Source organism: Mustela putorius, unplaced genomic scaffold (assembly GCF_011764305.1).
Source record: "Mustela putorius furo isolate JIRA1106 unplaced genomic scaffold, ASM1176430v1.1 tig00000127_pilon_pilon_pilon, whole genome shotgun sequence".
Classification (NCBI taxonomy): Eukaryota; Metazoa; Chordata; class Mammalia; order Carnivora; family Mustelidae; genus Mustela; species Mustela putorius.
Window position 1 is genome coordinate 16,503,691 of NW_025421288.1, and position 101,480 is coordinate 16,605,170.

At 65.6% G+C, this 101,480-nt stretch overlaps 11 protein-coding genes and 1 non-coding gene across 31 annotated transcripts; 5 read left to right on the forward strand and 7 right to left on the reverse strand.

The window, feature by feature from the left end:
• Positions 1-313: 313 nt before the first annotated feature.
• Positions 314-22,780, reverse strand: TSPAN4 (tetraspanin 4). Of its 7 annotated transcripts, none has more exons than XM_045066909.1 (9): positions 22,729-22,780; positions 17,811-17,881; positions 14,301-14,380; positions 4,525-4,716; positions 2,937-3,011; positions 1,908-2,009; positions 1,691-1,822; positions 1,508-1,591; positions 314-750 (listed from the first exon to the last, which is right to left on the reverse strand). In XM_045066909.1, exons 3-9 carry the CDS (start codon positions 14,361-14,363, stop codon positions 682-684), a joined length of 717 nt encoding a protein of 238 aa, XP_044922844.1. In that variant the 5' UTR covers positions 14,364-14,380; positions 17,811-17,881; positions 22,729-22,780; the 3' UTR covers positions 314-681. The 7 variants fall into 7 exon arrangements, with proteins under 7 accessions (XP_044922844.1, XP_044922834.1, XP_044922846.1 ...); XM_045066899.1 differs by having other exon boundaries at positions 22,618-22,737; XM_045066911.1 differs by lacking the exon at positions 22,729-22,780 and adding an exon at positions 21,537-21,555.
• Positions 22,781-22,926: 146 nt separating this feature from the next.
• Positions 22,927-23,845, forward strand: POLR2L (RNA polymerase II, I and III subunit L). The gene is made up of 2 exons (XM_045066914.1): positions 22,927-23,089; positions 23,606-23,845. The coding sequence occupies exons 1-2, from the start codon at positions 22,995-22,997 to the stop codon at positions 23,712-23,714; spliced, it is 204 nt and encodes a 67-aa protein (XP_044922849.1). The 5' UTR covers positions 22,927-22,994; the 3' UTR covers positions 23,715-23,845.
• A 1,131-nt stretch (positions 23,846-24,976) lies between these two features.
• Positions 24,977-29,793, reverse strand: CD151 (CD151 molecule (Raph blood group)). Of its 2 annotated transcripts, none has more exons than XM_045066861.1 (9): positions 29,665-29,793; positions 28,648-28,709; positions 27,643-27,730; positions 27,306-27,497; positions 26,869-26,943; positions 26,316-26,420; positions 26,046-26,204; positions 25,845-25,931; positions 24,977-25,748 (listed from the first exon to the last, which is right to left on the reverse strand). In XM_045066861.1, the coding sequence occupies exons 3-9, from the start codon at positions 27,721-27,723 to the stop codon at positions 25,689-25,691; spliced, it is 759 nt and encodes a 252-aa protein (XP_044922796.1). In that variant the 5' UTR covers positions 27,724-27,730; positions 28,648-28,709; positions 29,665-29,793; the 3' UTR covers positions 24,977-25,688. The 2 variants fall into 2 exon arrangements, with proteins under 2 accessions (XP_044922796.1, XP_044922791.1); XM_045066856.1 differs by having other exon boundaries at positions 28,648-28,712; positions 29,665-29,792.
• A 1,148-nt stretch (positions 29,794-30,941) lies between these two features.
• On the reverse strand, positions 30,942-36,414 carry CRACR2B (calcium release activated channel regulator 2B). 5 transcript variants are annotated; one of them, XM_045066879.1, is made up of 11 exons: positions 35,517-35,612; positions 34,650-34,872; positions 34,000-34,191; positions 33,809-33,920; positions 33,211-33,385; positions 32,654-32,800; positions 32,439-32,529; positions 32,176-32,268; positions 31,800-31,966; positions 31,528-31,599; positions 30,942-31,324 (listed from the first exon to the last, which is right to left on the reverse strand). In XM_045066879.1, exons 3-11 carry the CDS (start codon positions 34,183-34,185, stop codon positions 31,147-31,149), a joined length of 1,221 nt encoding a protein of 406 aa, XP_044922814.1. In that variant the 5' UTR covers positions 34,186-34,191; positions 34,650-34,872; positions 35,517-35,612; the 3' UTR covers positions 30,942-31,146. The 5 variants fall into 5 exon arrangements, with proteins under 5 accessions (XP_044922814.1, XP_004781185.2, XP_044922804.1 ...); XM_004781128.3 differs by lacking the exons at positions 34,650-34,872; positions 35,517-35,612 and adding an exon at positions 36,277-36,414; XM_045066869.1 differs by lacking the exon at positions 34,650-34,872 and having other exon boundaries at positions 35,517-35,647.
• An 852-nt stretch (positions 36,415-37,266) lies between these two features.
• PNPLA2 (patatin like phospholipase domain containing 2) lies at positions 37,267-42,485 on the reverse strand. The gene is made up of 9 exons (XM_004781125.3): positions 42,152-42,485; positions 40,145-40,377; positions 39,988-40,053; positions 39,392-39,601; positions 38,997-39,057; positions 38,728-38,892; positions 38,433-38,565; positions 38,092-38,214; positions 37,267-38,002 (listed from the first exon to the last, which is right to left on the reverse strand). The coding sequence occupies exons 1-9, from the start codon at positions 42,336-42,338 to the stop codon at positions 37,732-37,734; spliced, it is 1,449 nt and encodes a 482-aa protein (XP_004781182.1). The 5' UTR covers positions 42,339-42,485; the 3' UTR covers positions 37,267-37,731.
• Positions 42,486-46,559: 4,074 nt separating this feature from the next.
• Positions 46,560-48,426, reverse strand: RPLP2 (ribosomal protein lateral stalk subunit P2). The gene is made up of 5 exons (XM_045066918.1): positions 48,274-48,426; positions 47,946-48,069; positions 47,492-47,540; positions 46,767-46,865; positions 46,560-46,683 (listed from the first exon to the last, which is right to left on the reverse strand). The coding sequence occupies exons 2-5, from the start codon at positions 48,066-48,068 to the stop codon at positions 46,607-46,609; spliced, it is 348 nt and encodes a 115-aa protein (XP_044922853.1). The 5' UTR covers position 48,069; positions 48,274-48,426; the 3' UTR covers positions 46,560-46,606.
• LOC123388734 lies at positions 47,329-47,459 on the reverse strand. Its single transcript, XR_006603256.1, has one exon. It is a non-coding gene; the product is annotated as a small nucleolar RNA SNORA52 (small nucleolar RNA).
• A 1,862-nt stretch (positions 48,427-50,288) lies between the features above and the next one.
• PIDD1 (p53-induced death domain protein 1) lies at positions 50,289-56,192 on the forward strand. Of its 5 annotated transcripts, none has more exons than XM_045066933.1 (15): positions 50,289-50,600; positions 51,092-51,699; positions 52,009-52,422; positions 52,652-52,861; positions 52,950-53,004; positions 53,172-53,373; positions 53,457-53,582; positions 53,722-53,901; positions 53,982-54,129; positions 54,266-54,636; positions 54,748-54,871; positions 54,947-55,065; positions 55,143-55,256; positions 55,371-55,576; positions 55,811-56,192. In XM_045066933.1, exons 2-15 carry the CDS (start codon positions 51,396-51,398, stop codon positions 56,067-56,069), a joined length of 2,832 nt encoding a protein of 943 aa, XP_044922868.1. In that variant the 5' UTR covers positions 50,289-50,600; positions 51,092-51,395; the 3' UTR covers positions 56,070-56,192. The 5 variants fall into 5 exon arrangements, with proteins under 5 accessions (XP_044922868.1, XP_012905764.1, XP_044922878.1 ...); XM_013050310.2 differs by having other exon boundaries at positions 51,357-51,699; XM_045066943.1 differs by lacking the exon at positions 50,289-50,600 and having other exon boundaries at positions 50,607-51,699; positions 54,266-54,401; positions 54,486-54,636.
• Positions 56,193-60,467: 4,275 nt separating this feature from the next.
• On the forward strand, positions 60,468-64,900 carry SLC25A22 (solute carrier family 25 member 22). The gene is given in 10 exon segments (XM_013050309.2): positions 60,468-60,610; positions 60,720-60,845; positions 61,042-61,097; positions 61,805-61,895; positions 62,399-62,439; positions 62,442-62,516; positions 62,622-62,796; positions 62,881-63,035; positions 63,109-63,184; positions 63,328-64,900. Coding segments are annotated over 10 exon segments (969 nt in total). The 5' UTR covers positions 60,468-60,590; the 3' UTR covers positions 63,482-64,900.
• Positions 64,901-65,235: 335 nt separating this feature from the next.
• CEND1 (cell cycle exit and neuronal differentiation 1) lies at positions 65,236-68,292 on the forward strand. Its single transcript, XM_004781108.3, has 2 exons — positions 65,236-65,362; positions 66,702-68,292. Exon 2 carries the CDS (start codon positions 66,800-66,802, stop codon positions 67,247-67,249), a length of 450 nt encoding a protein of 149 aa, XP_004781165.2. The 5' UTR covers positions 65,236-65,362; positions 66,702-66,799; the 3' UTR covers positions 67,250-68,292.
• Positions 68,293-76,578: 8,286 nt separating this feature from the next.
• GATD1 (glutamine amidotransferase class 1 domain containing 1) lies at positions 76,579-82,603 on the forward strand. 3 transcript variants are annotated; one of them, XM_045066971.1, is made up of 8 exons: positions 76,579-76,706; positions 78,086-78,162; positions 78,699-78,804; positions 79,159-79,266; positions 80,162-80,256; positions 80,929-81,022; positions 81,174-81,285; positions 81,384-81,526. In XM_045066971.1, exons 1-8 carry the CDS (start codon positions 76,643-76,645, stop codon positions 81,388-81,390), a joined length of 663 nt encoding a protein of 220 aa, XP_044922906.1. In that variant the 5' UTR covers positions 76,579-76,642; the 3' UTR covers positions 81,391-81,526. The 3 variants fall into 3 exon arrangements, with proteins under 3 accessions (XP_044922906.1, XP_044922900.1, XP_044922910.1); XM_045066965.1 differs by lacking the exon at positions 81,174-81,285 and having other exon boundaries at positions 81,384-82,603; XM_045066975.1 differs by lacking the exon at positions 81,174-81,285 and having other exon boundaries at positions 76,593-76,706; positions 78,045-78,162; positions 81,384-82,603.
• A 1,383-nt stretch (positions 82,604-83,986) lies between these two features.
• TALDO1 (transaldolase 1) lies at positions 83,987-91,734 on the reverse strand. 3 transcript variants are annotated; one of them, XM_045066952.1, is made up of 8 exons: positions 91,576-91,734; positions 88,542-88,665; positions 87,553-87,660; positions 87,147-87,278; positions 85,034-85,209; positions 84,675-84,872; positions 84,321-84,466; positions 83,987-84,157 (listed from the first exon to the last, which is right to left on the reverse strand). In XM_045066952.1, the coding sequence occupies exons 1-8, from the start codon at positions 91,670-91,672 to the stop codon at positions 84,125-84,127; spliced, it is 1,014 nt and encodes a 337-aa protein (XP_044922887.1). In that variant the 5' UTR covers positions 91,673-91,734; the 3' UTR covers positions 83,987-84,124. The 3 variants fall into 3 exon arrangements, with proteins under 3 accessions (XP_044922887.1, XP_044922891.1, XP_044922893.1); XM_045066956.1 differs by lacking the exon at positions 91,576-91,734 and adding an exon at positions 88,789-88,814; XM_045066958.1 differs by lacking the exons at positions 88,542-88,665; positions 91,576-91,734 and adding an exon at positions 88,031-88,264.
• Positions 91,735-101,480: the final 9,746 nt, after the last annotated feature.

The window sequence follows — 101,480 nt, forward strand, 5'->3', positions numbered from 1 at the left end:
GCTCCAGACCCACGGCCTTCCCCGCGCCTGTCGCTCCTCTCTCCCTGCGTTGATGTGCCTGCGGCATCCGCGTCCCTCCTGACCATGCAGATGAGCAGTTCCGGGGCCAAGTTCACAGAAACAGGGGCCCTGGGGCAGGCAAGGCCTTGGGGCTAGATGGGGAGGGAGGCCCAGGGCCGTCCCGAGACACCTCTGCACCACCAACAGATTTCCCCGGCGGGGTGGGGGCTGCCCCCACGCATGTGCAGGAACCCCACCCCAGGCGCTGGGCACGTCCCTGGGGGTCAGGCAGCAACAGATGCGGGGGGGGGCGGGCTGTCCACACACTTTATTAAGATGCACCAGAGCCTGCCAGGCTCCGCTGTGGAATGTGGCTGGTGGGGCAGCCGCCCCACCTGGAGCACCAGGACCAGCGGTCAGCCCTCCACCCCCATCCCCACTCGTGAATGACACCGGCCAGGGGGGCAGAGCAGGGGCAGACGCTGCTCGGGAGAGTACCCGGACCTGAAATGTGCCAGAAGCCCCTCCCGCCTCCAGCACGGGGCTCACCCAGCTGGCTGAGGGTCTGGGGGGGCGGTTGCGGGGGGGCAGGGTTGGTGCTGAGTCCCGCAGCAGGAGCGGGCATCTCCCAGTGAGCCGTGTCCTTTGGCAGCGAGGCAGGGGAGGCAGGCAGCGGGCACCCTACGCACAGTAGGTGTCCGCCTTCACCACCTGACAGTACATGGTCATAGCGAAGGTCAGACCCAGGATCTGCAGAGACACAAGGGGGCTGGGCAGGACTGCTCCCGGAGACCACAGGCACAGGGGGTCCTGCCCCAGACCCCACCCCACAGCTTCCTCCCTGGATGGCCCGTACCCCACTTCCCCAGGGATGCCTCCCCCAACCCTGGCAGTTTGGGTTCCCCCAGCCACATCCCCAAGCCTTAGCCTAGGGGTCACGCTGGGGACTCCTAGGGCTCAGCCCCCGAGCCGCCTTTCAGTGTGGCTGCTGTGGTTCTGCTGGTGGCTGCAGGGCCCGTTGGCTCCGTGCCCCCTCCCTCCCTCCCCTGCACATCCTCCGCCTGGGGTCACCTCTGACCGTGTGTGGTCTGGCTGGGACCCGCCTACCACTGCCCCCCAGGAACAGGGCTGCCCGAGGTCCGGGTTTGCTGACCGCTGCCCTCCAGCCTCTGCAGGGTCTAACGCTCCAGGCTTCCACGAGGGCAGGAAGCCCGGCTCGGGCACCAGGCCCTGGAATGCCCACCCTTGCTCGGCACTGGCTGGGCCATCCCGTGACTCACCCACCACAGCTGCCAGGCTTAGGCCACAGGAACAGGCTGGCCTACCAGTCCCTGATCCGTCAAAGGCCACCTCCCTGTGGAGTAGGCTCCAACTATACCTCAAACCCCACCTCTGCGCAGCCATGGGGGCTCGAGGCCCCTCCCCCCGGGTGCTGGTGAGCTAAGCTGTGAGGTCAGAGACCGGGGTAAGTCCAGGTGGCTCCTGAGGCAGGACCCGGCCAGCGTACCTGTACCAGTGCCGTGCACAGCCCAAAGATACCCACAGCCAGAAGGTTCTCCTGGAGCCACATCTTCACGGTCTCATAACAGGGCTGGAGGAAGGGTGTGCGTCACAGGGGCCGCGAGGCTGGCCCTCCTCCCCACCCCGGGTTCCCCTGGGGCCAGGATGCCTGGGGAGGGGAGGGGCTCACCGCCTTCCACCAGGTGCCAGGTGCGTGAAGGCCACAGCTCTCACTGAACTCCAGGCAGCAGGAGTCGGGCACGCGGGTGGCGTTGTAGACCTCGAACCAGTCGGTGTAGTTGGAGACCCCACAGCAGCGAAACTGTGGACAGGTGCAGGGGCTGGGATGGTGGGGGGGGTCCGCGTCCCCTACCGGACACACCCCCATCCCCTCCGCACGCACTCACGTCGGTCTGGATGATGCTCCAGGCGTTGGTGAGGCCCACGTTGCCTGGGGTCCCGTACAGGTGCAGACCCTTCTTTAGGTCCTGCTGGGCGTACCTGTCGATCTGCAGGTGCAGTGAGGTCAGCAGGACACCCCCCCCCCCCACAGCCAGCTCCACCTCCCTCATCCAGACCCCACAGGCACCTGTGCCCACTGTCTCCCTCCTTGGAGTCCCCTCCTCCTGGAAGCCCCCATCCCTGGGCCCTCTGTGGTGTTGAACAGCAGCTGGCACCAGAGTCTGCCGCCTCAGCTGCCCGTACAGAGACAGACGGACACGGACGGAAACACCGACCGGTCTGTACACGCAGGTTGTGAGCACGCCCGGCTCCGTCCCTCCGCCAAGGGGCCCGGAAGCTACGACGCCCCAGTGGCGACGAGCACACCGGCCCCCGCAACTCGGTTCCCCAGACCGTCGTCCAGCGAGGGAACCGGGGCTCCCGGAGGAGGGGCTGGTTCCAGGCCTGGGGAAGGAGAGGCCAAGCTAGGTCTGGGGGTCGTCCGGCGCCAGAAAGTGCACCGGTGGGAGGACGCCAGAGGGACCCAGGAGCCGAGCCAGAGCGCCCAGCGGGCAGAGGAAGGAGCAGGTGGGGCACAGCCGGGGACAGGAAGCACACGGCCACGAGCCATCAGTAAGTAAATAGGTGGTTAAGGACCTGGGGATGGGGGATTCTCCCTGCCCGGCAGACGAGCAGCCCAGGACAGCAGGAGCTCGGCACAGCCAGACCACAGCACTGCTCCCCTGTCCCCCACTTCCTGGAGGGCCAGAAACCTCCCCAAGCCTCCAGGCCCGGCCTCTGGTGGCTGCGGTTAAAGCCGCTTCCCCCAGTGCGTGGATGGCAGGGGCTTTTGTCCACTCGCACCAAGTGTGGAGCTTGTGACTGCCATTCCCAGCCCTGCCCGCACCCTTGTCACCCACAGTGCTGTGGCCCTAGCTGGCTGGTGAGATCAGAGCCCCCACCCCCAAAGCTGGGGAGGGCAGGGGTGGGCGAACCTTGTCAGTGTAGGCGAAGAACAAGATGGTGATGGTGGCCTCCAGCAGGAACACCAGCAGCAGCATCACGAAGAACTGCACAGGGGACCCGACCGTGGTGACTTGGCCGCCTGGCCCCTAGCTGCCCCCGCCCCCAGCTCGGGCAGCCTCCCAAGGGTGGGGCCGCAAATGCAGAGAGACACCCCCCCCCCCCGCACTACAGGAACCTCCCCCACGGTGTCCGGTCCCCGGAGACCAGCAGAGCCCCTCCTGCTGCCCCACCTCCCGTGGGCTCCTGCCCGCTCTGGAGCGAGGGCCCTTCTCTTGCTCAACCAACCTCAGAAGCACAAGTCTCACCCCTGCCAGCACACGTGTGTGCTTTGTGCCTGTGTCCCTGTGGTGGGCAGGGAGAAGGTCGGACCACAAAGACCCTGAACCGGGGAGCCTGGTGGCTCAGTGGGTTAAGCCTCTGCCTTCGGCTCAGGTCGTGATCTCAGGGTCCTGGGATCGAGTCCCGCATCGGGCTCTCTGCTCGGCAGGGAACCTGCATCCCCCCTCTCTCTGCCTGCCTCTCTGCCTACTTGTGATCTCTGTGTGTCAAATAAATAAATAAAATCTTAAAAAAAAAAAAAAAAGACCCTGAACCATGCCGGTTACAGCCGTCAGAGCAGCCAGGGGAGGTCAGCAGCCCCTCAGGAAAGACCGAGGGGAGGGGACAGCCACCAGGAGCAAAGCCCCACCTGGCCTCACAAACCTTGCCTGCTGGGTGGCAGTCATCCCCCCGCACCACCCCATGAGCACCCCAGAGCCTCACGCCCGCGGGGCAGCAGAGACAGCCTGCGTCCACCCTGCCTTTCCTGCAGACAGGAAGGGGACGGGCTGCAGGGAGCGAGCCCTGTCCTCCCCCGGGATCCCCAATCTGGCCTTCCCTCAGTGCGGGCCCCCAGTGCCCCCAGCAGGCCCTGCACTCTGGACTTCAGGTCACCCTGCAGGGCAGGCTGGGGTTGGGCCCCCCACCCACAGCGCAGCCTCCTGCCCCGGGGCAGCTGGGGACCCAGCCACACCCCCACCCTCTGCTCCAAGGGATCAGAGCCCCAGGCGCTGATGGCAGCCTGTGGAACCAGCTGAACACCCAGGACAGCTGCACAGATTGGGGGACAGGCCCTCCGAGGCCCCACCCTGGGCAAGGGCTCGGCCGACAAGATCAAGCTGCAGGAGGCCGAGCCTGGCCCCTCTCCGCCCCGGTATAATGCTCCTGAAGACAGGGAACCACAGCCTGCCTGGGAATCTGTCTCCACCGCACAGGAGGGGACTCGAGCCTCTCAGCGGGGTCCTGGGACAGGAGCTGGGCAGAGGCTCCCTGGAAGGGTGGTCTCCAAGCAAACAGGCCCGATGTAGGCCGGAGGGGGCCCCACCTGGCACTCGTGGGCACATGGCGGGGGGCTCTGTCCTATCGGGGGGGGCTTCCACTAAACCCCGACCGAGCAGCACCCCCAGCAACCAAGCCCCCGCCCCCAGCCCAGCAAGGTCCCCAGGGACCGGTCCTGCGGGGTCAGCACAGGTAGGGAGCGGGGCCCAGAGCCGGCGCCCGCGTGCGGGGGGCACTCACGGTGAGCAAGAGGCACTTGTTCTCCTTGATGGCTCCGATGCAGCCCACGAAGCCGATGGCCATGATGAAGGTGCCGGTGACGATAAGCAGGTTGGCGGCCGACAGGGACGGGAAGGAGGGGGACAGGGTGGCGAAGTTCCCCTGCGTGGCCGCCAGCCAGATGCCGACGCCGAGGATGCCACAGCCTCCCAGCTGGGACCGCCAGGGGGAAGAGAGGGCCGTGAAACCACCATCCACAGCCCAGGGCAGGCTGCACCAGACCCCAGTGGTCACCCAGAGTGGCATCCCACAGGCCCACCCTGCCGACCTTCCAGGGCCAGCCAGCCCTCCCGGCCGGTCCCCCCACAGTCACAGGAATGGGGACTCCAAGGTCCGCCACCTCTGGCAGTGGGAAGCAGATGGTCTGAGGACACTCTCCATTCAGGTCACAAATGGGGTGCCTGTCCCTGTCCCAGGGACACAGTGAAGCAGCCTGGCAAGGGGCCCTAAGGCCCCCCAAACACCACCCCTCTAGGAAGCATACCCCTCTGGCCCAGGTCCTGGCCTGCACCTACCCCACAGCCTCTCTGGACCTGAGCAGTCAGGGACATGACGCCTCTGGACCCTGCTGGACCACACACTCCCCTCTTTCCTAAAACCACCTCCCAGTGGGCGGCCGTAATCCCAGTGGGCCCCCAGCATCCCCCGCTGTCCATTTCTAAGTGCAAGGCCCAGAACACGCACCAGACCCCGGCATGGACGCCAGCACAGGATGGAGCAGAGAACCTCTCCCTGGCACTCACTGCCCCTCCCTTTCAACCACCGGGACTGCTTCTGAATTTCATAGTCGCTCCTTATTACAGACACAATTGAAGGGAAACCTGGGGGGCTCAGTGGGTTAAGCATCTGCCTTAGGCTCAGGTCATGATCACAGGCTCCTGAGATCCAGCCCTGCATGGGGCTCCCTGCTCTGTGGGAAGCCTGCTTCGCCCTCTCCCGCTCCCCCTGCTTGTGTTCCCTCTCTCGCTGCCTCTCTGTCAGATTAAATAAATAAAATCTTAAAAAAAAAAAAAAAAAAACATTGAAATGAGAGGAAGAAGGGGAGAAGGCAAAGCGGTGAAGAAGCCAGAGCGTCGGCCTCTCCTGGTGACGGGGACACCAGCCTTGGGGGAGCAGGGGTGCACCAGGGCTCTGGGTGGTCTCAGAAACAAAGAGGAGACTGTATTCCAGGTAAGCCCCATGAACACGGACCAGCTCCTGGTCCCCCAAAACCTGGGCTTCAGTGAGACCACTTGGTGACTAATGCCTGCTGGGCTCTGGGGAAAGCCAGCGGCCCTGCCTGGGGACCCCTCCCCACTCCTCAACATCTGGGGAGGCCCCCCTGGCCTCAGCCCCCAGGGCCCCCTAGGTGCGATCCCCCCGCATGCCCAGAACAGGCTAGCTCACAGACTCCAGGGTATACCGCAGCCGCCCAGGACCACAAGCCCTGCCTCACCCCACAAAAGCTTCCTGAGCCTAGAAGGCCAGACTCCCACCCGATTTCCCAGACCAGGGAACTGAGGCTGGGAAGTGGGTCTCGTGCCCAGTGAGTCAGAGGCAGAGCCAAGGGCAGCCGGTTCGTCCACACACAACGCCTCCCCAGCAACCGGATGGGCTCCCCAAGCCCAACAGGGACCCCATGACTCTGCAGGCTCCACCGGCTCTGAGGCCCCTGCCCAAGGAGGCCTCACCTTCTCATGGGCACATCCTCACCCCTTCCCCCATCACCAGGTCAGCCTGGCCCTGGGGTGGCGGCGGGGCACCACTCGGTGGTCCTGGAGTCTCTGGGGAGTATGCACGCCGTGCTCTCAGCCAGGCGGGCAGGAGACTGCAATTGTGGGGGTAGGGGGCATGCGGCTCTCAGACCAAGAGCAGGGGCCATGGCTCCCTGGGTGTGGGCATCTGGGATCCCTCTGGGCCTTGCCAAGGGCTGAGCGAGGCAGGAGAGCCTCCGGCTGACATGCCCACCACCAGCCAGTGTGGGGGTCCAGCAGCCCAGGGTGAACATGCGGGTCCTCTCTGGCGTCCCGCCCCGGTCTGCACCTTCCACAAAAGCAAGAACTTCGGTCTACAAGTTCTAAACAATCCCTCTGCTGAATGCTGCTGGCTCAGGGCAGGGTCCGGAAGCAGGGGTTGTTCTGCCTATTTGAGGCCCCTCCCCAGAGGAGGGTGGGGGTCCGCAGCTCAGGCGAGACGCAGGGAGGGGGCAGGGTAGCAGTTTTGGGGGACCCTGGTGGGTCAGAGGATCCTGGCCTGCCCCTGGCACTGACCACATGGCCCTGGAGGTCCCCAGAGGGCCCACGATGGACGGTGACAGAGCCTCTGCCAGTGGCCGGCCCCCTGAGAGGTGGTCAGTGGTGCACTGATCAAACTCAGGGCCGTGACCAGGGGCCAGGAGCCCGGAGTGGGGGGACTGCCCAGATGACTGCTCCCACAGTGGGGAGACCCACCCAGAGGAGGGGTTCAGACTGCCTCGGTGCCCTCGGTGGGCACCCAGCGCAAGGCGCCAGATGCCCAGTGTTGGGGGGACAGAGACAGGAGAGGTCTTCATGGCAGGTCTGGGCGTGGGCACCGCCCCAGGGCAGTCCTGGAGGTGTGGGTGCGCCTGCGGGGATGGAGGGGCGCTGGCACTGTCCAAGGTGCTGACCCCGGGCGAGGCTGTCCAGGGGACACCCAGCGCTTCTGGGCACCCCACCCCTGCCTGCGCGAGGCACCGCTCAGCACCGTGGCGCACAGGAGGCTGGGACATTCGGTCCTCCCACCCAACCTACAGATGAGAAATGGAGCCGAGGGCTTTTCTGGAGCTATGCCCCTCCCCCATGCCTGCAGGGACACCCAGCACCGTGTCCCTAGCATAGCTACTGCCTCCAGGATCTCCAAAGCCCCAAGGCAAGGTTGAAGCTGGGGTTGCCCAGTCGGGTACTGTGCACAGAAGGGACACTGTGGCTGGGGAGCAGGGAGGGAACTGGGTCAGGGCGGGTGTGAACGTGGCCCACCCCCCCATGAAGCAGGACACAGTAACCGGCCACCATGCCCGGGCCTCACGTCAGCTTGTCCCCCACTGAACCACAAGCCCCCACGGAGCACGTCATGTCTCTGGGCTGAGCCCCCAGGAGTGGGGCCTCAGTGGGAGGCAGGGGGACTGCCTCCCGCAGCAGGTTCCTGAGCAGAGGAATTACTCCTTCTTTACAAGCCCAAGTGCCCGCCTTCAAGGACGTGGGCAGACAGCTCCTGTCAGCAGGAAATGCGCCCGTCTGAGCTCCCTCGCCCCATGGGGACACACAGAAGGAAGGACAAGAGGAGGACACGGGGAGCAGAGCAGCTGTGGCGGTGGGGACCGGCCCGGGTCTCCGTGGAACCCAGGAGGGAACTCCTCACCCCCAGCAGCGGGAGAAATGGATTTCCATAACTAAGTCTGCACACGACGTCCCACCTCCACCCTGCGACGGCAGGAGAGACCCACACTGGGACACACACCCCCTCACTGCCACCACGTCACACGCCATGCCGCCGCGGGCACCCCTCACCATCAGTGGCAGACGCAGGCTTGTGTCGCAGATGCGCTGCCCTGTGACCTGCCGTGGCCACAAGCCCCAAGGCCCTCTGTGTTCAAGCATGTTTGCAGAAAACAGTCGCTAAACGCTCAGACACATACACTAACAAAACGCACACACAGTTAATAAAACTACCTATAATTTTGAAAATGTTTCTGTGTATGCAGCTTTTAAAACATTTTGGCAGGAGAATTACAGCCTCCAAGTGCAGGAAGAAAAACAAAGCCCGTTAGTCTCAGACAGAGAACATCAAACACAGGCTAAGTGGGGCTGAGATCCCTGGGAGGCTGGGACCCCACCCGAACCCCATGGATGTCCAGCCTGGCTCTCCCATGGCTTGGGGCACAGGCGGGGCTCCCCTCCCCAGCCACGCAAAAGCCCATGACAGCTTGAGAGGGGGGCCCAGGCCTCCTGGTGGGTCCCCCACCCACGCCCTCCCACGCCCCTGGAGCCTCATCTCCTGGCCTCCCCGTCACCAGCTCCAGGCCCGCCGGCTCGGGCCCCCCCTCCTTCCTGCTGTCCAGCCTCCTCGCATTTTCCAGTCTGGCCGGGTGGAAGGACCACAAGTCTGAGACGCCAGCCCCGCCCCCAGGCCCGGGGCAGGGGCAGGTGTCAGGTGGCTCTCTGCCACGGCCCCTCCGGCCCGCAGACGGCAGGACAGCAGACGGCAGGACAGCTGGCCATGTTCTTGGAACACGGTGGAGGGCCAGGTGCCCGCAGGGGCCCAGCCTGTGCCCAGAAGCCCCTCTCCTGGCAGCCAGCACAGCCCTGGGGCACGGCAAGGTGGTTGGCCCCTCCCAGCCAAGAAGAACCACGAGGGGGCCCATCCGTACACGTTAGGAACTGCGGGACGCGTCACCGAGCCAGAACCCAGGTGTGCAGCTGCCCCAAGGCAGGAGTCAGGGAGACTGAGCCAAGGGGCTCGAGGTAGGTACCTCTGGGCTGACAGTGGATATTGTCACTGGTGGCTACGCGTCCGGCCCTTCACTGGAAAACAACACAACAGGCCGCTGTTCCTATGCGTCAGCCCCTGCGCCGTCCTCAGCCGCAAGGCCCAGGCCCGAGGAGAGCAGCCCCAGTGACTGCAGGCCCTGAAGCCGGCGTCCCCTGAGGGGGGTTGGGCAGGGGAACAGAACAGCCCTGGCAGCAGCTTCAGGAAGGTCAAGTCTACCCTCCAGGGCAAGGAAGAGCTCACCGGACCACAAAGGGGCATCCAGGGGACAGTTAAGAACCCCAAACGGACGCCCAGCCGGCTCAGCCGGTGGAGCATGAGACACTGATCTCAGGGCTGGGAGTTCGAACCCCACGCTGGGAGTAGAGAAGACTTAAAAGAAGACTTTTTTAAAAGGTGGGGGAGGGGCACCCAGGTGGCTCAGTTGGTTGAGCAACTGCCTTCGGCTCAGGTCATGATCCTGGAGTCTCAGGATCGAGTCCCGCATCGGGCTCCCTGCTTGGTGGGGGCCCTGCGTCGCCTTCTGACTCTCCCCCCGTCTCATGCTGTCTCTCTCACTCTCCCTCTTTCAAATAAATAAATAAAATCTTTCTTAAAAAAAAAATAATAACAATAAACGGGGGGGCGCCTGGGTGGCTCAGCTGGTTGCGCCCAACTCTTGCTCTCCGCTCATGTCTGGATCTCAGGGTCGTGAGTTCCAGCGCCCCCTCCCCGCCCCGGTCAGGCTCCACGCAAACACCCGGCCAGCATTGCTGGGGAGGAGAGGGAGAGGGGGAGGCCGTGGCCGGGTCCTCCCGGCAGCCAGAAGGGAGACGGGGCCCCTACCACAGGCCGAAGGCCGGGTCTGGGGCCGCAGCCGGGACGCGGTCCGCCTGGCTTCCGAGGCCCCTCCGGCCCTTCAGGGCTGCGGCCACACCCCTCTACGCCAGACAGAGTCCTACACGTGCCTGCTTGAGATCTAAAAGGATCTCTCCAGACAGGCCTGGCCGACCTGCCTCTCCCCTCACCCTCCCTTCCAACAGGCCAGACTCCACAAAACCCACTGGGGTCATGGGGGGAGGGGAGACAGGCCCGACAACCACCCGGGGTCGAGCCAGAGCCACTGGGGCCCCTGACAGACCGCTGCCGCCCCCAACCTATCAGGGAGCTACCAACCCGGCCGCAGACATGCCTAACCCCTGGTCCCAGCATCGACGCCGCTGCTCCGAAAGTCAGAAGCGGGCTGTGTCTGCTGCCTGCCACCCACGCCGCGGGCAGGAGGGCCCTGTCGCAGAGCTGGACCCAGAGACCCAGACTGCCACCGCAGAGCAGACGGACATCCCCAGGCCCCAGAAGCCCCCTCCGCCCCGTCGGCCAGCGGCCGGCCCCAAGGAGGAGAGTGTTCTGAGCCTTGACTGGACCAGCCAAGCACCCCAACCCCAGGACCTGCTCCCCAGGGCCCTGCAGACCCGATCCCATCACAGAACCCGCCGCCCTCCCCCCCACCCCTCCCTGTGGGCAGCAGAAACCCCCTGCCTCACCCCGTGGCAGCCGGACATGGGGACCTGCCCAGCACCATCAGGAGGCCACGGCCAAGAGGAGCCACCAGGTCTGAGACTTCCCAACCGCAGGGGGGACCTGGGGGGGTCACGGAGCCCGGCCCGACGGGCTCTCTGCCAGCGGGTGTCCCCTCCCCCGCCAGTCTCAGGGGTCTTGCCCAAGGGCCAGGGACAGCAGGCCAGGCTGCCCACTTGGACGTCATCTGCAGCGCATCACCTGGGGCGCGGCTGGGGCAAGGGAGTCCCCGAGGAGGCGGCACTCCGCCAGAGCCCTACGGTGGCCTGGGCAGCAGGAAAAGGCAAGCGCAGCTCCAACCCCCGCCCCAGTCCTGCAGAGGGGACCCTGCCCGCAGAGTGGGGAGCAGCCCAGAGGTGGGAAGGGGGCCCGGAGGGACGGCCGCCGGGGAAGCAGCAGGAAGGCGGGCCCTCAGCTTGGCTGATCTGAATCTGGGAGGAGCCGGGCACCTGCTCAGAGGACACACCCAAGCACCCTGGCCCTGCTGGGCTCAGACCCTCCTCTCCCAGGCGCCCCCCACACCTGGACCCCTTGGGGCACGGACACTGCCCCTGGGGAAGCCCTGAGCAGTCTGCCCCAGAGCAGGCGAGGCCAGGAGGGCACGACCTCCCCCTCTCCCCACCCTGGGCCTCCCCCTCCCCCTCTGTCACCGTGGGGGCCCGAACGGCCCCAAACCCTCACCCCGCGCCCAGCACCCCCATGTTCCCACGTACCGAACAAGGCCCTCTTTGCCAGGATAGGGCTCCCAGGAGACACCCCTGCCCCCATCATGGGGACGGTGGCCCGAAGGTGCCCGATACACATGCAGGCCTCCGAGGAGGGCCAGCACGTCCCTGCTGGAGCCGTCTGCTGCCAGCAAGGGCGCCACCTGCTAGGGGAAGGCCGGAGAGCATCTGGGGGTAGGCTGGCTCTGAACTCTGAGGGGCCCCCGTCACCAGCGCCTCGGCCCCTCTCCTCCTCCGGGGGGTGCCGGCTCCCCCGGCTCAGGTCACCCCGGCTGCAGCACTGGGGACAAGAGGCAGGCCTGTTTCCTTCGCTGAGAGGAGCCTGTGATCTAGCCCGTCCACACAGGACCAGGCGGCTGAGGCCCCGGACAGCGAGGTGATGACTCCTGCCTGCCCGGCAAGGACCCACGGCTGGAACCCTCAGTCCTGCCCAACCCAGCAGGAGCCCCAGGAAAACCCGTCAAATGGGGCACCTGAGTCAGAGTCGATTATGGGCTGAGCCCTTCCCCCTTCCTGCCCCTCCAGGCCAAGTCGGGAGCTGTGATCTCGGCCAGGGCCACCCGACAGCCTGGGGAGCAGGTGGTATGTGGACGGGACGGCCGGAGGAAACAGGCAGGCGGATGCCTCAAGGGGTCAATGTGCCGGCCTTGCGGGATTTTACCTCCAGCAGGATCGAGGCCCTGAGGGAAAGGGGTGCCGGGCGGGGCTTGGACAGGAGAGCCAAAGTGAGGAGGAGACAAACTTAGAGAACTCATTGCACCTTCACCTCTAAACAGGTATGAGGGCCGGTACCCTGGGGCTCACCTTCCTGATCCCCTGGCCCCATCTGCACCTGCGGCCTGGACTCCTGACCCCCCCAGGGCCCTGGGCACCCACTCCCTCTGGAGCCACACCCAGGACAGGCATGGCTGCCCACTCAGACACAATTCCCCCCACCCCAGCCGCAGAGGATGGCCTCGCCCCTGGCCTGGCCCTGCAGGGCGGGGGTCAGAGGGACTGACACAGGTGAGTGTCTGGAGGTCCAGCCCTCGGGGACTCTCCACCCACAACCGCGGCCCTGACCCTACAGTTAGCTCCAGGGGAGACTAAGGCATGACACTCAGAGGTCTCCCAGTGACAGTGGGAAATGGGGTGGGGGGCCAGCACCCCCAGGTAGCAAAGAAGCTGAGGCCCAGGGAAGGGTGCTGTAGCCTCTGTCCCCGCCACCCGCAGGCTCACCGGCACAGGGACTCAGCCTCCCGACCATTTGTACCACACCTCGCGGGGGGTTCCCACAGGCTGTGGGCAGGCCCCATGCCCTCTCTGACCTCCGTGTCTCAGATCCCGGCTGGGCACCACGCTGGGGCAAGGACAGGCCCAGGTAAGCAGCAGGGGGCCAGCTGGCTTTGCAGGGAGGCAGAATTGTGAAATAAAAGGGAAACGGACTGTCCTGCCCAGGAGGGGAGCCCAAAGGGGTTTCTGACCCATCGCAGACACTGGCAGAGTGTGTCTGTTCTGCCACTGGTCGGCTGCTCCTCAGGCTTCACAGGGCAAAGACAGCTCAGCCTGGGCCCGTGGCAGGGGGGGCTGGGCCCTGGAGGGGGCCCCTCTCCCTCTGCCTGCAGGCAGCTCCCCAGATCACTGAGGAAGGCAGACGAGGGAAGAGGCAAGTCTTGCCCACCTCCTGGGACCTGACTCTCCTGCACACCCACCACCCCCCTCCACCCCAAGATCTGTGACAACCACCACTATCAGATGCGGTCACCCATGGGGACATGCCAACTCTGCCAGCTGCTCGGTACCCACCACACTGGCACCCACTGTATCTCGTCAACATCCCCCCAACAGAAGATGCTCACCCCAGTCCTGGCCGAGGGCCCAGCTGCCACCCACCCCCGCTGCTGGCTCCTGACCTCACGGTGCTTCGCTCCGGGCCGGTGCCTCACCCCTGCCAGGAGTCTCTTGTGGAGAACAAACTCTTGGGGTGACCGCCTCTGGAAGCTGGCACCTGGGCCAGGAGCCCCCTTGGGTCACACCGAAGGGCAGCCCAGGCTGGCCGCCCCTCCCGGGGACCCCCAACTCCAACCACCACAAGCTGGGAAGAGAAAAGCACAGCCTGAGGAAGGAGGAAGGGGCCGAGGGGGACCCCGGTTTCTGGGCATCCGGCCTGAAGATGAGTGTGCAAAGCTCAACCTCCTCCTGGGGGTCCAGAGCCCGCGCCACATCCCCTGACTCTCTGCTCCAGAAGGAGGAGGGAGTGACCTCGGCATCCTCTCTGCTCCCAGCCTCCTGCAGCCCAACCAGGCCTGTTCCAACCTGCTCAGGAGAGCCAAGGCCACAGGAGGGCCTGCTGCGCCTCTGCAGTTATGGGAGCCCCCCCACCCCAACACACACACACACACACACACACCATGCAGGACGAGGAGCCAGCAGAGACGCCAGACGCGTCCCTAGCACACTTGGTGGCCCACCATCCTGCCCGGTGGGAGGCCCAGCCCGAGAACTCACGCTGCCCACTCCCTTCCCACGGCCTCCAGACGATGGACGGGTCCACCTGACCCCCAACAGCCCCTGGCGAACCCCGGTCCTTGGGCCTACTCGGTCAGTCCACTGAGGACGGGGAGGGGGTGTGCGGGTCGAAGACAGGACGCCCGCTGGGCGCTGGGACGGGAGGGGAGGCGTCAGCCCCAGCGCCCCGCCGGCCACGACCAGCGTTGGAATGCGGGCGCCCTGCCGTCCCGCGCGCAGGTGCGGGACACGTCCGGTCTCAGGAGAGGGGACAGGACGCGGGCAGCGGCCCCGACCGCAGAGCCTCGGCCAGAGCCTCGCGGGACCGGACACCCGCCCCCGGCCGCCGCGGCCGCTCCAGCCCTGGCCCCCCGGGCCGGAGCCGCGACCCTGCGCGCCCAGGCCGGCCCGTCTGCGTCCCGGCGCCTCGCCCCGCATCCCCGCTGCAGCAGCGACTCCGGCTCGCCCCCGGGCCCCGCCACTCACCCAGAAGAGCAGGTTGAAGGCGAACATGAGGAACTTGACGCCCTGGAGGCAGCCGCGCGCCATGCCGCAGCGCTTCAACTCTAGGAGGAAGATGAAGGAGAGGTCCAGGTAGAAGACCACGTACTTGTTGCCCTTGGGCGACGTGTAGCGCGCCTGGGCCGCCTTGGGGCCGGGGCTGGCGTGCAGGCCGAAGAAGGGGCCGCCGTCCCCGCCGTCCGCGGCGTCCCCCGCGCCCGCGCGCCCGTACAGGCTGCTGTAGCGCCGGAAGGGGCCGCCGCGCGCGAAGCCCGGCTCCTTGCCCTCCGGCGACGGGCTGCGCCGGTACGTGGACTCGTCCGTGCTCGAGCGGCGCATCGCGCCGGGGCCGCCGCCGGGCTCAGCGCCCCGCGCCCACCGCCCCGGAACGCCGCATCCCGCCCGGGCCCCGGCCCCGGCCCCGGCCCCGGCCCCGCGGTGGCAGCCGGGCGCGCCGCTCCGCTCCGCTCCGCCCCGGCGGCGGCCCCGCACACCTGCCCCGGTCCCCCGCGCCGCAGCCCCGGCCCCCGTCCGCGCCCGTCCGCCAATCCGCGCCGGCCCCGCCCCCCGAGGACCCCCCCCCCCGCACCCGCCGCCCCGCCCCGCGCCCCCGGCCCCCCGCCCCGTCCCCCTCAGCCCGCCAATCCGCGCCCGCCTCGCCCGCGCACCCCTTCCCACCTCGCCGCACCGCCCTGCGGACCCCTCCCCTGCCCTCCCCTGCCCGCCGCCCCGCCCCGCAAATCCCACCGCTCCGCGGGCGCCGGCGCCGGCCAATCACGGCCCCGGGGCGACGGCCCGACCCCGCCCGCCCGCGCTGGCGCCCCTCGCCCTCGCCTTCTCCGGGCCCGGCAGGAAGATGCTCTCGAACTGCAGGGACAGCGCCGGAGGGGCCGAGGGCGGAGGCCCAGGCGGCTCTCAGCCCCGGGAACGAGGGACCCCCCCCCCCCCGGCCAATCTACCGCCGCGGCCGCACTGCCCCCCGCCGGGCCTGGAGACCTGCGACCGCACTCGAGATGCAGGGCGCTATGCAAATGAAGGGGTGACCCAGTTGCTTTCTGGTGATGACCTGGGGCAGCTTCGACTTGGGTTCCCCGCCCGGAGCGAGACTACAAAGCCCGGAACAGCGCCTGGGGTGCGCACTCTCAAGGAGCTTCCCACACTCCCAGCCTGGGCTGGCGACACCCGCGCCAGGGGCTGGAGCCCCGCAGTCACACCTTAGATGGGGAGAGGCCTCTGTCGGGACAGGAATCAGACTGGGTTACCCACCCTGGGGAGAGGGGGTTACCTTGCTGGGGGAGGAGGTGGGACTGCCCCTGAGAGGGGCTGGGGCAGGGAAGGCCAAGTGGAGAGGGTGCCCAGGAGGTAGGATGGCAGGTCACTCTGCAAGAAGCAGGGCGGCTTCCAGACCCACAGGGAGGGGCCCGAGCACACAACAGGGCAAGGGTATCACTAGGCGCCTAAAAACGGCCCGGACCTCAACTCCCACGGCATCTGCCTGTTCAGTGGGCCGGGGCGGGCTGACCCTCCCCTGCTCCTGCTTCTCCAGGGCCGGGAGTAGGGCCGGTTTCTACAGCCTGTGACCGTGCAGTCACACAGAAGACTGCCGCCACTGTCTTGGAATTACTGATAAATTCTGAGGGGGCCTCCCGTCTTATTTCGCACCAGCCTGGGCTACAAGTCAGACCCTGCGCCTCCCACACTCAAGTGCAGACCAGGCCCACACCCAGCTCCCAGACTCTCAGGGTGACTCGTACACACCCTGGGACACACACCCTTAGACTGTCACTCGGGGTGTGCCCGTCTGCTGGGGTACAGACACACGTGCGTCAGGAACAGTCTCCAGGGACATACACAATCACAGATGGGGACAAACGTCCCCTCAGCTGCGCCCTCTGGTAGGGGCAGCAGGGTCAGACAGCAGCATGTAAGCCAGATGCCCCCTTCCTGTCTAGGAAAGAGCTGAGCCCCCTCCCCTCGGCGCTCTGGGCCTGGGGTCTGTGCCCTGCACCCTGGGCTTGGGCTGTAGCCAAGGCCTCTACCAGGTCACCAAGGGAATCTCCTGGCAGTGTCCACCCAGCAGACAGTTCCAGACACTGAAGTCCAAAGAGGGAAGGGCTGGCAGGATCCCTGAGCGTTGGGTAGCAGAGCTCAGAGGGGAGAGAGATGGGACGGAGAGATGGGGGGAAGGGGGGACACTCACAAGGTGACATATGGACAGACTGAGCAGTGAGCGGGGCAGCAGGTCTGGGGGGTTGTGCAGCAAGCAGAGCAGGACTGGTGGAGGGCTGAGGACCCAGCGAGGTCTGGCAGCCGCCCTGGGCCCCGAGGACCACTAGCATCAGCCCTCTGCCGCCCCCTGAAGGTCCTTCGTAGAACTGCAGCTCCGGGCCTCAGGGCGGCATCTGAAGGCGGTTCCCCCAGAGCAGAGCTGGCCCAGGCAGCAGTGGGGACGGGAGAGTCCCAGACTGCTTGCCTGTGTCACCCAGCTGGCTGGCCTGAGGTTTCCCACAGCCCCTCTACCCTTCCCAACCCCAAGTGTGCTTTGGTGTGTCTGGGCCCCAGGAAAGGGTCGCCACGGTGGCCCCACCCGCGCCCTGCAAAAACCTCTGCCCACAGCTCTGCTCAGGGAACAAGCGGCACCCTCGAGACCCTGGCGCCCCCCGGGCCTGAGTCGGCCAGCTCCACAGCCCTGTCAGAGGGTGGACACTTGGAGGTCGTGTGGGAGCCTGTGTGAGTACACTTGTGGTGCACACAGGCCAAGGGAGGATCCAGGTTGAGCCTCACCCCATCTCGCCCCCCATGCAGCACCCCCACAAGTGGGGCGGGGGTCAGACACACTCAGGAAGGCACACGGGCTTCCAGGGCAGAAGGAAACCTACTGCTGGCTTGTGGGGGGAGGGGGCAGGGGGGAGCTGGAAGCCTGAGGAGCAGGAGGCTGGCTGGCTCCCTCCGCCTGGCTCCCTGGGCAGGGCCTCTGAGGGTGAGGAAGTGGCCTTGGCCAAGGCTACGAGGAGAGCAGAGACGGGCAGGACTCCCCGTTGAGCCCCCCTCGGAACCCCTGCATCCGCTGGAGCGGGCTCCAGCGCCCAGAGCGCTCTCACCTCTGTGTCGCCATCCCAACATCCCCCAAACATCCCATCTGCAAACCCCTGCAGCCCCCTGCAGGTGAGTAAGCCAGTCTGATCTGAAGTAAAATTGGAAAATTCATCCAAGGGTCCTGGGGCCAGTTGGAATGAGGACACAGGTCCATCAGGGCTGAGGCCAGAAGGGGGGACTTCCCTCAATGCACCGGCCCAGCATCAGGGACCCTGTCCAGCCTCTCCCACACAGGAGTCCCCTTCCTCCAGCAGGTGGGGCCCAGGGAGACATGTTCAGCAGACCGTCTGCGCGGGGACCAGGCGAACATCCAGCTGGCAGGGCCCTGGGCCAGGAGTGAAGGAGCCGACAAGGCCGTGCGAGTCAGCTCCACTACTGCCCCGCCAGACCGTGACGTACCTGCGCTTGCCGCGGGAAAGAGGCCAGGCGGTGCTCGGTTCCCCAGCGGTCAGCCAAGGCAGGCTGGAGCCCTATGCAAGGAAAGATGGGCACAGTGGAGACCACGTGGTACCGACTGTGGGGCTCCCAGAGGCTTGCCGGGTACCTCGGGGAGGAGGAACAGCCCTCCACGCAGGACCATGTCCCTACAAGGGCCAGAGAGGGCAGCTGGGGGCCAGATAGGGGTGCACTGTCCGACGCAGGGGACCAGAACAGGGACGGGGAGGGGAGGTCTTTGCTCCTGACCCAAGGTGCCCAGGGAGGGAGGCAGGCTTGCACGCAGACACAGAGGCAGCGCACGTGGGGTCTGCGTATAGAGAACATATGTGTTCGGGCCGTGTGGGGGTCACGGCCTGAACCCCAGACGGCCAGCCTTCGGTGCCCACTTCCCCCTCAGATGCCCTAAAGCGTACCCATCCCTGGGCTCCAAGCACATGCGCGCCCTGAGCCACCAACCCCGCTCTCCCTGCACCCAGATGGCTGGTGATGACTCACCAGGCCCGTTCCCCTGCCGCCGGCATTCGCGGGAGGATTCTGTCCTCTCCACCAGCCAGGGCTTTCCAGGAGGGGACCCCAAGCTCACGGGGCAGGTGTCTGAAGGCGTCCCACTCAGGCCCCCCGCCTCTCCCTCCTCACAGCAGGTGCTCCTTCCAGCCTGGGAGCAGGGGCGGCAGTCTTCTGCACAGCTCAAGGGCAGAGGGGACCGCAGGGTTCAAAACGTCACTGTGGCAGGCGTCCGGCCCTAACCCTAACCCAGAACCCTGGTGAGGAAAGGAAGCACCTGCAACCCCTTGGCTGTCTCCATGCCCAGGGACAGAGTGGCCAGGGAGGGCTTCCAGGCCCAGAAAGTAGCAAGGGCAGTGCGTGGGGGGTCGGGGGTAGGGGGTGGCAGGGGAGGGAACACACCTCATCCACTCCCCTTGATAACCCCCGCTCCAGGAATACCTCACCATGCTCCCGCACCCCGAGACCGGGGCACCGGTGGGGATGGGCCTCCCGGCAGGGCCAAAAGGGCAGATCCAGCAGCAGCCTCCCAACCCTCCTGGGTCCCCAAAATGAGGAAGTCCCATGGCCAACACCAAGCCGAGGCAGGAGACCACTGCCCAGCCACACTGACAGCCCTCAGCCACTCGGCAGCCCCGGCCCCTCCGTAGATGACCTCTAGCCCTTCCGGCTCCCACAGTGCCCCTCTAAGAGTCCGGAGCCTCTCACTCCCATCTAGGGTCGCCCAGACACAAGCCTGCTGCTGGGCAGAGTGCGGGGACCAGACAGGACCAGGGTGGGCTCCACCTCTCCAGTCCCGCCTCCTCCTCCAGGAAGCCTCCCTCCCATCGTCTGCTCTGGGCTTCCTTTGAATGCAGGGTGGGGCACGCCTGTACCCCCGAAGGGTAGCTGCAGTGGCATCGGGACTGGCTGAAGGAGAGCCCCAAGGAAACCTACAGTCCTGGGCTGGGTCTTCCTGACTCGCCAGGGCTCTGGGGTGGCAAGCAGCTGGGGGGCCCAGGGGGGCATGAGCCGTGAGAAGGCTGTGGGCACCCACCTGGCCAGACCCAGGTCCCACTCCAAGAGGAACCACCCCAAAAGCCAAAACAATGTTGAGAGGTCGCCAAGGGCGCAGCATACCCCGAGCCCCAGAGGGAGAGATCCGGGGCACGGCGGACCGCGGTGTTGCAGAGCACAGCCGCCTGCCCTGGGCGCCTGCAGGGCTCTGAGGCGGCTCTGAGCAGGGGGAGGCCCTGCCAGCACAAACGGTCTGTGGCGTCGGCCTTCCTGCTGCTGATCCAAACCGCAGGCCCAAGGCCCACCCGGACCCCGGCGTGGGGGAGGGGTGTCCCCCCCGCCCCCCAGTGCCACACAGAACTGAGGCAAGACTCCGTGGCTGGGAGAACCCAGCCCAGGGGGACGGTCCCTCGGAAGAGCCACCAAGGGGCCCCGGCCTTTCCTGGGCCCAGCAAGGCCACCCCCCCCCCCACCTCAGGGTCTCCGGCACATCCCTGCTCCTCCTCCGCCGGGTACTTCTCTGCTGGAGGTGGCAGTGGAGAGAACAGCATCAGGACCCCGAGGGGGGCCACATTTCCGCCCACCACAGGCCCTGGGAGCACCCTGCCTCAGGCACCCACAGCGTGTGCCCACCCACCTCCGGCCACCAAGACCCCTATGGAAGCCTTACAGGGCACGCTGTCCCCAAATGCCCTTGGCCCAGGCTTGTCCAGAGGGCGTCAGGTAAGGGCAGTGGCCTCAGGCACGCCTGCAAACACCACCAGGGCCCAGGGCTAGCGTGGGCACCGTGGGCAGGGGAGCCCATCCGACATGCACGCTCAGGGAGCCCACCGCACCCTGCACATCTGCCCAAAGCAAGAGGGGCCAAGCCGGCACACCAGGGTTGGGACCCTCCGGCTGTGCGGCCTCTGGTTCAACCCACAGGTTGTTCAAACTGGTACCAGGACCGGCGGGCAAGGGCAGCTGACTCCCTGTGTACGGGGCAGAGCTCTGGGCCCGGGCGTCTCGGCTGCAAAATCACCCGCTGATCTCGCCTCGTGCCCAGCCTGAGGAAACATGGCTCACGGGTTCCCAACCGCATGGGAGCACAGCCCACCACTGGGGGCAGAATAGCCCATTCTTGAAAAACTGGCACTCTCCCTCGCCTCCGAGCCCTGGGCCACATCTGTGCTGACACTGCACACAGAGAGGAGAAGCAAGGGCCCCCCTTCTCCTGCAGGCGGGCAAGGCACCCGCCCCTATTCCCCACTGGTGCCCTGGGTCTCCATGTCTCCTTCCTGCCCACCCTGAGGACAGCCTGGCCCAGGGCCCAGCTACATCCCCACAACACACACACACACACACACACACACACACACACACGGAGGGACCCAGCCACTCAGGGCAGAGGCAGGGGGCAGGGCTGACCAGTCGGGGCAGAGCAAAGACAGTAGAGACGGGAAGAGGACCAAGCCCCCTAAGGCGCCTTCCAGCTCACCTGTGCTGGGGGCAGGCCCACAGGCTGAGGTGGGGCAGCCCGGAGGCTCCCCATGGCATCTCCTTGGAAATCAGGGAGCTGGAGGGAGGAGCCCAGGAAAAGGAGGCAGCCACCACCCCCAAATCCACACACAGAATTCCAGGAATGTCAACTCGGCTGGGCCAGAATCAGGGAGGGAGGCTCATTCCCCTCACTTTCAGAGTAAACAACTGCTTGGGGCAGGAGCATGGGTGGGGCAGGCCCTGGGCCCCTCCTCCAGGAAGCCTTCCACCCCCACCAGCTCCCCAAGGCCCACCCGCACAGCCCGGATCCCGCCACCCTGTCCCTCACCTCCACAGTTGCCAGCAGCCTCTGCAGCTGAGCGTGGGTCTGACCCCAGGCCACTGGGACTCAAGGCCCCCTGTCCTGTCCCTCTATCCAGGGACAGGATGTGCGTCCAGTGGGTGGGGCGGGGGGTCAGCTGGGAAGGGAAGTAGCCTCACTCGTGGCTCTGCACGTGGCCGCGGGGGGATGACAAATCCACTGGGCAGGCTGTCCAGGACCCAGGCAAAAGTGGGGGCACAAACTCCAGGCCAGCCGCAGCTCAGACCAGCCCCACCCAGGCCCCAGGGGACCCTCTGGCTCCCTCCCCCTCAGCTAAGGCCAGAAGGCATCATATACCCTGAGAGGGCCACGAGCTGAGGCCTGGGACTCAGCACAGACCCACTCACCACCAGCAGAGGTCCAGATGCCTCAGGCCTGGGAACCTGGCCAAGCCCCACCCACCAACACCAACCGGAGTCACGGGGGCCACTCCGCAGCACAGCCATCCCCCACGGCCCAGAAATTCACCTCCTCCAGGGAGCCTTTCTTTCCTCTGGCTGCACACTGATCTCTCCCCAGCCTCCAGCCCTGGGGTCGGGGCGGGGGCGGGGGGGCTCACCTTGCCCCATTTCCAGAGACACAGCCAGACCTTCCTTTAAATCCTCTGTGGCTCCTGACCCATCACCTCTAACTCCACCACCTCCTCCGGCCCTGGCACAAACGTGTGGCCTAGAGTGAGTAGCCCGCAGGTTTGGCCTCCAGGCCTGTATCCAAGGGTTCCCTTTGCCAGGATCAGTCCCCTCCCTTACACACACTCGGGCTCACCCCTGGTGAAATCCTGCTCTTGAGGGTTCAACTCAAAAGGCACCACTTCCATGACGCCCTCCCTGATCACCCTCTCCAGCCTCCGCTGCTTTCTGAGTCCTCAGAGGCCCGAGGGCCCCCAGATCACGGACTACCCGGCACAGCCCGGCCCGCACCCCCTCCCAGACCCCTTCCTCGGGAGGAAGGGAGGAGGGACGCGAGCCGAAGCGGGTCGCTGGGGCGCGGGGAGGACGGCGGCGGAGCCGCAGGTGACTGCCCGGCCGGGACGGACACCGTGCGGGCGAGCGGGCCGGGCCACGGCTGAGAACCGGACCGCCGAACTCGGCCCCAGAGACACCCCCGGGGCCCCCGGGCGCGCGCGGCAGGGGCTCCAGGCGGGGCTGGAGGGACGCGCCGGCAGGGACGGCGGGAAGGCCGGTCCGTGGCCGCCCGCCCCCGCTGGCCCCCGCCGGCCGCCGGCCAGCCCCTGGTAACCCCCGCCGCGGGTCGCCGCGCCCCCGGCCCCGGCCCCGGCCCCGGCCCCGCCACTTGTTGCCGCGGCTCGGCTCGGGGCTCCAGCTCTGCGCCGGCTCGCCTCGGCTCGGCCCCGGCCCGGCTCCGGGTCCCGGCTCGGGGGCTGCGGCGGACGGCACCCTGGCCGCGTCCCCCCGACGGGCGCGGTACCTGCGCGCGGTCCGCCCGCCGCGCGGCTGTCTGTCATGCGGACACGAGGAAGGCGAACCGCCGCCGTCGGGCCCTTCAGGCCCCGCTCGGACGCCGTAGCCCGGGACGTACCAAAACTGCGGGCGGGGGGCGCGCCGCCTGCTCCGGCCGCGGCCGCGCGGGCCCCGGAGCCCCCGGTCCGCGCGGAGGGAACTCTGCCCGGCGGGGAGCCAACGGCGGCGGCCCCGGGGCCGGCGGGGCGGGCTGGGGGCGGCCGCGGGCGGGGCGAACGGGACGCCCTCTCCCCCCGCGCCGTGAGCGCGCCCGAGGCGGGGCCGGCTCCGCGGCGGAAGCGCCGCCAGATCCGGCCGAGCGGGCGCTGCGCTGCCGCCGCCGCCATGATCATCCCGGTGCGCTGCTTCACCTGCGGCAAGATCGTCGGCAACAAGTGGGAGGCCTACCTGGGGCTGCTGCAGGCCGAGTACACCGAGGGGTGAGGCGCCGCGCCGCGCGGGGGTGGGGAGCCGGGGTCCCGGGGTCCTCGCCTGCCGGGGCGCGGGGCGACGGCGCGTGCGCGGGTGCGGGCTTGCGGGGCTCCAGGGCGGCGGCGGGGCCCGGGGTCCGGGGTCTGTGCGGCGTGGGCGCAGGGGCGGAGGACGAGGTCGGGGCCGCGGGGCGCAGGTAGGCTGCGGCGGGGCGCGGGGGCGAGGGGACGGCGGGACCCGCTTCCCCTGGATGCCCCGGGTGGGAGCTGCCCGAGCCGGCGTCCCCTGCCCGCCTCGCCGTCGCTGCGCAGCGGAGCGGTGCCGCGGGCGGTGCCCGGAGGCCTTTAGGGCGTCTGCGGCCGGGTCGCAGGGGCGCTGACCACTCTCGCTGGCTTGAGAGACGGGAGGAAGGTGACTGCTTGGAGAGACGTGTCCGTCCCTGACGCGTGGCGCGGACGCCGCGGGCAGGGCGCCCCGTGCCCCCGGGTCGGCCTGGACGAGCAGGGCTGCTCCTCTCGCCGCAGGGATGCCCTGGACGCGCTTGGCCTGAAGCGTTACTGCTGCCGCCGCATGCTGCTGGCGCACGTGGACCTGATCGAGAAGCTGCTCAACTACGCGCCCCTGGAGAAGTGAGGGTCTGGCGCCCGCGCCCTGCTCCCCGCGGGAGGCTTACCCCGCCTGCCGGTCCTGCCCTCGGCCCTGTGTCTCTGCTCCGCGGGCAGCTGCCCAGTAAAGGTCTTGGCAGAACCGAGGCGAGGTCCTGACATCCGTGTGGCTCTGTGTGGCTCCGCGCCGCTGGCGTTTCTGCGTCCTGCCTCGTGCCTGAAGCTGCTTGGGGTGGCCTCAGCTGCCACTGCCCAGGGGAGGGGGAGCCAGCCAGCTGACCGCCATTCCGCGGGGAGAGGGGGTCTCCTGGAGCGTGGGCTCTCGCAGAGCCAACCAAGAGCACTGGGGATGGGGATGCAAGGGGCACGGGTGTGCCCACCCCCAGATCCTGGGTGCCCTGTAGACTGAGCACAGAGATCCTCACGTGCTTTTCTGGGGCCTGGCTAGAACGCCTGCCGTGGCCTTGGTGGCTCGTCCTGAGGGTCTGGCTGCCGGAAGCTTCTTGGCTCCAGCCAAGCTCAGCAGGCTCCTTCCCTTGGCTTAGTCCCTGCGGAGGGGAAGGGGCGGTGCCCAGCCACCACAGCCAGCCCTGGGTAGGCTCTGGGGTGACAGGGTTCGCTAAGCTCCCAGTGCCCTGGCCATTAGCATGGACTCCCTTGGACTGGACTTGACCGAAGAGCTCTCTGCTGGGGGCTTCTGTCCTGTTCTACCTCAGGCTCAGGCCAGCAGCTGTCCACTCTGATCGGCAGGCCCTGGTGTCCTCCAGCGGGCAGTAGGTGGGAGTGTGTGGTTGGGTGAGAGGGAAGCGGGTTTCTTGGGCACCTTCTTCGGAGCAAACACTGCTGCCCGGACATGGGACACGGGGTCCTCTGACGGCCCACGGACAAACCTGCTGCAGGGGTTAGGGGCAGGCAGGGTCTGCCCAGGGTCTGGGTCCTGCAGAGCTCCGGCCTCTCATGTCGGCTCCAGAGGCCTCCCCCAGCCCCTGACGGCTACACAGGCCAGAGACAAGCAGGCCCAGGGCATCTAAGGCCTTCATTGCCTCTGGGAGGCTCTAGCCCTGCCCCTTTCTGTCCCAGAATGGACAAGGTTTTCCTGCTTCTCAGCCTGTGGCCAGCCGTCCTCTCTATGGAGTCCCCTCGGTCCTTGGCTCACAAATGGCTACCCCGGATCCCTGGGATATGCCCTTCCGGCCTCTTGTCCTGGCACTGGGTTGGTGATTCTGTCCACCCTGCTAGGGGGTATGGCCCTGAGGACCAGGACCTGGTCTGTCACCAACAGCTCACGTGTCCGTTCCACAAACGTTTATTGAGCGCCTGTCACGTGGCATGAGCGGTTCTAGGCATTTGTGATACAGCAGTGAATAAAACCCACAAAGCCCCTGCTTCTGGGAAGGGGGCAGGGCAGTGCACAGTGAACGTGTGGCGTTTGAGTGAGGAGAGTGGTGGGGAAGTCCCAGCAGGGGCTTGGGGGCAGCAGAAGCCAGGCTGGGGAGGGCAGAGGCACAGGACCCACAGGACGGACTGGCTGAGCTTTCCAGGGAGTGGGCAAGGGTCTGTGGTCCAGTGGTGGGCACTGGGCACTGCCTACTGGGAGCTGTCCTGTGTTCCCTGGTGCCGCCCCCACCCAGCAGTGCTCCCCCTTGGATTTGCCCCCACCACCGCACAAGGGTGTATCTGGGAGTCTGAGAGAACCCTAGAGTGGGCCAGCCCCTCTGGCCGAACGCAGGGAGCACCCCGAGACCTCCCGAGCAGGCAGAAGTACTCCTTCCCTGCTGTGGCAGGGGCGCGTCTCAGGCCTTTGGTCTGCGGAGAAAGGCACTTGCGGGTCCCTCTGAGGGTAGGGGTCCCCAGAGATCACTGGCGTGGGTGGGTGCACAGGCTGGAGAACGCTTCTGGGCGGAGTGGGGAAGGACCAGCACCCTGGGAGCCCGGCTCCGCAGCCCTCAGTAGTGTGAGCTCAGTAGTTGGGTGGAGCTGTAGCCGGCGGGACCGCGCATGCTCAGTAGTGCTCCAGCTTCAGGCTCTTGTAGAGGCAGCACGTGAAGGCCATGCCGAAGACCTGCCACGGAGCCCGCAGTGAGCGCAGCACAGCGCCAGCCTCGCGGGTCGCCCCCGCCACGCACCCACCGGGGCCTGTCCCCCCCCACTCCCGAACCTGCACACAGGCGATGCCAACGCCCACTGCCCCGATGACCCTCAGGTGCTCCTGGATGAAGGTCTCCAGCTTGGTGATGCAGCCGCCCTGGTGGGGTAGGGGCAGGGGCACTGAAGGTGGAGGATTCCAGTCCCGTCCCCACGCCCTGGGCCCCTAGCTCCTCGGCCTCTCACCAAGGAGTCCAGGCATCTGCCGGCCTACCTCCACCTTGTAGATGTTGGACGCATGGTCCCGCTGCCCACAGCCAGGCACCACGGTCTTGCAGCAGCTGTCGGGAACCACACGGCCACCCGCCTGGCCCGAGCGGATCCACTCGCTGTCCCGCCAGTCCTGGGAGTTGTTGCTGCCACAGCAGTGAAACTACAGCAGGAACACGGTGCAGCTGAGCCCCCAAGGCAGGGACGCCCCCCCCAACCGGGAGGCTCAGGGAGGCCAGCAGGTGCGCACACTCCCCACCACGCCCCCACCCACCTCCTGTTGCAGCCTGTCCACGGCACTGGTCACACCCTCATGGCCTGGCTGGCGGTACCGCTTGGTCATGGTGTCCTTCAAGTTCTCCTTGAGCTCGGTGTTCAGCTGCACAGTTCCAGACCCCCCAAGTTGGGACAGGTGGAGGCAGGTGCAGATGGGGAAAAGGTGTGGGAAAGCCTCCAAGCAGGGTTAGGGCCGGCTGCTGGCTGCGGGGTGGAGGGGGAACTGGACTGGGAGAGTCACCAGGCGGCCATGGACAGAGTTGGGGACAGGGAGGGAGCTCTGGATCCCATGGACACTTTCTTCCCCACGCGAGCTCCCCAGCCGGGCAGTCTGGGTGTGACAGGCGGGTTGTACATCTCTGCTGTCTCATCCTCCCCACTGTGATCCAGCCCATCCCCAGGGCCTGATGGCCCAGTGCTCGGTTCCAGAGCATGGCGGGGTTGTCTGTGCGTGTCTGTGTGTCCTTGTCTTACATGGCACATCTGTGTGCGTGTGTCCCTGTGTGTGTGTACGTGTGTCCCTCCGGGTTCCTGTCCCTCCGGGCCCTCACCTGCTGGTAATAGATGTAGGCCAGCACGCCAGCAATGATCTCCAGCAGGAAGATGATAAGGAGCAGGATGAAGTACTGGGGGGTGGCACAGGGACCCAGTCAGGTAGGGCTGGGCACAGACATCCCCGTCCCATGAGGATTCCTAGTGTCCAGGCACAACGGAGCAGGACCCCCAACCTCAGAACCTAAGTGGCCACAGAGGACTCCAGGCAGCAGGTGGTGCTGGTGTCTTCCCTCAGCGGGCCCAGCTGGAATGTGGGGACTTGGGGCTGGACAAGTGGGGTGCCCACCCGACACCCACCAGCGACCACAGCAGGGGCTGCAGTGTCACCCTTGACCCCCATCATTCCCTTCTTTCTCATCAGGGCCCCAGGGCCCCCCCCAGCAGCCTGGTGGGGGGCCCCCACTCAGGTACCCCCACCCACCACCCTGCTGACCAGGCGCAGCAGGTTCCGCCGTTCCTTGAAGGTGGCACAGCAGCCCAGAACACCGGTCACCATGACGACGACGCCAGCCACCACCAGGATGTAGGCTGTGGCCAGATAGGTGCCCGAGGCCAGCAAGCTGATGTAGTCACTCTTAAGGGCCAGCGTCCAGATACCCACCGCCATGACGGCCAGGCCGGCCAGCTGTGGGCAGCGCACGCCAGTCACCACCTCGGGCCCCAGGTCTGAGAGACGGGGCTGAGCCCCCAGGCCAAGGCTCCTTCAGGGACCAGGGATGGGCAGGAGGGGAGGACAGCTGGCGGCAGGGGGAGGGGCGCCCACTCCTCACCCAGAAGCAGCAGTTGAAGGTGAAGAGCAGGTACTTGAGGCAGACAGTTCCGCATGTCGCCTTCTCACTGAACTCCCCCATCCTGGGGCTGAGAGACAAGGGGATGATGTCGGTGAGCCCGCGACACCGAGACGGGACTGCAGCGTCAGCCAGACTCCAGTGGGGGCAGTAGGAGAGGCCACAGATGCCCGGGCTGGCCCCCGGCTGAAGCCCAGCCAAACATCGGCTGCATGAACGTCCTGGGAAGGTGTTCAAGAACCAGGATGCTTGCTGGGAGAGCAGTTCAGGAGCCCCATCTCCCCCGCTCAGTACCCCCCAACACTCCCCCACCCCCAGCCAGAGCGGATGCCTACTGCCCACAGCCCAGCTGAAGGCCGGGCCCTGGAAGGCTGAAGGGCCTGGCTTCCGAGACCAGAGCCCAGGGCATGAGGGAGACAGGAGGACCCCGACTATTACCGGCTGACTCACCCTGCTGGCAGCCCGGGTAGGAAGCCCCAGCAGGCACCTCGGGTGAGCTCACTCAGGCCCCCCCCGCCCCCCCCACAACATTCCCAGGGCTCCACGTCACAGGCGGGCAGGCGCCTACTGGCGGCTGGTGGGGGAGGCCGCTGGGACACACACGGATCTGCCCCTTCATAGCAACATGGCCTCAGGGAAGCCCCTTAGCTGTTTGTTCAAGGGGAGGCCAGCCTTCCCCTTCACCAGGGAGGGAGGAAGAGGTCCGGCAGAAACAGACTCCCCAGACCTCGGGGTACTTCCTCTGCTGGTCCTCGTTACCGGAAAGGGGGGCAGCCCCCCAACCCCAGCAAGACAGGACCATTCAGACTGTGCTCCTCCCCAGTGGGCATCCAGGGACACCTTGCTTGCTCTGGTGTGGGCTGTCTGCACTGTGGAGGGTGGAGAGGGCCCCGGGGCACAGATGGCAGTGGGACGCCCCAGGCCACGTTTCCAGACAAGCACAGCACCTCCTGGGCAGGACTTTCACCCACCCCACCCAGCACTCACCTGGCTGCTGGTGGGGACAGGCTCCTCTGTAAGACAGGTGGCCGGAAGTTCCCTAGAAGGCTCTGCTAGAAGGGCAGGGGCAGGTCCCAGGTCTGGCCCACGTTGGATAGGCAAGATCCTGTCACCCCCTCCTTGCAGCGCCCCTGGCCTTGAATCCGGCCCAGCTGGGCTTCCAGAGTAGGCAGCGTCCACTCCCAGCGGCAGGGAGGGGCGAGGCCAGGCCCGGTATTTTGGTGTGTGCTTCGGTGGGGAGGGCAGAAAACATTTCTGGGGAGTGTGCTCCCGGGAGGGGAGGGACCACTCCCTGGGCCCTCCTGCCTGACCCGCCACTGCCCCTCACCCCACCAAGCAGCAGTAGCCGCAAGCCACGCAGACCCGTACGCGGAGCTGGGGGTCTGGAGGCCCCAGGCTCCCGCAGGCTGGCCCTGGGCCGGTGGAGAGGTCCCAGCCCCCGCGGCCCGCGCGCGGACGGCCGGCGGAGGAGGGGCCCCTCTTTCCGGGAGTGCCTGGCGGATGTGAGCCTCCTGGGAAGGCGCCGGCCAGAAATAGTTCCTGCGGCCCGGGACACGGCTGCCCCACCCCGGCCCCCGGCCTGTGGGAGACCCGCGCCGCAAGGCCAGAAGCCCCGCACTCCGCGCCAGCCAGGCCCGGGGAGGCGGCGGCGCGCCACCGCGGTGACTCCGGGCGAGCCGACCGCGCGCCCACCTGCACCCGGGCGGAGGGACGGGCACGGGCGTCCAGAGACAATGACCAAGGCGCTCAGCTGGGGCCGAAGGGGCCTCCAGGCCTGTGCGAAGACCCAGGAGGCGCCTCGCCCCGCCCCGGGTGCCCCTCCGCCCACCGGCTCCCCCGCGTCCGGCTCCCTCCGGGAAGGGGGAGCTGCTGCCGGTCGGCGGACCGGGCTTCCCGGCGCTCCCGGCCCTCCGTCCAGGCGCCTGCAGCCGGGCCTCGCGGTCCGGGCCACACAGGGTCCCGGGACATCCGGCCCCTCCCTGCCTGGCCAGGCGGCAGACTCACCGGCCGCGCGTCCGAATCCGGCCGGGCGGCGGCCGCGGCGGGGACTGGGGGGACCCGGCGGGCGACGGCTGGGAGCGCGGAGACTGCACTGCCGGCCTGGGGGCTTGCGAGTGCGATGCGCCCCGCCCACGAGCCGCGGGCCCCGCCCACGAGCCGCGGGCCCCGCCCACGAGCCGCGGGCCCCGCCCACGAGCCGCGGGCCCCGCCCACAGCGGCTGGCGCTGGGCAAGTCCCAGCAGAGCGCGGCTCAGGCGGGCGGCTCGGTTGCGGCGACTTCAGACCGCGCGGGCGCTGCGGGGCCAGCCGGGACTGTGGAGGCGGGCGGACAGAGGAGCTGGGCTGGGGGCGGTGGAGGCGGCGATGGAGGCGGCGGCGGTCAGCCCGGCAGAGGCTCTGGACTGTGTCCATGACCCGGCTCTCCCCTAGGCCCAGCCTGGGATCCGGTTCTCTCCTCGAACTTCAGGAACCACCCGGAGGCCAGAGGGTCGACAGAACAGATGCTGACCTTGGGGGAGGGTATGGAGGCGTGATCAGATGCAGGAGTGGGGTGTCTCTGGGTGCATATGGAGGACGGCCTGGAGCGGAGGCCTGGAGTCCCTGCCAGAGCCAGTCCAGCCTGGAAGGCATCAGTCCTGGCAGGCGTGGAAAGGGGTGAGGGAAACGGGAGAGCCTGCTGACCTGCGGGCCTGGGAAACCGGCAGTGGGAGTAAGGAGGGGGAGGGGACTCCCAGCGCACCAGGCTCGTTCCCAGATCCAGGTGGGGTCAGTCAGAATCTGCAGTCATTTCCAGTGGCTCTCCGTGGACAGTGGTCAGCACTTGTCCCAGCTCCTTGCCCAGAGTTATGGTTCTGGCCAGCGGCTCCCAGCTTCCCAGTGAGGGTGGCTGCCGGGGTGGGGCAGCTGGGTCCCAGGCCGCAGGACAATTTCTGGCCGCTTTGGAGTTCCCGCTCAAGACCGGCTCAACTCCCCTGTGCCCAGCTGGTCCACCCAGGGCTGTGTGAGGACTCGTGTGGGGAGGGGAGGTCAACTAAGGCTGGGAGCAGGCTCCCTAGTGAGACAATGGGTCTCCGTCCCCTTGCTCCCACAGAGGTCTCCATGGGGCTTCAGCTCTAGTGGACAGGGAGGTCGTGAAGACCAGAGACATGCAGGGAAGCACCCCGGGGCCGGGCACCTGCACCACACACAATTCACCCACTTGCCTCCGGCGTCGATGGACGCCCCCTGCGTGAGCTGCACACGCACCGCGGCTCTCGCACACACAGCCGATGAAGTCACAGTGCAGTCAGTGGACTTTATTAGGAGGAGGGAGTTCTTCTGCTGGTCATAGATGGGTCTGATGGGATGGGGACAGGATGAGGACCAGCAGGAAGGCACCTGAGACTCAGCACTCCTACGTGAGTTCCTTCAGTCTGCTGGATGGGCAGCACTTAGCCACAACGCACCACCTTCAAGGGGCGGCTTCTCCAAGTCTCTTGGGGATGGTCAGTGGGCACTGGGAAGGGGCCCAGAGCCACGTCTCGGAGGGTGAGCCCAGCAGCAGCAGCAGCAGCAGCAGGTGGACCCAGGCAAGCAGGCCATGGCCAGAGCTTTCCTTCGACCATTGCTCAGCCGCTTGGCCTCACAGGCGTCCCTCTGGTCCCGTAGCCGGGTGTTCAGCTCCCTAGGGAAGGGAAGTCCGTGGGCTCTAAGCTCTCAAGAGGCAGCATTCCGGGGCAGGGCATGTGGGCACTGCTCTCCCTCAGACCAGAGGAGGGGTGTCCGGCCGGAGCTGCGTGAGGGATGGAGGACAGGGCACCCCCCCAAGTGGGATGAGGCCGTGGTCAGGAACGGCGGCCCCTGTGCCACCTGCTTTCCCTCCCGCACCTGAGGAGCTCCAGTTGCCGCCGGAGACTGAGCTTCTCTGTTTGCATGTTCCTCGAGACCGCGACCACCTCTCTGCGGGAGGGAGGTGGTGACCGCGTGCAGGGAGGCGCCTGGGGCGTCCCACGGCCCTAGCCCATGCAGGCCCTGAGGGCAGGGATGGGACATGGGGGGGATGGAAGTGCCCCAGGCCCGGGCCCCCAAGGCGGTCTGGCCCCACCCGCTCCCGGGCCGCTGCGGGGCTGGGCCTCCCCCCACCCCACCCCCCCAGGCACCGTAGGGTTTGCTCCCGGCGGCCCTGCGCCTCGCCCTGCAGTCTGCGGAGCTGCTCCTGCGCGCCGTCCAGCTGACTTCTCAGCGCCGCGTTGGCCAGCCACAGCTGGGCGTTCTGCGCCTGTGCCTCCAGCTGCTCGCGGGCCCGGGCCTGCAGCTGCTGCTCCAGCTGGCGAGTAAGGGGGCGTCCGAGTCGGGGAGGACCCCTCCACCTCTTCTTCGGGGTGCTGCGTTTACCCCGACTCCCAGCAATTCCGGGGCCGGGGGCACTGAGACACGGGGGACCTCAAATACACCGGGGAGTGCATGGGGGACGGCGGGGCCTGGGCTGGGTGGGTCGCACTCTTCCCCGGCAGGGGCGGGCGGGCGGCCACTCACCTCCCGCTGTCGCAGGCCCGCACGCTCCAGCTCCTGCTCGCGGTTCTGCAGCTCCAGCTCCAGGAGGCCTCTGCGCTCCTCCCGGGGGAGCTCCTGGGATTCGCGGGGAGTCCCTGAGCCTCAGCGGGCGGTGGAGGGGCCGGGGCCAGGGGTGTGGCCGGGTGGGACAAATTCCGGGAGGGCGGAGTCAGGGGGACACGCGCGCCTGGGATTGGGCTGGGCCGGGGCGGGGGCGGGGGCGGGGGCGGGGGCTTCGCGCCCACCTGATTCCGCAGGCGCCGGCGCTGCTCGCGTAGCTGCTGCTCCATCTCCTCGTACAGACCCCGCACCTCCCTCTCGTGCTCGCTCTCCCGCCTTCGGGGGACCGGGAGTGAGACAGCTGCCCGAGCCTGCCGGCACGCAGACCCCAACCCCACCTTCACCGCATCCCGAAGTCCAGCCACCTGGCCCCAAGCCTCGCCCTGACCCCAGCCCTCACCGCCGCAGCGCCTGCTCCAGGCTGTCCCGCTCTCGGGCCGCCTCCTCCAGGCAGGCGGACGCGCGCATCAGAACGTCCTCGAAGGAGCCCAGCAGCTCGGGTCGCTCGCGCTGCAACCGGGTCCAGAGCGTCTGCACCGCTCGCTGCCTGCAGGGGGAGGGCGGGGGCTAAAACTGAAGCGGGGGCTCCCCGACCCCATCCCGAAGGCTGAGCTCTCTGGAGACTTGCGCCCTGGATAGAACAGCCACGTTTGCAGGGTGACCCTCTCTAGGGTGCTTTTGTCCCTGCCTAGGGTCCGTGTGTACAGGGCTTGTGGGGCGGCAGAGTGTCTTGTATATACACAGGGCTGGGCCCGGCGCCTACCCTTCTTCCCGCAGCCTGGTCGGCTGCCCCCTGAAATGCAAATTATGCGGGAAATCACGCTCAGCCCCTCCCAAGTGTCTCCCAGCTAAGAGAGCCACTGACCTGGAATAGACACGTGGGTCATGGACAGGTAGCACGTGGGGGGGGGATGACAATAGAGGAGGGAATTGGGAGCCGGGTCAGCACCAACTCACTCGCCCAGAACTGGGGCCACCCCCAGCTGCTCCAGCGCTTGGCAGAATCTCTCCTCCTCCTCTTCTTCCAGGGAGCCCTCAGTGCCTTGCACATCTGACCAGCCCGACTCAAAGGTCTCCTCTAGAGCCTGGAAGGGCAGTGAGCCCTGGGCTGACTCCACCCCCACAAACTTCCCTGTGGACAGGGGAAGGTGAGATTACCAAGGCTGTGTGTTAGCACCCCGGCTTGGCCACCACTCCCCCCCCACACACACACACATCCTGTCCTTATTCTGAGCCCAGTTTCCTGTTTTTCTTCCTTATTCTGGCCTGAAGCTTCGTTTAGGAATGGGAGGTAACACCCGGGCCAGCGTGGAGCAAGCCCCGCTCCCAGCCCCACCTGGGTTTGGCACAGAAGTGAGGGGTCAAGGAGCAGGAGGGTCAGCTGCACTGATGAGGGGCTTCCTCTGGGGCATGTGTGTATTGATAGCAGTCTGTGCTCCACAGGGAGGCCACGGAGAGGCACATCTGCCATCTGTGTCTGGTGTGGGCCCCACATGGGCCCTTGGGCTCTCAATGCGCAAGGGGGGGGGGGAGGGGCCTCAGGGGCTCAGCTCACCCAGGCCGAGGCAGAACTCCCGGGCGGTGAGGAAGCCTGTGCGGGCCTGATCCAGGCTTTCGAAAACGGCCTCTAGCTGTTCCGGCGTGAGGGGCAGGTCGCTCTGCAGACCCTAGCCGGGCAAGGATGCCAGGGCTGAGCAGCCAAGGTCAGCCCCTAGCTGGGGCAGCCTCTCGGGACTGGGGATTCACCTGCAGGTCATGCCGAGTGATGAAGCCCTTGGCGTCCTTGTCACAAAGCAGAAACAGCTCCCGGGCCTGCTCTAGCATCTCTGCCCTTGACCTCACAGCGTCCCGCTCTTCCACTTCCTCCTCCTCCTGGGCCTCCCCAGCACCAGGCTCCCCAGGCCTGGCCATGGGGCTGGGGGTCTCTGCCATCACGTGCTGCGAAGTCAGGGAAGAGTTAGGGCCCAAGCAAAGCTCATGAGAGGTGAGGGGGGAAGAGAAGGGAAGGCGGAGTGGCCACGGGTGAGGACCAAGCTCCGGTGACAGGGACCTGCGAGTCAGCAGAGGGGTCTCCTTGCACCAGCTGGGAAGATGAGAAGGCATGCAGAGGTCCAGAGAGGATGGATCTGGGGGCAGGCAAAGGGTGTCATGGGTGGGACTGATGCAGGCTCCAGGCCTAGAGGCTGCAGGGGGGGGGGCGGAGCCAGAGCAGGAGGAGGGGGGGAGGGCGACCTCGATGTGGGGCGGAGCGGGGGGAGGGCAACCTCGATGTGGGGGGGGCAGCTGTAGAAGACCTTGTGATGGGAAATAAAGAGCTGGGGGCTCCTAGCAGAGAGCTTGGGAGAGGGACTGGCCAGCGAGGGGGGAAGAGCTGAACGGGTCCTTAAGTTGGGCACCTGGAGACCTGGGTGGCGGGGCTGGGCCAGCGAGAGCGAGCGTTCAGCTAATCCCGGCTAAGTCACTAGCTCCTGAGTCTGGGCCTCAGAGGTCCTGGCCTCCAGCCGGCTGGCGGGCGACGTAAGCTCCTCCCCTTCTGCCGCAGGCCCTCCCCCGGGGCCCCGGGCCCCAAGGGGTGCCGATGCAGGGTCTCAGCCTGGGACCCCGATACCTTCTGCGGCCCTGGTCAGGAACACGCCAGATTCTAGGCTTGATGGTCCTTCCCCCAAGCACTGGGCACCTGCGTTGTGCCAGACTCGCCCCCTCCATTTCGCGGAAACTTCGCCGGCCCTCCCTCCCTGCGGGGCGCCCCGCCCCCTAATCTGAGCCACCTGTCGTTCCCACACGCCCCCCGGCGCGGATTTCCCAAAGAACCCCCAGTGGGGCGACACTTCCCCAGCCTGGGGGATTCTGGGGTCCTCTCCTCTCAGTCCAGGACCTTGATTTTTCTCTCCCGCCCATATACTCCCGGGGCGGCGGGGTATCGGGGCGCAATCTCCAAAGGGGGGAGGTCTGAGGAAAGGCGGGAGGACGGGACTGGGGGGCCAGAGCCGTCTCCCCCATCGCGCCGTCCCCTCGCCCCGGCGCGCGCCCCCACCCCCCGCGGTTCGTGGGCGCCGGGGACTGGAGATCCATCCCAGCCGGAAGCTGTGCGGCGCGGGGCCAGGGGAGCTGGGAAGAAGGGCTGGCCGGGCGGGTGAGCCGCGGCGCCCACCGCCGCTCCGCTCCCGGAGACCCCGGCGTCCCCGCCCGCCAGACGCGAGGGTCCGCGCGCCCCGCAGCCACCGGGGAGGAGGCGCGGCGGCGGGACCCCCAGAGGCGCCTACCTGCGAGCCACCTGCCGCGCGGCCCGCCACTCCGTGGCTGGAAAGGCTGCGGCGCGCAGGGGGCGCGGGCCCGGAGCGTTCCCGCTGCCCTGCAGGAACTGAGACCCTGGCGGGGGCCTGGCCCGGGCGGAGCCGCCGCCGCCACCGTCGCTGTGTCTCCGCCTCTCGGCGCTGCCCCGGCGGCCCGGCTCTCGCCCCACACCTCGCCCTGACCCCGAACTGCGGCGCCCGCGGCGTCAGTGCCCGCCGGACGGAGTTCACGGCCGGGCGGAGATGTCCCCGGTGGCCTGGGGACCCTTCCGGAGCAGGGCTAAGGCGAGGAGCGTAAGACTGTCCTGAGGATCCGGATTTAAGGCGCCAGAAAGTGTGTGCAAGACCCAGCCAGGCCGGAGACAGACCAAAATATCTTCAACTGGCTCTCCGGAGTTGGGCGGGGGGGGGGGGGGGGCTTTACTTTCTTGCCAATGTTGATCTTTCCCGTGGTCAAACAATTAGCTTGTAATATATTACAAAATGGTGTCTAGACTAGCGGCATAATGTTGGGGTGGGCGCAGAAGACGGTCCCCCTCCACAGCTTGCCCCCCCCCCAGGGTTTCCTTCTGGGACACAGTCCTGATTCAGGTTCCCCTTGTAGGAGCGCTGGGAGGAGGAGCTGGGTGAGGCTGGCATGGGACATTCCCGCTGGGGGAGAAAACCCATTCTCTTGCCAAAGGCCCCCTCCCCAGCCCCAGCCCAGCCCCAGCCCAGCCCCTGCACCCACCTGGAGGGTGGTGGGGGGGTCTGGAAGCCTCTGCTTCTCCAGGGGCCTGGGATCCTGCTGAACTAGAATAGGTCGGGCCTACAGGACAGGACCTTGTGAGCCAGAGGGGGCTGGCTCCTGGCACAGGCGCTCGGGGAGGGGACCTGCCCAGCCGGCTCTCCCAGTCCTGCAGTCCCACCGTTATTGTTGGCCAGGGGCTGCTGCCACCGCCAGCCACAGCCGCCAGACACCTTGGTCCGGCCAAACAGCTCCAGACAGCCAGCCAGTCAGTCACCCGGCTCTGCTCCAGAGCCCCTCAGCCATGGGCCCTTTTGGTCCCCAGAAAGAGCTGGAACCTCTCAGGCTGTCCCAAGCAGAGGACGCTTTCAGGAAACTGTGTCTCCCACAGAACAAGGTCCAGCCTCCTGGGGGGGGGGGGGTCAGACCTCACCTTGCCTAACATTCCATACCCCTCCTATGTATTGGCTGGAGACTGCACACCCTGGATGGTGGGGAGGTGGCGGGGGACCGAGAAGGTGTGTATGCTGGCCAGTGAGCTTTGCCACGGCAAGGGGGGAGGCCCAGGGCCTTCCACCAAATGCAAAAGTGGAGCAGGTCCCCTGTCTCCTAGGTCCACCCGTGCTCAGCTCCATAGCCATCCAACCCTGAGATCAACCTCGCCCGACACCTGCGTCACCATGGAGTGGAGATCCAGACGCCACCTTTTGTAAACATTTCTTGGTTTTTATTTAGCAAGGGTCGTGGTCCCGGTCTTTGCCGGCTGTTGTAAAGCTGTGCCCAAAGGCCAGCAGACCTCAGGACAAGGCAGACCTCAGCCTTGGCCAGAGAAGTGGGCCAGAAGCCAAAAGGTACACAGGGGCCTTTAGGGGAAGGCCTCGGGCCTGGCTGGCAGGACCAGACGCCGAGCCCCAGCAGAGCAGGGCCCCGGAAGGCCCGATCTGGAGGAGAGACGAGCGCCGGGGAGTCACACACAAGTGAAGGAGGCAGGGCTGGGCCGTGGCATTTATTACATCCGCTTTGGTGAAAATAAATAATTCTTCACACACGTTCTTCGGCAAAACACGACAAATGAGGAGGCAGTAGCAGGTACAAAGTTCTCAGGAGTAATACTGCGCGGACTGCGGGGCACCTGCGGGTGCGGCCCCGCCCTCCTCCCCACTTCTGGGGCGGGGCCTGAGGGGGAGACTAAGGCACAGGTGAGGGGAGGGCTGCTCTGGACCCATCCCCACTCGGCGCAGCGCGGGAGTGGCTGGCGGAGGGGGCTGACAGCCAGTCCCCTCCTAGCAGCTGTGAGGGGCCCCATCTCCTTACGCCTGCAGGGGGAGGAGAGAGAGGCCCGGGAGTGGGGCGGGGAGCTCAGCCCGCCCCAGGGCCCCGCCTCACGGGGCAGGGAAGCTGGGGGAGCCCCCCCCCCCCGCCCTCCGCACCGGGACCCCAGGGGGCTCGGGAAGGCTTTCAGCAAGGGGGCAAGGTGGGTGGGAGCTGTGGGGGCGTGGGGGCGTGGCTGGCGGGGGCACGCATGCGCAGGGCATCCGGCGGGAAGGCCACGTTGGTGCAGAAAAGGCCCAGGAGCAGCTGGCGCTGGCACTCCTCCCACTTTGCCAGCGCGTCCCCCAGCGACAGGCTGTTGCGCATCCAGCTGGGCAGCGCCTCACTGTAGGTGGCGCAGGACAGCGGCACAGAGGGCAGCGACCGGGCGCGGCGCAGCTCCACCTGCTCCGACAGGCTGCAGGGGGAGGGATGGAGGGCAGGAGCAGTGAGCGGAGGCCACTGCGCTTTGGGCCCCAGGTAGACCCAGCAGGGAGCAGGGCTCACCTGGAGGGCAGGTGGCTTCCCAGCTTCCTCTTGGCGCGCATCACCAGGTACTGGCAGAGGCTGCCCGTCTGCTCCTTCATCCACCGGATGTCCTCGGGGACGTCGGGGAGCCACTCCAGCAAGCTGCGCGGGATGGGAGGCATGGCCTCAGGGTCTGCGGCTCAGCCCCGACCCGCATGCCCATTCTTCCCCGCCAGTGCCCCAGCTTCTGGAAACCTTGACATGGCATCTCTGCAGCCTCCCCCAACCAGTGGCCTTTACTCCAGGGCGCCTACCACTCATGGAGGACCCCAGAGTTCGGTCCTCAGTGCTCTCAGCCCCAAACCCCCTAGTCCCCTCACCGGATGGTGAAGGACACGGCACTCTCCAGCGGCAGAGTGTAGGGCACCATCATGGCTGTGGCCAAACGCACAGGCAACATGTTGGAGAAGGTGGTCAGCAGGTCCTTGGGCTCTATGCAGGCCTCCAGCAGGGCTGGGGGTGGGACGCAGGAGGGCAGCTGACCTTGGGCTGGCGAGGCCTGGACCCCTCTGTGCCACAGCTTCCCCCACCCGGAAGCTCCCTGCCCGCCCCACCTCCACACACCTTCATCCCCCAAGCCAAGGGCCCCCAGCCCCCCTCATTGCCTCCACACACCTTCATTGAGCCGTGAAGGCAGATGGTCCAGGATGTGATCCTCCCGGGACGGCTGTCCGTGGCCGTCTACTGGGGCCACCTGGGTGTCCTCCACATCCTCGTCCTTGAGAGGAGGGTTGTGTGCAGGGGGCAGCGCCAGCAGGGGGTTGGGTCGGTTCAGGAGGCCTGGGTGGGGCCCCCCAGACAGATGATCAGCCCCACAGGCCAGACAACAGTGCGGAGCCACCACCCCAGCCCACCCACGGCCCCTGCTAGGGGCACCCACGCACCGTTGCGCCTCAGGAACCGCAGGCCATCCCTGTAGCCCTGCTTGCACATCTCTCGCAGCACCTGAGGCAGCAGGGTGGTCAGTTAGAGCAGGCAGCTGCCCTGTCCGGCCCCCTGGAGGCCCTGGCACTCCTCCCCTCTACCAAGCGAACTCAGATCCAGGCCCGACAGGCTGCCCCAGGGGACAGGCCGAACGGCCACAGCTCTCGACCTAAGAAGCCGCGGCTGTGTGGACCTGGCCCCGGCCCCGGGAGACACCATCTGGCACCTCGCTCCCAGAAGCTAGGTGAAGAGTGGCCCTGCACACCCGGCCTCCTGGGCACAGGCCTCACTCACCCCAGGCTAGGGCAGACCCCCCCAGGCTAGGGTGGTCTCACGGTGTGTGCCGCAGACTCACCCCAGGCTCCGGTGGGAACAAGGCCTTGGACAGGCGGTACAAATTACGCAGGTTGAACTGGATGCTGGTGTTGGTGACCCGGAGCTCATGGATGTTGGTGGAGCTGTCCTGCGGGCAGATGTCACTCTCCCCCGAAAAGGGGGACACGGTGATGGTGTTCTTGAGCTCATAGAGTGGCAGGTTGTCTGAGATGCCGCCATCGACATAGCGCTGCCACCAGGACACATGGTCACACGGGGCGGGGCCCAAGGCCCAAGCTAGCTAGCCCACTGGGCCACCCGGGGCCCCACCCGGTGGCTACTTCCTTTGTGCCTTTCACCCACTGGTCGCTGGGCATTGGCCACAGGCCTGCCCGGCCGCTGGGCGGATGGCTAGAGCATGGGGGGGGTAGAGACAGCCACCGAAGTATGTCTCCCTGAGCCCTGCCTGCTGTTGGGCAACTCGGGGAAGTGAGGCAACAGGCCGTGGGAGGAGCAAGGGGCTGCGGGAGAGGGGTACGGCTGGCCCCATGGCCTTCCTCTTCCCCACTGCCTCGTCCCACTGCTCACACAGTGGCCAACTCTTGTCACCCAGGAAGCGTGCCGAGGGATACTCACTACGCCCTGGAGGGAGGGAGGGATGAGGCCACAGTACACGGGGATGAAGGTGCTGCAGACATTGGCCTGTGCGGCAGGGACAGAGGGACAGAGAGGGGTGGTGAGCAGAGGCCTGGGGTTCATAGAGCACCCCCAATGCAGCCCCAGCAGGGCCCACCTGGATGAGCTCGTCCTTGGAGCTGAACTGGGATATAATGACGTTCTCGCCATCAGAGACACGGGTCAGGGAGATGCCCAGGCGCCCACTGGCACGCTCGTGGCTGTCAGCAGGCAGGGTCTTCACCAGGCAGCCACGGATAGTCTTTACCAGGTTGAAGGAGGGGTGCAGTGGACCCAGGAACCGCTTCCGGGCTTCCTTAGACACCTCGATGATGTTGGCACCTGCCTCGCCTGGGTCAGCAGGGCCAAGGGTCAAGGGTCAGGGGCCACAGGGGCCAGCCCTCCGGGCTATGCACCCCCATGGGGCCATGGCATCTCCATGCACCCTGGAGAATTCCCAGTGTCCAGCACGGGGCCTGGACCACAACCGGGACTTTTGTTAGCTGCCCCTGGAGAGACAGAGGCAGGTCACCACCCAGGGAGGGCTGACAGCCGCAGCCAAGGCCTGCCCTCTGCCCGGTGTTTCCCAACTTCTTGGCCTGATCCATGAGTCACTCACTAGGCCTGGCCTGGCCTAGCCCCCAGCCTGGGAAGGGGGAAAGCAGAAATTCAACCCTGACCAGCCTTAGCCTTCACCCACTTGGCCAGATCCAGATCCAGGCCTGAGGGCATGAGGCTGGAAAGAGTGGGGTCCCACCACCCCTGAGAAAGCCCGGTTGTGACCCACTGCAGCTCCTACCAAGACTCTTTTTGGAAGCCCCTGGTGCTGGCCTCACACCAGGGCATTGCAGGGGCCCAGGAGTGGTCACAGAATTGGTGGGCCTTGGGGAGGAGCTGCAGATTGCACTGTCCTAGTCAGAAGAGGGGCCAGAACCTGCCATGCTGTGGGGACTGCAGCTCCCCAAGGCCACTCATGAGTAACAGCCTTCTCGGGCGTGGGAGGAAGAGGTGCTGCGGGAGGCAGGTGTGTCCTGAGGCCAGTGTGGTTGTACAACAGAACCCCTGGCCTGAAGGCTTCTGAGGGAGGGAGGGGCAGGGCCATGGAGGGGAACCCCCAGCTCCCAAGGATGGAGAGCTGTGCTCCTTCCACGCCACCTCCCCCAGGGCAAAGGTCATGGGAAGGGGGCAGGGGTGAGCCCTGGTCAGGCTCCTGCTGGGCAAGGCATTTGAGAACCTGATGACGCTCTGTCACCTTGGCTGCCCTAATAGGCTGGGGGCTGGGCACTACTCCCAGGACTCCCTGAGTACTCAGTGTGCCGTAAACAGCAGCAGCGAGCGCCTGCCGGAAGTGTGTGTGAGCGGAGGAGCCCATCCCAGAGCACACCGACCTCTGCCGTCCCGCCCACCGGGCTGGAGAGCTCAGAAGCACCGCCCACCCCAGGGAGTGGGCAAACACAGCCGTTGACCACACTTGGGGACCCAGGGCCGCAGTGCGTGGTGTGCAAGAAGGCACAGGAGTGAGGAGGGTTTGCCGTGCCGGGCCTGAGCCCTAGGACTTTTCTTCCAGAGCCCCTGGGAGGCACCAGACCACAGGACCCAAACGCTCTTAAGTGGCCACCGTCATAAGGGCCCCGGGGACATGGCAGCCTGGAACAGCCCAGCCCCAGGACACGGTGACCGCTGGCATCCAGTCCACTGCCGGGCTCCGGGGTGGGGAGGCCCCTCCCCCGGCTCTCACGGTCTCGCCCACGAGTTACTTTCTCTTCCCGGTGAAATACCCCTGCGGCACCTGTCAGCCCCTCCAGCCTTTGCGCCCGGGGCCTCGGTCCCGGAGGCGCGCACGGTCGCACCCCAATCCCCGGACGCTTCCGAGCAAAACAAACCAGGCCCCGCCCCCAGGCCCGCTCCCGGGATCGGATCTTCGGCAGGGGTCCTGGGCACGGGCAGAGACCCCTCCTCACCGCACCGCGGCCGGCCAGCTTCCCCAGCGGAGGGACGGGGGGTGCGGGGAGCCACTCTCCGCTCTCGAAGAGCATCCGCCCGGCCTCGGTGAGCCCCCCCGCCCCGTCCGGCCTCCGCTCGCCCAGGCAGGACCCCCGCCGGCCCCCCGCCCGGCCCCGCTCACCCAGGCAGGCTCCGGTGACCAGCGCCGTGGCCGTGAGCGCCCCGGCCGAGGCGCCGTAGATGTGCGTGGCGTTGGCCACCAGGAAGGGCGCGTGCTCGCGGAGGCAGGAGGCCACGCCGACGTGGTAGACGCCCAGGAAGCCGCAGCCCGCGAACGAGATGTTCCACGTCGCCTCCTTGGGGAACATCGCTGCGGCCCGCCGGGCTCCGGGGCTCGCCGCGCCCCGCGCGCTCCCGCTCGCTCTGGGGGTCCGGGCCGGCCCCGCGACCGCTCCTGCTTTAGGTCCCCGCCGGCCGAGGCGGAGACGCTGCGCCGGGCGGCGGCGGCCGCGGGGCTTTTAGTGGGGGCGGGCGGGGGCGGGGCCGGCACGCGCGGCCCAATCGGGGCGCGCGGGGAACGGCCGCGCCCTCCGGGGGCCCTGGAGCCCCGCCCCCGGCCCCGAGACCCAGTGCCCGGCCTGCGGGGGCAGCGCGAGTGGACACACGGGGGCCTGGGGTTGTGGGGAGGGGCGAGCTCGGGCCTGGGACGCCTGGAGTCTGGGGGCACGAGAGCCTCGTACCAGTCTGGATACTTGCGGGGCGAGGGCCACTGGTGTCCGGGCCGCCGCCGCCCCCTTCCTCTGCAGTCTGCCTACAACAGCTGCTTGGGACACTGAGGACCCCAGGGCCGGGACCCCCTGGACCGACTGACTCATCCACAGACTGACCCATAAATATCTGGGGGCGGATGCAAACCACACACAACTTTCAGAGCTAACACCAGTGCCCCAGAGCCCAACCTGGCTCAAGCCCCCGCCGCCTGCCGCCGCTGCCCCTTTGCAGCTGTGAACTAATCTGGGTTTACTTCATTCGGGGTGTGGGGTCTACTTGGGTAGGACGCCGGCCCCGCCCCGCCTCCGCTCAGTGCCCCAGCAGGTGGAGCACTCCAGTGATGTCACCCTCCCGCCCCTTTTCCGCATTTTTCTCTTTGACTACAGGTAGGGCAGGCATAGGCTGGCTTGCTTCCAGGAGCCGGCCTGAGCCTCACCCCACCTCCCAAACAAGGGGCTGGTCTGTGCTGGGGTGGTGGGATGCCCCTGTCTCCCCAGGCAGGAGCTTGGCTGAAGACCCAGCCGGTGCCAGGGCTGTGGAGGTCTGGGATCGGCCTCCTACTCAGGCCCAGGCTGAGAACCCAGAGTAGGGCTTCCTCCCCGGGACAGGGCCATCTGGGTCATGCTGTCCCTCCCTCAGCCTCTGTCCTGTCGACCACCCGTACTTGGCACCGACAGTGCGCCTGGCAGAGGGACCCACACAGGAGAGAGCAGTTGAGCAAGGTCAGTCCAGACAGAGCTCTGACTGGAGGGTGGAGGTGGGGAATGAAGGCTGAGCAGGGATGGAATGTGCGGGCAGTTAACCCAGGAGGGACACAGGGCGGCCTCGGCTGTGCCATGCCGAGGTGCTGGGGAGGGGAGCCAGGCCTGGGTACTGGGAGAGAGGAAAGCAGGGGGTATCTAAGTAAATTTGACCTAGACATGAGTGCTCTATAGTTTCGAGAGTACAGATCCGTTGCTGCTCTGGTTGGGTTTATTCCTAGGTATCTTATGGTTTTTGGTGTAATTGTAAATGGGAATGGTTCCTTAGTCTCTCTTTCTTCTGTCTGATTGTTAGCGTACAGAAATGCAATTGATGTTTATAGCAGCAATGTCCGCAACAGCCGACCTCTGGAAGAGCCCCAGTGTCCCCCGACAGACCAGTGGATAAAGAGGATGTGGTCTGTATATGCACCACGGACTGTTCTGCAGACATCAGAACATGAAGTCTTGCCATTTACAGCGACGTGGATGGAACTGCAGGGTTATGCGGAGCCAAATAACTCGGTCAGAGAAAGACCATGATCATATGACGTCACTTGTGTGTGGAATTTCAGAAATGAAACAAAGTTGCACAGGGGAAGGAAGGGAAAATAAAACAAGGCGAGATCAGAGAGGAGACGAGCCACAAGACTCTTACCTCTAAGAAACAAACTGAGGGATGTTGGAGGGGAATAGGATGGGGGGGTGTAGGATGGGGGGGTGGGGTAACTGGGTAATTAAGGACACCTGGTGGAATGAGCACTGGGTGGTATATGCAACTGACGAACCATCACCTCTACCTCTGAAACTAACGATTCGCTATATGTTAATTAACTGAATTTATTTTACTTTTTTTTTTTTAAAGATTTTATTTAGTTATTTGACAGACAGAGATCACAAGTAGGCAGAGAGGCAGGCAGAGAGAAGGGGAAGCAGGCTCCCCGCCGAGCAGAGAGGCCAATGCGGGGCTCGATCCCAGGACCCTGGGATCATGACCTGAGCCGAAGGCAGAGGCTTTAACCCACTGAGCCACCCAGGCGCCCCCATTTTACTTTTTAAACATATTTTATTTATTTGAGACAGACAACATGAGAGAGAGAGCACCAGTGGTGGGGAGGGCCAGAGGTAGAGGGAGAAACAGACTTCTTGCTGAGCAGAGAGCCAGAGGCAGGGCTCCATCCCAGGACCCGGGGATCGTAACCTGAGCCAAAGGCAGAGGCTTCATGGACTGAGCCCCCCAGTGGCCCTTAATAAATTGGATTGAATTCAAATAAAATAAAATGTTAAAAACAAACCCCCAAATAATTGTATCCTCAAAAAAACCTGAAATTTCAAAAACAACTAGAAAGATAAATAAATTCGACCTAGACAAACTTGACCTTCTGTTTTACGTGGGGATCCCATCCCCCAGGTGCTTTGGCTGCATGGAGAGTCCAGAGTATGGCCCACACCAGGATGATCAGGGCCCTACTACTGAGCCCCTGGGGCTGCTGCCAGCAGCCACACCGGGGCAGGTGTGGCACGGCAGGGATGAAGGCCAGTCTCCAGGCTGCCCTGGAAGTCCAGGGGCTCACCAGGGTGGCCACCAAGAGGGGAGCTGTGTGGTGCAGGCCCAGCCAGGGACATAAGAAGGTCCTCCCTGACCTGTTCCAAGAAGCCAGGGTCCAGGCCCTTCCTGCTCCTTAGGGACTGGGGCCTGGAAGGGTGGCGCTGCCCCAGTGCAGGGAGACCTCTGCCCCTATTTCCACACCAGGGTTGAGCTGTTTCGGGTACACAGCCCTCCTCCAGGCTCCTGGGAGCGTCTGCTCTGCAGCAGGAACACAACGGCACTTCCAGGAAGCCTGGCTGGGGGCGGGAGGTGGGCCTCCCCTTCTCCCAGCCAGTGTGGACAAGCAGCCCTGGTGTCTGCTGAGTAATCATTCCGGCGGGTGCTCCCCTTCCCTTGCCGCCCTCTGACCACACAGGGCCCTTTCACTTCAAGGTCTGCCCGTGGGCTCAGGGTCCTCTCCTCCGGGAGCCCTCTAGCTGAACCTGGAGCCCTATCCTCTGGCCACCTGTGTCCTTGGGCATCCACACCCCCCACACCCCCCTCGTCAGTGTCTTGCAGCTTGTGTTGCTGAGAACCTGGCAATGACGCTCCCTTCTCCCTCTGGGCCCGTGTCCCACCCACCAGAGGATCCCGGGGCTTCTTTCCCACATCCCACGCACACGCCTGCGCCGCAGGCCCCCTTCCCCAGGTTTTGGCCCCCTACCCAAGGGAGACCCTCCACCCCCCAGCTATCCCTGGTTACACTTGTGCTGTGCTCTCGCCCTGCAGAACAGCTCACCAGCGGCAGGTCCTTTCTCAGAGCTGAGGCACACACCACATGCCGGCCCAAAAGTTCCACTGTGGGAAGCAGGGTCTCCTGAGTGGGCTGGCATTGCTGGGCAGAGGACCCAAGGCCCAGGATGGTGGCTGGATGGGCAGCGGGAGGAACTCTGTCCCCCATTCTGGCCAGAGTTGGGCAGCAGAGGCCCTAGCAGGCCTGTCCTGGAAGGAGTTCATGGCCATGTGGCCCAACATCACTCCCTACAAGCCACTTCCACATCGGCCCGGCCACCAGATGGCTGGGTTACTCAGAGGACCTATGGGACTGAGCAGCTCAAAGATTAAAGCAGAGCTCGAACACGAACTGGACCCAGCCCTGCAGGAAAACCTCAGGATCCCACGGGCACCACCACCACCCTGCCCTCCTCTCGACTAACTGAAGAATGCTGTCACCAGTCCCGGGGGAACTGCTGGCCTCCACCAGCCAGAGCCACCTTGGGGCAGTGACCACCCAGGGCTGTTATTTTAAGTTTTCTAGGATGTCCCCCTGAAAGCTTCACTCTGGGAAGGCCCTAGCTGTCCTCAGTAGCCAGGACTGTGCCCGAGAAGGCGCATGTCCCCCTCCCAGGTACTCATTCCACACGAGCTTCTCCTCTGCAGGGACTCCACCTCAGCAGGGGAAGCTCTGGTTTCTCCTGCCATGAAAGCCCACCCACCCGCCCTGCACCAAGGCCACACTCTGACAAAACGCTCCCAAGCCACTCCACGGATACACAAAAAGGGTTTTATTTGCCAGCGGATGGGGGTGAACAGGAACCTAATCGAACAAGCCGAACCCCATGTCGTCATCCGACTCCTCCGACTCCTCCTTCTTCTCGTCTTTCTTTTCCTCAGCTGTGGGCAGAAGGGGGGCAGTGAGCAAGGCCCGCAGTGCCAGGCGGAATCCCAGTGGAGACCCCACCCGGTCCTCCACTCACCCGCGGCAGGGGCGGCGCCAGCAGCCGGAGCGGCAGATCCCGGCGCGGCAGAGACGGCAACGGCCCCACCAGCAGGAACACTGGCCAGCTTGCCGATCCCTACGGAAATCAGGGAAGGTAAGAGCAGAGCAGGCGCTCGGCCTGCGGGCTCCTCGCGACAGTCTGTGGAGTGTATGAGGGCCCCTCGCCAAGCGCCGGAGTCACCAGCTCCTCTGTTCTCCCAACACCCCCGGCCCCTTCCCGTTCCCCATGTGGAAACTCGGCTTCCGTGAATGCCCCCCAAACACTGAGCCACAGCACCCCACCACGGTTTCAACCCGGCAGGAACGGCGTCTGCGGGCCCGTCCAGATCCTCCTCCGGGAGCTCAGACAGGGCTGCCCCCGGGGACGCGGTCGTCCCAACGGTACAGCCTCCACACTCTCCCGTCGGCTCAGCCCTGTCCCCAGCACAGGGGGGCAGGGCCCGTGGTCACCCCAGGCAGCAGCCCCAGTCTGTGCTCCAAGCCCCTCCCGGAGAGCACACGCCGCCCGCACCCCCCCAGCCGCGCCGCCCCGCCGCCAGGGCTGTGCAGAAGCGCCCCCGGCGCAGGCCCAGGGAAGCGGGCCGCCTCTGGGCGGCGCTTCTGGGGTACTCTGGTCCACAAGCGAAACCCGGCCGGCCACGGGCGGGCCCGCGGGCATGAGGATGGACCCTGACAACGAAAGCCGGCCGCAGGCGCTCTCACCCTGGGCGATGACGTCTTCCAGGTTCTTCCCGTTCAGCTCACTGATGACCTACAATGACCACAACCGGCCGTTACCGGAGACTCCCTTCCACGCCGCCTGCCTTCACGGCGCCTTCTCCGGCCGGGGCGGGGCTGGCCGCAGGGGCGCGCCGGGCGAAGACGCCCCGAAGCCTGCCGGCCCGCCGGTCCGGCGCGGAGGTTCCCCCCGCACGTGGCTTCTCCGAAGACGCGCTGCAAGGGGGAGCCGGGCACGCCCGCGACTCCCCGCGACGGGACAGCGGAGCAGCTGGACTTCACCCCCCTCGCGGAGGGAGTCCGTAAGGCCGGCGCCCTAGCTCGCCCCGAAGCAGGCCGGACCCCGCCTCGGGACCCCGCGCGCACGCGGCCACCCCCGGCTGCGCTTCCCCCGGGGCAGGCCCGCGGCGGGGACGCCGGAGCCGAGCGGCGCGGCTACCTTGTTGAGCCGGTCGTCATCCGCCTCGATGCCCACGCTGTCCAGGATCTTCTTGATGTCCTTGGCGCTGGGGGAGGCGTTGCCCCCGAGGGCGGCCAGCAGGTAGGAGGCGACGTAGCGCATCCTGACGCGGAAGGAGAGCATAGGCGGCCTTACCCGGAGGCCTCCCGCCCCGGCCCCGGCCCCGGCCCCGGCCGCGACCCCGGCCGCGCGCGCTCCGGCCGCCGCCTCCCGCCAAGCCCCGGCCGGCGCCCCGCCCCCGCCTGCCTCCCGCGGCCCCCCACAGCCCCCCAGGCCGGCCCGTGCCCCGGCCCAGCCGCCCACTGACTCGGCGGGGAGAGGCCTCACGCGTGCGACCTCGGCGGCGTCAGGGACGGAAAGGAAGGCGCCGGCGTGGGGGGCGGGGGTAATCCAGTACCCAGAAGCCCCCGGGACACGCGCGCCGCGCCGAGCGGGCGCCTCCGAGTGACGTCACGCGGCGCCCCGGCCGCGGGGACTGGAGCCTTCGCGCCGCGCTGTCTGGCCGCCTCCGCCCGCGAACTCCAAGCCCCAGGATGCACTGCTGCCGGAAGTGCGGGCGCGCCGCCTGTGCGGGTGCACGTGGCCGGCCCTCCCGGCTGGCGGCCGGCGGGGTCCGCGGGGACCGGGCCGTGCGCAGCCGGGAGGTGCGGAGCGGCGCGGCCTGGGCCCGACGGCTGCTCCCCTGCGGGGTCGCGCGGGCTCCGAACTGACCTCCGCGCGGCCGACGCCAGCGGGTGCCACACATTCTTGCTCGGTGCCCGGGAGCCCGCGGCAGGCTTTCGCGCGGGGGGCGAGCAGGCCCGGCCCTGCTACCTCGCAGCACGGGTTCCAGAGCGAGGACACCCGAAAGTGGACAACCGAGGCCGACCCGGGCCGACCGACCCCCGGAGGGAAGATGTGCGGCGAGCACCCGGCAGAAGGGTGGGGCCCCGCGGCGGCTGCCGATGGCGGCCCGAGGGGGGCTGTCACTAGCTGGGAAGCTGCGGGGGTCGCGCACCGAGCACTGGGGTGCTCGTGCAGGCCGCCCCCTTCCTGGGGGTGTCGCCGTCATCGCCCCCATTTTGTAGTGGACGCGGCGCGGAGAGCTTCTGCTCAAGGTCTCACACTTGGGGCAGAGTGGAAACCCTCCCGGCAGGGGTGGGGTGCTGCTGCCGTGCGCAGGGAGGGGTCGTGTGCTCGGGGTGCTGTCCTGCCGCAGGCTGAGCGCCCTGCGTGCAGGTCAGCCCACCGGGGGCTTCCCCCGAGCAGCCGTCACCAGCCTCCACCTGCAGACCGCTTTCCCTCGTCCCCAGGTGCGCCCTGAAGAACTCCCTCTTCCCTCCTGCAGCCCCCGGCACCCACCAGTTTAATTTTCGTCCCAAGGCAGGTTGACTCCTCTGGTGGCCTCGGGTGGAAGCGTGCAGTATTTATCCCCCGGGATCTGACTTAATTCAGCGCAGGGTGCCCAAGGTTCCTTCACCCGCCAGCGTGTATCCGAATTTCCTTCCCTTTTAAAGCTGAGTAATATTCTTGTGATTGTTTTTCTTAAATCTTCTGGCAAACACGGGGCGCCTGGGTGGCTCAGTGGGTTAAGCCTCTGCTTTTGGCCGGGGTCATGATCCCTGGGTCCTGAGATCGAGTCCTGCATCAGACTCCTTGCTCGGCGGGGAGACTTCTGCCTCTGCCTCTGCCTGCTGCTCCCCCTGGTTGTGCTGTCTCTCTCTATCTCTCTGATGGATAAATAAATAAAATCTGTTTTTAAAGAAAAGTCTTCTTGCAGCAACTTAGAAACTGAATGTGTGACAGGAGCTGGGGAAAACGGAGGACTGGCAGAACTGCCCATCCTGGTGGGAGGGCCGGTGGCCGCGGGGGAGCTGGAGGAGAAGAGGGTGCCCGTGATTAATCTGGGGCAGAGTGCCTGAGCGCAGGTGGGATAGGCTCCCTTGAGAGACCTAGTTTGAGGTCCTTGGTCTTGGCCCTTTCCAGTTATGTGATCTCCGGCAAATTCTGACCTGTCAGAGCCTCCTCCTCCTTCCCTGTGAGACGCAAAGACGGAAGGAGTCAACGTGTGGTGAAGCCCACTGCGGGGCACTTGGGCCAAAGTGATTGTCAGGAAAGCAGGATCACAGGAGTTGGGACCAGGGCTCCCAACAAGGCCCAGGAAGGCTTCCTGGAGGAGGCCCTTGAGGCCGGCTGGGCAGGGGCACAGTTCGTGCCGCTCAGCCCCTAAAGCCGTCCTCCGTCCGGAGATTGCACCAGCTCCCTTTAACCTGCGCCCTGGGCCGCAACGCTCAGCTCCGGAGAAGGGCGGGCCCGAGGGCCGGGAATCTCTGAAAGGGCGGGTTTGGCGCGCGCGGCGCGGGCCTTCCCAGCGGGAGAGGGAGGCCGGACCCAGACAGACCAACAGGAAGCGGAGCGCGGCCGGGCTGGCGGGTGGCGGTTGGGGTCCGCGGCCGCGTCTCCAGGGCTGCGGGCAGGCCGAGGGTAGGCGGGCGGGGACGGACTCTGAGCCCTTTCGCCTACGGTCCCAGCCGGGAACAAGGGGCGTCCTGACCCGGCGGGACCCCGAGTCCCGGTCCTCTGCGGAACGCGCCGACGGACCCCCCCCCCCCGAGCTGGGCGCGCACCCGGGACGGCGCCCAGGGTCGAGCACAGGTACGCGCAGGGCGGAGCGGGCGGTGGGGACGGCCGGCTTGCGGGGTGCTCTCCCGGCCAGGACCGGCTCCCAAGCCGTCGGAGCCTGGAATGTGCTGACCACTGCCCTCATCAGCAGACCTAGGTGCGAACAGGAAGCGTGAGAGAACCCTCCTCCAGCGGTCAGGAAGTGGGGGTCCCATCGCGAGGACCCCAAACGCGGGGTGCCTCACACTCCAGCCCCCCCCCCATTCACTTATCTGACACAGACGGACACAATCACCCCTTTCCTTGTCTGGGCCACTGCCCCCACGTGGTCGATAAGAGTCCTTCACCTCTGGTCAAAGCTGGTGGGTGTGAAGGATGGTGGTGGGGCTGGACCCCAAAGCTTATGCCCAGAGGAAGCAGGGAGGGGCTGCACAGCCAGAATGGCCTGACCGCTCTGGGAGTCTCTTGTTCACATTTTCACAAGTAGGATGTGAAGCTTCATCTCTCCCCCTCCCTCCAATCAGGTTCTCCAGGCTCCTCTGCACACGGTCTTCCTGCCGGCCCCCCTCCCGGTCCTGGCCTTCTCCTTCCCCAGCCCTGTTGCAACTCTCATCTGTCCAGCTGAGGCTCTGGGCTCTGTGGACCCGTTGGCCCAGCTCAAGACTCCCCCCACCCCAGCCAGAATCCCCACACGCCTGAGTAGGAGGAGGGCCTGTCCCCACTGCCTCCCCCTCCTCCCCCTGACTCCTCAGCCCCCCCAGGCCGTGCCTGAGCAGGCCTGTCTGGCAGGCTGGGACATGTCTGGCCCCCGAGGACAGCCTGTGGGCTATGGCTGCAGAGGCGGAGCGGCTGGAGCCCGAGGCAGCTGCTCCAGAAGATGCTGTGGGAGAGGTTGCGGATGCTGTGGATGGCGAGCCTGGGGACCCCCATCTCCTGCTTGGGAACCGGTTGAACCTGCACCTGTACCCCCGGGGCTGCCACCGGCTGTCACAGCTGTGTGCCCAGCGGGCCCCGCGGCTGCTGGAAGTGGAGTTCTTGCAACTGAGTGGCCACGAGGACCCTCGGCTGCTGGAGGCCACCCTGGCCCAGGTGCCGGCCAACCTGCAGCACCTTCGCTCCCTGGTCCTCAGAGGTGAGCCCCACCGGGTCCTAGCCCTCTCCCAAACCTGCCCCCCCACAACAAGGTGAACCTGGCTGAGCCCTGGCTCCTGGAGGCTGCAGCTGCCCAGTGGGGTCTCCCAGCAGACCCCAGTGTGGGTACGCTTCCTGGGGCAGGTCATGGGCGATAGCTGTCTGCTGAAATGAGCCTGCGGGGTCTGTGCCTGTGTCCCTGCCTCTGCTGGTGTCTGCATCTGTCCCTCTCCGACTGGGGTTGGGGTCAAGATCTGGGCTTCCCTGCAGTCTGACTCAGAGGGCCACTTCTGCATTCCCCCCTCTCTAGGTGGACAACAGCAGGACGTGCTGGGGGCTTGCTCCCGGGGCTTCCTCACCACACTGCCCGCCGGCCTGAGTGGCTTGGCCCGCTTGGCCCACCTAGATCTGAGCTTCAATAGCCTGGAGACCCTGCCGGCCTGTGTCCCGCACATGCGTGGCCTGAGCACCCTCCTGCTGTCTTACAATCGCCTCTCAGAGCTCCCGGATTCCCTTGGAGCTCTTCCTTCCCTCTCCTTCCTCTCTGTGAGCCACAACTGCCTGCGAGCGCTGCCCCCAGCGCTGGGATCCCTGTCCGCCCTGCAGCGCCTTGATCTCTCAGAGAACCTTCTAGACATCCTGCCCCCAGAGATTGGAGACCTGAGCAGCCTCACCGAGCTCAATCTGGCTTCCAACCGGCTGCAAGGCCTGCCAATCTCCCTTGGTAAGTCGGAGTCCTGCTCCTCCCGGCTCCCTGGGCCTGACGGGGAGCGCCCTTCTGCCGCTCCCTGGTTTCCCCTCTTGTCCTCCATGGGGGCCCCTGCGCACACCGGCTTGGCCCACTCTGGAGCCTTCAGTCCTCTTTGGTGGCCTTGTTTGCCGTCCCTCCCTGGCCAGGGCGGGGGGTGGCCCCGAGGGTCCTCCGCCCGCCCTCAGCTGCCCCCTGCCCCCAGTGGGGCTGCGGTCCTTGCGGTTCCTTATTTTGCACAGCAATCTCCTGACCTCAGTGCCCTCTGGCCTGGCCCACCTCCCGCTGCTTGCCCGGCTGGATCTGAGGGACAACCAGCTTCGGGACGTGCCTCCCGAGCTACTGGACGCCCCCTTTGTGCGCCTTCAGGGGAACCCCCTGGGCAAGGCTCTACCTGCCTCCCACAGTGCCCCAGGTAGGCCTGTTGCTGGGAAGGGTCAGCCCACAGACAGGCCAGGGCGCAGATACCAGAGATCTCCTAACAGCTTGCCTGTCCTGCCCAGAGACGCCTGTGACCTGCGAAATGCCCAGACTGTTCCTGAACTCAGACTTGGACAGGTGCGTGCGGGGAGGAGGAGGGGGCAGGAGACACACGTCTCTGCCTTGTTGCCTTGTCCATGATGAGCACTGTGCTTGTGCCCCCCAGTCTTCTGGAGTTTCCCCGGGCTGCCTGATCCAGCCACAGCCCTTCTATTGTCTGACCTGATGCCCACCCTGTCATGCAGCTTCCTGGTGACTCCCCAAGGCTGCTTGGTGACCCTGGCCTGTGGGGTCCGCCTGAGGTTTCCTGCTGGGGCCACCGCTGACCCTGTCAACATCCACTATCGACTCCGGCTGCCGGAGCCACGCCTTGTCCCCTTGGGTCCCCATGACGCCCTGCTCAGCGCTGTCCTGGAGCTGCGGCCCCACGGGGTGGCCTTCCAGCAGGCACGGCCAGGGCATTCGGGGAGGGGGCAGAGCAGGTGGGCCCGGGCATGGGTCCCCGTGCTCACACCAGCCTGGCCTGGCAGGAGGTGGACCTGTGGCTGCTCTTTGTGCCCCCCCGGGCCCGGCGCTGCCGTGAGGTGGTGGTCAGGACCCTGAGTGACGACAGCTGGAGCGACTTGGAGACGCACCTGGAGGAAGAGGCACCCAAGGTGGAGCCCCCCAGGCCTACCTGGGAAGGAGCACTCAGCCCCCCGGGAGCGCCTCCCCCATCTGCCCCACCTGGTGGCTCTGCCCTGACCCTGACTCCCCTCTGACCCTGTTCCCTCTGACCCCACCCTCCATGCCCAGCGGCTCTGGGCTCACTGCCAGGTGCCCCACTTCTCATGGTTCCTCGTGGTTTCACGTCCTGTATCCAACACCTGCCTTGTGCCACCGGAGGGGACATTGCTGTGCTCCTCTGGACATCCTGGGGTCAAAGTCACATTCCCTCCTGGTGCCACCGATGAGCCTCGTCGCGTCCGCATGCAGGTGTGGCAGGGCAGCCACTGGGGGTGGTGGGTGGTGCCTCAGCACCAAGGTGAGTGTCCCGGGCGCCCGGCTTGCCCCAGGTGGTGCACATGGCCAGCAGAGAGCTTCGAGCCCTCCTTGAGGAGCCCGGGGCGGCGGCCAGCCCCCTGCTGTGCCTCTCCCAGCGTGGCACCGCCAGCTTCCTCCAGCCTGTCACCGTGCAGCTGCCTCTGCCCCCTGGTGTCACAGGTGAGAGGTGGCCAGGGTGTGTGTGTGGGGGGGGGGGGTGCCTAGCTGCATGCAAAGCCACGGGGTGGCTTTCCCTGCTCTCGGCAGGGGAGTCCCTGCCCTGGATGGCCCAGCCTGTGGCCCCCTTGATCCCCAGGCCTGAGTCTGGATCGCACTTGTCTTCACCTGCTGTACTGGGCACCCCCTGCTGCGGCCTGGGATGACATCACAGCCCAGGCGGCGCTGGAGATCACCCACCTGTATGCTCGCTTCCGGGTCACACACTTCTCTTGGTCAGTGCCCCCGGCCCCAGCTTCCTCGGCCCCCACCCTGCAGCGCACCCGAGTGCCGCCCACGCTCATCCCGGGCCCTCGCAGGTACTGGCTCTGGCACACCACCAAGAGCTGTGTGCAGGGCCTGGCTCGGAAGGCCTGGGAGCGCCTGCGGCTGCACCAGGTCAACCTCATCGCCCTGCAGCGGCGCCGGGACCCCGAGCAGGTCCTGCTCCAGTGTCTGCCCCGCCGCAAGGTAGGCGCGGCACCCAGGGGTCTGGAAGGGCCGAGTCGGGCAGGCAGGGGGCTGCATGGAGGTGCAGGGCACCGAGCTCCTTCCAGCGGGTGCTCCACCCCCGCCCCCCAGGTGGATGCCACCCTGCAGCGGCTGCTGGACCGGTACCGAGGCCCTGAGCCCTCTGACACGGTGGAGATGTTCGAGGGCGAAAAATTCTTTGCTGCCTTCGAGAAGGGTATTGACGTGGATGCTGGTATGCTCCCCCCGCCCAGAGGGGATGACGGGGTCCTTTCTCCAGGCTCCCTACTGAGCCAATCCCGCCCCCCAGATCGCCCAGACTGTGTGGAGGGCAGGATCTGCTTCGTGTTTTACTCACACTTGAAGAACCTGAAGGAGGTGTATGTGACCACTGCCCTGGATCGGCGGGCTCAGGCTGTGAGGGGCCAGGTGGGTCAGCGGCCCAGGATGCCCCTAGCTGCCTGGGCAGAGGCCAGAACGCTGAACCCACCTCACCCCAATGCCAGGTGTCCTTCTACCGGGGAGCAGTGTCCGAGGAGGTGCCTGAGGAGGCAGCGGCTGCCCGGCAGAGGAAGGGCGCAGACCCCCTGTGGATGGCCACTCTGCCCATCAAGCTGCCGGTGTGGCCTGGGGTGGGGGGGCAGCGTGGGTGAGGGAGGGCAGGGCCGGCATGGCAGCCCGGGGCTGGTCAGGGGGCAGAGGGCAGAACTCACTGCACCCCTTCCTCCTCACAGAGACTGCGGGGGTCCCAGGGGCCAGAGCAGGGCCGGGGGGCTAGCCTCTCCCTGGCTCCTCTGAACCTGGGTGATGCTGAGACTGGCTTCCTGACCCAGAGCAACCTGCTGAACGTGGCTGGGCGCCTGGGCACTGACTGGCCGGCCGTGGCCCTGCACCTGGGCATGCCCTACCGCGAGCTGCAGCGCATCCGGCACGAGTTCCGGTGAGTCCCTTTAGGTATCCTGATGCCGGCTCCGGACCGGCCTCAGGCCTGGGTCCAGGCCTACGTGAGGCTGGTGAAGTTCTGTCCAGGGTGCGAGGAAACGGGGTGAACAGGCAGGAAAGGGAGGGTCCGGCCACAGCCCACCCAGGGAGCAGGCAGTGCCCCGAGGATGGTGAGGAGAGCCTTGGGGTGAAGGCTGGGCCTCTCCCGCACTGTTCTCCCTCTCCCTGCCAGGGACGACCTGGACGGCCAGATCCGTTGTATGCTCTTCTCCTGGGCTGAGCGCCAGGCAGGGCAGCCCGGGGCCGTGGGTCTCCTAGTGCGGGCCTTGGAGCAGAGTGACCGGCTGGATATAGCTGAAGAGGTGAGGGCTATCTTGGAGCTCGGCCGCCAAAAGTACAAGGACAGCATCCAGCGTGCAAGCCTTGCCCCCAGGGACCTTGCCCCACCCAAGCCTTCGGCGTCACAGGCCCCAGAGTCTGCCCAGGCCTAGACCCCCCTGACTTGGGGCTGGACCCTGATGTACCCTGGCCAACGGTCAGATGCCCCATTTTCCCACCTGCCCCGTGTATGGGGACAGTGACCTCCCTGTGTGTAACAAATGTGTACTGTTGTGGTGGCTTCTCAGAGTTCAATTTGTCGGGTGGAGGAATGGGTGAAGGCAGGGGGTGGCCGGAGATCGGAGGCCTGGACCCTGCTGGGACTTTGTGTAAAGGCTTCACCACACACCCCCTCTCGCGCCCCCCTCCCCCCGTTGCTCCTGCCTCCTGCCCTGTGCCCAGGAGGGGGAGGAGCTCCAGCTACAAAGTAACATTGGTGTAGCAGCCATGGATACAAAATCACGAGTGTGCAGGGCCCTGCGTCACCCGAGGTGGTGGGCAGGTGCTCCGCCCGATCAGTCCCCGCCAAGCGCCCACCGTGCGGCCGGGGACCGCTCCTGCCCGAGGACACCCTCTTCCGAGCACTGGCCCATGTGGGGCCGCGAGGCCCCCAGACCCAGGAAGGGCTTTCGGGGGCCGCGCGGCTGCGGCCAGGCCGGCGCAGTGGCCGCGGCGGCCGGGAGGGGGAGCCGGAGGCCGCTCGCCGAGGGCCGGGGGCAGGGGGCGGAGCGCGCACAGCGCCGAGCCCCGCGGACGCGCCTCCGCTCGGAGCAGCCGGGCGCGCGGCACCGCGGGGAGGCGAGCGCGGCGGCGGCGGCGGCGGCGGAGCGCGCGGTGAGTGGCGGCCCGGCCTCTCCCTTCCGCTGCGCCCCCCCCCCCCGGCTGCGGCCCGGCTGCGGGGAGGGCGGGGGGCGGCCAGGGGCGCCGCGGCGGCCGGGAAGGGTGACAGCTGCCCCGACGAGGTGGTTCCGGGGCGGGGAGCGGGGGAGGTCCCGGGGCCGGCGATGCTCCGACCCGCTGCCGCCCGGGTGTGGGAGGCCGTGCTCGACCCCGGGCGGTGCCGGGCGCGCTCCCCGCGCACACGTGTCCCCACGGGGTGGGAAGCTGGGGCCAGAGACCCGGACGCGGAGGCCGGACCGCTGGGGAGGGGGCGCACACGTGGGACCCCGCCGGACTTGTGTGGACACGTGCGTGGCTGGAGTCGCCATCGCCTGGCGGGGGCAGCGTGACTGTCTGGGCCCCGTCTGGACCCCCTCCTGAGGGACGAGGGGCCTGAGCCGGCCTCCGAGCTGTAGCCCGCAGCCCCCACCGCAAGCCTCCTTTGTTCACGGGTTGGGGCCCCTCCGACAGGATGGAAAGCTACCCCCGGCCCACGGGGAAGGGACGCGGGGAGATTGAATGGGCAGCCAGCGGCCAGTGCCAGGCTCTGATCGTCACCCCCGTCGCCTTCCGTGGGGGGGGGGGAGCTCAGCGGCTTCATTTGTGGGACATTTTACCCCTGGGGGGGGTCTGGAAGGAGCAGCAGCATCCTGTGGCTGAGCTCTTTGGGCAGCGCTGTCCACTGCCTGCCTTCTTCCTCAGTTTACCTGGCTGCAGAAGTTGGGGGGGGGGCAGGGAGAGCTGACAGCCCCAGCCAGGGTGGCTGGGTTTCCATGGCAACACGAGGTGCTCCGGGGAGGTGGTCCCACAGAGGTCTCCTGAGCAGGGAGTGGGAACAGCAGAGTGAGGTCCCACACAGGGGGATTCGGGGTCCGGTGGACCCCTTGCCAGTCTCCCCAAGCTGGAGCTCCTTCATTCTCACTGCTGTCAGCCAGGCGACCCTCTTCCCTGCTCCGTTCTGAGGCCTGAGGCTTATCCTGTGAGATCCCAGACTCCTGTCTCCTCAGGCTTGGGACCCCTGGGCCTGCCGCTCTTCCCTACACAACTGCTCCCCTCTTCCCCTTAGACGCTCCGTCTGACTTCCAGGACTCCCGTCACGCAGGGTCCCTCACCCTGGAGGGAGGTGGGGTCTGGCCCCGTTCAGGGAGGCGGGCTCCCTCAGTCCCCTGGAGGGCAGGGCTAGGTCTCAGGGAAACCCTGCCCCTGACAGCCTTGGGCCGCTGAGCTGGCTGTAGCCAGTCCACCTGGAGGTGGGTTGGGTGGGGGTGGGGAGGGAGAATCAGGTTGAAGTTCAGAGGCCAGATTTTTATGTGCAGGCTAGGGCACCGGGAAGCTGGTGCTGGGGATGGATACCAGGTGAGTGCGTTGGGGGCCCCTTGGCTAGGCAGAGGGCTCTGGGAGTGCCCATTCTGTGCCGTCTGGACCTGCCAGGTGAGCAGTCCTGGGTGGCAGCCGCAGGCCTCTTGACACCTAGCTACCTCCTTCTCCCTGGTCTTTTTTTTTTTTTAATAGATTTTTTTTTATTTATTTGACAGAGATCACAAGTAGGCAGAGAGGCAGGCAGAGAGAGAGGAAGCAGGCTCCCTGCTGAGCAGAGAGCCAGATACCGGGCTCGATCCCAGGACCCTTTCTACCCGGGCGGCAGAAAGAAGCCTTACCCCACTGAGCCACCAGGCGTCCATCCCTGGCCTTTTAAAAAGTATTTATTTATTTGAGGGGCGCCTGGGTGGCTCAGTGGATTAAGCCGCTGCCTTCGGCTCAGGTCATGATCTCAGTGTCCTGGGATCGAGCCCCACATCGGGCTCTTTGCTCAGCGGGAGCCTGCTTCCTCCTCTCTCTCTGCCTGACTCTCCGCCTACTTGTGATCTTTCTCTCTGTCAAATAAATTAATAAAATCTTTAAAAAAAAAAAAATAAAAAGTATTTATTTATTTGAGAGAGAGAGCAGGAGCAGGGGAGGCCAGAGAGAGAAGCGGGCTCCCCGCTGAGCAGGGAGTCCGATGAGGGACTCATTCCCAGGACCCCAGGATCATGACCTGAGCCGAAGGAAGACACTTAACCATCTGAGCCCCCCAGGCGTCCCAACCTTAGCTTTTTAATAGACGTGTATTGTTTCCTGTGTCCCAGAGCGCGGTTTCCAGGAAATGTGTCTTCTTCCAACAGACACAGGTCTCACGAACAGGAGTGGGCACAAACCCATCTCCACCCCCACGGGACAGATTGTCCACACACAGGATCTGAGCCCAGAGAGCGCCCCATCCTCTGGGTCCCAGAGCCCTAGACAGATGCAGCCTGTGCGCTGCACGTGGGAACTCAGGGGCATCCAGGGTCGTGGCGGCCTCGGACTGGGGTTCGTATGGGCGGCTGCCCTGCCTTGGCTAGGTCAGCCTGAGTCAGGTCCACTGCCCTGTGGGCTGGTCAGGTGTCTGAGGCGGGGCCCTGGCTCTCAGAAGTTGTCACACCCCCTCCCATCCCTTCTCCCACCGCGGCAGAGAGCCTCAGCCCAAAGTGAAAGAGAAAGTCCCGTCCCCCCTCCCAAGGCCGGCCCCGCCCCGCCTAGCGGCCAATCCCCGCAGCGGGCCCCTCCCTCGGCCTCTGGGTCTCCTCCTTGAGCCCGGTAGGCTGCAGTCCTGGAGGTGGTCCTCGGGGTGAGAGGGGTTCGGGCCTGCGGGGGTGGTGGGGCTGGAGGGGAAGGGGACACAGGGACAGATGGGCCAGGAAAGCTGAGGTGAAGGTCACCGGTCCTCAGAGGGACCAGGGGCGTGAGCCAGCCTGGTGACCCTGGGCGGCAGTGCTGTGGGTAAGAGCCTGTGACAGCTGGCCTCTGAGGGGGCCTGGGGAAGAGGCAGCGGGGAAGGCTCGGGACTCTGGGAGGCCCAGGACAGGAGGCTCCGGAGGCTGGTTCTGGCTCTCCTGCCCTGTCCTTAGTGAGAGGGGCCCCATTTCTCCTAGAGTGGGTCGGGGAACTAACCCCAGGCAGCCTCAGTCCGGTATCCCCTTCCCAACTGCCCCCTACCCTGTGCTTCCAGAGGACCTGGTCGGTGCGTGTGTGTCTGGGTCTGTCTGGGAGTGGGATTCCTGGAAAGGGTGGGTGCTGGGCTGGGTGTGAGTGAGCATAGTGCTCCTCCGAGGGGAGGGGCTGTCTGGGGTCCATGGGAGCCGTGGAGGGGGCTGCACCTGGAGCGGCAGCATCTTCCTGGGTAGCTGTGAGCTGAGCCCAGGTTGGGGGGCTCCTCAGCACCTCCGGCCTCCATCCTGAAGGGGGCAGGCGCCAGCTGCAGCTGCTCAAGGAAGAGGGGGTCACCGCAGTCCGCGGTTGACCTGCCTGGCTGGCAGATTCACTGCCCCAGAGGCGCCTGGCCCTTTAAAGGCAGGGTGTGCTCCTGCGCGTTCGGTGTGCACGTGAGTGTGTGTGAGCGTGAGCGAGGCCAGCTGGGAAGCCGCGCGGGGGCGGGGGCGCCTTGAAGGGAAACTGGGTGGCCTTGGGGATGGGGCCACGGGTGAGTGAGGGGCTCGGTGCCCTTGCATGAGACCTGGGGGGGGGCAGCTTATTTCCCTGGTGTGCCTCGGTGTGGTCTTTCCCTCCTTCCGCTGACTCCCGTACCCTCTTCTAGAACAGAAGCGGTGGTTTTGAAATTCCCCGAAAAGTGGAGGACTGCCCCTTCCCCCCTGTCCCACGCACGCTCCGCCCGCCACCACCCCTGTCCTCCCCCGGCTGGCGTCCACCTCTCCGGCTACCTGGGTGCACGCAGTTAAATGGCTGATAAGCAGATCAGGTCAGAATGTGACCCTGCCTTCGCTCTCGGCCCCACCCCACCCCACCCCGTGTGTGGTCCTGACCTGTGGCCGAGGAGGCCAGTCCTGACACCCCCTCTGCTCCCACAGTCTGCCGGCCAAGCTCATCAACGGCGGCATCGCCGGGCTGATCGGGGTCACTTGCGTGTTCCCCATCGACCTGGCCAAGACGAGGCTTCAGAACCAGCAGAATGGCCAGCGCCTGTACACCAGCATGTGAGCAGGCCCGGTGGGCGCGGGGGCTGGAGGGTTGTGGGGGGGCAGGTTGCGGCTCGACTCCGGTCCTGCTCCTGTGTCCCCCGCCCTGATAGACCAGAGGGGAAACTGAGGCCAGGGCCGGCCTGGGAAGCGCCTGTCTGGGTTAGGGCTGGAGCCGCTGTCAGCCCCTGGCCCCCTCCCCCTCTTGCTGCAGGTCTGACTGCCTCATCAAGACCGTCCGCTCGGAGGGCTACTTCGGCATGTACCGCGGTGAGGCTGGGGACCGGGCGGGTGGGGGGGCCCTCCTGCAGCCTCGGAGGCCGCTGGCAGAGCCAGGCAGGTTGGCCTGCCGGCGCCTGCTGTGGCCCTTCAGACCTGGGTGCTGGGTGGGTGGCACAGGCCGGGCTCTCCAGGGCAAGGTGGTTCTCAGCAGCCCTCCCGGAGCTCAGCCCCTCTCCCCCGCCTGCTGCGGAGGCCAGCGTGGCAAGACGAAGTGTCTTTACTGTGCGGTGGCAGGCTTCTGCCCTGCTTCTGGGACAGGTGGGACTCCATCTGTGCTGCGAGGCCCGAGGGGAGGGGGTGAGGCACAACCGCAAAGCTGCTTAGCAGGCAGTCCCCAAGCCTGGCTTTGCCCAGACTTGGTGCGGAGGGACCTGCCACGGCCGCCCTCTGCTCTTGCTCGCCCAGGGCCGAGGTCCTCCAGGGGAGGAGTTCCTCAGGGAGGCCACAAAGGGTCCATCGCGCAGGGAGGGTGAGGGGCGTGCCCAGAGGAGGCGCTGCCCCTGCCCGGTCCTGCCCCTGCCCGGTCCTGCCCCGCCCGGCAGCAATGTGGGTGAGGTGGCAGGAGGAGAGCCAAGTTGCGGCCGGGCAGGGCTGTGCCCGCTGGAGGCTCGAGCTGGCTGAGGGCCTCCCCAGCCTGCGTCACTGACCTGCCCGTGCTCCCCCCTCCGTGCTCCCCCGCCCCCCATGCCCCGCAGGAGCCGCTGTGAACCTGACCCTCGTCACCCCTGAGAAGGCCATCAAGCTGGCTGCTAACGACTTCTTTCGATATCAGCTCTCCAAGGACGGGTGAGGGGCTGTGAACCAAGGTCGTGCAGGGGAGGGGTCCGTGCCTCCGGACAAAAGATAGCCACCAAGGACAGCTGGCTGCCCCCCCTCCTCCTCCCCCCCTCACCGCTTCCTGCACCGGGAAGGAAGCAGATGCCGAGTCCGGTGGTGCCTCGGCCCCAGGGGTCCCGGCCCCCAGGGTGGGACTGGGGGGACACTGACCAGCTTTCCCGTCACCTGAGGGAGGGGCCGAGAGGGCAGCCCCTCGGTGCTTGCGAACCCCAGCTTCCGCGCCGCTCTTTGTGCTCTTTGCACCGTTCCCAGGCCCTGCTTCGGGGGCCATCTGTCCGCTGGGCTCGGTGCCCGTTGCTGGCAGGCCTGAAGGGGACCCGTGGCTGGCGGGTGCCCTACCGCTCCAGCGCCCGTTCCCAGTCTCCTTCACGCCCAGGGCAGCAGGCGGCCCCCCGGGGCGGTAGAGGCATCTGGGTCTGCTGTGCACCACGGCCCTCACCCCTTCTCCACAGGCAGAAGCTGACCCTGGTGAAGGAGATGCTGGCGGGCTGTGGGCTGGCACCTGCCAGGTGATTGTGACCACCCCCATGGAGATGCTGAAGATCCAGCTTCAGGACGCAGGCCGCATTGGTGAGGGTGTGGGGGGAGGACCGCGAGCTGGGGTGGGGGTGACAGCCGGAGCCGCGTCCCCTGCCCCAGTGGGGGAGCCAGCAGGCCCATCCCTTCTCTCCCCAGCTGCCCAGAAGAAGATGCTGGATGCCCAGGCCCAGCTGTCGGCCCAAGGGGGCGCCCAGCCCTCCGTGGAGGCTCCGGCCACCCCCCGGCCCACGGCGACTCAGCTGACCCGGGACCTGCTTCGGACCCGGGGCATCGCCGGCCTCTACAAGGGCCTGGGGGCCACACTGCTCAGGTGGGGGGGGGCGGGAAGGGTGGGAGGAGGGAGGCCTGCCCACCGTGTACCTCTAGGTCACCAGCGCCCCCCCTCCCCACACAGGGACGTCCCCTTCTCCATTGTGTACTTCCCCCTCTTTGCCAACCTGAACCAGCTGGGCTGTCCCGCATCGGGGGAGAAGGCTCCTTTCTATGTGTCCTTTCTGGCTGGCTGTGTGGCTGGGAGTGCGGCTGCTGTGGCCGTCAACCCCTGTGACGGTCAGTGCCTGGGGCTGGTGGAGGCGGGGGCGGAGGCGGGCTGGGCCCCACACTGACCCGCACCCCCCTGCAGTGGTGAAGACCAGACTCCAGTCGCTGCAGCGCGGTGTCCACGAGGACACCTACACGGGCTTCCTGGACTGTGCCAGGTGCGAGGGCCCCAGCGTGGGGGTGGGGGGTGGGGTGCGCAGCGGCCCTGACCACCCTCCTGGGGCTTCCTGGACTGTGCCGGGTGCGAGGGCCCCGGCGTGGGGGTGGGCGGGCAGCAGCCCTGACCACCCTCCCCCTGCAGGAAGATCCTGAGGCACGAGGGCCCCATGGCCTTCCTAAAGGGCGCCTACTGCCGCGCCCTGGTCATCGCCCCACTGTTCGGCATCGCTCAAGTGGTCTACTTCTTGGGCATCGCAGAGACGCTGCTGGAGCTGCTGCAGCGACCCCAGCACTGAGCATGGCAGCCAGCCGCTCCGTCCCGCCGAGTGGGACCAGAGCGGGGCCGGAGCCAGGTGGCCTGCCCAGGACTGAGCAGGAGACAGTCTCTCCCCAGCCTTCTCACGTGGACGGGGGGAAGCAGAGGAAGAGGTCCACATGGTGCACACAGCGGCCCCCGCGGGGTCCTGCCTGCACGACCACTGGGAGCAATGTCTTATTTATGTAGAACATGCAGAAATCTTTACATTCCTGGAGCCAGCCCCTGCCACAGCTCCGTCCCGGCCTGAATACCCCCAGGGACAGAGCTGGTCTCTAGGCTGGGGCGCCCAGGCCTGGGCGGGGCAAGCGGGACCCTACCCTCCAGTCTACCAGCTCTTGTCCCCGAGGCTTGGCCCCTAGTCTGCGAAGGGGACCCCGCACAAACCTATTTATTAACTTGCCGAGCACAAGTGCTCTGTCCATCCCTCTGTCCATCCGTCCAGCCTCCCCCTGCTGCTGTCCTTCTCCACTTGGCCAGGACTCCATTTTGCCCCCCTCAGCCAGCCTTGCAGGAGGATTGGGGTCTCCTGCCCCCCATATTGAGCCAGGAGTCCCAGGCAGGGGTCACACTGAGTTCTGACTCGCAGGGCAAGCCCCCCCACTCCATTGTGGGACCCAGCACCCCTCCTGGTGGGCTCGTAGCGTGTGAGGTCTGTGTGCATGTGCAAATGTTCTGGGGAGCAGTTTGTGTCCACCAGCTTCCACCGGCCTGGCCCCTCAGAGATGGGGCTGGGGGCAGGGGTGGGTGGCTGCGGGCTTTACCCTCATGGCCAGGCCATGTGTGTGCGTGTGTGCTGTGTGCACCCTGGGCTCCTTTCTGACCCCATTCAGGAATTTATTTTCCCAGCGTGGTTCTTGCTGCACCTCAGCAAACCCCTCTTCTGAGACCCCCCCACCCTATGGCGCCAGGATTGGCCAGTGGGGAAGACAGTCATGAGGACCAGTATGGAGCTTGGGGGTCCCTGCTCTGTTTCCGGGGATAGCACCTGCTCCCTCAGTCCTCCCGGGGCTCGCCCCACTCCCCGGGCCTCTGCTAAGGCCGCTGACTACACTCCGTAAGCTCTGCCTTCCCGGACCGCCCCCCTCCGTTGGTGTCGTGAATCAGAGCGTCCGCCCCGCCCCAGGCCACGTGATTGTGTCGGTGATTGATCTGATGTGCTGGTGCTGTGTACCCCAACCCGGCCCCGTCCTCGGAGGCCCCTTCCCGGTGACACTACCTGGGGCTCAGGCCTGGGCCCCCCAGTTCACGGTTTCTGGGAGCTGCCCTCTCCCGCCACATCTGTACCTTGGAAGCTGCTGCTGCTTACAGAATTATATTTTTTCTTTTGAAGAGTTTTAAGAAGTTGTAACTTTTTGTGTCTTGTCCTGTGAGAAGATAAATAAATATTCTAAGTAGATAGCTCGTCTCTGGTTCTGTTGGGGGGAGGGGCGGAGGGGGAGGGTAGCCTCTTTTCGGAGCCGGCTCCCCTGTCCCTGCAGACCGGCCTCCGTCCACCCTCCCGCGGGCCGGCACGGGGCCCAGGAGGGGGGCCCGGGCTGGGGGCCTGCAGACTCCCGCACTGGCTGGGGCGGAGGGGCGGGAAGGGCAGTCCCCTCTCTTCCCTGACTGCAAGCCGCCCTTGGGATCCAAGGGGGAGCCTGGGCGTGGGGGGCCCCACAGTTCCCCGCCAGCCGGGGGCGCCCGGACGGCCGAAGGGGGCGGCGCCGGTGGTGATGTGGCCCCGCCTCCTGGGCTTGCGGCGCCGAGAACAGGGCATTGTGGGAAACTCCCAGTCCCCGCAGCCGCCGCCGCAGCCGCCGCCCGCCCTGGTCCCGTGGAGAGCGCGCAGCGCCGAAGTGGAAGCGCCGGGAGCAGCAGCGTAAGACAGCGGGGGTTCCGGGGCCTGGGGCTGGGGGTGTGACGGCGCGGCCCCGCGGGGCGAGTGGGCGGCTCCCGCCTTGAAGGTCACTGGGGGCGCAGGCTGGGCCCCCGGCTCTCTCCAGCCCAGCGGCTCCTGGGAAGGGGAGGGGGCACTGGCTGACGTCAGTATGAACCAAAAATAACAGGGGCTTGGGGGGGGGACGGGCAGGAGACCACCTGCCCTTTGCAAACTTGACCCCCAGCAGCTGGCTGCCCAGCCAGAACAGCAGGGATTGAGGGGCTGCTGGGACTCCGTGAGAAATGGGGCAGCAGCTGGGCCGCTCACTGGGACACCCCCGTTATGCTGTGACCTACAGGTGACCTTCAGGTGTGGTTAGTGTTCCTGGCCTGGGTGGAAAACCTGGGCCGCTGCTTCCCACATGTGCTCCCTTTCCTTGGTGGGGTGAGGGGTACTAATCCTCTCGGAGGAGACACAGACAGGGGGTGTCTAGGTCTTTAGAGAGAGATGGCTCGGGCCCAGCCCGACTCAGACATAGAGGATCTGGGCCAGGCTTTTCCTACAGTCCGGAACCCCCATCCTCTGCCCTGGCCCAGGTTTGAGGATGCTGAGGCCGACGGACATGGCATGTCCACACCCGGCTGACACCAGGGGAACCCCCCCCACACCGCTCTTGCCCAGAAGCGGGCACAGCCCCAGACTCAGAAAGGACTCCTTGCCCTTGAACTGGAGCAGGGAAAGCTGGTCTTGGGGGTGGGTACCAGGAGCTGGAGAGGGGCAGATGGCTTGCCTGAGGCACAGGGCCTGTCACTGCCTGCTGGCCTGGCTTCTCCAGCTTCCCCGGGAAACACTTGAGGTATGCAGTACCCCAATTCTGGCAGCCTGGGGCCTATTCCCACGCCACTGACACCACGGAGCCCAGACTCTGGGTTCCTGCCCTACCCCCACTCCACAGGGACCCAGTCCTTCCAAGCAGGTACACTCTTGGTTCAGCCCAGGCACGCCATAGCTGCCACGCCCTCCGCTGACCGCATAGCCTCCTCTCACTGCCCCGTCCAGGGCAGCTGGAAATAGCACAGGCAGGGCCAGGACCATTGTGCGGATGGCTAGTCTCATGCAGCACCCCCAGCCGGTTCAGGGTCAACAGGCTCTGCCTGTGTGGTTCGAGGGGCTTCTCAGGGAGTGGTGGGGGGCTGCTGGAGACCAAGCCCTGGGAGCACATGCTGAGTGGGGTCTTCTGGGGTGGAGGGTGGTCCAGAGAGCCTTATGGGACAGGATGGTAGGGAGCTAAGCAGGTGGGCTGAGTCTCTTGCCATGGCCTCGCTGTGTCTCTCCCCAGGCCTAGATAATGCCCAGTGGTGAGCTGTCCTGAGCCACTGAGTTCCAGCCGCCTGTCTGTCCACGCACACCCCACGTAGCCTGCCAGCACCGTCCAGCATGGAGTCCAGGGGAAAGGCGACCAGCAGCCCCAAGCCCGACACCAAGGCTCCACAGGCCACTGCTGAGGCCAGAGCCCCACCAGCTGCAGATGGAAAGGCCCCTTCAGCTAAGCCTGGGAAGAAGGAGGCCCAAGCAGAGAAGCAGGAGCCTCCCGCAGCCCCCACACCACCAGCGGCCAAGAAGACCCCGGCCAAAGCAGACCCTACCCTTCTCAATAACCACAGTAACCTGAAGCCAGCCCCTGCGGCCCCCAGCAGCCCTGATGCCGCCACCGAGCCCAAGGGCCCTGGGGATGGGGCTGAGGAGGGTGAAGCCCCCAGCGGGGCCCCAGGGGGCCGAGGCCCTTGCCCCTTTGAGAACTTGACCCCCCTGCTCGTGGCTGGGAGTGTGGCCGTGGCCGCTGTAGCCCTAATTCTTGGTGTGGCCTTCCTGGCCCGGAAAAAATGATGGCTAGTGCCCAGGTGGGGGCACAGCCACTTCCTGTACAGATCTCAGGAGCCTAGTGCATGCCGAGCTCCCCCACAGTTATCCACACACCCCTACATGCGCGCCATATAGACACATATACCCCCACACGCGCAGAGGGACAGACAGACAGGCCCCCAGCCGTGGAATCGCAGCCCGCTCGCTGGCCTCCAGCACTTCCCCCTCCCAGGCTCTGGGGTTTACTGCGCAGCACAGGAGGAGTCCTAGCACAGGGAAGTGGTCTTTGCTGTGGCCAGGGTACTGGGGGGCAGGGGGAAGAGAGGCCCTCGAGTGTGGCCCGCCCGCCTGCGTGTGCCAGCCAGTTCCCAGCGGCCCCAGGGGTCCCATGCGCTTCCTGGCAGACAGGGTTGGGTAGGGGTCCGAGATGGGCTGTGACAAGCGCCCAGCCCATGTGGGGACATTAAAGGGTATGGCTGTTTCACTCTCCCCACTTCTGCTCTTTGTTTGTAGCTGGGCAGGGTTCGGGGGGGGGCGGGGGGCATGTGGGTAGGGCCGGGGCAGTGGGGTGACCCGAACCAAGCCTTCGCAGTGGCAGAACTTCCGTGTCACCTCTGCCCACCACCTGCACCCTGGCTAGGTGGACAGACAGTGCAAAGGCAGGTCTGGGCTGTGCCCACCATTCACCTTCTAGCTTGTGCCCCAGGGGAGCGGCCGAGGCTGGGACCACAGCACTTCCTGCCCTGGGGCATCCGAGAGCCTGGCAGGGAGGCCGGGGATGGGGGCGCTGGTCGAGGAGGACCTGCCCCTGTAGACCGCCCCTCCCGCCTCACCTGGCGCCCTTTGATTCTAACAAGCGTATAGATGCAGTAACACAGAAAGGAGCTGCTTGGCGGACCCGCGTCCACCGCCCCGCTGGGGAGGGACGGAGGGAGACTGCAGTGCAGCCCCTCAGCACGGTGGCCGCGGGCACTGTGGGCGCTGACACGTCCTTGCCTGGCCAGCCCACCCCTGGAACCCTGGGCCCGAGTGCAGGCTGAGTCTGAAATAAACCGTCTTGTCTCTTGGCTGGGCTGGCGTCCTCACCTCCCTGGGCCGGGGAAAGGCGAGGGCTTCCCAGGGGGCTGGGGGAGGGGGCCTCCTTGCCACAGCACAGGCTCGCCGGGGAGGAATAGGGAGCCCCGGTGCCACCGTCCACCGCCCCCCCCTCCAGCCACCCCCATGCCTTTGAGCCCAGACCCTGCCCCGTCCCAGACCGCCACAGCCAGGCCTTCCCGCCAGCCTGGCCCTAGATGGACTCCTACCCCCAGGCCTGGGCTTCCGGCCGCAGTGCACAGGGCAGGGGCGGGGCGGGGGGGGCTTGCTCTTCATCGGAGGCCAGGGCGTGTCTTCCTCCGTCGCCGTCATCGGTGAGCTCCCCGTCCGTGCCGGGCACAGAGGAGACTGGGGAGATGGGCTTTCCTCCTGCCACCCCACAGCCCGCAGCTCCCTGAGCCCACTCTGACCAGGTGACCGACTAGTCTGGTCTGCCTGCGCCCCCAGCCGTGCGCAAGGCTGTAGGGGCAGGGTCTGGGGAAGCATGGCCCTGCTGGGCGCAGAAGCGCTCCTGTGGGCTCTGTCCCCCGGGCCCCTCACGCCCTCCCCTTCCTTTCCTGGTACCCACCCTCCCAGGGCGGCGCACCCGCTGCCTGTACCTGCATATCAGGCCCAGGCAAGTCCGGAGAACCTGGGAGTGAGAAGGTCCAAAACGGGCTTGACGGCCTTGTCCAGATGCGTGCCTCCCCTGAGTCCTGGGACCTCCTCCTGACCCCCACACCGCCGGCTCCTCCAGTCCCTGAGCTACCGGGCCCGAGCCGGCCACACAAGGTGGGCTGCTGTGGAGCAGGGCAGACCTGGCCCACGGGTCCAGCCTCCAGCCCCTTTGCCCCGCAGGTGTCGGGGCTGCTGCGGGGCTCGTCAGACCACCCACCCCCTCGGCTGGGCAGTCCCTTCTCCCACTGTCTCCATCCGGTGGCTTGCGTCTCAGAAACAACCCCCCTGATATTTTAGAGAATTTTTGCAGCCAGCAGAGGTGACTGTGAGGACGAGCTCTGTCCTCTTCAACAAGCGCAGAGCCTGGCCCTCGACGTCATCCCGCCGGAGGTCTGCCCTGCCCTGCCCTGCCTCTCCTTGCTCGCCGATTCACAGGACGCTAAGCTTGTTTCCAAACAGAGCAGTGATGAAAATCCTTGTGACGGCCCTTGTGCCTGGTGTCTTTAGGGTGGGCTGTGTGTGTGCTGCAAACATATCTTTTTTTCGTTTTATTATTTTTTGTTTTATTGCGGTAAAATACACAACACAAAATTTACCACCTTAGCCACATCAAGTGCGTGGCTCAGGCACGAAGCACATTCACACCGTTGTGCAGCCGTCCCCACCAACCATGCCCAGGACTTTCGAACTTCTCAAATGGAAACTGTCCCCTGGAGACACCGACCCCCAGCCTTCACCCGCCCCCAGTGCCCACCGTCCACCCTCTGTCCCCCTGAGACACCGACCCCCATCCCTCCCTCGGCCCCGGCGCCCACCGTCCGCTCTCTGTCCCTGCGAATCTGGAGACTCCAGGGACCCCATCTGGGTGGGATCCTGCAGTGTTTGTCCCCGTGGCTGGCCTGTTTCACTCTGCGTCACGGCCCCCAGGTCCATGCGCGTTACTGCAGGCGTCCGAATGCTCTTCCTTCCCGAGGCTGCTCTATGCTCCGTCGATGGATAAACCACGTTTTGTTCGCCCGCTTGTCTGTCGGCAGACACTTCGCTGTTCCCCCTTCCCGCTGCGGTGAGTTGATGCTGCTGTGGACGGGGACATGCTCCTCTCTCCGCCCCTCCTCTTGGGTGCGCTTCGGCCCCGGGGCTGCTGGGCCGCGCAGGGGCTGCGTCTCACACAGCCTCGCTGCTGCTCCGCCGAGCCCCAGGGCCCCCGCTCTCCCCACCCCGGGTAGGGGGGAAACACGCAGACTGTGCGAGTCTGACCGCCTCTTCTGGTTGTTTCTCTCTGCACGGCTCTAATGTACTCCTTTTCACCAAGTTCCTGGCTATTTGGGCCTTGTCTTTTGTGATTCTTCTTCTTGATGCTGTTCGTCTGTTCTTCTGTTGGACGGAGTGCCTTCTTCTCATTTATCTGGAGGACTGCTCCGCTTGCTGTGCCTACCAAGCCTTCGTCACACTGCGGACATCTTGACCCAGTGGCTGGCTTCCCTTTTGCTCTGTTTCCTGAGCGCAGAAGTTCTAAAGTCCGAGGTTGTCACGTGGACTCCCAAGCCCCTTACCGCGCGCTCTGGAAATCACGGTCAGAAGGAAGGAGCTCTTCCTCCTAACAGGCTAGTATTCTCGGCATTGGCACATGTTTATTACATGTCACGTCTCAGCCTATCTGTGGACCTGAAGTTTTGTGTGTGAATAAGCTGGAGATCCGGTTACTTCTTTTCCATCAGCGGGTCCAAAGGAGCCCAGGACGTGCACAGTTCCCACTGGCCTGCTGTGGCCTCTCACTTGCCAACACAACCCGGCCTGTGCAGAGCCTGGGGTCGGCTAATACCGGCCACCTGTCAGGGTAGATTTAGGGTAGCACTTGGTGATGATTTCCTGTTTCTTTTTCTCTTCTTTTCTTCTTCTTCTTCTTTTTTTTTTTTAAAGATTTTATTTATTTATTTGACAGACAGTGATCGCAAGTAGGTCGGGGGTGGGGTAGTAGGCTCCCTGCTGAGCAGAGAGCCCGATGCGGGGCTCAATCCCAGGACCCTGAGATCATGACCTGAGCTGAAGGCAGAGGCTTTAGCCCACTGAGCCACCCAGGCACCCCTGTTTCTTTATTTCTGATTTCCCTTGCACACTCAGTTCCTGGAATCCCCTCCTTGGGAATGTGAGACTAGCTTAACTGGGTCTCTGGGGCCCGTGTGCGGTTTGAATGCTCAGCTTCCATCCCACTGTGTTCCTAAACTTGAGTAGGGACCTTTCCAAAATAAGCAAACTCTTAAGAGATGTCCAAGGCTGGTTTTGTGGTTTTTGAGAGAGAGAGAGAAAGATACTGACATCAGGAAGATGAGTGAGCAGGCGGGGGACGAGGGGGAGAAGCAGGCTCCCCGCTGAGCAGGGAGCCAGATGCAGCGCTCAGTCCCAGGACGCTGAGACCAGGACCTGAGCTGAGGGGAGAGGCTTAATCCACTGAGCCACCCAGGTGCCCCTAAAAAATCGTTTTTTAAAAAATAGGTACTATACGGTGTCTGGGAGCCCCGCATCGGGCCTCCTGCTCAGGGGGGCCTGCTTCTTCCTCTCTCGCTGTCTCTGTCTGTCATAAATTAACACAATCTTTTTTTTTTTTTTTTTAAGATTATTTATTTATTTATTTGACAGAGAGAGATCACAAGTAGGCAGAGAGGCAGGCAGAGAGAGAGAGAAGGAAGCAGGCTCCCTGCTGAGCAGAGAGCCTGATGCAGGACTCGATCCCAGGGCCCTGAGATCATGACCTGAGCCGAAGGCAGCGGCTTTAACCCATTGAGCCACCCAGGCGCTCCAAATTAACACAATCTTTAAAAAAAGTACGTACTATAAATACAAATCAAATTTTCAAGGCCATCAGGAAAACTCAGGTGGGAGCATCGTGTCCTGGGACAGAGGTGTCTACTGGCACCGACAGAGGGACACCCTGCCCCCACCCCCCACCCCGGGCACCACAGGGACTCCCCAGAGACCTGGGCTCTGGGCCATGGTACCAGGACCTGATGTCTTCCTGTTGCCAGGCTGTGCCATGTTGCGCCACATGTGGGCTTCGGAGGGCACAGGTGGTCAGGGTTATAAGGACGCAGAAGAGGTATGTTGGGGGGGCTCCACTTCGTTTCTCCCTCTAGCACCCCTTCCCTCCCCGGAGTGCGCAGTCCCTCTCTGGGGAGTCCCATCCTGGAACGCATTCTTGGCGTGACCAGGGAGTGGAGCTGGCCGCTGTCTCCAGACCCTGCCCTCCCCCACAGAGAGGGGCCTGGGGCTACGTGGGGTCCTCTGGAACCTCTCTTCTATCACGGGGGCAGAGTGACCGATACCTCCCCAAAGGCACAGGTGGCAGAGAACTTGGCTCCGGGGACTGACCCCAGCTGCTGCAGGCCAGTCCTGACTCCTGGATCTTCAGTGCTCACCCCCAGCTCCCTGGCTCGGAGCCTCCCTGACCTCACCCCTGGTCCCTGGGCCAGACAGGCAGAGGCTCCCTGTGTCCCAGCGGCTGTTTCTGGTGTGCCTGGACATCTTGGCCTGGTGTCTCTGGCGCAGGGAGGTCTGGTGAGGGCTGTCAGAGGGTTGGTGAGCAGTGTCCACCTGCCAGCTTCAGCTCAGGGTCAACTGTCGGGGCAGGACAGCAGCTCGGCCCCTGCGGTCCTGTAGAGGGTGCTGCGGTCCCATCGCTGGGACCCATCCCTGGCCAGCGGGAAGAAAGGCTGAGTGTGGGTGGTTGTTGCCCCCCACCCAGCACAGTGGTACCTGGAGGTGTGTTTGAGGGGTACCCCATTCAGATACTCCTGTGGACCCTCCCACCCACGCAGGACGCAGCCAGCCTGTCCGAATGTCCCGGGCAGGACGCAGCCAGCCTGTCCGAATGTCCCGGGCAGGACGCAGCCAGCCTGTCCGAATGTCCCGGGCAGGACGCAGCCAGCCTGTCCGAATGTCCCGGGCAGGACGCAGCCAGCCTGTCCGAATGTCCCGGGCAGGACGCAGCCAGCCTGTCCGAATGTCCCGGGCAGGACGCAGCCAGCCTGTCCGAATGTCCCGGGCAGGACGCAGCCAGCCTGTCCGAATGTCCCGGGCAGGACGCAGCCAGCCTGTCCGAATGTCCCGGGCAGGACGCAGCCAGCCTCCCTGCCGTCTCACCCCACTCCAGGCCACAGACTGCCTGCCCACTTGGCTGACATCTTTGGGCCACACTTCGCCCTACGCCATGAAGGTGAAAGGACCCCGGTGCTCCCCGCCCACTGCCCTGGCTTCCGCAGCCCCATGCCCTTGGCGGAGGCCACCCTCTGCTGTCTGGTTCAGGGTCTGCATTAGTGCTTGGGCTCTAAGTCTCCAGGTCCCACCCCCGGCCCCAGCCAAAGTGCCCGGAGCCTGAGCACTGGTGGAAAGAGGGCTGCAGCTGGGGCCCAGGACACAAGTCCCCTGGCCAGCAGTCTGGCCGGCAGGGCTACCCATGACACACCAGCCCTGAAAGAGAGCCCTGTCCCAAGTCTCCTGTCTGAGGTCCACCCAGTCGTCAGGCTCACCCAATGGGGGGGGGCACTCAGGGCAGCCCTGTGAGTTTAGGGGGTTCTCAGAAAGGGAGCACAGGGCAAATGGTGCGTCTGGTGCCCAGGGGCTTTGAAGGACGGTTAGGAGTTTGCCAGACAAAGAGGAGCTCCAGCATTTCAGAGGGAGGAGCAAGTGGGAAGGCTCCTGGGGGGACTGGCTCAGGCACACTCTGGAAAGGAAGGAAGCCAGGGAGCCGGGGGTCCTGAGACTCTGGCAGTGCCTGCTGGAAAGGCCCCCGGGAGTGCCCCCCGAACACCCTTGTTCCGTCTGAGCGATGTGCAGAGACAGGAATGAGACCGTGAACCCGACTGGTGTTCGAGAACATGTCATGGGACACCCTGCGCCTCATGTTTCAGGGTCCCTGAGCAAAAGCAAAACCCCGGGTTCAAGATCATCACTCCGCAGCAGCAGAGCCCTGGGGCCCCGGCCCCTTCCCCTCCTGGGTAGTCACTATTGGCTGATGCCCTAGGACTCTGTGCCCACGAGCCCCACACTTCAGGGCCTCAACTGTGACACTGGCGAGGCCCTGGGGATGGACAAAGGGGTACTGGAGGGGGAGGCCGTTCCCCCCAGGCCTGGATCCTTCCCAGGAGACAGCCATCCAGCTGTGGGCCAGGGCGCAGAGCCGCCCCTGAGGCTCTCCTGGGCTCTGCCCTGGGAGGGAGAGCTAACTGCCCACTGATCCGCCTGTGGGACTTCCAATCCTGCCCAAGGCAGGGCTGCAGGAGCATCCCCCTCCTCGCCTGCCAGGGCTGAGGGGGCAGAAGGGGCAAGGGGCCAACTTACTGGAATGGGAACCCGCTCAGGCAGTGGAGAGACAAGCCAGCAGGACTGAGTGGGTAAAGAGGGCAAGAGATACAGCCTCATGTCAGGGGCAGCCCTGCTAAGGGCTAACCCCAGTCACCAGGACGGGGCCTCTGGCTCCCTCTCGTCCAGTCCTCATTGCCCACAGGGGCACACGCAGAGAGGCAGGCCACTGCCAGACCCGGACCAAGACCCCATACCACCACACCTGCCCCGTGGAGCTGCCCACCCCAACTCCGGATGCCATGAGCTACCTGGACCCTCACAGCCTTGCATGTGCTGGGAGCCACTGACCCAGGCAAACCTGCTGCCCTGGACTAGGGTTGGGGTGACACACACACAGGACATGGGCTTGGCTGTCAGCCCACTCAGGCAGGTGGGTCCGTCCGGCAAGCGCTCTGCAAGGACTTGGGTGTACAGCAGAGTGGACACTGCCTCTGAGCACAGGAACGCACCTGCGCACGTGAGCTCCCACTTGCGCGCATCAACGTCGTGGCACAGGCCGCAGCCCAGCTACCACGTCTGTCCTCTTAGTGGCAGAGGGGAGTGGCCTGGCCTGATGAAGTTCGGTGATGGAAGAGGAGGTGGGTGTCAGGGCGACCCTGGGGTGCTGTGTTGGTGGGGGCTGGGCCTGCAGGATGGTCCCATGGCCCCCGCTGCAGCTAGGCATCTCCAGCCCCTGGATCCCATGAATGCCCACGTGGGGAGCCCTCCTAAACCCAGAAAGCTCTTTCTGTGGCTAGGCCTAGCCTATGTCTTCAGGCTTGTGGGTCTCCGTCCAAAGTCCTCCACTCACGCACACGGCTCCTGTCCCCTGTCCTGAGGCCCTACTAATGCCGGGAGCCCCCAGCTTCTGCTTCACTCATAATAGGAGGGTCCTGCTGAGGCTGGGAGTTGCTGGTAGTCAGGAGCTGTGGGAGCGTGCGGCCTTGCCAGGCAGAGGACAGAGCCGGTGGTCATGGAGGTAGGAGTACCCAGGAGAGGACAGGTCCTTGGCCTGGCCTCGGCCACTTTGGCATTTTTTACCCACGACAAAGGTTTCTTTAGTCAGAACTGAGGCTGGCTGGACCTCGAGGAAACTCTATTGCCTGAAGCAAGGGGTCCTGGAAGGTGGCCTGTGGGGGCCAAGGGGTGGGTCAGTTCCTCTTTACCACCAGCCTGTGCCCAAGGCCCTCTACCGGCCTTCCTTCTCCCAGGCCCAGGCCTTAGAGAGCACCCAACAGTCTGCAGCTGACCCCCGTGTCTCCCAGACAGTCAGTGGAAGCAGTGGAAGCAGTGGAAGCAGTGCTGGAGATGCAGGTCCGCCCGAGGGCACCCTGATTTCCTACCGGACTCCGCACCTAGAACCATCTCAGGAAGGGACACCCATCCTCTTCCAGGGACTCAGCTGAACGAGCTGGGATGCCTCTGTCTCCCCACAACCATCCCGGAGGCAGACCCATCGCTCCTGCCCCCGCAGACACCTGCAGACGCCCCCTGATCTCCAGACTCCCACCCCGGCCCACACAAGCACCCACCGCCGCAGCCCCACCCTCGCTGCCCCAGGGGCGTGCCCGGCCTCCTTAAACTCGTGGCCTCCCATTTTCCCGATGGAGCCGTCCCCCACCCCCTCTCCCCTCTGGCCGGCCCACTCCACTGCTGTCACCTGTGAACCCACGTTCGAAGCCCCCACCTGCAGGACGTGAGCCCCCTTGGGAGGGCGCTTTGCCCCGCGCATTCCATGCTGTCTCCAGACTCTCAGTGACCCAGGGTCAAGTGCCCAGATCACGAGGCAGGGACCATCATCCACGGGTCGGGCACCCTCGTTCACGGGCAGGGGTCCTCTCTCCTGGTTCACGCTCCTGTCCCAAGGGACGACGGAAAGCGAAAGGCCCCGTGCTCCTGACTGCGACCACGGCCGGGTCTGCCCAAGGCTGCTGAGGCGTCGGGCCGGGAAAGTCGGCCCACGCTGTGTCCCGCCGCCCTGGGGCCAAGCTCTGAGGCCCGCCAGCACGACCCCAGGCTCTCCCCCCGGCCCCCGCCCCGGCGGCCCCGGGCCCGCATCCGGCACCCGCACCGGCCTGCTGCCCTCCCGGCGCCGCCCCCCCAGCCCCCCCAGCCCCCCCGCCCCCGGCGCCCCGCCCATCCGCCCGCCCGCCCGGCGCCGCCAGTCCTGGAACCAAGCTAGGGGGCGGCTCCGGGCAAGGGAGACCCGGCGCATGCGCCCGGCGCTGCCCGCGGCCCCACCTCCAGGCGCCGTAGCACGTGACCCGCGGGTCCCGACGCCCTCCCGCGCACGCGCACGCGCACGCCGCGCCGGCCCCGGCAGCTGCTATGGCGTCCGAGCGACTCCCGAGCCGGCCCGCCTGCCTCCTCGTGGCCAGCGGCGCCGCGGAGGGTGAGGCCCGCGAGCGTGTGGCGTGGCGGCGGCGGCCCGCCGACCCCGAGCGGTTCGCCCTCGCGGAAGGGGAGCGGCGCCGGCGTCCCTGGCCTCCTGCGGGGGGACCCGGGGCGCGGCGCTCCTGTGCGAGGAGAGCGGGAGCCGCCTCGGGGCGAGGGGCCGGGGCCGCCGGCCGGGGCGCGCTGGGGGCGGTGGGCCGGCGGGGAGCTGCGGGGCCGGCCTGCGCTCCGCGCGCCTGGGCTTGGGCAGCCGGCCGGTGGGGCCCGGGCCTTTCCGCGGGGGTGGCCGTGACCCGCGGCCGGGCCGTGGGGGGCTGGGGGAGCGGCTGACCCGGGGCGGAGAACCCCTCGGTCCTGCCGCGGGAGGTGCCGGGGCGCGGGCGTGCGGGGTCCGCCTGCCTGACCAGCCGGAAGGCGCCCGGTTGAGCGCTTCCCAGGCCCTCGGCTGCGCTTTCTTCGTCCGACGGCAGCGGGGAGCCCGAGGTCGCGTGGCGGAGGGCCCGGGGTCGGGACCGGGCTCCGTCCTGGAGAGGCGGGCGGGTGACCGCCAGGGTGGCTGGTAGGAGTGGGGTAGGGGTGAGGAGGGGTCGACTGGCGGGGCCGCGCCACGGGGAGGGGACACGGCTCTGAGAAGGCCACTAGGGCACTGCGGGCAGGAGAGGGCCCTGCAGAGACCCTGGAGGAGGGGTGAAGCCGGGGTCAAGGAACTGAGGGCAGCATTAGGCAGAGTCCACGCTCAGTGCCTGCGCTCCGCCGTAAGACCCAGGGACGCGCAGGGTGGGCAGAGGGCAAGCTGAGGTCTAGGGATCCGGTCCAGGATTGACAGAAAGCCGGAAAGATGCCCACTGTGCCCGTGTGGGGCCACAGCCCCAGGCAGCTGGGAATGTTTTGGACTGGAAGTGGGCAGAAGAGGGCTGGGAGCTGCACTGGGCGTTGTGGGCAGGGTCCAGGAGCTCTGTGGGCAGCGGCCAAGTGTCCTAAAGTGGGGACGGGGCGAGGCCAGCCCGTGGGGGTCGGGATGCACCCGTGTTCCTGCCCACACTGGGCCGCAGCCCTACATCTGAGGACACAGATCTCGGCCCCTGTTACCTCTCCCGGCTGAGTGCCGGGGGTGGGGGGTTGGCTCCGTGGGTCGCTGTTGGTTCCGTGAGTGCCCCTGGGGACCTTGCATTTGAGTTTGCCTTCTGGAGAGGCTTTTCGTGGCCAGGCTGGGCAGAGAGCCCATCCTGCAGGGGCTGGGGGCTGGGGCTGCTGCCCCAGCATGGTGAGGTGGGGGACCAGGAGACCCTGACGGTGTCTGGAGCGGGGACGGTCATGCCCCTCTTCCTGCCCACAGAGTCCAGTAGTGCCCGATTTAGAGCCGTGTTGACTTTGCAGGTGTGTCTGCCCAGTCCTTCCTTCACTGCTTCACGCTGGCCAGCGCCGCCTTCAACCTACAGGTGGCCACCCCTGGGGTGAGTCCAGCCAGACCCATGGGGTCTGTACCCTTTGGGGGGGTGAGTCTCGGAGGAGTGCTGTCGCTCTCAGGGAGAAGCAGGGAGCCCGAGGCTGGTGTAACTCCCAAGGGAGGTGGTAGGGCTGAGGCTGAGGGCCCCGTTGAGGTGGTCAGGCTCTGGTTCCTGGTTCCTGGGCTCTGGCCCTCCCTTTGGCAAGGGAGACCTTTCGTCAACGGTCAGCCCTGCGTGTGAGAGTGAAGGTGGGGCAGACCTTCCCCCGGGGTCTCTGCTCTTCTCTGGCACGGGACCAGGGGTCACGGCAGCAGTGGGTTACGGGTTTCTCACTTTGCCTCCGTCTGTTGTCACCCCCAGGGGGACAGTGGGTGCACTTTATAGGGGTAGACTGAGGGTCAGCTGGGGCTAGCTGCGGGTGGGGTGTGGCATGGCTGGGTGAGGGGTCTGGGCTGTCCCCAAGCTCTTGTTGGCATTTCAAGCCCCCGTGAGCCAGCAGTGGGGTGCGTGCCACTGACCTGCAGTCCCTGGTGCTCTTACAGGGGAAGACCATGGACTTCGTGGATGTGAATGAGGGTAACGCTCGCTGGGTGCAGGACTTCCGCCTCAAGGCCTACGCCAGCCCTGCCAAGCTGGAGTCCATTGATGGTGAGGGGCCGAGGCTGCTGAGACCTTGGGGCTTTGGGGTGTGGGGGTTCTAGGTGGGTTTGTGGCCTCCACAGTGCTCCCTCGCTCCTGCTTCTGATGTGCTTGGCTTGCCACGATGTGCTGTGACCGTCCGGGACAGCACTCATCCAGAATCCTGGGCCCAGAGTTCTCTGTCTAGAGGAGAGAGGCGGGTGGCGCAGGGCGGAAAAGTCGGGGATGGCTTGTGGGTCTTGGGATCCCTCGTGTGTGTGGGGAGAAATGACAGATGGTGGCCTCTGACTGGTCCTCTTGGGGAGCTGATCCCAGCCAGCACCCTCGCTCTCGGTGACTGCCCTGCCTGGGATCTCCCCGCAGGTGCCCGGTACCACGCCCTCCTGATTCCCAGCTGTCCCGGGGCCCTGGCCGACCTGGCCAGTAGTGGCTCCCTGGCCCGCATCCTCCAGCACTTCCGCTCGGAGAACAGTAGGTGACGTGCGGGACTGGGGTGCGGATGGGGGTACGTAGGTTAATGAGGAACGGGGCTCTGCCAGCAGATGGGAGAGGTCAGTGGGGATGTTTCAGGGCAGATGGGAGGAGCCTCCGATTTTGGCACCAGAGGGCATGGGTACTGGGCTGTCCGCGGGGATGCACACATTCGAAGTGGGGTGCCCCTCAGGTCGCTCCTTCTGTGTGCCATCTGCCTGTGTTCCATGGGGGCCGGTGGCTGCCCCATGCAGCTCCCTCGGAGGTGGGTGGGCAACGTGCTGGCTTTGTTCCTCGTGGGGTTCAGGGTTTGAGGCCAGCGGGGGCTGGGAGGAAGGCTGTGCTGTGGAGATGTGGCTGCGTGGGCCTGATGGGGACAGAATGCTTGTTAGGGACCAGCAGACAGAAACGCAGGAGCTCCACACAGCGTCCTTTGTTAGCCGGAGCAGGGCCTCCCATTCCCAGCGTGGTCTGGACAGAGAGTGATTGTTCCTGGCCACTGCCACCGTGGGAATGCCCGAGCTCCCACCCGACCTCGGGGAGGGCTCTGGGTGACTTTCGGGCAGGGCTGGGGCTCCGGAGGGACGGTGGAGGGACCGTGGAGGGATGGTGTTCGCAGGTGAGCTGCAGCCGAGTAGGGGCGGGGACGTCTGCCACCGCCCGCCACGCCCAGCCATGGGTCTGCTGCGGTCCAGGGTCTGGTCATGGGCCGCCACACCCCGTGACTGCCTGTGTCTGCTCTTTGGCCGAAAATTGAGGAAACAGCTGTGAACCAAGCTTAGTCCCCATGCAGAAGCTGACCGGTGGGGAGGGAGCTCGGAGGCAGGAGGTGTCGGGAGAGGGGCGGGGGCCCCCAGGGGGGTGTCCACGGCCTTAGATCTTCTCTTACTTTCAGAGCCCATCTGCGCGGTTGGCCACGGCGTCGCAGCTCTGTGCTGTGCCACCAATGAGGACCGATCCTGGGTCTTCCAGGGCTACAGCGTCACAGGGGTGAGTGTTGCACAAGGGATGGTCCCTGGCATCAGAGACCTGCATATGTGCCTGAAAACTCAGGGGCTGTCCCCTCTGGCAGGGGGGACAGTCACTTGCCCAGACCGGGACAACAGGCTGGTAGCTATGCTGCTTGCTCTCCCCTCCCCTCCCCTGCTGACAGCCAGGGTGGCCTCCAGGGCGTGGCCTGTGGCTCTGGACATGGGGAGGGAAGCACGGGGGGCTCTTAGTGGGGTACGAGGCAACTTTGGGGTGCCAAGGAAGGAGCTGACATGGCTTTTGTGCCTGTCATGTGGGAGGCCAGGAAGTTTGGGTGCAGGGCCTGGAGTTGGAGAGGGAGCCTGGCCGGACGGGACCCAAGGGAGATCTGACATGCGAGGATTGAAGCCTGACCGTTTGGGGCTGCATGAGGCCAGCTTGGCGGGTGGTGCAGGGGGCTGGGGGAGGAGAGGCGCAGGAGCACCACCTCAGTGTGCGCCCCTGTGACCTCGGGCCAGCTGTCGCCTCTCCACACCCCTCCCGGGGCTCTGTGCCCTGCTCTTCCCCCCTTGTGTGCTGGGGGGCTCCGCTTGAGGCTGCCTGCTCAGCGCATTTAGGGGCCCTGTGCTGGGGGAGGGCAGCTGTGGGCGCTGTGGTGCCCTGACCTGGGAGTGGGAACCCCCTCCCCAACAGCCGTCCGTGTACGAGCTCATCAGGGCCCCTGGTTTTGCCCACCTGCCCCTCATCGTGGAGGACTTTGTGAAGGACGCCGGCGCCAGCTTCACTGGTGAGCCGGGGCTGGGGAGACACCGGCCCGGGGCCACAGCTGAGACCCAGGCAGGCTTCCCGGTGCTCGGGGGGGCCCCTGAGAGGGAAGGGGGCGGTTTGCGCCCGGCCGTGAGCCTGCCTGAAGCCCACGCTTTCGGGACGTCCTACAGCTAGTGAGCCGGACACCGTGCATGTGGTGCTGGACCGCCACCTGGTCACAGGCCAGAATGCCAGCTCCACTGTCCCAGCCGTGCACAACCTGCTCTTTCTCTGCGGTGGCCGGTGAGGAGCCGTGGACGGCATGGGGCATGGGGGGCAGGGTCCTGGTTCCTGACCAGCCTTTTGCTGGAACCTGAGCCTCGACCTGGCCTGTCCTGTAGGAAATGAGATGGCTTCCCACCTGCCAGCGGACACTGCCCCCTCTAGACGACCGGATTCCTCAGGCCTCCAGGGACCCCACCTCCTTGACAGCCCGAGAGTGACTTCTGGATGCCCAGCTGGACTCAGCGGGATTGTTGGAGGCCTCTGAGAATTAGCCCTGAAGAGTGTCAGCTGTGGGGGAGGGGCCGCCCTCCCCACCCCCAGGCCCCTTGCCTTCCCTGGGGGCAGAGTAGTAGAGGGGCTCAGGGCTGTCAGGTGGTCTCTGAGAATCCCGCATGAGCTCGGCTCGGAGAGTTGGTCTGTGGGAGTCGGCGGTGGGGGTCCCCGTGTTTGTCTTGGATCCTTTGGTCTTCCTGTGCCCAGCTGGCTGCTGCTCCCTTCTGCCTGTCCCTGTCCACCCTGACCGAGTCTGGTGGTGGTGCCAGGACCCCGTTGTGTGTGGGGAGGACAGGGCCCAGGCCTCTGTGCCGCCCCCAACTCCTCTAGGTGTTGGTGGGGGAAGCTGTGGTCCAGCTTCCGTTTGCCCAAGGCCAGGGGGCAGCTTGTGAGGGACACAGGCTCCTGGCCCCCAGGCAGGCCCCAGACCCCTCGGTGCTGAAGGAGCAGCCCTGATTTTAATCCTTGCCGTGGGTGTGGGTTCAGAGTGTGACGGTAACACCGTGTGAGGCCATCGCTTCTGATGCTGAAACTGCTGGGTCTTCAGAAAGCAGCACTGCTCGCCCAGAGCCCTGCCCACGTGGCGTGTGGGTTTGCAGCTGCCCCAGAGCTTTCGAGGTAGAGGGACCAAAGTGCGGGTCCTGCTGGCCGGGAGCCTTGGAGCAGTGCTCCTCGGTCTACACCTATGTGTAGAGCCAGGCCTCCACAGGGCTGTGCAGGGGGTGCTCCGTACCGACATGGCCACTCACCCTGCAGGCTCGCGGGCCTCCAGGGGCCGGGCAGGTCCTCTTGCGCCCCGACTTGGCTTGAGCGCTTTGCTGCATCTGACCCCCCTGGAACGAAGATGGGAAGGAGGCGAGGCCTCCCCCGCGCCACAGAGTGGGGAGATGCAGCCCCGCCCCTCGAGTTTTTCTGAGGGCACCGTGCCAGGAGCTCCTGACGCCACGGCCCCGCTCGCCGGCTCCACTGAGAGGCCTGGGTCCTCCGGGCCTCGGTCACCACCACAGGGTGGTCGACATCTCTAGACGAGCTCTTTTAATTAAAGTTCATGCTTTGTGGGCTCCGTCTCTTGTGATCCGTGAAGCGCTACCAACACTCACCGAGCTCAGCCAGACAACTCCTGGGTTCGGGTCGGTGCAGGGCGGGGCCCCCCACAGTCCTGCTCCCTGGGTGGCCGTGGCAGCTCGGTCCTGGCTTTGCGACATGCAGGGTGCGGGGCTGGGGGCTGCCATCAGGCTTGGCGGGGGTGCCTGCTGCCACTCCAGGGTGTCCCCATGGGCCATCCACCCACCAGAAGTAACAGACGACCCCACAGGAGTGACCCGTGAGCGCCGGGGACAGCAGCGTCCGCCGTAATAGACTTAAATCGTAGTTTCCCTGGTGCAAGCGGCCGTCACTGCCAGACAGCGCCAGTAGCCGTGTGCTAGGACATCACTTGGCCAGGAAGAGGAATGGGGTCCTGGGAGCATCGTGCAGACTGAATCTGGACGGCGGCCTGCAAAGCCAGACCTCGGGTGTGTGTGAGTCCATTACACAAAACAGAGTCGCTCTCAGAGGGTGAGGGGTGCAAGTGAACATGATGCCTCCTGCTGGGGGCACGGGAACATCCTAAAGCTGGTGTCAGGGCCCCCGGCTGGCTCAGTGGAGCTCACACCTGGGTCTCGGGGGGCAGGGGGAGTCTGTGCCCCGCGTGGGATGTAGATTGCTTCGAACAGTAAAATCTTTAACTCAGTAAATCTCCGTGGCCCGCATGGCTCGAAGTATAAAGATCACCAGCTCGGACATGTGAGCGGGAGGGCCGGCCTGACGTGAGCTCTAGTACTCGCATGTGTGACCCAGACCTGCAAGTCCTGGGGTGCGGCCTGTTGAGCAGCTGGCCATCTGCCTGCCTGAGTGCTGGGACACAGAGGTGCAAAGCCTTGCCTAGGACTTGGACACCCCGCTGCCCCCTGCACACCTTGGGGGCCACGCTCAGTGCAGGCCAGACCTGCTGGGGCCAGGCCAGGGTGCCTGCAGTGTGTCCCCTCCCCAAGGCCCTGCACTGTGTTGTGCTGCTCCTGCCCTTGGGAGGTGGCCAAGGGGCCTCTGCAGAGCTAGTTACTAGCCTGGGTGGACAGAGACCGGATGCCAGGGCATCCGGGCATCAGTGCTTGGTCCTTTAGTCTCAGCAGGCCTGTTCCTGACGCCCGGCTCCCTCTGCACAGACCTTGGCAGGCCAGGGCCGGGGGCTGGGGGTGGGGGTGTGTGTGGGAGGGGCCCCCCCACCAAGCCCTTTCCCCCTGCTGCAGGGCACCAGGCAGCAGCAGCTCGAGAGCCTGCACACACCAGTCGTGCCCACGAGGTGGCGCCACCCCCTCCCACGGAGCTGAGCACCAGGGCTGCTGGCAGGGGAAGGGGGTGCTGCACCAGGAAGAGGAGCGGGGCACAAGAGAAGTGACTGCGTGAATGAATTAGGCAAAATTTTATGTTAACTCCATGATCCATCCCTGCCCCAATTGGTAAAAAATGCAAAATTCATCACAAGGCATGTGCAACCGGCCCCAATTCCGATGGCCCAGATCTGTGGCCCGGCTCAGGCATGGCCCTATTTTCCGTTTTCTGTGCCGAACATGCGGCCCTAGAAGGGGAGAAAGGGAGAGCGTGAGAGGCCGGCGCATGTACGTGGCCCCTGCCGCCTGCCAGGGCTGCTGCAGGAGGGCGTCCCGAAGCCGTGGGCCAGAGTCTAGGTGGCCAGGGGAGTGGACACCCCCCAGCTCCACCCCCGCGTGTGGGGCGCTCACCACCAGCATCTGCTCCAGCTTCACGGCGTCGGCAGCAAACTTCCGGATCCCGTCCGAGAGCTTCTCCACCGCCATCTGGTCCTCGTTGTGCAGCCAGCGGAAGGCCTTTTCATCCAGGTGGATCTTCTCCAGGTCGCTGGCCTGTGCTGCAGGGGACAGGCACCGGGGCCTCCCACAGCCGCCCGCACCCCCGTGTGTCCCAGCTCCTGTGGGGTCGGGCTGCCCAGCATCCCAGCAGGGCCCTGGCAAGGCTCCCTCTCCGGGCAAGACACAGGCTGCCTTGGGCTAGTCCCTCACCTCCGCGCTTGGAGACCAGGGTGAAGGCGGCCGCCAGCCAAGGGTCAGAGGGCTTACCTGCCTTGGGCGACAGCACAGGCACCAGCTTGCTGCTGTCCTTGAGCAGCTCGCCCAGGAGCTTGGGCGAGATGGTGAGGAAGTCGCAGCCGGCCAGTGCTTTGATCTCGCCGGTGTTGCGGAAGGAGGCGCCCATGACGATGGTCTTGTAGTCGAACTTCTTGTAGTAGTTGTAGATCTTGGTGACACTCTTCACCCCTGGGGCCGCACACACGGTGTTCCCAATGGCCTTGCGGATGCCGGAGGCAGTGCCCGCCCGGGGTGGGGGCCAGAGCTGCCACAGCTGTGCCCCCTCCACCCAGCTGTACCCCCAGGCTGGCTGCGCGCCTCCCGCCCTGTTCCTTCAACAGGCAGCTCACCCGGGTCCTCCAGGGGCTCATAGGATTTCTTGTCTGTGTTGGCCACGTGCCAGTCGAGGATGCGGCCCACAAAGGGGGAGATGAGGGTCACCCCCGCCTCGGCGCAGGCCACGGCCTGGGCGAAGGAGAAGAGCAGCGTCATGTTGCAGTGGATGCCATGCTGCTCCTCCAGCTCCCTGCGGGGACACGGCGCCCCCGGGTCAGCACAGCGGCTCACGTGTGCAACACCCGCTGGGGCGCTCTGCCTGCTGGGCTTCACTGATAAACCTGTTTCCAAGACAGGCCCCTGAGAACCATGGTGGGTCTCCCCGGGCCAGGCTGGTGCGCCCAGACCCCCAGGGCTGCCGCCAGACACTCCGGAGTCTCCTCCCACCGCAGTGGTGACCTGCAGCTCCCGGGCGCCCCCTGCTGGCCCCCCAATCCACTGGGGTTGAGCCTGGCCGGTAGGGCAGTGCTCACACTGCTGCAAGCTGGGCAGTGGGCTGTCGGCCTGTGCTCAGGCCCCTCTGGCGTGTCTCTATCCACCGGGGACATCGTCAGAGGGACCCATGCCCTGTGGCCTCCCAGCAGCATTCATGAAGCACGGCTGCAGGGAATGCGGACGCGGCGGTGGCAGTGGCACAGGCCTGGGAGCCCTGCAGCAGGGCCAGCCTCTCCCAGGGCTTGTGTGCCTGGTGCAGGTGCCCGCGGGAGGCCTTAGTGGGACCCAGCAGCCATGCTGGTCTGACCCGACCCGTGGGGCGCGCCAGGAGGGTGACTTTATGGAGAGTGTGAGATGGAACAGACTGCAGCAAACAGCCCAGGAGAAGAGACCCTGGGACGAGACCATCCATTCCTCCTCAGCACCGGTTGGCGCGAGACAAAGCCGTGCCAGCCGGGAGGCGGCCCTGGCGGCAAGCGATCCGTGCAGAGCGCTCTGAGCTCACCTGCAAGCAGGTTGTCCTGCACGACCCCGAGGGCCGCTTAGCGCCAAGCAGGGACACCCCCAGCCCCTCTTCCCACCCCACACCACCTTGCACTGCTGACCCTGCTGCGGGGCACATCTGCAGCCTTAGGAAATCGTGTGGCTGTGGCCCCGGGAGTGGCTCAGATGCACCTGGCCCACTCTGATCTGGACCTCCGTTGAGCAGTGTGAGACCGCGGGCACCGCAGCCCGAGACCCTGGCACTGGCAGCCTCCTCTGACTTTGTTTCATTGGCAGATTCTTCCCGGCTTGGCCGCGCTACCCTGGTTTATCTGCTCGAGGACTTAGGAGACTAGCTGCCAGGGGCTCCGGGGAGAGGGTGGGCGTGAGCGGGACCGGCTGACCTGGTGTCAGTAATAACCTCTAGGAGTCTCAGAACAATTTTCCAATCACTGCTGACAAATAGAAAAGCTGAGTAACAGAAAAGGAGAGTAGGGCTGCAGAGGGCATCAGCAGGAAGCCGAGGGTCGCCCAAGGGGGGCCAAGCACGGAGGGACTGTCCCACGCGGCACCCCCTCCCATGGAGGTGCCCACGGGAGCGAACACATCTGAACCTGTGCACAGCTGTTCCCAAAAGCACAGTCGTGACAGCCCCAAGGGTGGACACAGCCACGTGTCCACAGAAGGGTGAGTGGACACACAAAACGTGTAGACACGGTGGCACGTTAGCCTGACCAGGGACGCAGCCCTGACAAGTGCCAGCAGGGGAGGGAAGCCAGACACAAAAGGCCGCCTCACGAGATTCTACTGACGTCCAACAAGTGGGCTAGAGAGCCAGAAACAGGGTGGCTGAGCGGCCGCGGGTGCCAGGCAGGCCGGCGAGCGCACGGGCCAAGCACACGCGACGAGACGCCCTCGCCCACCGCTGTGCCGGCGCCGCTCCCCGGGCGAGAACACACGGAGGAAGGCTCCGGGCTGCTCCTCCGCGCACGTGAGGGTTAACGACAAGCTGCTGCTTACAACTGACAAAGACGGGGGAACGGGAGACTGGGGATCCCCCAGGGGCCTTGCTGGTCTCCGGGCAGTGGTGACCCGGACCCCCACGCCGCCCTCTCTGGCCTGAGGGCCGAGGGGGCCTGTGGCCATGCAACCCCAGCCCCAGAAGGGAAGCTGAGCCCCCAGCAGGCCCTTCCTCACGGGGCTCCTTACTTTCCAGCCTGGATCCCTTCCCAGGTGGATGAGAGCTTTACGAGGACCCTGTCCTTGCTGAGCCCAGCTTCCTGGTAGAGCTCGATGAGGCGCCGGGCTCGGGCCACCATGGCCTCCTTGTCAAAGGACAACCTGCAGAAACGAGAGGCCCCCTGTCGAGCCGCGCACCTCGGACGCCCCTGAGGAGGAGCGAGTGGGCGCCCGTAGCCTGCCCAGCCCCACGCGGGGTGCAGCTTCGAGGCCCGCCGCACGGTCCCGTTCCTCCCCGGGATCTGCCCGGCTCGCGCGGGGCAGGAAGGGCCGCCTCGGTTTCTCTGAGGGGAGCGGCCAAGCGCTCGCTGCCGCGGCTGCGTCTCCGCGCCCGATGCGGCTTCTGCCCTCGACCCTCCGGACCCCGAGTCCTTACCGCGCATCTACTTCTGTGGACACACGGCCCGGAATCTTCTTTAATATTTCCGCTCCAAACAACACAAAAAGTTTATCCATAGCATTTGTGATCTGTTCCTCTCGTGACCTGAAATCCAGGGAGACAAATTAGGCCAAAAACGTTGAAGTCCACAGGATTCTACAAAATAAATTCTCCTTCCTTTGCGGCAAATTCCTTTCCCTTCCACCTGGATTCTCCCGACTCGCGGCAAACACACAGCGTGTCGCCCACCACCTTACAGCCATCGAGGTGCACGGCGCGGGGGCGCCGAGGACGTTCACACCGGGCAGCCGGGCCCGCCATCTGCCTCCAAAACTTCACGCCATTCCAGACGGAACCCCTCCGCCTCGTGGCCCCTGACAGAGGAGGGAGAGGGGCCGGCTGCGGCGGGCCGTGTGGCGGAGGGCAGGGCGGACTCCCGCTCGCGGCCTGTGCCTCGGTCCCCGCAGGCACCCACCTGGCAGGGCACCGCACCGTCAGCCCCACAGAGACCACGAGCGCCATCAGGAAAAGGCGCAGAGAGGGCGAGTAGAACCGGCCTGTGGTTGCCTAGGGGAGGAGCAGGGGCACCGGGGAACATTCCAGACTGCGCTGTGGTGATGGCTGCACCGCTGAAAAAATTTACCAGAACAAACTGGACTGCACTGGGCGAGTCTTCCTCTAGCAAAGCTGTTGCGCAACGATCAAACGACAGGTCAGTGCTTGCCACGGCTGAGACAATCACCACCAAAGGGGACGAGGGGACTTTTGGGGTGCATCTTAACTGGGGCAGTGTTTACAGGGGTGCACAGTCCTTGAAACAAAATGGGGCACTGAACTGGACACGCCCTGGGCGGTGGCACCACAGGCAAGCAGCGCCGATGAGGCTGGTGAAGACTCCCAGGTCCTGCCCCCGAGCCTAAGAGCGAACCAGCGAGCTGCGCAGCTAAATCCGGGCGCCGGCCAATGGCGCCCTGCCCCGAGCTTACCCGCCCAGCCTCCGGCCATAGGCGATGGCCTCCTCCACCAGCCCCTGGTAGGCTGGCATCTGCGCCGCAGCCAGGATCAGGGACGGGTTGGTGGTGGCATCCTGGGGCTTGTACTCGTCGATGGCTGGGAAAGAGGGTGGACAGCAGGAGAGTGAGTGGACGTCTGCTGCAGACGAGCCCCTCCAAGCCCCAGGCAGCCCAGCGGAGGCCAGTGTGTCTTCCAGCCCCCCACAGGGAGCAGCCTCACCTCACACGCATCGCCCTCCCTGTCCCGGAAGGCTGTTTGCACAACACAACCGCCACTAAGATTAGGGCCAGAGGTCCAGGCGCCCCCAGGGGGAGCTGCCCCTCCCACTGAGGGGGTGGGGCAGCTGGCACAGCTAGGAAGGCACTTCCTGCAGCCCAGCGACCGTGGCAGGTGCCCAGGCCAGCGACAGGGAGGGACACGTCTGCACCCACGCACGGCTCTCTTCCTTCACTCTCAGTAGCGAGCGGGCAATGCCAGGAACCCGCGGAGCCCCCCTTGGGGGCTCCCCCACGGCCCCTCCCCCTCAAACGCGCACCTGCTCCAGACCATCAGCGGGCTCAGGAAAGCCATTCGGCAAGTTAGTCTTTTCAAAGTACACTTTGGTGACAAAACTAGAGACGGAGACCAGGCACTGCCAAGGACAGTGACGGGGGCGCCACCAGGAGCACAAGCAACAGGAGTCTGTCCGGGTTGTAAAACCAGGGCTGGGAATGGACGCCCCACCCCCATTCAGGCTTTCGGCCGCTCAGCGGGGCCAGGCCTGCTGCCTCTTTCCGATGTGGCACTGGTGCCAACTTCCTGGTGCTAACATCACACCCCTGTCACAGAAAATGTCACCACTGGGGCCAGCGGGTGAAGGATTCATGGGACTTGACGGGCTAATTTTGAAACTTCCTGTGAGTCGATATTTCAAAATAGTAACAAGAGAAAGTGCTCTGGGGGCGCCCGGTGGCTCAGGCCATTAAGCATTCAAGTCTCGTTTTGGCCTTGGGTCATGATCTCAGGGTGGTGAGGTTGAGCCCTGGGTCGGGCTCCACTCCCAGCAGGGGGTCTGCCTGAGAGTCTCCCTCCCTCTGCCCCCGCCCCACCCCCCCATCTAAAATAAAAATCTTTTTTTAATTTTTTTTTTTTAATTTTAGAGAGAGGGTGGGGTGGGGGGCAGAGGGAGACTCTCAGGCAGACCCCCTGCTGGGAGTGGAGCCCGACCCAGGGCTCGACCTCACCACCCTGAGATCATGGCCTGAGCTGAAATCAAGAGCTTGCCGCTTAACCGACTGAGCCACCCGGGCACACCTCAGCCCAGGACTTGATGTCAGGGTCAGGAGTTGAGGCCTCGTGAGTGCTCCACACTGGGCAGGGAGCCTGGAAGGAAGGCAGAGGGGAAGCGAGGAGAAAGAGAATGTTCCGATGAGGTTTATGCAGCTCAAAACTCACGGAGGGAGGCACTGAAGGGAGTTTTGTGACATGGAAGTAGGCCTTGAGGCGCCTGGGGGGCTCAGCGGGTTAAGCCTCTGTCTTCAGCTCGGGTCATGATCTCGGGGTCCTGGGGTTGAGCCCCGCATCGGGCTCTCTGCTCGACGGGGAGCCTGCTTCCCCACCCCCGCCTGCCGCTCTGCCTACTTGCGATCTCCCTGTCAAGTAAATAAATAAAATCTTAAAAAAAAAAAAAAAAAAAAGCAGAATTTGATTAAAAAAAAAAAGGTAGGCCTTGACAAGCATGACTTTTGAGAAACTTAACGGAACTAGTGCTCAGCCAGGGTCAACAGACGGGCTTCAGGGTTCAGGCCCGGACGTATGGAAGCCAACCGCTGCGGCGCAGGGTGGGCTGTGCTGGGGGGAGCACCGGTGACTCTGGCTGCGTTTTCACAGCGGCCTGTGACCCAGCCCTCAGCCCCTGCAAAGGTAAGAACCTTCAGGCCATACATGACCACAAACCAGATGCCATCTGCAAGTATGCCATGTTCAGGGCTATACGGTGTCAAGCACTGGGCCTTCTCAAGGCTGCCAGTGTTCACGACAAAGAAACGTGGGCTGCGGTATTTCTGAAAAGGGGGGGAAGAGCAAGTGCTGCCCCCAGGCCCCTCTGCAGGGAAGCGGCAGGAAAGACAGACCCAGGCTCTGTCCGCGAAGACAGAAATCGAGTCTAAGTGTTAAGCAGGGAAGCAGCACACTCTGCCCTACTCAGGTCGGCGCCCGGAGGTCTGGAGGAAAGGGCAGGGTGAGCAGGGACGCCCCGGGAGCCGGCCGTTTGGGGGCGTCTGCCGGCCTCCAGGCGCATCAGGCCCCGCGGAAAGCGGGCGCTGACTCTGCGGGTCACCAGGGAGGAGCCACCCGCTTTCCCCAGCGCCGGGAGAAAGCAGGAAAGAGCGGAAGTCGGTCGTCCCGCCCTCACCCCGCGCAGCCCTTCCCGGTTTCCTGAAAATCTGGTTTGCTCGCGGCCGAGCGGGACCCAGGCCGGTTCGGGGCCTCCCCGCTTCCCTCCCGCCAACGCGATTCGGAGCCGCGAGAGCCCCCGGCCCCCGGCACGGGAACTCCGCGGTGCTCGAGCGCGGGGTCCGGCCCGCGCGACTCCACGGCCCCGGCCGGTGGACGCGCCCAGGGCCGCCCCCCAAGCCCGGGGCGGGCCGCAGCGGGTGTGCAACAGGCGACTGCGGGGCCCGGCCCGCCAGTCCCGGCCCTTCCGCGCCCGGGGCTCCCGCGAGTCCCGCTCGGCGGCCCACGGCGGCGGCCCCGGGAGGCGTGGACGAGCGGTCGGGGCCGCCCCGAGTCCCTCCGGGGCCGCCCCGAGTCCCTCCGGAGCGCGGACCCCCGAAGCTCCCCCAGGGCTCTCCAGCGGCCCGGACGCAGCGCCCCGCCTCGCCCCTGCCCCTTCCGCGGCCCGCAGGCCCTGCGCTCCCGCCTGCCCCGCCCGGCCCGCGCGCCCCGGGGACCCCGGGGACCCCGGACGCCCCCTCCCCCCACCCGCGGCGGCGCGCGTCCCGGAGCTCGGGGTCCCGCGCGCCTCACCGTGGAAGTCGCCCGTGTCGGCCACCACGGTGGTGAACTGCTTGAGCTGGTCCAGCGCGCTCTCCATCCTCTGCCGCTTCACCGGGGAGCCCGACATGGCCCAGCCGACCCCGAGCGCCGCGGCCCACAATGCCCCGCGGCCCGCTCCGCGCCAGCCAGTCGGAGAGCGGCGCGGGAGGGCGGGGCCGACGCGCTTCCGCCCCCGGGCGGCGCCCCGCCCCGAGACCACGCCCCGCCCCCGCGGCCACGCCCCACCCCGCGGCCACGCCCCCGCCCCGGAGACGGCGCCCCGCCCCGCCCCCCGCGGCCACGCCCCCGCCCCGGGCCCGACCCTCGGGGAGGCCGCATCTCGGCGTCCGTGCGCTCCTCCCCCAGCCCCGCGTCCTCCGACCGGAGTCCCCTTCCCGCCTGCAGCTGGGCCCCCAAGGGACGCGCCTCCTCAGGAAGGCGCTCCCCGACCCATGCGCCCCCAGAAATGAGCTTCCGGAGCGAGGCGCCCCTGCACGGTGTGTTCCCCGGAGTGACTGGACCCTGGAGTGACGACCCCTCCGGGGCGTCCGGTCCCCACGGGCCGCCCCGCCCAGAAAGGGACAGGCCGAGGGGCGCCTGGGTGGCTCGGTGGGTTAAAGCCTCTGCCTTCGGCTCAGGTCATGATCTCAGGGTCCTGGGATGGAGCCCCGCGAGCCTGCTTCCCTCCCCCCGTCTCTGCCTACTTGTGATCTCCGTCTGTCAAATGAATAAATAAAATCTTTTTTTTAAGGGACAGGCGGGGCTGGGGGTGCAGGGAGACAGATATGGGGCTCCGTGGTCGGGCTCCCAGAGCGCCCTGTACGTGGAGGCGGGAGGGAACCCGCGGCAGGGAGCGCTGCGGCCCGCCCTGCCCCAGCTGCCTGAGCAGGGCCTACCTTGGGGCCAGCACCTGTGGTCAGCGGAAAACAACCAGGTCCTGAAAAGAAAGAAGCCAAGGAGATGTCATCACAGCCCTGCTGGCCAGGGCGGCCCTGGAGGAGTCGGGAGGTCGAAGGTCCCTGGTAACTCTTCGCAAGGCGCTGGCCTTACAGACGCACGAGGGCCACCTGTCAGGCGCCCGCCCTTCCAGAGCCTCCTGTGTTCTCAGGCAACACAGCCTGTCGCTCTGCCCACTCTCCTGTGTCCAGGAGACGCCTGCGCGGACTCCCCGGCAGAGAACCTCGTTCTCTGGACCGCTCGGTCAAACGCACAGGAGCATATAGGGACGATGGTGGAGGAGCCACTGAGTCCAGGCCCCTGACTCCCCGGGAAGCGGTGGCTCAGAAGTGGCCTCCAGGCTGCAGACTCTGAATGGGGCCTTGGCCAGCCGCGGTTGCTGCAGGCAGTGATGTCGGGGCCAGGGCGGCCCACAGGGCAGGGGCAGCACAAGGACTGGAGGTGGGAGTGGGCTTGAGGCCCTGTCCCCCAGTCTTCGTGGGGCTGCAGGCACCCCAGAGGCACCCGCTGCCATCAGCCCCGGCCTGGCACTCTCGGCCCTGACTCCCACGGACTCAGGTGCAGTCGCCTGGGTAGGAACCGGCTGGAGGCCGGGCCTGGTGGTTTGGTTTTCTCCTGCACAGATCCGGATCCACAAGGATGGACTGCTGCCCTGCTCTGACACTGGGACTCTGTCCCATGTGACGAACGCTGAGTTCAAAAGGCGTCCCAAAGGCACGGTGTGCGGAACCTGCCGTGCGAAGCAAACTGCTGGCTCGTATGGGCAGCTTATCTGCCTCGCGACTGCGGTCCAGTTCTATATATATTCTGGACCAAGTCTTTTTGTCGGGTGTGTGTGTATTGTCGGTGTTTTTTCCAAATCTGTGGCTTATGTTTTCATTTTCTTAACTGTGTCGTGATCCCAGAATCCTGGAATCGAGCCCCGCATGGGGCTGCCCGCTCATTGGAGAGCCTGCATCCCCCTCCGTCCGCCTGCCCCCCGCCCCGCTTATGCTTTCTCACTCTCTTTGTCTGTCAAATAAATAAATAAAATCTTTTTTTTTTTAAAGATTTTATTTATTTATTTGACAGGCAGAGATCACAAGTAGGCAGAGTGGCAGGCAGAGAGAGAGAGAGAGAGAGGAGGAAGCAGGCTCCCTGCTGAGCAGAGAGCCCGATGTGGGGCTCCATCCCAGGATCCTGAGACCATGACCCGAGCCGAAGGCAGCGGCTCAACCCACTGAGCCACCCAGGCGCCCCTAAATAAAATCTTTTACAAGTAAAATCAAAAGATCGGCAATCTCGAGTGTCAGTGACGCTGTGGCGCAGGGGCGCACCCACCTTGCTGGTGGGGAACGGTGCCCGGACCGACAGGAGAGTCGTCACGTGGCTCCTTGAAAGCTCAGCACATGTCGCCGTGCAAAGCAGCCCTCCCTTCCTCGGACAAACACATGTCCACGCAAAGATTTGTACCCAGATCTTCCCAGCAGTTTTACTCCAGCTCCATACTGGAAACAACCCAAGCATCTGTTCGCAGAAGTGGACAGACTGGTGACTCTGGGCAGCGGAACGCTTCTCCGCGATGCCAAGGGAACGCTGATGCACAGCCCCCCGCTCAGGTAAGCCTCGGGCCTACGGTGCTGCCAGAAAGGAGCCTGGCACGGGAGGGCACGGAGCGGGACCCTACCGTGGGCCGGTGTAGGCCTCCTGTCCTAGGCAGGACAGGAGGGCTGGAGCTGACCCAGAGAGGGCACAAGGGGGCTTTCTGGGGTGATGGAGACGTTCTCCATCAGAGGTTCAGAGTGTGACGGAGGGAGCAGCGCTTGGGAAACGTGCTCTGTGTGCGTCCAGACACCGGCCGGAAGCGCGGGGCGCCTGGCCACCTGGGCTCTGACAAGCCTGGGGTAGTCCTGGCCGTGTCGGGGTCTGAGAACCTCGGCTTCGTGTCCTTCCGGGGCAGTGATCCCTTGGAGGAGACACTTCTCGAAACACTTCCAAATGTGCGTTTTATGGTGTGTAAATTAGAAAGAAAAAAGGCAATGAAAGCAAAACGAAACAGAACACAGACTCCCTGAGCAAACAGCTGTTGGGCGCTCGCCTGCCGGTTCTGAACACAGGCCCGAGGTGGGCGATCTCAAAGATGCGGAAAGACGTGCACGGCTGAGCACGGGGCAGGCGCAGGTGGGTAGAGGGGGCTGCGGGCCAGAGCCACGTGGGGCTTGCGAGGCTGCCCAAGTACCAGGAGCAGGGGAAGGAGATATGAGGCTCCAGGGCAAGGCGGCCTCCCCTACCCTCAGAGCCCCTGCTCCGGCTGCTTCGCCCTCCGTCCACCAGGGCCAGCAAGGGCCTCAGCCCGGTTTAGGCGTCTCAGATCTCTGTGCCAGGGAGACGGCTCCGGGTGTGCCAGCCCAGCCCCCGCGGCGCTTCCGAGCCAGGAGCTCAACGGACCCGGTTCCGCAGATGCAGAGGTGGAGGCAGAGGCCCAGGCTCAGTCAGGGAGCAGGTCCCCAGAGGGGCCTCTCCCCCAGGCCCTCGTAGAAGCTGCCCGACCCACACGCCTCGGTGGCTCTGTGGGTCAACCCTCGGCTCTTGGTTTGGCTCAGGTCATGACGTCAGGATTCTGGGATGGAGGCCGAGCCGGCTCTGCCCTCCGCTGCGAGTCCGAGTCCGCTCGAGGGCCGCTCCCTCCCCTCTGCCCCTCCCCCTGCACACGCACTCTTCCAAATAAATAAATAAATAAATAAAATCTTAAGACGAAGGAGGAGGAGGAGGAAAAGGAGTTGCCGGGCCTGCCGGGTCAGGAGGGAGGTGCCCGTGGACTTTGCACCTGACGTGTGCCCTGACTCAGGCAGCTCCGGGACGGCTCTCTTCCAGGCTCGCGTGGAAGGGCCCGTGCCGGCCCCTCGGCCCTCCGGAGGCCGCCTGGCCCTTGCTGCGGTGCTCGTTGCACACCCTGATAGGGGGACGTGGGACGCGGCTTCCTTCCTCCTCACGGTGGTGCCCCCACTTCGCAGTTGGAGCCTCACCTCATGGCCCTGCGTGCGCAGCATCATGGGGCGCCCTCCCAGGGGTCCCTCGGGCCTCGCTTCACACAGATAACGGGCTTGGGCCGCCCTGCGAGCCACATAGCTCCCTGGAAGGGCGGGCAGTGCTGGGCCCGGACCAGCCCAGTCCTGGCCGGGAAAAGTCGGCAGTGTCCCCCCCACAGGAGGCCAAGAGCACGGAGGGGGCCTGCGGAGATGAAGAAGAAGGCGTGTTCGCTTGTCTGTCGCCAACTCCGCAATCCCGGGGCATTTGTGGCCTCAGGAGAGGGAGGACCCTCAGGACCCAGGACGACACAGACGTCTCTGAACCACCACCTGGGTGCTCTGATACGAGCCCCGACTGTAGCTTTGGGGGGGCCAGTGTTTGACATGGACGTTTGAGGAGAGGTGGAGGGGTGGAGGCAAAGCCTCAGGGTTAGGGAGGAGAGGGTGGGGTGGGCAGAAGACTCTGTCCGGGTGGGCTGGGCTGGGGGCCAGGGGCCCAGCATCTGTGCCTCCACCTTCCTGGCTCAGCTCCTTCCCAGGACCCTCCTAAGCCCTGACTGGGAGGCCCAGGCACTGGAAAGCAAGCATGACACCCAGGGTCCTCTTGCCAGGCTGCAAGGTTCCCCCAGGAACCTCGGTGGCCTCTCCACCCACGTGCCGGTACCGTGGGCGCTGGGGACAGGTCAGGCTGGGCCGGTGAGCAAGCGGTCAGAGGTCCAGCCTCACCGCAGTCCTCGGAAGTGGTGGAGGACAGTGTCCGTATAGCCTGGCATCTCTCGGAGGAGCTGGATTCCTGCTCCAGCCAGACCGGGACAGTCCTACGGCCTGGCCAGGACTGCAGAGCTGTCTGCAGGGAACCGGGCTGGACGTGTGAAGGCGAAGAGAGAACAGCTGGAAACCAAAGTCCCGCAGCGGTGGGCAGGCGGCCCCGACGGCGGCAGAACAGAGCTCCGGCACGGACCCAGCTTCGCATGCAGTGTCCCCACATCCCTTCTCAAGCTCCTCCTGGGTGCTGAGGAGGAGCACAGCAGATCGGCCACGTGGCTGCCGGGGGTGGGGGGTGGGGGTGAGGACACAAGCGGTGGGGCAGAGGTCAGCGGCCTGGAAGAGTGGGGCCGGCCATCGAGGAGGCCTCCTGAGAAGCTGGCCTTTGAGCAAAGGCTGCAGGGTCCGGAGAGTCAAGGAGCCTCCCCAGGGACTGCGGTGGGGCTGCGGAGCCTGCTGGGGGAAGGTGAGGAGGGGTCGGGTGACACGAGCAAAACCCCTGCGTCCCGCCAGGAGGTCGCGACGTGTAAACAAGAGATAGAGAGATGGATGTGATGTAACTCACTTGATCTTTATTGGGACGAGGTCCGCACCACTATCGTGGTCCGGTCACGGTCCGCCGACGTTGTCACGGAGGAGACGTCGCCTCACAATCTAGACAGAGAGGTCACCGCAGAAGTCGAGACTGAGAGCCAGCGAGTGGTCGGCAACGAAGCTGTCGGGGCGTCCTCCCGACAGGGAACTCGCTTCGCCTCAGTCCAACCCGAGGCCTCTTCATATACTGTGCTAAGTCTCCTTCGAAAACACATCACATCACTTGTTTATCTGATGCTTGCACACCAAAAACACACACATGTCAAAACATGTTTTGGTCTTTACGATATTTCGCATAAGTAAAAGATATTTACAACTTTTTGCTCCGCGCTAATCTTATCACTGCACGCATATGGTTTAGGCTCACTTGCTATGTGGTTAGTTTGCAACTTGTTTCTGTTTTTCATTTAGTAGGAGTTTGCACTTACTATATATATTATCCATCCATTCATACATTTATCACACTTTATTTATCAAAGGTTCATACTCACTACAGTCGGGGGAGGGTTGTAATAGGATTTGGGGTTTAAAGGGTCTCTCTGGGCCTTGTGTTGTGTCTGACTGACGGAACAAGGGTGGAAGCTGGATGTGGTGAGGACGGTGACCAGAGGGCCGCTGAGAGAGGCAGCAAGCTGTGTTAGATCTGCTGGCTGTGGGGGAGGGGCAGACCAGGTGGGGGCGGGGGGCAGGGGACCCTCTGGCTTAGGGTACCCGGGTGCCCAGAGCAGAGCAGCTGGGGGTTAGAGGTCTAGAGCTCAGGTCTGGGGTTAGCCTGGAGAGGCTGCACGTGTGGGCGGGCAGGAATGGACCGGAAGTCAGTCAGTCGGGGGAGGGGGTGTCCACCGAGCGGGAGAGCCAGCCACCCTGGGCGTGGGGAGGAGGAGCTCTGGGGCCTCAGGGTCTTGCCACGACCTGCCTGCTGCACTGCAGGATGGGGGGGTGGGGGTGGCATGGAGTCAGGGCACGACCAGTGGTTTGGGGGGATGTCACAGTGAAGGGAGCTGGGCTGGTGGCCCGGGGAGAAAGGAGCTGTGGCCGCCGGGAGGAGAGGAGCGGGGCCGCAGCAGCTGGTCCGTGGGCGGACGAGGGTGGCTGGGAGCCCCGCTGCTCACGCAAGGGTGACTCGGCAGGACGGCAGGGGTGACGGGCAGCGGACCCGGGCACAGAGGGGCGTCGGGGCAGACTGCTGCTGGTGCAGGGGGAGGCCCTACTGACTGGGTCGCTGCTTCGGGGACGAGAGGGTGGGGGCCCCATGGGGGAGGTGCGACAGGAGGTGGTGTGGCTTCCGGGTGTGGCTGTCTGTCCCTCCAGGCTCTCTGGGTGGGTGTGGGAAGGTGGAGAGTAGCTTTAACCGAGATGGGGCTTGGCCGGGGCCGCGTGGGAGACAGCACGGGCACTGCGGGGCGGGGGAAAGGGGCTGAGCTGGAGAGGACAGCCCGGGACAGAGCAGGTGACGAGGGAGGGTGTGCGGTGGGGGTGGGGGCCTGAGTCGGGCCAGACTGGCCCGGGGAAGGCGGTGTGACCAGCAACAGTGTGAGGAACAAAGGCAAGAGAAACACGGAAAAAAGACTGAACTTCCGGGGCGCCTGGGTGGCTCAGTGGGTTAAGCCTCTGCCTTCGGCTCAGGTCATGATTCCAGGGTCCTGGGATCGAGCCCCGCATCGGGCTCTCTGCTCGGCTGGGGCCTGCTCCCCCCACCTTCTCTCTGCCTGCGTGTGGTCTCTGTCTGTCAAATAAATAACTAAAAACTTCCTCCTAACTCTCAGCCCATTGACAAGCCCTTGACACCTGCGGGATGACCTTCCTCCAGGAACCCAGCGGCATCATTGTGAACACTTTGCGACCTTAGCCTGACCTCCAGGATCCTGTCAGTCTCTTCTTTTCTTTCTTTTTGTTTTTAGAGCCTTTTCTGGACGCCTGGGTGGCTCAGTGGGTTAAGTGTCTGCCTGCCGCTCAGGTCATGATCCCCGAGTCCAGGGATCGAGCCCCACATCGGGCCCCCTGCTGAGCAAGCAGCCTGCTTCTGCCTCTCATGCTTCCCCTGCTTGTGCCCCCCCAATCAAATAAATAAAAATCTTAAAAAAAAAAAAAGATTATTTATTTATTTAATTAAAAAAAATTTTTTTTAAAGATTTTTATTTATTTATTTGACAGGTCACAAGTAGGCAGCGAGGCAGGCAGAGAGAGAGGAGGAAGCAGGCTCACCACCAAGCAGAGAGCCCGATGCGGGGCTCCATCCCAGGACCCTGAGATCATGACCTGAGCTGAAGGCAGAGGCTTAACCCACTGAGCCACCCAGGCCCCCTCTCTCCCCCCCCCCTTTTCTTCTTGTTTTAAGTCGGCTCCTTACCCAGTGATCCCAATACGGGGCTTGAGCTCACAACCCTGAGATCATGACCTGAGCCAAAACCAAGAGTCAGATGCTTACTGGCTGAGCCCCTGCCAGCACCCCACCTGCCTTAATGTATGAAAATCCCTGTATCTCTACCCAAGTCCCCAGGATACGTGTTGGCAACCATCCTCCAAACACGCTGGCTGCAGGCTCTGAAGGTTCTCGGGACCAAGATTTGCCCAGACAGTAGTCGGTGACCCCTCAGTGTCCTGGAAGCCTTGCTTCCGAACTCGAACTCCTCAGACTGACACTGTCCTGGCTTCCGGGATACGGTTCCCGCCGTCAGGACGGCTGCCATCCGCAGAGAGCGGGAGCCCCGCGTGTGGGAGGGCGTGCAGGCTGGACCCTGCACCCCGCACGGTCAGCGGAATGGAAGCCGGGCAGCTGCTGTGGAAGACATCGTGGCGGTTCCTGCAGAAATTGAGAATGGAATGACCGTGTGATGGGGCCGTTCCTCTTCTAGTTATGCACCCAGAGAACCGAAAGCAGGGACGCGTGTGGACGCTTGCACGCCCGCGTTCACAGCCGCTGACCCACGGGAGCAGCTGCCCCCACGTCCATCGACGGACGCGCGGGTACACGTGGTCCATCCACAACACCAGCCTGTCCCTCGGTCCCACGGAGGGACACACAGACACCTGCCACAGCTGATGGACTTGGGGGACGTGGTGAGGAGTGAAATAGGCCAGACACAGAGGGACAAATACTGCAGGATCCCACCCAGATGGGGTCCCTGGAGTCTCCGGATTCGCAGGGACAGAGAGTGGACGGTGGTGCCAGGGGCCAGGGGAGGGAGGGGGTCGGTGTCTCACGGGGACAGAGTCTCCGTTTGGGAAGATGGAGAGTTCTGGAGACGGGTGGTGGGGACGGCCGCACAACAGTGTGAATGTGCTTCGTGCCCTGAGCCGTGGGCTTAGAGACAGGGAAGACGGCACGTTTTATGTCCTGTGTATTTTACGACGACTGGAAACGAAGACTCTGCGAGTGGCCGCGCTGGGCGGCCGGGCTCGGGCCCTGAGGCCGCGTCGTTGGCTCACTTGACAGGGGCGGGAGTCACCCCGTACTGACCGACCCGCGTGGCCACGGCGGGGGGCCCGTGTTTGCAGCCGTGGGTGCCTCTGCACGTGTGGCCGGCCCCTGTCTGCAGCCTGGGGCTGGGCCACGGGAGACTTGCCTGAAAACGCGTCTCGCGTGGGGCTCCACCCGCCTGACGCGGACGCTCCGACTCACCATGGCCACGACGCCGGCCCCTGTTCTCCTTGAAGCGACGGGGCCCCTCGTTCGTTTGGGGAGAAGGGCCGCCGGGACCCCGGGTCCGAGCAGCCACGGCACGGAGGCCGGGTTCTCCCGAGGGGCCAGGACGGCCGCGGCAGGAGAGCGCTGCCTGGGGCGGCCTGGCCGTGGGCCTCAGCTCGGGGCACGGCTGGGTGGAGAGAGATGAGGTGGTTGTTCCCCGGGACTTCGCACCGCCCCGGGCGCGCGTGGGGGGAAGGGTGCGCCAAGCCTGGTCCTTGCAAAGGAGCCAAGAGACCCCCTCCCCAGGGCCGCTTTACGATAATTGGGTCAAAAAGGCAGTCACTTTGCGGCTCCCCTGGGGCGGCCGCAGCGAAGCGGTCAAGGGCAGGGGTCGAACAGCACGAGTGGGGGAGGGGGCTGAGCTCACGGTGCTGGCGGGGCTGGTCCCCCGGGTTGGGGTTGCGGGGCGCCCCCGACGGCTGCGGACCACTGCGGGAGCTTCTCACCTCGCAGACGACCACGCCCTCACCTCTGCCTCCATGTTCCCGGGACGTGCACCTGTCCGGTGTCATTACAACGACCGCAGTCATGTTGGATTGAGGCCCAACCTAAGGACCCTGCCCTGTGTGAGCCGGGGGGTGGGGACTCAATCCAATGTCCAACACACTCTGTCTTTTTTTTTTTTTTTTTTTTTTTAAAGATTTTATTTATTTATTTGACAGAGAGAGATCACAAGCAGGCAGAGAGGCAGGCAGAGAGAGAGGAGGAAGCAGGCTCCCTGCTGAGCAGAGAGCCCGATGCGGGCCTCGATCCCAGGACCCTGAGATCATGACCTGAGCCGAAGGCAGCGGCTTAACCCACTGAGCCACCCAGGCGCCCCAACACACTCTGTCTTATTAGGACACTCGCTGAGAGCGCGGGCCCCACGGAAGGATACGCCCCAC

Bases quoted from the DNA above. Each gene is read 5' to 3' on its own strand.
- POLR2L (XM_045066914.1), top strand. From the start codon at position 22,995: ATGATCATCCCGGTGCGCTGCTTCACCTGCGGCAAGATCGTCGGCAAC. The intron at 23,090-23,605 runs GTGAGGCGCCGC...CTCTCGCCGCAG, and splicing joins CAGGCCGAGTACACCGAGGG to GGATGCCCTGGACGCGCTTG.
- CEND1 (XM_004781108.3), top strand. From the start codon at position 66,800: ATGGAGTCCAGGGGAAAGGCGACCAGCAGCCCCAAGCCCGACACCAAG.
- RPLP2 (XM_045066918.1), bottom strand. From the start codon at position 48,068: ATGCGCTACGTCGCCTCCTACCTGCTGGCCGCCCTCGGGGGCAACGCC. The intron at 46,866-47,491 runs GTGAGAGCGCCT...TGATTTCCGTAG, and splicing joins GGAAGACGTCATCGCCCAGG to GGATCGGCAAGCTGGCCAGT. The intron at 46,684-46,766 runs GTGAGTGGAGGA...TTCTGCCCACAG, and splicing joins TGGCGCCGCCCCTGCCGCGG to CTGAGGAAAAGAAAGACGAG.
- CRACR2B (XM_004781128.3), bottom strand. From the start codon at position 34,185: ATGGCAGAGACCCCCAGCCCCATGGCCAGGCCTGGGGAGCCTGGTGCT. The intron at 33,921-33,999 runs GTGAATCCCCAG...TTGCCCGGCTAG, and splicing joins TCACTCGGCATGACCTGCAG to GGTCTGCAGAGCGACCTGCC. The intron at 31,600-31,799 runs GTGCCTGGGGGG...TCCCTCCCGCAG, and splicing joins CGCCGGGAGCAAACCCTACG to AGAGGTGGTCGCGGTCTCGA.
- CD151 (XM_045066861.1), bottom strand. From the start codon at position 27,723: ATGGGGGAGTTCAGTGAGAAGGCGACATGCGGAACTGTCTGCCTCAAG. The intron at 26,944-27,305 runs GTCAGCAGGGTG...GCCACCCCCCAG, and splicing joins GGCGGAACCTGCTGCGCCTG to TACTTCATCCTGCTCCTTAT. The intron at 26,421-26,868 runs GTGAGGGCCCGG...GGAACTGTGCAG, and splicing joins CCTACATCTATTACCAGCAG to CTGAACACCGAGCTCAAGGA.
- PNPLA2 (XM_004781125.3), bottom strand. From the start codon at position 42,338: ATGTTCCCCAAGGAGGCGACGTGGAACATCTCGTTCGCGGGCTGCGGC. The intron at 38,566-38,727 runs GTGTGTGGAGGC...TCCCACCCCCAG, and splicing joins GCCTTCACGGCTCAATGAAG to CCCTGCTGGAGGCCTGCATA. The intron at 38,003-38,091 runs GTGAGCCCTGCT...CTCCCCCTGCAG, and splicing joins GGAAGCCACCTGCCCTCCAG to CCTGTCGGAGCAGGTGGAGC.
- TSPAN4 (XM_045066909.1), bottom strand. From the start codon at position 14,363: ATGGCGCGCGGCTGCCTCCAGGGCGTCAAGTTCCTCATGTTCGCCTTC. The intron at 2,010-2,936 runs GTTCGCCCACCC...CTGCACCTGCAG, and splicing joins TCTTCGCCTACACTGACAAG to ATCGACAGGTACGCCCAGCA. The intron at 1,592-1,690 runs GTGAGCCCCTCC...CCCTTCCTCCAG, and splicing joins CTGGCACCTGGTGGAAGGCG to CCCTGTTATGAGACCGTGAA.
- TALDO1 (XM_045066952.1), bottom strand. From the start codon at position 91,672: ATGTCGGGCTCCCCGGTGAAGCGGCAGAGGATGGAGAGCGCGCTGGAC. The intron at 85,210-87,146 runs GTAAGGAGCCCC...GTGTCCCCGCAG, and splicing joins GAAGGGATCCAGGCTGGAAA to GGAGCTGGAGGAGCAGCATG. The intron at 84,873-85,033 runs GTGAGCTGCCTG...GTGCGGCCCCAG, and splicing joins TGAGCCCCTGGAGGACCCGG to GGGTGAAGAGTGTCACCAAG.
- GATD1 (XM_045066965.1), top strand. From the start codon at position 76,643: ATGGCGTCCGAGCGACTCCCGAGCCGGCCCGCCTGCCTCCTCGTGGCC. The intron at 78,805-79,158 runs GTGAGGGGCCGA...ATCTCCCCGCAG, and splicing joins CAAGCTGGAGTCCATTGATG to GTGCCCGGTACCACGCCCTC. The intron at 81,023-81,383 runs GTGAGCCGGGGC...CCTGTCCTGTAG, and splicing joins CGCCGGCGCCAGCTTCACTG to GAAATGAGATGGCTTCCCAC.
- PIDD1 (XM_045066933.1), top strand. From the start codon at position 51,396: ATGGCTGCAGAGGCGGAGCGGCTGGAGCCCGAGGCAGCTGCTCCAGAA. The intron at 52,862-52,949 runs GTAGGCCTGTTG...TGTCCTGCCCAG, and splicing joins TGCCTCCCACAGTGCCCCAG to AGACGCCTGTGACCTGCGAA. The intron at 54,872-54,946 runs GTATGCTCCCCC...CCCGCCCCCCAG, and splicing joins GGGTATTGACGTGGATGCTG to ATCGCCCAGACTGTGTGGAG.